General features: G+C 40.3%; 3 protein-coding genes and 1 pseudogene across 8 annotated transcripts; 2 read left to right on the top strand and 2 right to left on the bottom strand.

Moving 5' to 3' along the window:
- The first annotated feature begins 28,334 nt into the window (after positions 1-28,334).
- On the top strand, positions 28,335-35,498 carry BET1 (Bet1 golgi vesicular membrane trafficking protein). The gene is made up of 4 exons (XM_065629318.1): positions 28,335-28,508; positions 31,477-31,592; positions 33,537-33,593; positions 34,105-35,498. Exons 1-4 carry the CDS (start codon positions 28,490-28,492, stop codon positions 34,258-34,260), a joined length of 348 nt encoding a protein of 115 aa, XP_065485390.1. The 5' UTR covers positions 28,335-28,489; the 3' UTR covers positions 34,261-35,498.
- Positions 35,499-36,197: 699 nt separating this feature from the next.
- Positions 36,198-109,453, bottom strand: LOC135984979 (probable acyl-CoA dehydrogenase 6; annotated as a pseudogene).
- A 16,261-nt stretch (positions 109,454-125,714) lies between these two features.
- On the bottom strand, positions 125,715-129,781 carry LOC135985813 (guanine nucleotide-binding protein G(I)/G(S)/G(O) subunit gamma-11). Of its 4 annotated transcripts, none has more exons than XM_065629443.1 (3): positions 129,648-129,781; positions 129,229-129,327; positions 125,715-126,158 (listed from the first exon to the last, which is right to left on the bottom strand). In XM_065629443.1, the coding sequence occupies exons 2-3, from the start codon at positions 129,322-129,324 to the stop codon at positions 126,033-126,035; spliced, it is 222 nt and encodes a 73-aa protein (XP_065485515.1). In that variant the 5' UTR covers positions 129,325-129,327; positions 129,648-129,781; the 3' UTR covers positions 125,715-126,032. The 4 variants fall into 4 exon arrangements, with proteins under 4 accessions (XP_065485515.1, XP_065485513.1, XP_065485516.1 ...); XM_065629441.1 differs by lacking the exon at positions 129,648-129,781 and adding an exon at positions 129,465-129,634 and having other exon boundaries at positions 129,229-129,332; XM_065629444.1 differs by lacking the exon at positions 129,648-129,781 and adding an exon at positions 129,465-129,634.
- Positions 129,782-133,140: 3,359 nt separating this feature from the next.
- TFPI2 (tissue factor pathway inhibitor 2) lies at positions 133,141-139,177 on the top strand. 3 transcript variants are annotated; one of them, XM_065629287.1, is made up of 5 exons: positions 133,141-133,357; positions 133,450-133,629; positions 134,112-134,288; positions 135,548-135,721; positions 138,088-139,177. In XM_065629287.1, the coding sequence occupies exons 1-5, from the start codon at positions 133,276-133,278 to the stop codon at positions 138,189-138,191; spliced, it is 717 nt and encodes a 238-aa protein (XP_065485359.1). In that variant the 5' UTR covers positions 133,141-133,275; the 3' UTR covers positions 138,192-139,177. The 3 variants fall into 3 exon arrangements, with proteins under 3 accessions (XP_065485359.1, XP_065485360.1, XP_065485357.1); XM_065629288.1 differs by having other exon boundaries at positions 133,142-133,357; positions 134,109-134,288; positions 138,091-139,177; XM_065629285.1 differs by having other exon boundaries at positions 133,143-133,357; positions 134,109-134,288; positions 138,088-139,176.
- The last annotated feature ends 5,002 nt before the right edge of the window (positions 139,178-144,179 follow it).

Here is a 144,179-nt window from a genome sequence, read left to right as displayed (position 1 = left end):
AACGTTATGCTAGAGCAAGAGCTCTTCAAGCAAAATAAAATACACGTTGAAGTCTTCGTTGCCCAGGAACAATAGGTAAGCAGGAGAATGGTATTTAATAAAGCGCTAATACAATGTAGATGCAAACCTGGGAGGGTAGCACTGTTGTGAGGGGAGACAGGAGGTCATCACAGAGAGTTCTGACTCCTCAGTGCTTTGAACAACCTGCACCTCTCATTCTTCCTACTCCATTTTCTCTAGTGCCTAATAAAACTGGAAATTAGCCTCTTTAAAAAACTGCTACAGAGTACTAAAAATGAGAATTCATTATCTAATTCATATAATGCTGTTGAAAACCTAGTCTTTCCAGAATAGACAAACTGAATCAAATGGGCAAAAGCTGCAGAGGGCACTGAGCACCCAATGACATTAAATGAATTAACCTTCTCCCATGAGCTGAGAGGAAACAGAGAAAAAGGCCCTAGGCAGAGGTTACACAAATATGTTCCTACACAAAATGTACTTATACATGCAAGATATGTGATTTGCTAGATAAGAGCAAGACATTACCATATATAATTATCACTTGCATGCTTAAGTGCCTATTTGTTTAGGCAGTCACTACATGCATGGAAATCATTTGCTTACATGTAACTGAAATAATGCAATCTCTGCTCTTATTTGTGGAGCATTTCAGTTATTTATTTGCTTAAATTTATGTGAGGAAACTTTAAATAAACAATAGTTATTTTCTAAGAAGCTGAAGATTAAAATACAGATTTTGAGTGGATGATTTCCCTCCAGACACTGAATTTTCTTTTTTGGCTTATAATTTCTAAGGTGGCTCCATTGGTATATGCCATAGAACATCAAACAAGATCACAACAATCCACTATCCTGACACATGTAGCACATAATTGAAGAGCTGAATGAGCAAGACCTTATGATTAATTTATCAGTCAAGAAATAACTTCTCCAGGATGTGACTGAAACAGAGTATATGGGACCTTGGACTACAGCTGTCTATTTAATATATTCTGTCAAGCTTAAATATACGATAGTGCTCCAGTACAAACAAGCTGCTGTACAGAAAAGTCTCAGCACTAAAGGTCACTGTTCACAAAGGAGACAGAGGAATAAAAGAGGTTACTTTATTCGAACAAAGGAAGAGTCCACTGGGAGCGTTGGTGAGTCCACAAGACGGGTTCCCGTGGGGTCTCTCGACACATAGGAGCATCCAAACCCCTTTTATCCAATTTTCGTGGCCACAAGATCCCTCCTCCTTTCTCCATTGGCTGAGGTACTCAGAGGTTACAACTTTCCGACACACCTACCACACAGAACACGCAACATTTTTCATACATTTTATGTTCATTACATCATAGTCTGGGCATCGCAGGGTGGAGAAGTTAATATGTGTAAGGCAATCAAGAATGTGCATTAGGGTAAAAGGTCACTAAAGTTCAAATTGTGGTTTATGCAAAATAGGGGTCTCTCTCCTGATACTTCTCATTAGCTGATTGGTCAATACTTAACTTTCCCCTCTCCTTATCATAAGCCTGCACATTTTTGCAAGCATAAGCTTGCTGCACCACTTGCACCACATTTTTGTAAAGACAGGCGATAGTTGACATATCACTACTTTGCATATTCTTTAAAGTTGGCATCACACCTAGTCTGTTGTTGCATGGTACAGCTAGGAAGAAAGTGGCTGTTAAATTCAAGAAAGAATTGAACGAGTAAAGTAATGTGGGAATTATGCATGTTTTTTAGCTGCTAGGAGAGTGACACTGGATATTGTTCCAGTTTCTGATGAGGTCAAAGCTCCCACACCCCCATGAGAGAACTCACTGCATTTGTATATGGTCCACAGCTCATGCTGCTATTGGTTGCATGACGATGGCAATTGGTGTGTATTTATACCTATAGCAGCTACAGAAAGAGACTGCTCTTTCTAAATGGCATCTGCTAGCCTTGCTTACCTTGCTAACATCCACATAAAGCAGCTGTAGAATTAGAACGAAAAACTGTAATGTGCAGAGACAGGGCCACTATAATATGACTTTTGTGGGTGGTGAAAACATAGAGTTAAAGAACTTGGTGAGGAAACTAAGCACTGCTTTCCTAAACACGGGTCTGCAGTATAAGTCCTCTTTATGGGGTATTTCTCTTGCTGAGTGACTTCACAGATCTTGCCTGTTGCCCATCCCCTTTTCATCCTTTGATTTACTAGTCTTGGAGTTTTTCAAACTCTTCTGAAGATTCAAGTTTTGTGACTACAAAGACCTTCTCTTTGAGTCCCACACTTTGCAACCACAGTAGAACAAATTTACATCTAGTTAATGTTTAGTGAAAAAAAGTAATTTCACTATTAAATGGTGTCTGGTGACTCAAAACGAGCCATTAATTATTCTACACTTTTGATGGGCCTGGCTTGCCAACATGCTGAGCAGCCAGCTCTTGTAGTTATACTTTTGGTGTTATGCATTTAAAAAAAATCAGCCCAGGTGTTTGTACTCTGAATAGACACTAACAGCTTTGTCAGCCAGCAAAGATTCTCAAGAGTACTTTAACCTGATGTTATTGGATTTTTTCCTCAAGTTGAAGACTTTCTGGTGTCTGAAACAGAGACTTGGGCAATTGTTTTGAAAGCTCATTCAAAACAGACGGCCACAAAGGGCTGTTTCCCAGAGACATTCAGATTGTTTATCTAGTAAGGTATGAAGAAAACTATTAACCTCAGTAGCTTTTTTACACTCCTGGCCACAGTGTGGTCATGAACTCTGCAAATAATGGGTTTTAATTGCCTTTCAAAAATATGTTTTGACATTCGAACTGCTTAATTGCTTGAACTTCTCTCTTCTTTATCTCACAGCTGCCAGAATCAACCTGAGAGTGATCTCTGGGAAAGTCTAATTCAGATGAAACAGCTGCTGAGAGCACAATCAACCCAACACTTTTGGTCAAGGATTACATGTATTGCAGAATAGTAGGCACAATGAAAAATCTCTCCTTCATGTAGGTTTTGAGCAAGGCACCTTTAGAAAGCTAGAAAACCCAGATGATGACTTAAAGCAATCCATGCTTCAGAACAGAAGGGGGAAGGGTGGGAAAAAGAAACGGATTACGTGACATCCCATGCTGACAACCAAGCAAGAAGAAATTATTTGCCCAGGTAGAGAGTTATTGCCACTAGAGGTAGTAAAGAATAGACAAGTAGAAACCAATGAAGCTCTGCTCTCATCTGAGCCCATGGGAGGTCTTGAACTAGGATTTGTAGTTTGTTTTTTGACTTGTTCAAATTATGTTCAGAAAAAACCACTATCTTCCATGCCCCCAAAGCACCCCTTCTAGCAGAAAACCAGTGCTGTTATTTCCTCATTGTTTTGAGCTGGTACTGCATCTGAAAGAAGCTCTCCTGCCTGCTCCTGAGCTATCATTTCTAGCCCAGCACAAGTTTTCAGTGTGAGGTAATTTTAAGCAGGCTATTTAAAAGACAAGAGCTTAAATCAAAAGGAAGATGGTTTTAGCTTAGACCCATTTGCCTGCCAGGTTCATTGCACAGGCAACACGAAAGTATATTTTACCACTTAGAAAGCAATAACAGGCTGAGAGTCAGCATGACTGCTCTGAAACGGTGAAGGGGGGGAAGAAGTAATGATGGCTAAATGGTTACCATGCTCTGCTGTGAAGGCAATTTCATTTAAGTGAAGGTAACACGGACAAATGTGGAAAAGTAGGTGGATCTTTAAAAGAGGCACAGATGAACTCTAGAAACCGTACACCGATCTGAACAAAATTAGACTGGAAAAAATGCACGACTAGCAGCGTCAAAAATATACTGAAATTACTTACGGACATGAAGATTCTCCATTATTTATAGACATTAAATACAAATGGGTTCACTTCCTAGAAGATAGGCTCTAGTTCGAAAAAAAAAAAAGAATTTATAGACTCAAGACATGTATATTCCTGAAGTACGTTCCACCAACTGCACGAGCCCAGGTCACCAAACCAGTCCCGTGTGGGGTGGCTGTGTTGGAGCTTCGCTTGTGAAGAGACATCAGGGCTCCCCCTGCAAGGGCCCTGCATAGACAGTACCTGCTGCAATTACATACACCTTACAGAGCTTCGCAGAAAAAACCACACTGTCTTACCCTTGAAGATAAAGACATTCCTCTTCAGTTTGATTCTAGTGCAAGGAAAACATTTCTTCATACTGAGCAGATTGTATTTGCATTAATATGGCATTGAAATTGATATATAAATATGTTATTATTTATCTGATACTGGCTGGACTGAATGGTAAATTGCAGATATAACTGTCTTAATTGTAAAAGACTTTTCCATTTTTGACAGAACACCAATTATTATGAAAATTAATACCTTTTGCAGCAGGAAGTCTTAAATTATAATTTTCAGTTGATGCCTGCTGAGGAGGAATTACAACAGAAGAAACAGCAAAATCTTTTGCATTTACAATTGAGATAAATACTGCTAAAAACTGACTATGGAGATGCAGAAAATTACTTCTTTTATATGAGCACAGTAGGCTAGTACATACTAATAAAACACACAAATAAAAGCATTCCATTTAGCAGCTCTGCAAGGCCATCAACAGGCCAAACTGTCCAATACTGGCACACAAAACAGGTTGTACCTACACAAATTTTTCAGCAGAGTACATATTAATAAGTCAGCTGATCTAAATGCACGCTGTTTTCAAGTACTGTGATTTGAGTGCTAGCATCTATATACTTGCTCTTGATTTTAAAATAACGTATCTGTATTTTGTTATTATCTTTATAGCAAGAAAAGACACACTACTTCACATGTAGAACATCCTGTGACATATTTAGAGATCTTTAAAACAACTCTACTTATTTCTAATTTTAAGTAATTTTATAGTGGAAAATGTATCATTCAAAGCTGATGCACTTTGCAGCAAGGATTTGATTCCAGTAAAATAACAAAAACATTGAAGAAAAGGTTTTGAGGTCATCAAGCATATAATTTTTGACATTTCCAAACCCAAAAAGTCAGCTCTTTTCTCTTTCAAACAGTTCTTCGTTTAGAAGTCAGACTATAATTACAAGCTAATGGCTACTTAGAAACAAAGTAGAAAGGTCAGGCATTATGTAAGGTAACAGTTGTTCACTCCCAACTCTTTTTTTCTGCCTCTCAGCTCTGGAAAGCCTTATTCATCTCTGGCCCCCACAAATGAGAAAAGGGATAAAAAATGTCCCTCTTGATGATGAAGTCTGTTCTGCTTCCTAGAATGTCACTGTGGGAACATTTACCCTGCTCTGCCCTGTATTCAAGGACAGCTTAAGAACCATTTTCTGCCCAGAGCTGTATTTATGCTCCCACAACCCAGCTTCTCCTCCATCCAGGCTTCCAGTCAAACACGCTTCTACCACACCTGCTGGTCTTCTCCTAGCCCAACATCACATTTGATTTGGTTCCTTCTACCTTGCCAAATTACTCAACACATTATAATATTGCCCTCTGTTTTAACAAGAGTCAGAGCCTGTGCATTCTCTAGCTCATGGCTGGCTGATGGAACAAGCACAGAGCAGGTGTTGAAGACGACAAGAGAGGTCAGTGAAAATCCTGTAGTCCACCAGTGGCACCAAATCAAAGTAAAACTCCATTAATTGCTCTGTCTTGACAAAGGAAATAACTTTCCCCTTGAGTTCTCTCCGGAATAATTAATCAGCTTCTTGCTTTGCTAAATGGGTTATAGATATTACATAAAGCTGAGTCAGCCACAGTCCTACTGCTGATCTTGAAGATTACTCATGGGTTTTGAGATCAGTAACAGAAGCTTCTCTTATGTATTGCTAACTTTTCCTTAACACGTTGAGCAATTAACAGTCACCTAATCAGGCCCCAAACCACAGCAGATTCACAGCTACTGTTGATCAGAGCAAATGAAATCAGATCTCTTCAGCTGTAACGCCTTGCTTGTTGAAGGCATGTCTGACTGCAGGCATGTCTCTGTGTGCTTGAAATTTCATGGGTATATATTTCCACACCACATTTTATTTTTTGTTAATATCTAGTCAAGGATACTAAGGAATATTCTCAGCCAAGTGATAAAAAGAATAGGGGAAGACTATGGGAAAAGATAGGTAATAGAACACTCAGGGTTAATTAACAAGCTTTCAGTTGAACTACTCACTCTATATTTAGTGCTCACCTTTACTGGTTTTACTGAAATCTGAATACATGAAGGCACACACAATTTGCATCTTTCAGTTAATTAAAACTAGCACACGTTAAGCAGTCCAGAAAAAAAACAAAACAAAACAAAAAACAACTGATGAGGGTCCTCTTTCTTCCCTAATCACAGACAATTTAGTGTATTTGATAAAAGATGGGACTTAGTAATTCTGGATTTTATTCTGTTTTTCCCTCTGACATTTTAAATGGGCCTGAACAAATAATTTGAACATTATGTGCCTTAGCTTACTGCACCCATAGAGCACATACCAGATACCACCACTAATATTCCACCAACACACTACTTGGACATACTTTAGACGTTAATCAGGTTATGAGGCCTTAAAGCAACTCTTCATTTCAGGCTACAACAGAGCTTCATGAGCATTAAATACGTGGGTCCAGATTTTGTACAATTTTTATTTACAATGGACTCCAGAGCCAAAACTGACAACAGCTAGTAGTCAGCTGAATCTAGTCCAGGTTGCAAGTTATGAAATCTGGCAATAACTCATTTTTTATACTGTTTTCTGTTAGTATGGAGGGAAGCAGTACTCCCACGGGAAAAAAAAAAAAAAAAAGGCGGGAGGGGGAGGCAGGAGGAAAAAAGATTGTGTATGGCTTTCTCTTCAATCCTGAAAACCCCCACCTACAACCAGCTGTCAGTCCCAGACACTAGGAAATGGTCCGGAGACCGAGCACTTAACTTTGCACATATTCCTCTTGCAAAAGAAATGCAATCATAGCACAGTCACCAGAGAATCACAACGTAACTACCTATGATACATCGCCATTCAGAGCTGTTGAGGAAGCCAGACATAAGTTTGGCAACACAGCAAACTTAGTACTTCCAGCGTCACACAAAATCACTTCTTGGCAGAGCTTTTTTCAAGCCTTGCACCTTTCCCCTGCAGAGCTACTGTTCTAAACAAATGAGGAACCATGTGGCTCTTTACATCTATTTAAGTTACTTGCTGCTAGCTCATAATGACTTGCTAATAGCCCCCACCTTGGAAGTGATTAGCACATTGATTAGAAAGTAAATAAACTCAGTAATCATAAACATGGACCATAATATTCAAAGGGAAAAAGCACAGGCAATTTTACAGCATGCACACATACAAAAATCCCAAACTCCCAGACTATGTTTTAATGGCTTCTCATTGGAATTACATACAAAAACGTGTTTTTCCTTTAAAGATAAAAATCAGGTCCTCTTCCCACCTGGTGCTTCTACATTTTAGATCTACAGGAGGATGTTTCTATAATGGTATCATCCATTTAGAGTCAGTCATCTGACAGAAAACAAAAGCACTATCTCTAAAAGGTTTTCCAATGCCTTTTGTTCTCTGCTTCTGAAACTTAGACATCTGTTTGGAAAACGAAGGCTACCCATATGGTAGCATAAATAGCAGATATTTTTAACATATAGCTACTGTAAATAGCCATGAAGAATGATTTTTAGTAGTTGTTTTTCCTATTTTTTTATTCACAAATGTCATACATTCAGAGCTTCTCTTACCCAGAGATACCAACATTTATGAAAGAAAAAAACCTTGAGCCAGGCTTGATTTAAAATTTATCATCTGTGAAAAAATTTTGGAGGGTGTTCAAGATCACAATATAGAAAACCGTCAAATTTGAAATAAATGATTTGGTTAGAAGGAAGTGGAAAGAACTGGAAAATGGGCAGATTCAGCCAAATTAGTGAAACATTACTCTCCTCCAGTGCCTGACAGAAACATGTATTAATTTTATGGCATACAATATTTCTGACTTTGTAAAAAGACGTGTTGTCCTTGATTTTAATTAGGAATATTTTTTTCTTCAAAACTTTGGGATATCATTATGTATGCACTTCATATCAACCATTTTTTTTTTAGTGAGCTCTTAGGCCCCTAGACATTCAAGACAGAAGCCCTTTTTTTTTTTTTTTTTTTTTTAATCACAGTGAGTTATTTATGGAGGAGTTTGCCTCAGTTGATGAGGACTGGGTTAGGGACCAGTTAAGCAATCTGGACATCCATAAATCCATGGGTCCAGATGGGATGCACCCGCGGGTGCTGAGGGAGCTGGCTGAAGTCATTGCTGGACCGCTCTCCATCATCTTTGCCAAGTCTTGGGAAACAGGAGAGGTGCCTGAGGACTGGAGGAAAGCAAATGTCACTCCGGTCTTCAAAAAGGGCAAGAAGGAGGACCCGGGCAACTATAGACCGGTCAGCCTCACCTCCATTCCTGGGAAAGTGATGGAACACCTTATCCTTGGTGCCATCTTAAGACATATCAAGGATAAGAGGGTCATCAGGGACAGTCAACATGGCTTCACCAAGGGGAAGTCGTGTTTGACCAACCTCATAGCCTTTTATGAAGACGTAACAAGGTGGATTGACGACGGCAGAGCAGTGGATGTGGTCTACCTTGACTTCAGCAAAGCATTTGACACCGTCTCCCACAGCATCCTCACGGCAAAACTGAGGAAGTGTGGACTGGATGATCGGGTAGTGAGGTGGACTGCAAACTGGCTGAAGGAGAGAAGCCAGAGAGTCGTGGTCAATGGGGCGGAGTCTGGTTGGAGGCCTGTATCTAGTGGAGTGCCTCAAGGGTCAGTTCTGGGACCAATACTATTCAATATATTCATCAATGACTTGGATGAAGGAATTGAGTGTACTATCAGCAAGTTTGCTGATGACACCAAGCTGGGAGGATTGGCTGACACGCCAGAGGGCTGTGCTGCCATCCAGCGAGATCTGGACAGGCTGGAGAGTTGGGCGGGGAAAAATTTAATGAAATATAACAAGGGAAAATGTAGAGTCTTGCATCTGGGCAGGAACAACCCCAGGTTCCAGTATAGGTTGGGGAATGACCTATTAGAGAGCAGTGTAGGGGAAAGGGACCTGGGGGTCCTGGTGGACAGCAGGATGACCATGAGCCAGCACTGTGCCCTTGTGGCCAAGAAGGCCAATGGCATCCTGGGGTGTATTAGAAGGGGGGTGGTTAGTAGGTCAAGAGAGGTTCTCCTTCCCCTCTACTCTGCCCTGGTGAGACCTCATCTGGAATATTGTGTCCAGTTCTGGGCCCCTCAGTTCAAGAAGGACAGGGAACTGCTGGAGAGAGTCCAGCGCTGGGCCACAAAGATGATTAAGGGAGTGGAGCATCTCCCTTATGAGGAAAGGCTGAGGGAGCTGGGTCTCTTTAGCTTGGAGAAGAGGAGACTGAGGGGTGACCTCATTAATGTTTATAAATATATAAAGGGTGGGTGTCACGAGGATGGAGCCAGGCTCTTCTCGGTGACAACCAACAGTAAGACAAGGGGTAATGGGTTCAAGCTGGAACACAAGAGGTTCCACTTAAATTTGAGAAGAAACTTCTTCTCAGTGAGGGTGACGGAACACTGGAACAGGCTGCCCAGGGAGGTTGTGGATTCTCCTTCTCTGGAGACATTCAAAACCCGCCTGGACGCCTTCCTGTGTAACCTCACCTAGGTGTTCCTGCTCCGGCAGGGGGATTGGACTAGACGATCTTTCGAGGTCCCTTCCAATCCCTAACATTCTGTGATTCTGTGATTCTGTGATCCCAAAACTGGAATGAGGGCTATATATAGAAAGGGACTTCTACATCTAGGGGACTTTTTCGGTCTGGCTAAGATTTCACTCTTCTAGCAACTGCCTCAGTAACTGATCACTGAAATCCGCTGTCTCCAGCAGATTGCTCCAGAGTTTTTATTCAGTTTATTGAAAGTCAGAATACCAAAAATGATGCCTACAGTCCATGAGCAAAAGCTTTGTACACATTAACAAGAACTGTTTAGAACAAAGTGGTAGGAAGTAATCTTTTCGCAAGCTCCTGAAGCTTGAAAAAGTATCAGAAAACCTATTGATGGGGGCCACAGCAGTGCTGATCGGTCCACAGTGGATATAGAAGCAAGGGTCCAAAACTGCAAAGCCAGGCCAGTGAAATCTGTACCAGACATATAATCCCAGCCATATTTTTCTCTGCTTTTATTTGACAAGAGCTCTCACTTGTTGGATCTTATTGAAAAAAAAAAAAGTGACATTTATAAGAAATAAGCACTAGGGCATTGGTCTACAGCCTTTGTGCACCAAAAGCCTCACATATCTGATCTTAAAACAGAAAGATGCTGAGCAGGTCAGCCTTGTCCAAGTAGAAATGCTTTTGAGTACATGTAGGAGGACTTCAGAGTCTGGAGGACTGACAGGCTTATGAGTTCAGATGTGTGCATTGAGGCAGCATCCGTGGAGATGGGATTTGAAGGCTAAATGTTGCCCAAAGCCGCCTTTCAGAGAAATGCATACTTTTTTTTTTAAATGCCCCTAACTAAATTTGAGGGTTTTTGTTTTCTACCTGCAAAGCAGAGATACCAATATTTCTTGCATCACTCAGATACCATGAATGAAAACATTAAGGATTGCAAGACGATCCCGACACAGCAGCAGCAGAGCGTGTGCAAGTACTGAAGATGAACTGATTCACCTCAGAGCAGCTCCAGCCTTCCAAGCATTTGAAGACTTGGACACTCACTTCATGTGTGATAATATAAAAGCAATCCTAGGTGGAGTAAACTTGATGATCACTCTGAACAGACATTTAGCACTTTATAAAATATTTGAAAAAGGCCTCAAAAGTGGTGAACCCTGGAGAAATGAGATATAATTTACATTTTCCATTGAGAAAGGCAGTGGGCTGTCTGACAAAATAATTCCTGAACCCTTCTTTAGATACTCAAATATATTTGAAATACGTATTTTCTTCTAGATTGTCTCAGGACAGATTAATGGCCCTTGCATGTGGAAGACTAATGCTACAAAGCTCAATGCAATGGTTCTGTTAACTACCGAAGATATTTACAGACTAGCCCTTATATAGAAACAAGTAGTAAACAGCTATAATTCCTGAATCTACTGGACAGACACGAACGGACATTTAAAAGCCAGACAACGGAAATGAACACAGAAAACCAATATTTAGCTGACTCTAATAACGCATCTATTCATATCTCTGATATGTACAATAGTAAGATATTGAATATTAAAATAGAAAATAATATCTTTGCTTTTTGAAAAAGGATCAGTTACAATTTTTTTGTTCAGAGATTAATTTCTTCTTTCCACTGTCTAGGCAATATCTTCCATCTAGGTTTCTAATTACCACTAACGGTAGTTTTTTAGTACTTTTGTAGTTCCACATCCTTTCAGCTGTCCAGTTTGGATTTGTGTCCACACGCAAATATACCTTCTTTGAGGTGTTCATCTTCAAAAGCAAAACTATGATTGCCTTGTTCTATTGGAATACTGTTCTCAAAGAGATTTTTCACAGTTCTTAATAATCTATAAAAATACAACAGAATTTTAGTAATAGCATCTAATTACTACTTATGCAACTACCAATTTGGGTTTTTCCACTTCTTTAAATATAATTGCAAAACTTCATTATATCTATTAGTTTGTTGTGAGCGACCTGACAATAGCCTCAGAAATATTTTCAAATTGCTGGACATGAAGCTATGCACATGCTGGCTTACACACGGCTGAATGCATAGGGCACAGGTATGGGAATACAATCAGTCCCATTATTAACCCTATTATTCTGTGCACAAAAAGTGCTCCCAGAGCCACCTTTGTGGTAGCTGTGAAGTTGTTCTTGTGCTCCCATTGCTGATGCTGGGTCTGGCATTGCTGTCTTCTACCTTCTGTAAGGGAGACTGCAGCACTTAGCAATCAATTCTAATTGTGTGTGATAGTACAGGGGAACCCAGCATTATGCTTGAGCAAAATAAAAGACCTGCGTATTCTTAACTTACTGTGGATGCAGCCCTTATCGAATGCCATTAGGTAGACAGCACCAACACAACCACTGAATACTCCACCTCAACCCTTGGTCCTTGCTTTGGGGTTGTGCAGCAGTTCTGTCAGTTCATTTCATAGGAGGCACATGAAAAAATGTCATTGTTAGCTTTCAGCATGTTTTCACTCCTAACACTTCAACTGATCACATGGGTCTTTGTAGTTGGCAAATGGCCATTAAACCATTGTTTACATGAGGTATAAAAAGACACATCCCTACTAGGATACTATACACAGAGCATAAAAGGTCCAAATATGTAAACTGCAAGAAAAGTGCTCTAATTTTGTGCTCTACAACATATGAACAGCCTAACAGTATGATTTTCCCTATTAATGTGGCATTATTCAATGATAAACTCAACTGACATAGTTCAATAAAAGCACAAACCAGAATTAACTATATACAATAGCATCGTATATTAAGGGTTATTTATTTATTCACTTCAATGAAATCCACTGCCCTAAAATCAGTGTTATTTCCTGATGCTATAAGAAATTCCTGCTAAATAAATTTCCATTTGCAGATTCGTCTGGTGTAATAGATGTGTGCAAGCTTTTTATTTGTCACCACATTGATGCATGTATACTCAGTACTAAGAAAGCTGCTTGGTATCTCCGATTAAGCATTTGTAAAAGGCAGGGAAAGCATCCAGCACAAATCAGGTGATAAGTGGAGTGTTTGAAGCAGTGAGCGCTATCAGCAAACTGTTCTATGTTTGATAAAGAGGCTGGACTGGAAATATAATTTGAGAACTCATAAAAACCGTATAACTGCCTATGAAACTCCTCAGCAGATTTCTCCCAGTGACACAAATGAAACACAGTAGGAGGCAAATATTAAACTTAAGATATAACTAGACCATTCCAGTGTGTTCAGGAAAACACTAATCTCAATTTAGACAGTCAGGTAACAACTGTGTAGTGATCGGTGTAATCATTGTGTATTTCACAGCTCTGAAGTAGTCAAAATTGTCTTGGGGGTTTTCTCAGGAACGCTTAAGCCTGTTTCAGAATATTTTTAAGAAACAAGAAGGGATAAAAGGCAACTGACTCACAATCTCCACCCCTGGAGATATTCTAAATCTGTCTGGACAAGGTCCTGGGCAGCTTGCTGCTGGTGATTCAGCTTGAGCAGGATGCTGGACCAGTTGACTTTCACAGGTCTCTTCCAAACTCAACCCTCCTGTGATTCTGTGAGTAACTTCTATAAGGAACTTAAAAGTTCAGGCTGAACTGACGTGCTTTTATCAGCTCTACAAAACAGTTTGTTTTTTCAAATTCATAGAAGCAAGCACGAAGGGAATTAAATGGTCATCACGCTGTAGCTATTTCATTAAGGTCCTAATTTCTATTTAAACTGTCAGGTAAAGCCATCTAATTCTGATTTTCAAGTCTCAACCAACTTATTACTTAACTAAGTTGTGGTATTGAATGCCCTTTCCACTAACAGTTGTACCTTGTTTGGTTTACGTGGGTATAGCTTCAGTTTCTCATCTTTTATTTGCCAGACCTGCTAAAGACCTACCAATCTCTCAAATATTTACCCAGAAAGTGAATGTAGACCTTGGTCTGAAACAGAGCTTGCACATCCCTTACTACAGTGGAATGATTTCACCACAGTTCTGCATTGATAAATTAGTTGTTTCTGGTGTCCAGCAATATTGAACATGATAGCCAATGCTACTAAGCGTGAAACACAAATGAAAATATTACATTTTCTGCTGTCTCAATTCTGCACAGGATTGTGGCTTGCATACCAACTGAACTTTTTAAACCTTATGTCATTAACTTTGAGTCTTAGACCACTTGGAAAGGCACTCCGATTTTGTGGTGTCAGTAGAAAATAAAATATGATGATCTTCAGAAATTTAACAGATGGTTTTGTACATGAAAACAAAAATCAGAAATATTCCAATATAACGTGGAGATTGAAATAATTCCAGATTCTAAGAACTAAAAGTTAGTAGTTCGGAGATGCCCTGATTTCCAGGGGAATAAAAAATTATCCTGGGAAGGCAGACTAAGTTTGAGCAGAAACTAATAAAGTTAGATGTCAAAGGACAAAAAAAATAAGAAAAGTCTGTTCCTTTCTCCTTTGTTTCCTAAATACCATCTTTCCTCATAGCTGCACACCATACACCATGTCAGCACTTTGCCTCCACCAGTCCCCTTGTCCCGTTGCTCCACTCCGAGCAGCACACTCATCCTTGGCAGCACAGTCTCTTGCGTGGGCCACTTGAGTACAGAATGTGGTGACTGGGAGGGCACAGGACTTTGTGAGCATCCTTGGAAACAGTACCTTTAATTCTGACTAGCCCTGGATATGGAAAACAGCTATTATTACATTTGCGTTATGCTCTGTCAGACTCAGACGTACAAATATTTTCCACTGTTTTATTTTCAGTCTTCTAGTTTAGCTGCTTTGCTGGTTCTTCCTGCTGTTTTATCCTTTTATCCTTGTGTTTTGTTATTTTTTGTTGTTGTCATTGTTTTGTTTTGTGGGTTTTTTTCCCCATTTTTTGTTTGCGTTTGGTTTGGTTTGGTTTTCCTTTTTAACTGCGAGACAAGGCAACAGGATGAAGATTAAAGAAAATAAAATCCCCATGCTTATCACAGTACACGTATTCCTATTATACTATAAATAGCAACTCTGCTTCACAGAGCTGTTAGAAGTCAAGGTTCACATCACTGAGTGGAGCATATCACACTATATCACCCCCAGAAGCCTTAATCTACAAGCCTTGTAAATTAACTGTGAAGTTGATTTCTTCTGTGAAGCTGTCAGTCTTCATTTTTACTTATCAGTGATATGTATTTTAGTTGTACAGATTATCCTTCAAGTCCCTTCACCTGGAGAATTTTTAATCAATTTTTGATCCAAATTTTTGATACTTAGGGAAATTCTAAGATTGCAAATGAATTGTGTTACTTGGTGCAATATCTCACTTTATCTGAGAGCTTTCAAGGTTGAAGACAAAGAATGCATCAAGGTGACATACTGTTACCGGTTGGCCATTGGCGGCAGCTAAAATGTAAGAAGCCACTCTCTCTTGCTTTTCCTTCACCAGGGGGGAGGAAGGGAAAAGAAGAAAGACTTGGGGGTTGAAATAGAAACAGATTTAACAGAACAATAAGAGTGATACAGAGCAACACTTAGCTGCTGGACCACATGCTCCCAGCAATGAAGCCCGGAGGGTGGACACTGGGAGCACAGAGAATCCAGCAAAACATGGAGATCGCAGCAGGTATAGGGGTGCCACAGGTGGGACCCCTCACAGACGGTGGTCATCAAAGAAGAAGGGCCATCTCCAGCAACTTCCCACTTATTTATAGAGCGTGATGTTCATGGTGAGGAATACCTCATTGACCAACCTGGACATCAGTCTAAGGTGCTGTCCTGTCATTCTCCTTCCCAGCTGCTATCTTGCACCTGCAGCTGGACCACTGGAAAGTCCTTCGTCCTCTTGGCAACAGCCAAGGTATCATGAGTTCTTAAATTCTTTTTATACCAAATCCCAAACACTGGAAAGCTACTGGAAGAAAACTTTAACTTCTAAGAAGAAATTTGACTAGTTGCATGGAAAATTACCTCAATTCAGGTAATCCAGCACACATATATTTGTAACAGTGAACCGGCAATTTCATTAAAATGCAGAGAATAAAGTTAGAAGAGAAACATATTTGTACAAATAATAATAGCTTATTAAATCGCACTGACGTTACGTTTTTGGGGGGAAGTCACTGTAATTGCCAACTTCTAAAATCACCATGGTTTGCTATTTTCATGTATCTTGACAGTAACCATAATTCATTTAACAAAAGCTTATCAGTCTTTTTGAATCAATAAATTTAAAAGAATCAGTAAAACTCTCAAGAAAGTACCTAGGACAGGATACCTATTTTTTACAGAAGAAAAATATGGCTGTTAGAATTGACAAAGTTATATTTTTTAATCTATACTATAAGTACACAAGCCCAAACCCAACACCTGAATCTATTTCACATCAGGTAGCTTTCTGGTCCTCTTTCAGAACCTCTTTCAGCTATTCATTCTGATTTCATGATTGAATTTATGCTTTCTTTAAGGTCAATACTGACATTTTCTTTAATACCTCTTGGGTCAGAAATTCCATCTGAGTTGTATGAACACAGCCAAATAAAGGCCCTCCAAGGAGTGGCAACTGCAGATTTTACCGACTAAAACCTGCTAAAGGCATTGAATAATAATGTTTCACATGACAGTATGTGAGACACTAATGATCAATCACTACAGCAAATTCAGAACAAGAACTCATGATGAGTCTTTAATATAATGGATAAAATACCAAATATTAGCAAATATTCAAGGCTTGTGAAGGAAGGAAAAAGATTTCTATTAGTTTTTGTCAGGCTGCCAGCTCTTAAGTAATTCAAAGTGAATGGTTTCAAGGATCCTTATATTTCTTTCCAAGCCTTTTTAAGAGCCATCTCTCAGTAAAGAGTGTGAAACATTAACCTCTTAATTTCAAATCTACTTCCATTTTTAGTAGGGTTTTTCCAGATGGTCAGCATATATTTAAAATAATGCTTCTTTTTACATGAGAGGAAACACTCTGAGAATGAAAAAATACTCTTACAAGCAAAAGGGTTGAGTGAGACAGATGTCTTCCACCTATCCTAGCACTTCTGCAATGTTAGGCACGTCTCCTTCCCCCTCTCTGGTGGAACTCAGCTGATCCTCCAAGTGATGCATTTCCATTCAAGCGGAATCCAATGATGCTTCCCAACACCACTGAGTTAATTCCATTATTTCTCATACTTCTCATCTTGCACACTGTGGTTCAGGTTAATTTGCATAAACCATTTCCATTTTCAGGACAGATTTATAAAGTCATTTACATAGCTGACAACTGCATGTCAGTGAAAGATTTATAGCATGGCTTCTGGTCTCCTGCTAATTGAGGTTAGAAAGGCATTACTGACGTAAAAATAATAATGATATCCTGCAACTCAGTACAAACCTACTAATAATTCAACTCTGGAAAGAAAACAGTCTTTTCATATTACCTTCTTAAATGTCATTTAAAATCCTCATTAGTATTCCATGAAATAAAATCTTATCCATCAGTGTGTTATGGTCTCCCAGGAAGAGTTTCAATTGTTTTGCTGTTCGTTCACAGTACATGTAAACAATTTTATTTGACTTCAAATTTATATTCTCCAGAGTTTTAGGAAAAATAAGCTCTTAAAAGACTGAAGATGAACAGATGGACTAAAGTCTTGGCTAGGATTTATTTCTGTCAAAGTTCACATGAGATATTGCTGAAAATCAGTTCTATACAATACAGTTCACTGACGAACCTCAAAGTTAAGCTCTAAAAGCTCACCTAATTAACCTCTTAGTCAATAGATAGCAAAAGTGACCCACAAAGGATCATATTGTCATTTTCAGGTGCCTGTGATATTCACATCCCCTATACCATGTGAGCATCCAGCAAAGAATCAACATCTTTTGAGAATTCTGCCAGGTAGGGATTGGTTGAATATTTCAGCTCCCTTTTAGGACATCTCCCACACAGCATAACCTCTTTGATTTTGGAATTGTACTGACCATACACAAGGCTTTAGTTATTTCTGCCTCTCCATGTATTTTCTTCCAGCGTAAGCAGGTATCTCTCCCTTTTTTATTTCACTTCTCCAGTAGAGGTGGCTTGTCCAGCTATTGGGAGGATATCTGTCTCCCAGTCAGACTGCCTTCAGTCCCCTGAATCCATCTGAACACAAGCACTAGCTAGTTGCTAAGGAATTTGAGAAGCCTTATTGCCTTAAAGATGTTAAATTCCCACAAGTATTCTGAAAATACGTGACTAGTTAAAAAACCCTTAATAACACACTGGTGGAGGAAAAGCTGTTACGCAAGTTGTTGAGCTTTTTAGGCAACAGAGGAAAAACAGAGGAGAAAGATTTCATTACTTTTATTGCTCACAGTAAAGCCTGGAGCTGCCTACACCCCAGGCAGCTCTGAAGGTCCATTCCCTGCCCCTTCCTTCCCTCCCTCCTCCTGGTTTCTTTTGGGACCAGCATGAAGGCTGCTGTGATTTGGCCAACAGAGCAGACAGTGGGTGTGCTCCTCTTGGGCGCTGTGGTTCAACTTGGGCACCTGAGGAGCAGCAGACATTAATTGTCCAGGAAGATGCTGCAGAAGTTCAGCCCAAGACAGCAGTGAAATGTGCATCTCTTCTCCCTTCAGTTTTCCACCCACAGAAATCCCTGCACCAGCTGGTATTTTGGGGTGCAGGGGTCCTGCTGAGTGTTACCAGCTGCTTCATTTCCCGCTGGAAGTCTAGGCACCCCAGGCCATAATGGAGAGATGAATTTCCTCTTTCTGACAACCACTGTGTTCGGAGGATGCAGGGAAGGATCAGGAGAAAGCTTTGATGAAATCAATTGGTAGAATACAACACAGCGCATCTGCCTATTTTTAACCCAAACTATCCATGTCTAAATTTAAAAAGTTCTTATTACAGATCTGTTAAAGGGTGACAGGTATCGAATATTTCTTAGTAATTCTTAATATGGACTTTTGCTCCATAAATTATGTGATTCCTAGAACAGATTCTTATTACCGGCAGTGTAAGTGCACACAAAGAACCTGTACTTAGTCCATAATAAATCATGACCTTAAACAGCTTCACATGAAAGCACTTTATACATAACTTTTTGGTGATATGGAAGAATGTGATTTTGCAGATTTGTCTGCACATTCTGTGTATTTTTTTAATAAAACTGGAAAATCTAGTGCAGCACTATCAAACATATAGATGCTTTTACCAAGAGGTACATTATTTCTAACAAAAAGTTTTTCTGCTTTATTCTAAAAACTTACATATATTAATGTATTTTATATATCATATTAATACAGTTTTATTAAGTTTGTGCTTTTATTTGTTGCTCCTTCAAATGGTTGTTGCTTATTAAAGTGTGACAGAAAATGTCACGCTCACAATGACTTAATGGATACTAGAACAGCTATAAGTGTTACAAGATACCTGGGAGAGGTATCATGCATTTGCATATAACTTACGAGATCATCCAATTCTATTGTAATGATCATTCCTCTCCCACTGACTCCGAAGGAGGAATCATTTCTTCATATATAATCTACGTGATAGATCAGGTCATTTGATTCTACTGTAATGCAAATAGTGGACATTCTTCTTCCACTGACTTTGAATAATACTTTTCTTTCCTAAGGCATGCTGCACTTCAAGGTGTTAGACCATATTAGTAAAAAGGTGTTAGACCATATTAGTAAAAAAGATCAAATAAGCCTCTTAACATCCTTGGCAAGAAATCCACGTTTTAGTGACAGGGAAACAGGAACCGAGATGTTAAAGATTTGGCTCCATCCCACAATTTATTTTGCAAGTTTAAAATCCAATTATCCTCACTCTCCATCCTGCATATCACTTTCTAGCCACACTTTCTAAGCCAGCATCTGCATTGTGTGCTGCAGGAGATAGGAGGAAATATGGCCTTTTCTCCAGGCAGCAGCATGTGAGCCTACACTGAATCTCTCCTCTCATGCCCATGTTAGGAGGCACAGATCTAGAATTAAGAGCTAGACCTGCTCTCCTGGCAGGTCACCAAGATTTTTCTCTGGGACTTGGCCCAGGATCTTTTGAGTTTCCTATGATTCAGAAAGATCATGCGTCAGATCCAAGAGTGGTAGATCCAGCATCACATGCACAAGCGCATTGAACTTGCACGCACACAGCACGTGCTGGATACGTCAGACTTACATCAGATCAACTGCACACCAGCAGTGGCCCCAGTGCCTCTCCAGTCTCAGCTCTGGCACAGGTTGAGCTGTAAGTGCCAAGCAAACACCAGGCAACAGAGGCAGGTGCCTCAGACCCACCTTGTTTTCTGTCTGGTTTTGCTGTCCTTTCCAGACCTCTTCCTATTATCAATTTCTTAAGAACTAGAAATTCTAGAAAAAGGCTGAAGCAATATACAGTCAATAACACTGTGGTTGTCATTTGTCCAGATAAAGAAAACTGCATTTCCTAAAACAGAAACATGTGGCCAGAATCATCCCTACCTTTACTGTGGTCAGTGCTGATGCATGAAGGAGGAATTTGTTCTCAAGTTTATGCCACTGGCTCTACTGTTGGTCCACACAGTTCCGCAGAAAGTCATCTGAGAAACTCTTGAAACCAGATCCATGACCATGTATCCTGTCTGGAAATAGGGATGCTAAGTGGGTCACTAGGAGTATACTTCGTTTAGTAATTACTAAAGTATAGCCTTTAAATATACATGGAATACAGCACTTAAAAGACAGTCTTATTGAATAATAGGGGGTTTAAAAATTTTTAATAAATGAGGTTATCCTAGTAATCTCATTTAAAGAAAAATTATCTTTATAAATGAAGATTCATTAATATGAAATTCAGATATGCTGAATGTCTATATTTTCCTTCACATCGGTGGGGTATATGGACACTCAGCATTCCTGTAGTAAACTAACATTTGCATTTTAACTTTAGGAGTTTCCAACTAAATTATAATTCATTAGAATTATCATGTAGCTTATGGATTCAACTCAGAAGCATCACTCTGAGTAGAGTTTGCTTGTGTATAATATCCTCTCCATCCTTCCTGCACCCTTCTGGGGAAAGTTACCCTGTAGAAACCATCGACCTGACCCTTTCCCCTCATTCGGGATCTCAGGAAAGAGATTTGGACAAGAGGGCTCAGTTGAACCACTGGATTTCCTGAGTATAAGGACTCAAAAATACCAACATGTCTTTACTTGACTATGTAGAACTGAAGATAGCAATTATCCAAGGGGCTGGTGGCCATCTGAGCAGCAGGGTCTCAAAACGATGTTTCTAGGATGGATAAACTGAACAAGGCCTCCTCAGCAAAGTATAAAAGGAATGGAAAATAAGCTAGATAAGATAGCTGCTTAATTTGTCACAAGTCAAACAGCAGGGCACAGAGTTCTAGCAGGCAAAGGCCAGCACTCAGAGATAAAAGATGGAAGAGCAGTCTGGCAGACTTTGAGCTGTAAACCAGAATAATCCAACCCACAACAGAGGACTAGCTGGTGGACCCTGAACCAAGGAGCAACCCACCACTGGACATGGGCTGGTGGACATCAAGATACGCACAACAGGATGCAGGCTTGGTGGACTTGAACTGTGGTAAGACGGGGTAGAAACCTTTTTATCTTGTAGGTAGGTCTCCAGACCATTTCCCTAACATGATCCCTAAAGGGATATATTATTCTGGTTATTGTCCAATTATGGGGTTACAAATATAGACTGGATGTTGGCATGCAGTGGCATAAATGTGTAGACTGTAACTTAATTTGAATCCATATATCATGCCCATTTTGACTATACAACTGACCATAACTCTTCATGTTATTTTTAAGTAAAGATTACTTCTGTCAGTGAATGCACTATGGGAGCTGAAATCTTCATAGCATACCATAAAACGTAATCTAAGTTCGCTTTTATCTATATTTAGAGAAAACCATGAAAAGAATCTACAGCTTTTAATTCTGAAAAATAATGATCCTTTCCACACTATAATTACTTCAGTCTTTGATCCCATGCCATAAAAACTAATGAAATTTTGTTACTGACTTCATTAAAAGCTAGATAAGGTGCTCAAATTTTCACTAGGTTAAAAGGGCTTTTTCTTAGAAGCACATTGATGCATCTTTATGGAGAACAATGTTGCATACTTTCTTCCTTGTTGCTACACTGCATCTGGCAAATAATACGAATACAGAAATTAAATATATACTCTTGTGGCATAATGTAGTGTCATACAGGAATACACAAGTAAACTCTGAATGAGCCACCACAGTACACAATGCCACATAGTCCCATTAGCACCATGCTCCATCCAGTACAGGTAATTAGCCCTACTCCTGCAGTCCATGCAACAGCCTAAGAAAAGGATCTTTATGAAGGTGCTTTGAATGGGTAATTTATTTGTAATAGTCTTTCTGGAAAACAAGGGACTTGCAAGAGCTTTTGCAGATTTATGTTCAGGCATTAGCTTCTCTAATTAGTCACCAAACAAATTGTTTTGTGCACTATTTGTTGACATAAGAAAAATCAAGAGAATTAAAGAAGTACATGTTTTATTTATTTATTTATTTATTTATTAAAGTAACTCTTCATTGGCCAAGCACAAAGCTAGCACAAAGCTACCTCCGGCACCCAGAAATCTTGATTTACATCCTCAGTTTTACCTTGCTGGACAAGGAAACAAGGATGATGTCTGCCTCATTTGTCTTGAGAAATGTGCTGTAGGAAAATGCTCTGCCTGGATCCAGGTCTGCAAAATAGCTCTCCCCTCCCTGAAATTCATTGTACTTAAAGTCTCTGTTTTTACTGAATTCTCTATTTTTTTTTTTACTGATGAAAACCTTCCCATATGTCTGAAAGGTCAAAATAAACAGAACGCAAATCATCAAATGACTGTTTAATTGCATCTTATAAAGCATTGAAACTGTATGCTCCATTCATCCCATACATTTGTTTTACTGAAATGAAAAATTACTTTGACTTCCACTTTTTATTTTAAATGTATTAGTCCTCCTCTTCATACATTACAGTTATTAATGCTCAGGCTGCAGCAATGGCTCTGAATTCTTATCACTCATTCATCTGATATTATTACCCAGTCAAATCTGACATCAGAAATGATACCTTAATATGAGAGAAAGAAATCATAACTGGAATTATTCATAGATGACACAGCATACACTACTTGGAAGACAAAGAACCAGTGGAGCTAGTTATAGCCTGATCCAAAGTCAATACAAAAATTCTCCATGACTTCAGTAAATTCTGATTCTAGCCCTATGTAATGAGATTTAGGAGAGAGAACAGCAGTTGTATCCATAGCCTGCCTTCTCTATTTTGATGTAATTTAACAGCACTGACAAGAAATCTATAAAAATACAGTAGAGATTTCTGGGTGTGTTCCCAGCAGAAGAAAACAAGAGATGGAGTGGCTTATGCTACTAAAAAGTAACTAAAAGATAGAATAAGCAGAATCATAGTATCTAGGAACAACATTTAAGTAAATAATATTTAAATGATATTATCCATAAAGCTCAATACTTCCCAAACCTAGCTTATATCAAAGTGAGGAGAAAGATGTCTTCGCTGTTAATCAAAAAAACCCAATGTGTTATAAATGTGAAAAAGACTGCATTTTCTTACTTCAAATATCGTCTTCACTTACTAGATACTTTCTGCTGATGCAACCATACACAAGGCTTCTCCTCCCCTCAGCTGGTCCTTCGCTGCTGATGCGCACCTGAGCAGCCAAGCTCCCTGAGGCCTCCCTCAGAATAACCTTCTTCTATGTCTAGAAAAACTGAGAGGATACTGAAATCAAGAAAAAGAAAATAACATAGAATGCATTACAGCCACAAGTGTGTATAAATACACACTGTATATTTTGTTCTGAGCATATTTAGTGAGTTGTAAAATGCTACGAGTTTAGATGGTTTTTCAACCTGCAATCATATACACATGCAAAGCTGTTGGATGGGAAGTTTTTACAGGTACAAAATGTTAATGATCCTTTGAACCTGTGTATGCAAAGGCCTAGGATGACAAAGCAGGGATGAGTACAATTGCATATGTTCATGGAAGCTCCCCTGATTTTCAGCAACACAGTTTTATCAAAGATAACAGGAGCTCCCAGAATCTTGTCTGGGTATCTTCTAAAACCAATAAAAGGTTGTTTTGGCAGATACTCATCAAGAGTTTTATTAAAAGAATGTCATAAAAAAAAAAGGAATGTAGTTTGAAAACACAATGAGATAAGGTGACTCCAAACCAAATCCCAGAAAGAAGTTGCCGTGTATGATGGAAGTGCATTAGGACCAGAAGCGACCATGGTTCTCTTTGGTAGCATTTAATGAAGTTTTGAATCATGGCCATGGATGAAACCGAGAGGTTTGTCGGTACTTGCAGTGATTTGTATACATTCTCATCATTAAAGAACCTGAATAACAACCGCACACACTCTTCCGCTTGTGACTTGCATGACTAATTCTTTGCTTGGCAGTCCAGGTGGAAAGGAGAGGCAACTGTGATTGGCCCCTTCAACCATTTAAAGTCTTACGGAAGGCAGGGTTTTACATGGCATCTTCTGTTTGCCGCAATGGCAGTATTTGGAGAACATAGCCAGGAAGATAAGGTTGGTGATGTTCTAAGTCCAGTATCAGTTTTGTCAGCTTTCAGAGTATGAGAGGAAACACCTGAGTGATTTGACCACATTTGTTTTAACAAGCATTTTGAGGACTCTCATTTGCTAAATAGCATTAGAATAAACCAGGATATTAAGTGGCAAGGATACTGATGAAAGGTGCTAACATTACTCCTTTCAAGACACCAGATACTAATTATAAATATTCTGTGATCTAGCTCTGCTTCTATGTGGTTAATGTAGTAGTTTTATTTAGAAATGTCTTGTCAGCTGTTACTTAATTGCACAATGGATCAAGCTTGAGCTAGCAAACATTTTTTTTACTAATTGAAGCTTACCACTTAACAAAACAGTGATTGAAATATTTGATACTAACATAATATCATGCAATATCAGCTTTTCAACTCTCTAATGATGCCTGTGACTTGTTAGGTTGTTTTCACAGCCTATAATTGTTGAAAGTAGGAAGTTATTAATGATGACTGTGAAAACCTGTTTATCAAACACGTAAGAACACTGACATCCTGGTTACTTATTTATTAATTCAACGATAATCATGTCATTATTATTATTATGTTAATAAGATTCCTGGGCTTTCAGTTGTGTATTGGAAGTTTGTTTATACAGGATCTTTTCAGACAACTTCCTTGGATTTTTTAATTTTTTATTGCTTTTGTGATAGAGTCATGGAGTAATCTACTAATAAAATATATGGGCTGTTTGCTCTATAAAAGTATTCATCTTGTTTAATTTGAGACAGTAAAGAGAACCAAAAAATTGTAGCAGTGGCAGGACAGTTGGTAGGACATGTGGGGCAGCCTTTTTATAAAAGTTGTCTATTTTTTAAGAAAAAAAACCCAAAGTAGTAATTGTTCAATAATATTTTGGGGAAAGGAGACTACACACTGACTAAGCAGAGTCTCTGACAATGACACACCTGGGCTAAAAAGATTATAAAAACATAGTCAAGACAGATAAACTTGCAGATTGCATACTTTTTTTTTTTTTTTTTTTAAATGTCCATCTTCTTCCTATATGTTGTCACTGGCAAACAAAACACTGATGAGCTAGTCATTGAAACCACTTGCTGACTAGTTATTTAGGCTTCCTGGCAGGAAGAACTGCAGATGCTCAGGAACAGCTGCAGCCACACCTGCTGACCCTGCACAGCTGGTTTGCAAAGCCTGGGGTACGGCCTCTGTGCGGGAGAGCTGCCAGGGAACGGGCCACTAAGCCAACAGGAGCACAATTAACCACGCCAACATAAAAATGGGTTTTATTTCACACATTAATTCTGTGAAATGACTAATATGAATAAACTCCATCAATGGAAATATAACATAAACAAAGTGAATATTAACGATACCCAGTTGACCTGTGTGTCCAGCCTGTGTTGTGAAATGGAATCACGATGTCATTACTGTAGTATCAAGAGAACTATAAAATTTACTTTTCTATGAGGCACTTTCAGCATATGAAAAAATACAAATTCAATATGATAAAAATAGATTTGAAACATTAATCATGCCGGTATCATTCCCATGCTTTGCTGTGAAAAACTGTGAAGAATTAAATGTGTTATTTACAAATCGCACATATACTCAATATGTTATTTCAAAACATCATACGTAGGTTATAGACATAAGCACTATAAGTTGCGATCACCTTACGTTTGGCTAATTGGGACTTTATTTTATAGAAAATTTAAGTAAAAATGAAAAATGAGCTGCTTAATAATGAACTATAACTACAATCCTAGAGGGGAGTTGTTTTTTGTGTGATTTTTTTTTGCTCTTGTTGTTGGTTTGGCGGGGGGGGTGTTGTTTTGTTTTTGTTGTTTGTTTGGTTTTTTAACCTAGTTAGGTAGAAATCCATATTTATTTAAGAAAGGGAAGAAGAAAAGAGTCGGTGGTGGGAACAAGGCTGACGCAGAACATGCAAATATTGTAAAGAAAGATCTTTTCATATAGCAATGCCACCAAATGTAATAATTTTCTTGGATGGTGTATGAAGAAAAAAATGTGAATGGTATATAACAATGAGAGACTCAGCCTAGCTGTTACTAAAGGATATTTTCCTAGTGCCTCCTGGAGCCACAATTTCACTCTATGGTTCTGAATTTAGTTAGTGCAAAGACTGTCACTCTAACCCCACTTCGGCAATTGTGTTTGAAAGGGATATTGCTCTTAACAGGGCCCTAGTTCAAACCTGCAGCACTCATGAAGAAGGTTTTCTCAGAATCTGTTCATTTTCTACAAATTTTATAAGACAACATCTCAATTTTGCAGTTTTAAGCAAGAGACCTTTCTCCTGACAAGTTTAAGAAATGGGCCCATCTGTGAGCTTCAGGCAGTTTTAGCATGAACAGCATCTTTAATCTGGTGATAGCAGCTTTCTTTTTCTTTAAACAACTGATTTATTTCCCTGAACTTATGTAAATTAAGTCACAAATCACCACTGATGGCAGCTTGCAAAGTCCTTCAAGAATTGTTCAGTTCCAGACAAAATCCCATGGAGATTCGCCTTACTGAACAGTACGGGTGACAGTTCTGAAGTTGGTTTTCTCTTCCATTTTGTATGTGCAACTAATGCCTTAGTTAAAATTTGGGTAAACGTTACATTATCAAACATTAAATAAATTACATGGCAAATTTCTACATTACATTCATTTTACTCTTTATAATGTTGAGATGTGGGCATTCAGATGTGGCTGAGGAGTAAATAAATGAAAAACAGCTTCTCAGTGCTGCAATTGTCTTTTTTATGCTCTGCAAAAAGATACATGGGCTGTCTTACAAGAGCTACGCAGGGTGTCAGTGGGAGGGCACAGGCATTCTCACTGATAAGCATTATTTTATTCTTCCTTTTACAACTTTACCTGCCCAGATGAAGCCTCCTGTTACACTGCTAGCTCACTGAAGCTTTAGTCTGAGTTTATATAGCTTGTACAACACAAGTGCGTTTTGGTTGAATATTTGGTGTCTTAGGTCCTACCAGAACACACACCCCAAATAAATCAGTGGTATGGTAGCTTCTTGTGATCGGAAAAAGCCCATCTTTACTCCAGTGGATGCTGCACCTGAAGTAGTAAACTCTGAATGGGCTCCGTAACTTTTTTTGCTTTATGCTGGAGTACTGATAAGTCACACTGGTATCATCCCGGGAAATAAATACAATCCACTGGTATACAGGATGAGTCACATCTTTTAATACAAGCAGATAAAACCCACTTCTGATAAAGCATTGCAAGAGGTTAAAGAATGAAAAAAAATTATCTTTATGAATTAAATTTAAATAATTTAGGGAATCAAAGATTCAGCAATAATGAAATCTGCGGATTTCCAGCTCAAGTTGCTGTATGCTGGAGTAGCTTGCCTGTTACTTCTAAATAAACTGTGTGAAAAAAGGTGGTAAAGCTCCACTCAGCACTGAATTTTATTTTTTTGACTGCGTGTTATAACCACTGAGAATCTTCCCTTTCCAAGCAATAAAACAACATATAAATGGCCCTCTGAAATGACGGCAAATTTTTTTTTTTTTTTCCTTTCAGGACCAATTCTTAAAAGTTTAATGCAAGCTGAAGTAGGTAACGTATTAAGTAAATTCAGGACGGGTTAACAGAATTTGCCCTTCTCCTGAAGCCACAGGGAGGTGACCATGGCGGGAGGAGGCTGCTCCGCCAGCGGCCGGGCTCTCAGGGGATGCTCCTGCCGCCTTCATCTGCCCCCCAAACCACTGTCTCACAGTCCAGCCCCCAGAAATGTGCACTTTTAGTAAAGCACGCCATTTTCAGGGCCCGTTGGGCACACGTGGGTCGAATGGCCTGTCACACTGTCCCGACAGACGCCACGCTGGTTCAACGCCTTGGGGCGCTGCGGGGATCCCCTGCAGACACCGCGCCCCAGCCTGGGGTAACCGTGCCGCACGGGGCTGTAGGAGGCGGGCACGGCCCGGCCGGGCCTAGGCCAGCCCGCTCCTCCGCTCGGCGCGGCACTACAGCACCCGCCAGGCCCCGCGCGGCCCCGCCCCGCGCAGGCCGCAGCGCTGTCGTGGCGCTGGCCGGTGCCTGAGCCGGGCGGCCGAGTCGGAGCTGGGCCGCGGCCGCCCCTCCGAGCCGTCCGTCCCTCAGGCGCCGTGGACGCGGGGGCCGCTGCCGTCCTTCTCCCCCTCCCTCGGCAGCTCCGGGCGCAGCCATGCGGCGCGCGGGGCTGGGTAAGCGCGGTGGTTGTCGGCGGCGCCCGGCCCGGCCTGGCGGGGCGTTGGGCGCGGGCAGCGGCTGCGTGGCCTCCCTGGGCTGGTGCTGCGGGTTAACCGGAGGGGGCCGGGGTGTGAGAGGCTCCGGGGGCCGGGACAGCCTGTGCTGTCGGGGGCTCCGCGCTGTGCCCGGGCCTGCGGGAGCCGCTGCCCGAGCCGGCTGGGAAGGGCAGGGGCCCCGGCCCGGCCCCCGGGGCGCTTCGGGGAGGGTCTCTGCGGGAGACGGGCTGTGGGCTTGCGGCAGAGCTCGGGGGCTTTGGCCGGGGAAAGTATCGTGTCCGTCACCCGTGCTTCTGTCTCTCGTGTCTTTCTACCTCGGCTGGATTTACGGAGCAGCACTGGGATTTGTATTTAATTGTATTCGTGAATGGTTCGAATGCAGTGCTAGCTTGAGTCCCGTGTCTGTGGATGGACAGGTGTATCACTCTTCAGTCAAGTCCTTTCCAAATGCTTTTTTTGTGTGTGTGTTTTCCTGCTGAGTGTTTTGAGAAGTTTGGGCCTCACGTTTCAACCAACAGCCACACTGATGACTATAAAGAAACTTTGATCTTCCATGTTGGGTTCTAGAACCATGTAGGTGCAGTGATCTCACTCTAAAGCTTAGGTAGTAAACTTAGAAGTTTATGACTGAGCTCTGGATTTTTTTCCTAGAAAAATGGCTGGTAAATGCCATATGGCTAAACTAGATGTGTCTGTAACACTACTCAAGATTTACTTCTACACTTTTGGTTTGTATTGTGTAATAGGATTTTCACAAGAAGATTAAGTCTTGGATTCGCTTCTTCCTAGATGAAGAGAGGTGTTGGGATGTTTATCGTAAAAATGTGGGCATTTGATAACGTTTACATCTTCAATCCTTTTCTGTGCCAGACTATCAACTTGCTCTTGGGTATGAACTGAGAGTTGTTAGACTGAAGGCTATCCCGCTTATTGTGCTATTTCTGAAAAAGTGAAGTGATGGATGGTTATGGAAGGAGTGCAGGGAAAGAGCATGTGTTTTTTTTAGTATGTCTCTGGAAGACAATGCCTTAAGAAGCATCCTGAAACTACTTCTTAAAAAATCTGCTGGAAGGCCAAGCAGAAGACTTAAATGTCTGTTATGACTGCTGTCAGCTGCAGTAGAATGTGCTGCATTTAACTCAGTCTGGAATTCCTGTTTATTTAGTAGGCTGTAAGTAGAAGCTGGGTACCAGTACTTATGTCGTTGTCACCTGCTATGTGGTACCTCTTTTTTAACCTGTGATTATGTTATGGTCATGTCTGTATTACATGTCCTGTCAATGAACAGTACTGCAAGGCAGCCCATGAATCTGCCTTGCTGAAGTTTCTGTCCTTCCTGTAAAAAGCAGTAGCCAGGCTTCCACAGAAGTGCTTTCTATTACATGTATAGAAGTGACTGTGCCTATTTAAAGGTTTGTGGCAGTTGTTCATATATGTTATGACACAGTCTGTGTAGTAATCATAGTTATGGTATTTTGGCCTGCAGCTATATGGTATATTAACTTTAAATACATTCATAATTGTGCGTCCCTTGGTAGGAAGTACTGCAGTTAGATATGTTTGTAAAACAAGGCAAAGGGGACAACCTTGCATCTCTAAATGATGTCATTTTAGTCAATTTTATATACTCAGCATTTGTACTTTGGCCTGTGAGCGGAACTTCTTGGCTCTTGTAGTGATGAAATGGAAACATACAGTTCACCCAGTCTTGTTGAGAATTAGCTGTTAGCTTAATTTATAGAATAACATTAAAGCAGTTTACAAGTACAAACTGAAGAAATGTCATTACTTAAATAACAGCTTTATGGGTCAATATAAAATTATATCTATTATCAAAATAGCATTGTAATTATATTTTCAAATATTAATATTATGTATGCCAAGCACAGATGGAGCTTTATCTGTGAATGTGGTTGGTGTCTCTTTTCTCTTTCTTTCCCTCAAAAAGAAAAAAGGCACCCCAACACAAAAATCTTTAAAGTGCATTGAAGAGGAATTAAGCAAAGGCATTCAGATAATTTTAATGTGGCATTCTGATGAGCCACATAAATATAGATTAATTTTATAGCTAGATTGCTAGTTGACTTAAACTAGTAGGATCTTTATCACAAGCTTATAATAGTTCTTTTCTGGTTGCCTTTCTCAGTCTTGGTCTCTCTTCTTTGGTATCAGATCTTATATTTGAGGTCTAAGACTGGTTTTTGTCTAGATAGGACATGGCTTTAATTGTCCTGTGCCCATGCTGCTGACCAGCTGCTGTCTGTAGGGGATCTTTATCAGAGGTTGGAGGAAGCAAATGTGTGGAGCTGGGGAGCTTTCATTCCCTTCTGCCCTGCATACTCTGCTGCATCAGTTGTCTGGATAACAGTCCTGAAGCCCTGTCACTCAAAAAGCAAAGGCAGGAGTGGAACAGAATTGCAGAATGGTGACAGAAGTGGCAGTGTTCTGCTCAGAGGCCTGGCTTCTGGTCTGAGGTCTTGTTTGTAGAGAAACGTGTAAGGATCAGAGTGTGGTCTCTCCTTTAAATACGGGCAATCTCTCCTTTATTAGAGAATGATCTCAACTTTCCTATTTTCAGTTAGGTTTACTGCTATGTGTAGTGGTCTCAAATCTTCCTTCACATCTCTGTGTAATGGCTAGGTTGACTTCCATAGACGTAACCTGAAAATGCTTACTGGGGAAAAATTTTGTAGTATTAAACTACAGCCATTCCCCAGTTTTCCTTTTTTGATTTGCATATTGAAAGATAACTTACACGTTTCGATGAGGTTGAATCTCTGTCTCAGAAACATGCGGCACCCCTTCTTGATTGCCAAGGGTGACACTAAGGAAATGCATTTTAAATGGAAAAAGAGCTTTTGTGCATGTGAAGAGCACTTGCTCCGATGGTGTTTTCTGTCTTAACTCCTGGCTGTTTCGTTTATAGGCGATGGAGCACCTGCTGGGAACTATGGCTATGCCAATAGTGGATACAGTGTTTATGAAGAAGAAAATGACAGGTTAACAGAAAGTCTGCGTACGAAAGTCAGTGCCATTAAATCAGTAAGTATTTAATTATAGTGGTATCATCACATTTATTGAGTTAAATTATATGCACCAGTGAAGCAGTAGACATAGTTTAAAACACAAATTTAATACAAGAAAGAATTATTGTCTGCCAAAATATGCAGTCATTCATTTGTATACTGATTCTTCTTTTAATTAGATTTTTTAAGGTAGAGGTGTCCTTTTTTGCTAATTTCAGGAGAGCTATGTTGTTACTTACAGCTTGCTGTCCTACAGAATGAATTAGTGTCTGCAGAAACTAGAAACTTTGAATTTAGGTCAGTAAACTGTCTGTTTCATTTAAGAAAATGGACTACTTTTTGGTGTTATCATTATGGCCCATCAGCTTCTGCTGTATCTGCTGATAAAGCTGTATTGTGGAAACAGCTGTTAGAAATAATATGCCAATATCCTGTGAAAGAGAAGTTTGTTGTTTTAGTGATTCTGATTCCTTCTGGAGATTGAGGACTTCTTTCAAGCAAGTCTAACTGAAAGAGAGCTCTGTGATTAAAACTGTGTGGTGGTTTTTTTTTTTTTTTCTGAACAACTAAAGATTTTTTAAAAATACATTCTTAGCAGTAGGTGGTGTTTCTATATATGTAGTACAAGCCAATGAATTCTTAGGCCTAAACTCATCCAAATTTCTGTTGCTAATACTTCTGCTTAAAAGTAATTTGTTTAGCCTAAAATAGTAACTAAATCCTTAGGTTTAGAATAATAATTTAGGATAAGTTAAGGGGGCAAAAAGAAAAGCTTTGACCTTTGTTCTAGAATTTCATTTATTGTCTCCTTCTCTGTTATATTTCAAAATCGGTGTATGTTGACAGTGCAGTTAGTAGTGCCCCATGGAGTAGCCTGTGTGCTCTTTCTGCAGTTGCATCTTCTAGTGCAATGTAATGAGAAGCCTCATGTAAAATCAGTTTCACTCTTGACTTAATTATAGATTGCATTAAAATGCAGCAGTAAGAAATCATGGGATTTGAGGTTATGCTACAAAAAGCAGGGGTTTTGGCTAATCCAAAGCATGGGAGCCTGGAGCACATTTCCCTCCCTTCCCAACTTCCCAGAGTTGGGCTGGTTGCTCAAGGGCCACGTGCTGGTAAGAACTGTGACAGAGAAAGAGCTGCCAAGAATCCTTGATGGTGGTTCTCCTTATTTCACTTGGGAGCTGCTTGTAAGCCAAGGCTTTCCTGGCTGGCCCCCACCTTTGCGGTGTTGCAGCTGTGTCGGCGCCTGGTCTCATACCTCCCTAATTCCAACCCTCACTTGCAGACTTGACTTTCTGGCTTGACCTTGTACTTGTCTCGTAGTTGTGGATGTGCTGGGTGATCACCAGGCTGTTGCTGACCCTGGTCACTACCTCTGGATGGACTCTCACTTGCATGACTCGATTTGCCACCTTTTCCTGCTGTGCCCTTGCTGTTCCATGACGCAAAGCAGAGAAAGAATACACAAGTTCAGAAAAGAAATTCTCATTTATAGCATAGCAGCAGCTTGTCAAAAGAGATGCTTTACCAGGTTGCAGGTGTCAACTGCAGCAACACGGAGTCAAAATGAGTGCTTGTGGTCCTCTGTGCTGTGTGCCAGTAGTTTTAACAGTTGTTAAAATGGGTAATTGCTACTTAGACTTGACTCGATCTTGAATTTTTGAAAGTCCATGCAATAATTCTAATAAGGAATTCTCTGTTGAAGGAGAAAAGGGGAGGAGAAGCACTGAGTACCTCTGTGACTCTCTAGACTCATCTAGTCAAATGACACATATATACTTTCCTAAGGCTTATTGACAGAATATTGTGTATGTTTTTTTGTTTATTGAAAATACTGGGTACTGTTTTCTCGTTTTACCTGGGGAAATGCTAGTCCCATCACATATTTTAGACTGGTTTCTCTTATCTATGTGTGAATGATTACTCATTTAATGCTTTTTGTTTGTTTTAATAGCTTTCCATTGAAATTGGAACAGAAGTTAAAAACCAAAATAAAATGTTATCAGAAATGGTAAGTGTTTAGTCACTAACTTTCTTTACTAAATCTTTAATCCCACCCCGTATTTAATGTAAAGCATTCCTAATTTAGTGTGAACATTTGTATTAAAATGTTGACAGACTAATTCAGCAGCAATATTTCCGCACAAAAAGGTGTGCAAATGCATTACTTCCAAGGCACAGCCAAGATCTTTCTACTTCAGATGTGGCTATTTATTTTCAATTAGCAATTGTAAAGTATTATTAAAAAGGCAGTTCTATAGTTAATTATATTTAAGAATAGAAGAGGGAAGCAAAAAATAAGGAAGTCAGAAATACATTTCTTGCTTGCATCCATCTGGATAAATTGGCCAGAGTTTTCCTGGTTAATTTTTAGAAACTGCCTCTGAAATAATTTTAGTTTTGGAAAATTTGAAAAAACAGGAAAAACAGCATTTAGCAAGCTTCAGGAGTAGTCTTTTTTTTTTTTTTTTAACCTCCCAGCATAACATGCTTTTTGTTGTTTTGTTTGTTTTTAAATGTAGGATAATGATTTTGACTCTGCGGGTGGACTTCTAGGTGCAACCATGGGCCGACTGAGAACACTCTCCAGAGGAAGCCAGACAAAGTTATTATGCTACATGATGCTCTTTGCATTGTTTGTTTTCTTTGTAATATACTGGATTATTAAACTGAGGTGATGCATGTTACCTTCAGTTTAAATTGTTTAATTTCAACTATAAATCAGTCTTAATTAATGAAGACATTGATCTAAAGTGACATATTCTGTTGGTAAAACACAGTGAAATTGCTGTAAATTGCATTAACTATTAATGCAATGTTATATGTAGTTTTCTTAATGTATCAGAATTTTCCCCATCATCCTCTGTTTTGGGGGGATTATTTGTAAATATGCAGAAACTGCTAGCATAATAGGTTGCTTTTTTAGGGGAAAATAGCTTTTAGACTTGATTTAAAAAATATAGAGAAAAATGGTTGGTTGGATATTAAGCAACTGCAGAATTACAAGGTTTTCTTCTTCTTTCTGCCTTTCATTCTGGGCCATGCTCTAAATTAGAGCTCCAGTTTGAGGCATATAGTAACTTCTAGGTTGCAAAAGCATGAAGAATACTTGGATCTTCCTAAATTGGTTTTATCTGTGGATTTTTAAAAGGCTGGCCTGAAGCTAACAAATGTAATAGTAGTACCCCCCAAATTATTTTTGTGGGTAGGTCTGGTAGCTTATGTGTTTAGGTAGCTTAAACTGTGTTTTGGGGAGAAATTTGTTAAAACTGGATTTTTTTTTTTAAATTTAAATGTGAGAAGTTATGCTTACCCGTCTCTGCCTTTAAGCAAATGCCTTTGATCGTTGAGATCAACCAATATGGACACAGTGCAAATGTATTCTTTATATTTAAAGTATCTAAAACTTAATGATTCCATTGAATCACTTAGAACTTTTACCATTAGTATGTTTACTTTTCAATCTGTGATGATCCCTAAATCTACACTGCATTATGTCTGAAATACAAGGTCAGATATTTTGAATTTTATATTAAAGTATATTGTGATGCACTTGTTGGAGGTGCTGTCATATTAAGGTTTTTTTTTATTTTTACAACTTTGCTTTGGATCACCAAATAGTTTCTGACAGTTGAAGCTGTTATGTTGTTGAGTTTAACATTAAAAAATTAAGTTTCTTAGATAATGAAATTGTAGCTACAATTTTTGAAAAACTTTCCTAGAAATACTGTATAACATGTTGTCATTAATAACTAATTCCAAAATGACAAATAAAGTGTCCTGTAGTATTCTAGCTAGTGTTGGTTTTATACATTCTTTTCTACTGTAGAACACCAGTGTATTTTTTGGAAATGGAGCTGCATTTATGTGGCTATATTGTTGTGGGGAGCACTATTAAAATAAGAAATGGAGGTGTCTGCTACATTTGTTTCATGTTAGATTTCATATATAACAGAAGTATGGCATGTAAATCACATATCTAATATGAAACACACAGTATGTGTAAAAGTAATTAAAACTTAAATATTTCTGGCCAGTTTAGTTTTTATTAAAAGGTCTACAATACTTCTACAAATAACAGAACATCTAAGTACTAACACCAGGATAATGCATTGTCTTTTTATGAGAATAGCTAGCCAGTAGATAGAGTTTGCCATCAAAAATTGTTGCACTTTTATAGTATTAGTGAAACAGTAGAGTGCAAGGTACCTAATGGGATGCTAATTACTGACATATGTTTGACAGCTACACTCTTGTGATAGTTCGTCATCCTCTAGGAGTATATTCCTGGTTCTTAAACACGGTGTATGGACAATTTTTAGGCATTATTTTTTTTAACAATCAATCTGCCATACCAATAAATTGTAATTTTTTTAATTACCTAACAGAAAGTAGAAAAATGGGTGGATACACCTAGTTCTATGACCAATACATTTTCCTGTCTTTGTTCTAAAAAATATGCTAACAGTGTTCCTTAAGTCTTGACAGAGCACATATTGGTAAAAATCTTTTACCAATCCTTCAGATCATGTATAAAAAATGCAGGACTTTTATTTTAAATGCCAAACCAGGTTAAAAGGTACTTATTTTACCCTTGAAACACACTGGCTGTTACATTCAGTATGCATGGTCTTGCTTAATTTTCAAGGAAGAGCAGAGATGCATTGCTTGCTTGGACTTGTTCCCAGTTATCTGCATACGATGACAAGCATGGTTTCATCTGTACCACCTCCTAATCACGTTAATCTCAAGTCTCTGTAGAAATATAGAGTAGATAGAAACATTTGCATGTTATACTGATGGAGCAAGTACAAAACTGTACATAACCCATGTATTCTATGCATTTATTATGGAGCTGCTTTCATTACATTGAAACCCCTGTTTATGGAAGTACGTACATAGTGTGGACAAATGTGTTGCCAGCACCATAGATACCCTTTTCTGTACAGAGGTGTTGCTAGCTCAAAATCAGAAGGCTTAAGATACAGTATGGCACATCCAATTTTCAGATTATTTCAAAAATAACCTTAACTTGATGTAACACTGTATTTTCATCTTGAAATAAGTTAAAACCTCTCCTAGCATACAACTACCCCTGCTTAAGCCTAGCCAGACCTCCCATAGTTGAACTCCATACAGACTTCTGTTTAGGTCTTATCACTTCGGACAGTCATATAAAGCATCACAGGCTCTTCCCAGGGTTTTCTGCTCCAATAACTTACGCGGTACATACTAATGCCAATTGTCTACAGAACACCTCATCCACTGCCTACCCCTGGCGAGATGTTCTGCAATACCTTCTGCCACATCCCACTCTTCCTTTGCCAAAGCTGTAGGTGCCTGCAACTGAATTTTAGGAGGGGAGGGAGCTTCTGGAGGGCCAGCAGCAAAATGGGTTGCAGCACTCAACTTTGCTTAACTGTGTGGTATAGAGAGTGTTAGTCAATCAGTACACGAGGTACTGGAAAATTGTACAGAGAAGGTACATTTTTCATTGAAGTTTTTTTAACCAATGAGCATCCTGTTCTCCTTAATGGCTTTGTGAAATCTAGCACAATCCATATTAGTATTATAGCATAGTATAAGTATTACATGGTACTATAGTATAGTAGTATGTAATATATAAAGCTTTTCTGCTTTCAAAATGAATGGCTGCTCCAAGCTTATTTACCTTTGATTAGATATTTCTAATCAGACTCGTTTAAAAACTGCCGCTTTATATCACTGAGTCATCCCAAACAGTTCCCTGTGCTAGCCAGACTGCTAACACCTGTACCTTAAGCAATTTTCTTCACAGATTTCTTTTTGCCTTTGGGGAGAAGAAGAAAAGAAACAAACAAACAAAACACCAAACCAAACAAACAAAACCAAAAAAACCCAACCAACCAACCCAAACCCAACCCAACCCAACAAACCCAAAAACCAACAAACACACCAAAACATGGAACACCATAGTTCTGCTAAACTACTTCTACTTAATTCAGTAGCCTGAAGATTCCCCACCTTCCTATGTGCCTTGTTGAAGGCAGCAGAGCTGGAACAACTGTAGATCACTTGTTCTTCATGCTGCAGTGCTGTCTGCTATTTCAAGCTGCAGACAGCCCCTGCCAATGCTTAGCATCTTGCATCTTCACAGCACTGTAGCTACAGTAAGTTATTAATCCTCAGAACTCCTTTGCAATGCCAATTTAAGCCCCTCATTTGCAGCAGGAATCCTGGACACATGCGACTTGTTTATATGAAGTTATAAATGGGCAGTGGTAAGATCTGGCTTTGGTGGTGTGACAGACATGTCATAGCCATTATATAAATATATTGTTAAAAAGAAAACAACACCTTTCACATGTGTTTGTATGTCTTTACAAAATTGCTGGTGATAACATTTTTGTCTCTATGAGTGAGATAAGGAATGTTTCCTCCAGCATCTACAGGCAGTTAATATCCAGCTCTTCCCCATGGAGATAGGACGGAAGGTTCCACTTCATTTAAGAGGATCAAGATGACAAAGGACTTGCATGACATTAATCTAGCAGACCTGTTCTGGGAAGAGGCTTGCTTTCAATGTAAGACGACAAAACCATGGGACTCACTATCCTGCCAGGAAGCCTGCGAGGAAGCTGGGTAAGATGCATAATAAAGTAAGCTTGTATATCAGCTATTTTTATACATATATATATATATATATACAGTTTGATGGTTTATATTATATCAATAATGCATTATTAATACAGCATATAAGTATTTTAATATATAAAAATATTAGAATATTATTGTTTCAGGCAGGCTACCCCTGGAATGCTTTTCTTCTGGCATAGCACCACTTTGCTTTCCAGTCCCTCTGTCACCTTGTCACTGCCCCACGACAGAGCAGCACGTCCGGTGCTACCTACAGCCCTGCTGAGGTGAGCACCGACCTGTGGTGGCTTCACCTGGACCAGGAAGGCCTGCAATGCACCAGTTACAGAAAGGTGTCATTTAGAGGGCCCAAACCTCTTGCCACTTGTTGAATGCTGTTTTCCTGCGAGAATGGGAGTTGGCCAGAGGAAAAAGATAAATCCTGACTGTTGTGTTTTGGCACTCCAAAACACTCCCTGCAAAGAGTTTCCACTCATTCAGGAGATCCCATACACCTGAAACCAGTTGTAGATGATAAGACTTACTCTATATCAAGAGATATAAATGTTAAAAAGCAATCCATTTTTGATGGATGGAAAAAAATATATTCATTTGTTGGATGGTGAGTTAAAAAACTGTGCTTATGAGGGAGGGTGAGGAACCCTTCCCACCCACCAAACTCAATCCAGGTTATCGGTAATTTCTAGTCAGGTAGCAAAAGGAACAAAAAAGTCCCTCCACATCATCAAACAAAATTTGCCATCTCTATAGGTACCATATCATATAACTTCCTTCAGAAATGCATCAAACACTGCTCTAGGGAGAAAAACTGAGTTCCTTTTAATCTTGAACTATACTAATTTGAAGGCTGTTACATAATGAAGTTGTTCTAATTATTAGGAACCCTCTAATTTTCAGCCTGAATGTGTTCCTGAGTGGTACAATCCAGTATAGCCTTCCAGTTTAACATTCCTCTTTTGGCTGGTGTTTACCCCTCTGCACCCAGGGCACCATGCAGCCCTTGCTTTGTACAAGCCAAGCCGTGTCCATCAGCCTGCCTGTAAACCTTTTGGTCCCAGTTATCCTGGTCCTTGCTCCAGTTTGAGCTCTCCCTTGCATATGATATCTCCAGCCATGAAGCCGGGACAGGAACCTCTCTCACGGTATCTCGCAGCACAAGGAAAGCTTTTGACCTCGTAATGTGCTGTATAGACACTATGGCTGCAGCTAGTGGCACACTAAATCTGTCTGTAGCCTCAAGCTGATAAAATGTGATGGTGTTTGCAGTTGTGCATCCTGCAACCATTTGCTACCTGCAGACGGGAAGCTGTGCCTGCTCAGGGAACTGCTCTATGTTACACTTTCTTCTTGAAAGCCACATGGCATTGGGATCTAAAGAACCTTTTCTTTTCACAACCACCCTGAGAGGAGCCCGTTTCACTGTCTATCCTCAATGTAGATATCTCACACACCTTTAAAGTCCTGAGAAAATAAACTAAGTCATTTTCCTTCCCTTTTCCAGCAGTGATCCATGCCCCTCAGATATAGGGAAGAAAGTGACTTTTTGGTGACTCCAGCTCTGGTTTTCCCTAGCAGGCTGGCTTCATGGCAGTGCTCCCTCAGAGATGCTGCTCCCTGCCTCCCTGGTTAGGAGGACATTGGCAAATCCTTTCCAAGGTTTATGTGGCTCAGAGTATCATTGCTTCCCAGAAGGCCATTTACCTGCTTCCTTTCAGGAAGTTGTATTACTGGCAAGATTTTTGTCCACACAATGTACTGATGTACACTCAAGTTTAATATCTAGTGATCTTCAGACTCAACCAGACTGCTTATAGGCCGTCTAAACGAAGCAGCACCTAAAGGAGACTTTAACCCAGAGGGTGAACTTTGAGCTGATACCCCCAGCGCAGCACAGCGCAGCCACCAGCGGCCGCCTGACCATTCCCATGGCCCCACCGGTTCTCCCAAGGAGCATTTTGAAGGGAGAGTGGAACAGGGGTGGTCATCACCTTGGCCTGCTCTGGGGTGGACATCACCTTGGCCTGCTCTGGGGTGGACATCACATCACCTTGGCCTGCTCTGGAGCAAGGCTTCGCTTTAAAGTCATCGCTGCACAGTTACCTACTTTTTGATTTGCCTTATTAGAACTAGATGTCATGTGCTTCATCTCCGAAATTCCTTCTCAAGGTACTCAAAGTCAACCGAAGTGATAGACAGGCATCTGTCTCAAAACCTCTGCAGAAAAAGTCTGAACTACATATTAATTTCCACAGTTCACTGAGGAATCATTATTAAACCTTGTCCCAACAGTTAGCTACTGACTTCAAAGTAAATTGTTTTTGTCAGCAGAATTGATAGGTTATGTTTTGTTTGATATAACCATAAATTGTGATAATGACAAAGACTGACTAAAAAAACCCAATTGTCTACACTCATTCTGTTTTAGACATGCTTGGTAAAGAAAGAAAGAATATAAAAAAAAAAAAAAAGGAAGAAATAATAAAATATTTCAACTGACCTTTTAAACATGTGAGGAATATAGAAAATAATTTAGAAGGAAATGCATTACGAATTAAAAAACCTACTTACAACTATATATAAGTTTGATTTTTAACTATCCTTAATTACAAATAAAACTTCATATTGCAATACCTAGGTGACAGTTGAGGGGAAAAAAAGAAATCCATTTTTCTTCTGCAGCTGTGTGCATTTGAAATGCTATTTGCGCTTTATCTGTTTCACATAAGTAGTCAATATTTTTCACTGTTGCTTTCTTCAGTCTTTCACAATGCAGTAAGTAAACAGCATTCTCTCCGTCACACCCCACAAAAGTAAAACCTGTAAGAACTGGCAGTAGTGTTTAGTACTTAAAAACAATTTCAATTTTAAAAGACTAAAACAAAACCAAAAAAATCCAGCTTTTTCAAGAAGACCAGGCAAGTTCTTCCTATAACAATTGAAATGTACATAATTATTATTAAAATATATACATCACTACTTGAAATCTTTAAAAAAATCACGTTATACAGTCTGAAAAATTGCAATATACTTGCTACTAAAAGTTTTCCTTCCTTTGATCTCTCGCAACCTGGGGTTTTGATATAGATGTGGGCTTGTTCAATAATTGTTTTTTCCTAAGTCATGATGTCTTTGAGGCATGTCATATAGGGAAGAAAAAAATAAACCAAACATAACTACAGTCTGGCACTCTCCTTCTCCAGAATCCTGCTAAGGTGAAGTCTGGAAAGTGCATTCTCATTGTTTTTATACTGGCTTGTATTTTTCTTTGATATTTGGGCTCAAAACTTTTTTTCAAACCCATTCACCTTCTCAGAATCCGTACAACTGGAAAGGAGACATTTTTGCATATAAAATCAGCCCAGTATAGACACCTACATGGTAAAACAGCTATCTTTATGCCTTCTAGAGAATATTGCACTTTAGAAAAGTCACTTGTTCTTCAAAGTTTAAAAGATTAATGATTAAAATGACAGATAGGAAGAAAGTAATCTGGTGGACAGTTTAGTGCTGTGTATGCTTATTATCTCCCCACCAACACCAGCAACTAAAATTCAGACTTTTGTTTTGAGATAATGCACTGACCATGCATTATGCTGTATGTTCTTTGAGGAGTAACAGCCTGACCTGTGTCAGAGACTAAATTTCCTTGGAAACTTGGTGAGGATTATGCTACAAAAATCTTTGTGCATTATGATCAGATGTCATGCTGTGCAGTTACCCCGCTTGCTACTTACAAATGTCACAGTGACGTGAATGGTTACTCAGACAGCTGTACAAAAAAGAACAGCTTTGGGAAAGTTGCTGCTTTGCTTATCGTTACAGATTAACAAGAAATATTCTGACTTGAACCTGTAATTGTTTATTTAGGTAATACTTGACTTCTCCCTTCCTGGAGCTTAAGGTTACTCAATGATGGAGTTTTACTGATTCACAGAAAATTTTCGAGTATAAATATCACGTCACCTTTAGCCGCATTTATAACAGTGTTTGTTTTAGAGGCAGAAAGATATGTTTCTTTAGCCAGCTGACACAGTTTATACCAGTAGGAAATACTCTGGATTTCTTCTCAGGAGAAATGTGACTGTGCTGGTTTACTCTAGAAACCATGCTGGAATTCACACAGAAAAGCCCTTCCCACAGTTGGCAATAATATACTGGGGTAGGGAATCTAAAGACAAATCAAAGCTATATAAAAGTATATACACATTAATCTGTACACATTACTACATTGACAGGTAACTCTTCAAGATAAAGATTAATTTTATTCAGAATGCCTACTGCCGTAGCTTTCAACATCTGTATCACCAGAGACCATTAGCTGCTAATAAAGAGCCTGTGAAAAAAGTAATTAAGAAAACCCATCATATTTAGAGTTGGCTTAAAACCACCACCACACAGCAGTCTGTACCTTCAACAGTAACTTTCAGGAATCCACAAATCAAAAAAGGTTGAAGATATCTTTGACCTAGCACAATGACATTCTGGTTCATGAGTGCTATTAAAAAGAGAAAAAGTAACTCACCTTACTTAAAAGGAACAAGCTTTATAGATTTTTTTTTAAAGTGTTCTGCTCTCTCTTTACACAGATACATTTACCAAAACTTTCAGCTAACTGAGCCACTAAGATGTTTTGCTAATCCTTGATTAGGTATCATATATATAAGGGCTGAAATGAAATTTCTTACTGCAAGAAAATGCAAGTTACATTTTTGGTCCTTCTATAGAATGTAAAACACTGGGGCCAGAATTTTCCTAACAGCTGCCAGGAAACCTGTTTGCTTAGAGAGCATTTTGCTTTAAGGAGATATATGGTAAAATTTCGACGGCCTGTCACAGGACTTAATTTGCAAAAGGGCCTCTGTACTGTTTTAATGATCTAACAACTCACTAGAAGCAGCTGCACCTCTCATACTTCTCACATGATACCTGGTATGACTAAGCAGGTGTAGACTGCTGTCAGAAAGGACTACTGCAGGAGCCTAATGGTGAACTCCAGTTTAAACACATATTTGGGGAAAAAAGATAAAGCTGATTTTCGTTTGTTTCAGAAGAAAGCTTCTGTTTTGTTTTAGTTCTGTTCCTGTAAACAAGATTACAAGCAAACAAAGAGCAAAGAGAAAAAAAAAATCACTTGTTGGTAGGTTTCCCCTTTTTTTACCTTTTTATTGCCTGACACATTGAAGCTAACCTGTGAGTAGTTCAAACTATGCAGTTGTAATGCAAAGCCAAGATTCGGCAAAGGAATAGTCAGCCTACTTCCTGACACTCACACATGTCACCCCAAAGGCAACGGGACTGTGGATGCATCCACAACGTAAATCAGTGACACACCATCAAGTGGAACACTAGCATGAACATTGGCTAGGAGCTGGCACCCTGAAAAGTGAGTGATCTTGTAAAGCTATTTTCTATTTTCGCCACTCACTTGCTTACCTGTAAAACCTGCTCACCAGAACCTCGCTGGTGAATCACATTCATCCCCCAAACTGGAGACAGCTGTCATTTACTTCACAGGCCAGATGACCTGCCTTCAGCTTAGCTATGGAAGCAAATTTTGTCACATTGTTGCCCTCCACATCCAGAGCTAGAGAAAAAAAGGAAAAGAAAAGCAGAGTTACACACACACATCACCGATCACAGCGTGCCTCCTCTCTGGCGATCGCCTCACTGTGTTCCTCTAGCCTGACAATGTTCTTTGTATGAAGAGAGGCACCTCTGGGAAGGCAGATGTGGGAGCTCACCAGCGGCGTGGTACAGCAGCGAGCAAAGGAGGTCCACCTTCGTTGCCAGCGTAGCCAGGCAGAACGTCACAGCTTTGTTGTGCAGGATGGACTGGTCAAACACTTTTCACTGGCGAGCGTAGTCCGTAGTTTCTTGTATTCCAGTTTCCAGCAGCGTGAGGACTTGAAGCAGCAAAGCACAGAATAAGACATCATTTTAGCCAGATTTGTTGTTTTTCTTGTTGAAAAAGGGGTCTTTTTTCACATAGTACAAACAATACATCTGGTTTTCTAAAGTAAATTATTCCATATGCTCAGTTTGGGGTGCAGAGTTTCAGTTCTGGAAAAAGTCTAGAATTTCCTCGTACCTCAAAGACGTCTTTATGCCTGTTTCACCTGAGCCTCAAACTACCAAAACTCAGAGGAGAGTGAAGGGGGATGGAGAGGAGAGAAGGAAAGTCATAGAGACCAGTATGTAATGATGAGGATGTAAACTTTATCCTTAATGCCTCGTTTGGGGCCCTGTCAAAAGCTTGTGGCAACTCTTGCTTTCCATGCTACCTGTGTCCTGAAGGTCTGTTACAATCCCGAAAGTAAATCTGAAGGCAGACAGCATGGTCCCTGAGAAATGCTGCAGAAATGTAAATTCAAGGAAGCTTTCAGGGGAAAGGCAGAAACCTATTTAGGGATCAAGGAACACAGACAGACTGCTTACTACGTCTGCATTCTGTGATCAGATCCCAGTATAGAAAGGAAGGGAAAAACATTAAGATTCATAGCCACTTCTAGTAGATGTTAAACAGTGCTTCTAATGGAAACAGAATCAAATCAGGATACTGCTGGAAGACAGGTGAGAGAGATGGGAGACACTGCTTTAAAGCAAGAGAACTAGTTTGCTGCTACTTTTCGAGCAAACTTAGGGAGACCCTGTATTAAACAAGAAGAAACTGGAAAGGTTTGTTTTCCGAGGCAAACCAGCCTTGAAGTGAAGGGCCAGGATGTCAGCCTCTTGCAGCTTAGCTAAGACGACAGCAGCTGCTGAATCCGTGAAGTTTTTTGAGCAAATATGGACCCATGTCACTATGGCAAGCAACAGGGAGAGGGAAAGAGTTCACAAATCCATCTATATGAAAAGACTCATGTTTTCTCTTTTCAGAATATGCACATCCACATCCATTTACATGTAGAATCGAAACCACAAAACTCTGAATCTGAAATGCAAAACACAACCAAGCCCTGGAGTACTACAAAATCCCTCTTCCAACTTGCCATGGCTCCTCCAGTTACTCACATGACAGTTCCTTACAGGAGCCTGGAGTGCTTCATATTCCTTTTTGCATCACTTTCAAAATCACCTCTATGTAAATTTCATCCCTATACTGCTTTCTTATGCAGACTTTGCATCCCATCAATTGTCCCTTGCACTGATCATTTACCAGCTCTTAGAGCATTTTCACGTTGTCCCCACATTCCACAGGGTAATCAGCTTTTCTTATTCCTAATGCTGTTTTTTTGGACATCTCTTTGGGGACATCTCTTGTACAGAAGGAGCATCTCAGTTCTTCCAAAGGACTGTATACTGTTAACAGCTTTTTCACTTGTATGTCTATGGTCTCCAGTATGAGAGATGGTACAGAAAGAGCAAGAAGCCTCCAGGCCCCTCTTGTCCCTTGTCCCCAAACCAACACCAAGGGAGCATACAGCCGAGTGTGAGCTGCTGGGAGGGAAACTAAACAGTACATGCCAGTGCAAGGAGAACAGGAGAAGGTGGGACGGATAAGGAAAAGGGATCAGTCTAGTGTTGGTCTGTCAGAGCAACATGCTCCAGCATGACTTGTGTAGTCCTCAGCATCCAGCACCAGGGAAAAAAGAAATGGGAAACACCAAAGAAGAGGCAGGAGCAGGACTGGATGGGAAGAAACAGAACAGCACCTATTCAGGTCCTGCTTGCAAAAGGGCTGAAGACCATGAAGGGGTTTCAGCCCATCTCTGCTCAGACTGTCACCACACATCAGGGCTGCCAATGAGGAACCTGAGAGTTGCTCTCACGGTGTCTACATCTCTGCTTCACTGCCTCCTTCCTGCCCTGTGATTCAGCTGATCCATCCTCCTGTCTCCTCAGCTGCCATCATCACACTTCAGCTTACCCCTCAAACTGCCATTTGCTTGCAGGAGTAAACAGAGGAAATCTTCTAAGGACAATCCTGGGCTGCATCAAAAGGAATGTGGCCAGCAGGTTGAGGGAGGCGATTCTCCCTCTCTACTCTGCTCTGGTGAGACCCCAACCTGGAGTCCTGCAATCAGCTTCGGGGCCCTCAGTACAAGAAAGACATGGACCTGTTGGAGAGGGTCCAGAGGAGGCTCACAAAAATGATCAGAGGGTTGGAACACCTCTTGTATGAGGACAGGCTGAAAGAGTTGGGGTTGTTCAACCTGGAGAAGGCTCCAGGGAGACCTTATTGTGGCTTTTCAACATATAAAGTGAGCTTATAAGAAAGATGGAGAGAGGCTTTTTACCAGGGCCGGTGGTGACAGGACAAGGGGCAATGGTTTTAAACTGAAAGCTGGTAGATTTAGATTGACCATAAGGAAGAAATTATTTATGAAGAGGGTGCTGAGGCCCTGGAACAGGTTGCCCAGATAAGTTGTAGATGACCCATCATTGAATGGCTGGACAGGGCTTTGATAAACCTGATCTAGTGAAAGATGTCCCTGCCCATGGCAGGGAGATTGGATATGATGATGTTTAAAGGACTCTTCCAACCCAAACCATTTTGTGATGCTATGACTACGTGAATTTAGAGCTATGAGCATAGCTCTAACATGGCAAAGCTTAGCTGTGCAGCAAACAGAAATGGAACACAGCACACCATGAATTTCATGACTACCAACAGCCTTGTACAACATAACAGCACACAATACTTTGACAGTCATATAAGCACAGAGAAATGCCATTCTTCACAGTGAAGCTCATTTTCTTTCTGAACATTCGTGGGTTGTTTGGGTTTTTTTTTCCCCTTTTGCGTGTGCATATTTGTTTCCTCTTTTGTCATATAATGCTCTCCACATCCCTAGACAAACTTGGCCCCATGGGTTTCAACTGACAGCACTTGCAGGAAATGTGACTCTAGGGCAGCCTCAGGAACGCATGGTCTACCACACAGCTGAGAATTGTGAAAGCACTTGAAGTTGCCAGATGCAGAATAATCTTTTCCTTGTACCTCCATCCAACTTATATTTTTCCACTTGAAACTTCATTGTAAACGCACTTTGCGTTGCTACATCTTCTCTCAAAACAAAAGGAAATTAATACATTTTTCTTAGGCTGTGGCTGATCACTCTCTAGTGAGATGTACAGTGAGCCCCAAGCTGTGCAATCCGTCTCTTAAGGACATGCACTGCCCATGCAAAAGGATCTGTCATCCTGCTTACTGGCCATGACTCAATGGTGCTCATAAAACTGAGACTACAGGAGCAGATAGAATTCATTAGAAAAGTGCCATTCTGCTCTCTCACACACACTGAACTCCCTCTTTGCCTCCAAGTTGAGCAATTCACAAAGAGCTGTTTGCTTTCTTTCCATAGCAACATTCTTTTCCTGTGATCAGTGCAACAGGTCCACAAACGGATGGTGTTTACTGAGTGTCACAACATGGGAGAGATATGTGGCAGCTCTACTCTTTCAATGAAGCAAGAAACACAGTGACTTCTACCAATGCCTATAATAATGTGTCACTTGGAGGAAAAGACCACACCTGTGACCAAATTTTGCAATTCCAGGAAATTAGTTTCCCATTTATATATTAAAACTATTTGACTGGAAATTCATTTTAAAAGGGAAAATAAAAAAGAAGGTGAAGAAGGAAGGAAACTCTCCACACACATTCTGAAATCTGGCTACAAAGAAGGTTATTAATAAACAAAGAGAAGGCTGAAGCACGTGATACTTGATACTAAAAATACACAAAACCAAACCAACCCCCCAAAACAAACAAAACCCAAACAAAACAACAACACCCCCCCCAACCACAACAAAACAACCCCCAAAAAGGGAAGAAAGAAAAGAATGGCAGTCAACTGCATCTTCTGAGTTTTAAGCAGCAGTGAAAAGTGAGGATGCCGAGACTGCTCCCCAAAGTGTTTAAAAGCAGAGTGATGATTTTCAGTGCCACGTGAATAGTCATGAACTGGGAAGGAAAAAAATGCCCTTCTGAGGGCCAAAAGTGAGGAAGAGAACTACACACGCAGACCTAATCACAGAACTACCAAAGGCATGTACATGGTTTTGCACATCTCCACGTTCAGCAAATCACTTGTGGTTGAACATATATAAAACCATTTTCAGGACTAGAGGCTAACAGCTGGATGTTGTGGTGTAACAAACCACAACCATCAAACACCTGGCTCCCTTCTGAATGTTGGTTTCTCCTCTTCCTTGTTTACCACAACTGGTTTCCTCTGAAGATTGTAACTTAGCCCAAACCATGGGTCTTGTCCCTCCTCCCAGTGCTTTTATGCATTTTATACCAGGTGGTGGATAAAAGTAAGACCAGGGGGCCCCGCACAGTATAACACAGCAGTCACCACGCTGCAGGAGGTATCTCCCTCTCCCTTGATGACCTCCAAGGCTGCTCCTCTCTAATGGCCCCTGCCTGGCCATGGAGGGGGGAGTGAAGATGCCCTTCCCTGTTGGCTCATCCAGGGCGAGGGTTTGCCTGCTCCTGCCACATTTTTCTGGGCAAAAAGAAAAATTGAAACCTGGCGTCCTACTTCCTGGCAGAGCACAGTGACTTGCCAGGCAGTTGTGCAAGGTTGGACTCTACCAAGCTGCTGGTGGTTTTAGCAAGAGTGATCTAACCTGCCAGGCTTCGTGTTTTGATGCTGTCAGTGTTTGTCACTTTTGCCTGGGGCATGACTAACACCATGGGCTACTCTGCTGCCTGGAGAGTATCACTGCAGCCCAGAGTTTCTGATTGTTTTGTTTAACTTAGACTTCAAACTGAGCACAAAAATGCACAATGCACATCCTTGCAGTCTGTGCATGCCTCAGTTAAAGCAGGACCAGCAGTAGGACCATGTCTCCTCCTTGCCTGAGCCTGCAGTGGCATCCCTCACAAGTCTAACCTCCTGTTCACCAAAACTGCTCTCACATTTACTATTTATCTCAGGCTGAACCAAGAATTTTGGCCCAAAAGATTTTTTAAAGCATTTGAACTGTAAAATATTTGGTCTGGGATCAACCCACAACAGGAAGTGATTTTTTTATTTGGTCCCTGAATCAGAAAATCACTTCTTAGACTACCCAGTTCCCCAGCCACACACAGACAGTGACAGAGGGGTATGCACAGAAGCATGAATATGGTGAGATTATTTATACAACCCTGAAATGTAAAGAGGAACAATCTTCTTACAGTGAACCACATTATATTTATGTTGAAGAAGCAAACACTGTAGGGTGGGGGTGAAGGCTGAGTGTCTGAAGATGAACAACCCAGACCTGTATCTTGTTTCCTGGAATATCCAGCGTCCATATAACTCAAATATGCAGATTCAAGTACAGCCTAAACTCAGAGTAACAGGAATGCTGGACAACATAACTTCAGAGAAAGGAATTTGGTGCTGTACCATTTTATGCCCAAAGTTTACAGACATAAAACAGCTCTTCAAAACAAAGCTCTTACGTCCTGTAAGAGCCACTTATTTGCACAACCACTGTGTTAATTTTCTAAAATCCAGGATAAACACCATAGCTTACTTTACTACAGGAAAAGTCACCATCCTTCTGTTTCATGTCAGTATTTTGATAGCCTTTGTACTAAAAATGTAGCAGACATAACATGATACCATATTTTCTTATCAGCAGAAAAAGCACTAAGAAAAAGAAACAAGGCAAAACCAGCCTCTGTGATGCCTCACAAAATATTTTCTATTTCAAATTTTCCGATAGAAAGGGAAGGTCATCTGTACCCAGGCTATGACAGATTTCAAAAACAGATTGTAAGAGGTCATTGCAACTTACAATAAAAGGAAAGTGCTGTTAGTCATGCTCAGGGTGACCCCCATGTCCCTGCCCAGCCCCAGAAGCACAAATGATGACTTACCAGTGGCTACTCCTGCAGCTGCTCTTCTTGGAATTGTAACATCTGACATGTAAAACCCTTTCCTTCCTCCCCAATGAGGTTTTTGTCTTCAAAAAAGATCTGAGCTGTATCTGATGACCTCATGCCCAGTTTGTCTATCTTTTTAGCAACATGAATGCCTGAAGAAAAAGGGGTTTTAGAAAGGCGACAAAAATTAGAAGCACTATGTAGGGGTACAGCACTTTAAGAAAGCGAAGTTTGCAGATGTGAAGGTATTTGCCAAGACTACCTTTAGGAAAAACATAACAGTATTCTAGAATTTAAAAGAATACACATCCTATTTTAAAGAGTTTTTCCATTTTCTTTAACTAGCAAATCAGAAACTCCAATTGTAAAGGTTCCACTTTTCCTTGTGTCCCCAAATTATTATTTACTAGTAGCAATAATCTTACTTCATGCACATCCTGAAACAATGCAATATTTATTTGTTTGTGTTTGATTTTTAGTACACGATAATAAAATGCTGGAATTCAATTTAGCAGTGTTTGCTGAGTGCCTACACTGCTGTGAAACAGTAGAAAAATATTTAATAATGACAAAACCAGTTCTATGTTTTAAGCTGCAACTAGAGCATTTGTCCTTCTGGAAATCCTCTTCCTTCCCTCTATTCTACATTTATCCTGCCATTTATAGCCTTTCCTGACTTTTTCTGGTACCTGTAGAACAGAGAATTAATAACCACACCGCACTGCCTTTTCCTAATAATAAACGAATTCATAACTGCTACAGACATCCAACAATTCCATGTCAACTCCAAATTTTGTTAAAACTGTATATTTTATGATGGCCTACAAAATACCATTTAGTTCAAAGTAGTCATAGAAGGGTTCATAATGATCACAATTCACTCCTCTGAGTTTTCCTATGGGCATGCTTGTGAATAGGGTTTGCTTCCCCACAGACCTTCCTACACAGCACTGACTCTTATCCCACACGCAATGTTCTGCTGGAGGTGAACCCAGTTCCTTCAGGTTTGGCCACATAAGACTTCAGGTACCTGGTCACACCAGGTAGGACTCCTTCCCACGGTTTGTTTTTTCCTAGTTGCAAGTTCTTTTTTGCTATCGTTCAGATGCAAGCATGGCTTACCACTGTGCCATGATGGTTTAACAGACATCCACTAATTTTTTGCAGCAATTCTCTTGTCTTCAGTATTTACCTTCTTGTTGCTCCGGGGCTAATGCAAATGTTTGGGATGGAAGTCAAGAATGTTTAAGAGGTAAACTGAGGCCAATAACCAGGTATGAGGACTTGTGCAAAATATGCTGATTGCATCTGCCAAGTCAATATACATAGAAATCAATCCTCCAAATCAGCATATATATCTTTACAGAAAAAACAAACGTTTTACTACCTGCATACATGGTATTCTAACCAATTTTGTGATGATGAGGTATTCTGGTAATATTTTCCTCTTTATTCTATTTTTTTTTCAATCCTCTACTGCTCTTAATGCGGTTTCATAGGAGTTGGTCACTGAATTCTTGTGGTTCCTCCCTGTACTTGTTTGTACCTTGCTCTCCTTCATGGTTTTCAGTGAACACATCTTTCTGAACTAATGCAGACATCTCAACTTCTACTGACAGGAGGCCTTCAACCATGTGAAAATTACTTTGGTTTTACAGGCAGAAGAAGTCAGCAGTCAGTCCCCTCAAATTCACTCTGGCTGCATTGAATAAAGCTATGGAAAGCTTCATCTCTCCAGAGAGATGAAATACTGACACTATTTCCCAGCGCCAAGACTGCTCTTAGAATAAGGTCCACATAGACTTCCACGCCTTCCACTCAAGTTTTTTCTCCACCAGCCAATCTATAAACAGATTATGTGTCAAGAATACTTGCTTTGATATGTGTTCAACACAGGAAGAAAATCAGGACAGCTGTATAAAAATTTTTGACTCTTGGATTGAAAATTATCCAGTAATTTGCACCCAGTCATGCCAAAAAAGCATTTGTGGTTTGTTCCTGTATTAAAATCATAGCTAAAAAAATCACACACTGAACCATTTCCAGGCCTAAATGATTTCTGGAATATCTTTTCCCCTTGGAATATTACTTCTTGGTTTCTTTGAGAGTCTCAGGGTTCACATATTTGATATACTTCCAGCTGGTTTTATGCAACCACTGCTCCTGTTAATGGGTAGTTTACTAAGGACTTTGCTGAAAGAAGTACAACTGCTGCTGATTCTTTATATTGCTGAACCAACACTATTGTGTACTTGCCCAGACCCACATACAACAATAACTATTGAAGAAAACTCTCACAGGTTTGATTAGAGGAGATAAATGTGTTAATGATTTCTGCCCATACTTCTTCCTGATTGGGCCATGTTCAAGCTTCTTGAAACCTACAGCATGCCCTCCTTTGCTGTGCCTCATTGGTTTTCACTTGCTCTTAGATTAATTCATATTTATCATTCAGGATGAGACCACACTGCATCAGCCTCATGTAGAACCCCCTCTGGTACTGGTACATGCTGTAAATTTTCTCTTTTTTGAAGACAATGACACATAATCATCTCTTTGGCTATGACATGGGCATCAAAATCTTTCTTTACTTAGTTTAAGTATTTTCATTCTCTTTGTAAGGGGTACTGTATACTAAAAAATACCAGCAGCAATAGAAATCATCTGCTCAGATGACTCCTGCAGTTTGTTTTGACTAAATCACAAGCCATCCAATAACACACAAATATCAATCTAGCAAGGCCAAGTGCCTGATTTACTAAAATCACTCTAAAAGAGCCATTTATGCTACTTGCGCTAATGTCACTGAGATGGGTTGGTGTACCTCTTACTGGGCAGTTCTTCCCACGCGTGTTTGATTTTTCATTTTCTCCCACTCCTCCAGCCTTCTGACAATGTCTTTTATTTCCTATATTTTATCTTGAGTGAAAGACAGTTTCTTGCTCCTGACACTGTTTAGTGCCATTGCAAATAGAGACACACTTTAAATTGCAACCTGAGAAACATGCTCTTTCCCCTTTCCAGGATGCTCTTCTCTTTATTATCTCATCTCTGCAATCTACTCAAGTGCTAAGGACTCAGAGGACAAACTAGTGCACAAATAGCTAGCAGACTGGGACTGAAAGCCATTTGTCTATATATCTTAAACACAGACATTTTATGACTTTTTAGATTCTGTTTCATCAGATGAGAAATTCAGCTTTTTTTCAAAGATATCCTTAGTATGAGGAGTAGTCACCTAATCTGGATATCTGTTCTGAAGCCACACTGCTGTTATCCAAATTTCCTTTATGAGAAACGTATTCAGTAGTGTGTCAAATCTAGACCATGGTTTGTTTCACTGCAGAATACACACTGTACACATCCAAAATTAGAAGAATCAAATCCTACTTCATAACTCCAATAAACTATGAGTTGTTGAAGTTAACAGTTTGTTTTCAGACTTTGAACTTTTTTTTTTTTTAATCATCACATTATACAAATATGAAACTATTTAGAATTTTTTAAAAAATGCTGGACTAGTCCCTCATGTCCTTCCAGCTGCTCGTCAAGAATAAGTTACACTGTGCCATGGATCCCTTCCTTCCCCTGCCACATAGGCTGGTGAGTGCAGCAGTTAGTCAGAGATAACACACCCGTTCTTGAGCTTTTATACACATACATCTACAGTGCATCATTCAGTGATGTCCTCCAGACACTTCCCATACAGCCTTGGTCTGCTGCCCTTCAAGGAGCATAATCTTTAGCTGACAGACATCCTCAGGACGTATCAAGACAGCTGGAGCTTCCTCCTCACAGCTGTGTCAAATGGCAACCTTTTCATACTTTTCCTCTTTGTCTTCCTGAAATAAAATCTCACTTCTGATATGACACACCCGCTGAGCACAATCAACTGTCTTAATATTTAATTTCAAAAGGTCACCAGTCTTGATACAGTGACCCTTTTGGAGGTCAATATCTGTATCACACAGAAGAATAAAAGCATATACACTTTGAGGAATGCAATTTTTGTTTCTAGGAAGATTTCTACACCTCCACAGGTCAGCTACAGGTGACTCAGGTAATTTTTCTACTCAAAATCTATTCACTGTAGGTAAGAAAGTCTGTGTATAGGCTGTGTGACCTGACAACACATCCCCTGAAACTACAAAGCCTCACATGTCTCTTTGGAATAAGGAAGGTAGCTGAAAACCTCCAAGTTGATTTCTGTGTATTTGATCTGCCTCTAACAGTGCCTTGGCTGCTTTGGTGTTTTTGGAAAGCTGATCTCAGAGGAACAGTATTGTATTTGCACTCTGACCCTTTTTTGAAAAATCATAAAGAGGACTTCATGCAGATGGCTGGTGAGCTCATCTGGAAATTCAGGGAGATTCTGGCTCCAAGTTTACACATTTGTTCATCACTTATTGATAAGGACAAAGCTCAGGTCCATCTCCTGTGAGCTCTCATTTTAAGTCTGTCTTGCATGAACAGAGGTTGGAGAAACTCACAGCACACTCAGAACTTGCTTAGTTCCCAAAGCAACTCACTTACTTGCTTGACTTAGTCCATACTGAAATTCATTTAAAAGATATTCCATTAAGTAGCTCTTGTCACTCTCTTTTGCAACACTGGAGACCCAGGTTTTGTTCTCAGTCTGATCCATTAAGTGAACAAATGCAATCTCACTTGGCTGCCATGGTTGTGTCTCTACCTGTGAAATGCTGATAACGACATATATTTTGTATGTAAAATACTCTAAATTGAATGAACAAAAACGCCACAGGCTTTATTATTTTATATTAATATGTAATATTAATATACATTATTATATATTAAATAGATAATATATATTTGAAATAGGTTTTAAAATATATGCTATATTAAATTAATATATTACATAATTTTTAAATATTAAAATGAGTGAAAACCAGAAAGATTTAAAAACTTTTGAACAGTTGTTAAAACTGCAAAACGTCCCTGCCAACATAAGCTTAACTCTATCCTCTCTGAATGATGTCCTTTATGCATACAGGACACTATTGCTGCAAGATCTGCCAACTGCTCAGGCACAGACACAGTGTGAACTGTACCAGTGAAACTCGTACCTTAGATCAGGATGTATTTCTTCAATGTCTTTACTCAAATTACTAGCCTTCTTCAAAAATAAGTTTCTACTCCCAAGACCTTTGAAGCTTTAATTCCAGCCCACACTTAACTCACAGACTCTTTTTGTAATTTAAACTGATAATGATAGTAGTGCCCTGGCAAAAGTTCCCTTTGCAATGCACAGCCATGAAGCACCCTGGGTATGTCTGCACTTCTCTCCAGAAAGCCCATCAGGTTGGGTGGAGGAGGACAGTTATTGCAGGAAGATCAGGACCATCCACTCAATACAACTACAGCACTGCATTGCATCCTTCTAGAATTCAATACAGCTGGTCAGTAAACCCACCCCAATGGAGTCAGGTGTTGGCATGTGGGATAAGATGGTTTTGGGAGGTATTTCCCAAGTTTGAAATCTCTAAACTCTTTATCCTTTTATTTTCATATGTTTGAGAATCACTTTCTGTATTTTCTGAAGAAAACGGCAAGCTTAAAAATGCTTCTCCATTCATATTCTGTTCACCAGTTTTCATACAAAACAGGGAAGGCTTTAACACTATTTTGGAAAGATAATTTAAGAACATTATACATATAGTTCAGATGTAGCAAAGATCCATGTAAATAGAGTAATATTTATTTTGCAGACTGTTTGCATCTTCTTGCCTTTTGGGGACAGAAAAACAAGATAAGGTTTTTGTAGAACTCCAGAACTAAAAGATGCTGGATGTTATAACTTTCAGAAACAAAACAAATAAAAAAAATGTTGGCTTTTGTTTAAAAAAAATTCTTTGAGGCATTAATTTTGTCCTTTGCGTTGATTTGTCTGCTCATTCTCACAGAAGGGTATGAAATATTCCCATGCAAATGTCTCTGAAAAACTTTTATGTTATTTTTGGTGAAAAAGACTCTGCATATCAAATTATTTTGGAGTTACAAGCTGAAGTCTGCAAAATATTTAACTTCCTTCTCGTTTCCTCTTGTGCCTTTTTCCCACCCCCCACCCCCAGAAGTTTCCAAATGCATTTCAAAACCAACTTTGTATGATGGTGAAACACCTAACTTGGAAGAACATTTATGGGTGCAGTCCTTTCCATCAAACACTTTTCCTTCTTGTATTAAGCATACACAAAAACATCAATTAAACCAAATTAGAAGAGAAAAAGTTCTTTGTTATTACCAAATAGATTCATTGGCAGACAGATGAGAGATTTCTTTCAATGGGGAGATCCTTCACTGGGGTTTGCCAGCTGGGTTCATCCAGTTCACTTGGCACCCAGACACAGTCCACATCTTACCACCACTTATGACATATTAATCGCCTTTTCTCAAAGCTGTTGTCTTGATGTCTATTTCAAAACATAGGAAAAGCAGTGTTATTCTTGCTGGTCCCTGTACGACTGGCAGAGCCACTCCCTTGCTCTCAGACAGACAACATTTGGTCCTCCCTTCATGCCCCCCAAGTCCTCTAACCCTTCCAGGCTGCACGAGGCAGACCCAGCTGGACAACTCTTGGAAGGCAAGCCAGGGAAACCAGACCACTTCTCTCACCCTCCTTTAGGTGGAGTCTCCATCCCAGTGGATGAAAGCAGAAAACTTCCCAAGTAAAACTGGCTGTCAAAAACTCAGGCCAGAAACATTTCGGTTTGAGGTGATCTATTAGGTGTATCTGTTACTATGCATGTTAGTCACTGAGGAGGCCATTAACTTCAACATCCCGACTCAAACAAACGTAAGCCTCAGTATCTGTGTATGCATAAAGATATACATACACGCACTTCCTGCATGTTCTTGGTCAGAATGGTGTAATAAATTCAAAGCTAGTAAACTTTCAAAAGGCCAAGCCTAAGTGCTAGAAATGTCTGTACATTAAGGAGTTCCAAAGACCTGCTATTTATACCCTCTGGCAAAAAAAAGAAAAAAAATATTATTTTCAGCATGAGTGTTCACATCATGCTGCAAGGAGCCCCAGCTGCAACAGACAGCCAGAGTGAATCATTAGTTATTATTTACACTCCAGGAGAATTTCTGAAGGGCTGGCTTCTTTCCCCTGAAACTGAACTTCTTCAACTAAAAGCCCAGCTGAGGAAGACTCTCCAACAGATATCTAGCTATAAGTAGGTGACGGTATAAAAGAACATTACCACACCCTAACAGCACATTTAAATCTAATGAGTCTATAAAGTCCATACAAAGCCACTTACTGAGGGAGGCAGTAGACTCAGAGGATAGGAGTCAGACACCAGGTGGAGCGAGCGGGCCCATTTAGATCAGCTGGTTATACCTTTATACACACTCACCTCAATCTGCACATGAAGCTTCTTCCCAAAGGCTCTAAACATAAAACAAAGCAAAACGAAGTATCTGATCTTAATTTACAAGATAAACTGTAACTGAGGTCCGCATGGCTGGAAAGAAGTCTGGAAAGAAGGAACTGGGGAAAAATGGTTGGAGAAATTGTATAAAGTGTGAGACAACAGATTATCAGATATAGCTTTGGATAAAGGAACTTACAAGAGGATAATGAACAGCAAGAGAAAAAGATAGTACTAATGTGGATAAAAAGAGTAGCCATACAGCTATTCATTCAATGAAAGGACTATGACAAATCTGTCCAAAGGCCTTAATATGATATCTGGATAATAATGAAGGCCAACAAACTGAAAGAATCTAAAGTAGCACTGCTCATAGTGCATGGACATGGACACTGATACACATGGAGACTAAATAAAAGAAGGACACACAAGAGTTGAAATAAGAAATATGGCACTGCACTGAAGTAGCGTGAAAAGGATGGGAGCATACACAACGGTTTACATCACACATCCCTTTGTTGTGGAACAGCTGCTGAAGAGATAAGATTGAGGTTCCATAGAAGGTCTGCAGAGGAACAATGAACACTGTGATGTTATCAAAAATGTAAACAGTTCTTGCAAGCATGGCGTCACAGGGGACTAACCACCCAAATACAGATTAAAGAACAAATGCCTTACTAATACAAATGTTAAGGTATTCCCAAATGTACCGGCTGACAGTTTGCTTCAAATACTTGAGAAATGACTACTTAAAATCAACTTACGAAGAGCTGATTATTTTTAACATTAATTAGAAGAAAGATGACTAAATCAATAAGGAAGTTTTATGTTTAAAACATAGCAGGCTTTGAAAAACTACTCAAGTGGACTCAGTATCAAGGACATGGCTACAAAGATACTTTGGAATATTTGACTGTAATTATTCTCCATGATAGAGCATAGCTCTGGGAAGAGGCTACTTATGTGAGTGCTCCATAACTCATTTTTGGCAGGTCCACACCACTAGACCTGTGGTATCTATAACTCAACAGCTTGTTGACTTCAGCTCTTAAGGTCAATCTTATGATCAAAGACAGGCAACATATATCCTTAAAGTCAAAAATGAAAATATCATATCTTCAATTTACATCATCAGCACGGGAAAAAAAAAAAAACCCAAAACTTAAAAAAACAGGAGATGGCCTACAGGAAAGGAAAGAAATTAATCATCAAAATAAGCTGCAGTTTGAGGGACAGAAGGTAAGAAATGCCACAGGTCAAGTTAAGTTAAATCTTGCAGATGAAACTCAACAAAATCCAAGAAGATTGAGGAGGTAAACAAAAATGTTTCAGTCACAGAAATAAAAGGAGAATGAGAGGAAGTCATGAAACATATAGAGGATGCCTCAAAACTAAAGAAATATTTCACATGAGCTTACAAAAAGATCCATGATATAGTTGACAAATCAAGACACCTACAGGAAGCACTGTATAGAAATTAAAATTAGTGAAAACAGACGTTGTTGGTTTTGGCAATCTGCAGAGACCCGGAATACATTTGGAAAGAAAAGAGAATTCAGTTTATTCATGATATCTTATTTCAAACCAACTCGATTTGTTTATTATGAAAATAGTTTTTCTAGCAAAAAACAGAACAGGAAAAATCCTGTTGGACCCAAGTAAACTGAAGTATGATATTTCTAGGGAACTATGAGTTAAAATTATTGAAAGAATTAGGACAAAAGTGGAAATTAGTGTAAGCAAAGGGGAAATTGTGTCAGGTTGCATTAAAAGAAGAAGTGCTGATGTGCAGGGAGGGTACTATTGGAACTCCTCCTTGGATATCAGCCTTAGATGAAATATATTTGATATTTCCATTAATTACCTTTAGAAGACACATAGGAATACACCAATGAAATCTGCCGGTGACACAAACTTGAGAGACATCACTAACACAGACAACTGAGGTATCACACAGCAAGAAAGGAATGATCTTGAGTTTTCAAATTCAACATGGCAAATATAAGTACTTAAGCACAAATAAATGAGAGTGATTGCTCTATGTTACAATATTTCAATAGCAAACTGCTAATAGAGATGATCTACATAGTTAATGACAAGATTCACAAGCCAGTAGATTGTTGTGTAACAGTATATATCAGAAGATAATATTTCTGTTAGGGTTGGAGAAGTATTTGTGCCATTATATACACCATTTGCAATTTTGTTTTTTTCATGCTCAAAAAAAGATGACCTAAACAAGGAAAAGCAGAAAGATCAAATTCCACTGAGAGGAAATGAAGCAAGGTATCTATGTTGAAGAGGTAGACATGGACGAGGTTGCTTTGTGCAGTTGCCTAGAAGACATAACTCAAAGAGAGCAAGGGCCTTCCATGCTGTGTTCTTACATATCCCCTGGGGGGGATATCAGCAAAACATTATATAAATTGAGGAACAGTAGTGAGATAGAAGAAGAAAAATATCATTAAAACCAACATGAATGTGTATGTTTTGTGGTACCAAGAACCCTGGAATTAAAGACAGACACTTTCTGTTCTGTACTTTTCTGCTTCTAAAGTCGTCTCTGAGCTAGTAGTTTTTTTGTTTGGTTGGTTATTTGCTTTGGTTTTGTGTGGTTTTTTTTTAATGTATGGTCAATACTATGTACAATATACAACTGCATTTGAAAGCAGATAGTTTTTCCTTCAAATTGACTTGAAATTTGTGTTAGACTAAAATACATAGTCCTTTTTGTTCTGTTGAATTTTGAATAAAATAATTCTGGACACCTTTCACTTCTCATGTAGAGAAACCCTCACTTTTTTTTTTTTTTCCTCCTGTGTTCCCATCACATTCAATAATTTTGGAACTGGCAGACGAAAATGCTAGACATATCTTACTTTGTGCATACTTTAGTTTAAAATACACCAGCTCGTACGGCAGAAGGTTCACATGTGAACAGTTGCTAAACTTTGCTACCCCTTCACTTATCTAAGGAAGAAAAATATCCTAATTACATGAGAAAACAAAGGAAGTAAAAATTACAGTTTCATGCAGTTCAATTTACTTTAAAGCCGGGCCACCTGGAGATGAGATGGTCCGCCTGCCTTGTGCAAAACAGTGCTACCAAGAACATAAGATAGAGCTGCTCATGCCTAAGCGATCCGTTTAGTTACCTTTTAGAAGCACTGTAAGCTGGTTTCTGGATTTATAACAGGGATTGGGTCTTCTATGACAAGTGAAAAAGTATTATCTTTTCATCCTGCAGTTTGCTGCGGTCTGGGTCCATCAAATAATCCTCGTTGATTCCAAATTTCTCTTTAACTGTATTAATCCTAGTGTATCACTGCAATTACACTAGATGATAAACACCACGCAGCTAAAAATTATTTCTGTTATTTATTATCTGGAACAGTGCATAAAAAAATAAAATAATATTTAGAAAGTTCTGATAATCCTCTAATTAAACTAAATAGGCATTAATTAAAATAAATGATGGATTTGCTACATTAGCAAATTTCAAATAATGTTAATGAAAAACAAGTCTATAAAAATTATAGATTTTTTCTTATGAACAAAATCAATTAACTAGAAAGGAAAACAGCAATAGATCATGCAGGAAGATTTAGCCCCATTATTTCATTATCCCCATTAACTCTCTTGAAAACTACATTCTGCACTCTTGCTCTAACATTGAATAATTATCTATTTGTTTGAGAAAACAACATAGTTTGATCAAGGAGACAGACATAGGACTCCTCTTTGCTGATCAGAAAACTTCTGTCAGACTCGGTGCTACCGTCTGCAGAAAGACATCACAGTAATTTGTCAGAGCACAATATGTTCAATTTAGCCATCCTGTATCCAACAGCAAAACCTCTAAAAGTAGTTTCTTGTCATTCCCTTTTCCTTGAAGTCCGCAATTCAAAGGCAGATGAGATGTCTTTTACTTTTTCTACAATACTTGTTTTAATTTAATTGTTCAAATTACCTACAGCCTCAGGCACTTCAGAATAATAGTTTCATGGTTTTAAACATATTCTTGCACTGAAAGAAGAAAAATACTTGCATGTAAAGTAGCTAAATTACAAAGCTAGTAGATTTGACAAGGCAAATTCTTCATTTGCTCTAAATAAAACAATCAGCACTTCAGAGACATTTTTGCTGCACAGGAATGATGGAAGAGGCTGAAGTGAAGTAAGAATGAGCGAGAGGAACCCATTGTGAAAGTGTGATGCCATCGTTTTCAGAATGGACTAGCTCTGAAATTTGCCCATGTTCAGTGGAGAGATCTGTTTTAAGGAAGTGCAAGCTTTAGTACAGTTGAAAAGGTCATACCCCCCATCATGTACGTCTTCAGGTTTGCACAACAGATGGTGGCTGTGCAACTGCAGGGGGGACCTTGGACTGAACAGGGGAGGCGGCAGCAGCAGCAGCAGCAGCACAAACTGTAGGAGAAATCCAGGGCCAGAATGACAGCTGCATGTTAATCTGTTGTGCTCAGCCCATACAGGATTAGAGCTATTGACTCACTGACAAATACGTTTAATTTGATTGCTTTTGGATGCATCAGAGGCAAGTGTCACTGCTCCTGCGATATTACTTTTTGCCCTCACCACACCAGAGTTTCCTTTGTGTTTCTTACAAATGATAGTGGCAAAGGGAAGGGTCAGGGAAACCACATTCCTTCCATTAAAATACCAGGCTGTCTAAAATTGGCAATTTGCAAGGTTAACTTACTTGTGACATCTCACCCAGATCCAGCTTCACTGATTCCCAAACAAGCCACAAAATCTCTAGCTAGAGTGGATACAAGGAACTGGGTTTTCAACTCATCCAAACCAAACCTGCAACAATATAATGAAAATGATATTAAAAGCTTTTGAAAGTAAACTTTATCTACAAGTTCCTTACAAATTTTGTTCTAGCCACATAGTGATCAATTTTCCAATGACGAGGTGAAACCTATCCCAGAGCCAACAGATGGAGTAGTTACCCTCCAAAGCTATGATTCAGAATCTCCATCAGAAGTGCAGCCACAATAATTTTAAATAAGGTTTTACAAGTATTCAGGCACCCTACTCCCACAGAAACATGTGGTTTAGATGCACAAAATCTGATCTTTGTGCCTATTGTTTTGAGAGCTATCAGATCCAAATAAACATAGTCCCCGGGGTTTCCCCTCAATGTTCCTGCACCAGTCTGCAGCCAGCCAGGATGGAGGACCTTCTCTCTGCATGTCTTTTGACTTTTGCACCAGCTTTTTGCCAGGCTTTAGTGGTGACTGAAAAATTATTACATGTGATGGCACCCTCTGCAAATATCTGTATTTACATGATTAATATTTCACATCCACATTTAAGTCACACAGTGAAATCCATTAGTGCTTCTTTCAAGTGGTTCTTTTACTCTCCACAAAAATAAAAATGTAAAGAACAAATGGCTGATAGCATTTTAACACAAAAAATTCTCTTGACCATATTTCAATTCAGTTAAAAGGCACTCTTTTTTTCCAGCATTTAGCTGCCTTCATCAATTCAAAATATGGTCCAACTCATTTCCGTGTTGATTTTGTCCTAATTCACATTTGCTGCTTTGGTCTTGCAACATGAATGGTGAGCTCGTGGTCTAGTTCTTGAAACTCACTTGTGCCAGACTGAAAAACACCTTGGGTCATGAGATGCCTCTTCTGTGAGCAGAAATCCATAAAAGTCAGGTTCCTCCTCAGCCTCCTCTCTGGTATGAGGCTTCTCAGGTCCACATCTCCACTCATCTCCTTCAGATCTGTGGCTGCCTAAGCAGGCTGCAGTTAGCTGGGGCCTCCTAAAACACTGTCCTAGCACTTCCAAAGGAGCAATGCCATTTTAGCTAAGACTCTGACACTTACTCTCCACTCCAACCCTGACAAAAAACAGTCAAAGGACATGGGATGGCCAGAGAACACAGTGGGAACTGGCAGACACTTTGTGCACACAGGGAGCAAAATTCCTGGTCCTGTCCCCGCTGATAACAATCACAGCAGCAATCCCAAATAAATACAAGAAGTGAGCTTGGAGTGTTTACTCCTTCGTCCAGCATACTGGGACAAAGTCCCCTGGTGTTACACAGTCTACTTCTTTTTTCTTTTTCCTTGGGACCTGATCGAGTATGGCCAGCTATTCATCAGACAAAAAAAAAAGAGGAAAATCGAACAAAGCAAAACAAACAAAAAAACCAAACACAAAACAAAACAGAAAAGCAAAACATGCCAACAACATGAAAACTCAGATTAGGAGCTAGCAGGGGTTTTTGGCAGTGCTTTCTAATGCTTAAAACTTTGCCAATCCTTAGTTATTTCAACAGAGGATTTCCATGACAGGAACTTCTCTCAGAATAATGTTTTTGGTTTGATATCTTTGTTTGGTTGGTGTAAGTTCCAGAAAATAGTTCAGCTCTTCCCAAAAATGAGGCTACAGAAGAAGTTATTTTGCAATTAAAAAAAAAAGTCCGGCAACATGATCTTCAGAAAATCATGGGTCTCTATGCCTTGCAGGAAGGATTTGCAGCTCAGCAAGCAACTAGCTATTGTGCTAGAAATACGCTGTTTCTGTAAAATTCTATTCATCTTAAACACATCCCAGAAATATCTCAGGTTTGCATAAATGTGACACCCACTTCTTTCCAGTTTAACAGCTCTAGAATTAGAAAACTGTTTGCAATGATCTCATGCTCTGGCTCAAGACAGACCAGACTGTGTCTGCTTTCTGGGCTGGGGCCATACCCCAGAGCATAGTTTCCCATGGGATTAACTGTGCAGCCTTAGCATGACTCCAAAACATACTTTCATGCATGCGTGTATGTATACGCATATGAGTCTACAGTCGATAAACTGGAGCTCCTTGCTGATGCTGGGTAACTCAGGAAGTCCCAAGTGTTGCAGAGAAGTGGTCCATCCTTCCTTGCTCTATACTTTATAGATAACATTGCTGGAATGTCACGAATACAAACACAAAAATGACAATGGTATACAACTGCATAAATTGTAGCTAAGAGGAAAATAAAACCTTAGCAAAATGCAGATATAACAACAATTCCTTGCTTCACATAGTTCTCTTTATGTTCTCTGCCAATTAGAAATTTGAAGTCACTTTTATTCCTCCCAAATATATACAAAAATCTGGTTTCTGACAGGTTAGATTGCTACATTGAGTGAAAAATCACACATCACTATTCTGACTGAACTGGGCTGATAATCATCTTGTTAGAACTGCAGATCTTGCTCACTTTTTTTTTCTTATGCTTCTGGGAAAGAAAAACTGAGCTGAAGTAAATTAATTAAATTAATACGGAAAGTTCTGAGTAGAACTGACAGATACATTAGCATGATACAATATTAAGTGCAAACTGAACAGCTGCAGGCAGTTCTAACATGACTCCCGGCATTTGATCGGCTCAAGCCTTTTTGCACTAGAGCTCATGCATTCAACCGCTCTTCACCACCAAAGCAAAAATAAAGCAAATAAAAAAGAGAAGTCTTCAGAAGTTCTGTATGTCATTCTACAGTATCCCAAAAATGACACAACAGTTTGCTCATGGACTTTCCAGGAATGTAAAGATTTCCTTTAGGCAAAGAAGTGGGTCACTCTGACCTACTGTCACTTTTCTTCCTACATACTAGCAAGAGGTGCATTTCTCCCAATTCCCTTTCTGTTCTGCTCCTCGACTCAAACTATTAATAATGCAGCAGCCACACACCACATTTTTGCTTCAGTGTAGTCCTGCACAGGCATCCTACCATCTGCTGTCCAGTTCCAGCTCAGCAGTACTCCCTGGGTCTTCAAGATACAGGAAAAGCAGGAAGGAAAGCAGTTTAAAGAAAAAAAAAAGCTATTTACAAACATGGAAAGGTGGAAAGGGTTAAGAATGACCTCTTCCTATTTTCACCCATTTCCCAGCTGATTGAGTTGATGATCCTGCTTTTCAAAACTGCTGAACTGCTGTTCTGATTGCCAGGTGCAGCTTTTCGTCTTTATAGCAAACAGGAAAAGAGACAGTAAAACTTTAACTTTTTGACATTAATTCGCATAGATGCTGCTGTTCAGGATGGAGAAAGAATCAGTGATGATGACAAAATAGAAAACACTCTTCCCACCAAATAATCATCTTTGTCCTTACTGTTTTCCTATAAATAACAGGGGAACATAAAAAGAGAAGGGAAGTTCACTGCCTACTGCTGACATAAAAGAGCTCTATACTGATCTGATACACTGTGGATGTGTCATCCTATGTGTTTGTTTATAAGCCCAGGTGAATGTATTTCATTCACTGCCTCAGCTGAGAGCTGCTTTCTTCAGTCTACTTGTAAGCATGAAAGCAAGTGAAGTGTTATATCTGAATGCATTTGAAAGACTGACAGAGTTATGTTCAGAACCAGATACATCGAAGTTCAGACCACTGCTGACAAAACATTTTGCATTTAGTTCTCAAATTTAGAAGTGCTACTGTTTCACTTAAAGGGATCTGGGGAGGAAATGGAACAGTCTGGGCATCTTCAAGTGAAAAAAAACGTCTTTTCTCCTGTATTTTTCAGCACAATAGAAGTGCATAAAAATACAAATCTGCACTGCTGCTTCCAAGTATGACCAATAATATAACTTTCTGAAGGTTGTCAGAAAAAGATCGTAAAGAATGTAGTGAAAAGGTGCAGGAACAGTGAACACGCAAACAGATGTGAGTAACCTTTTCAGAATTACTACGCTCTTCATAGTTTATATGATTAAAACTGTTACTACAATGTACTTCCCATTTAACTGAGTATCTCAATGGATTTCACAAACTAAGCCTCGCAACAGCCTCTCACTGAAGCCAGAAACCCATGGAAGTTGCAGAAACAGCATCAGGAGGTATCCTAATTCTAGATGTTTTAAGACACCATTTTTCCAAAGTATGAAAATGTAAAAAGCTGTGAGGGTGTGTGCACACATATGTGCATCCATCTGTTCAAACTACTGCATTGTCTATATATCTAATTGAGGGAAAATGCTTCATTTATTTTAGCAGAGCATCTTCATGATGTATCACATTCACTGGGTTGGTTTGCAGGTGCGCTCAATACGTGCTTGATGAATGCTGGACAAAGTCCAAAGTTAGGAAAGCCAACAAAGGGCTCCAAGACCTCTTTTGAAAAGGGAATGATGGTTGGTTTCTATATCGCTGTTTACTTTGTACACTGTTGATGCATCATGTGTAATAATGCACAGTTAAGACACAAAATTTGGATTATCTCTTTGAACTTTAGGATCACTACAGTACACAGAAACCATCCAGGTTGTGAATGCAATGTGAATCCATGACCCGGGACAAGCAGTTAGCCCTCTCACTATACTGCACGAAGTAAAGGTGCATCCCTGCAAAATTCCTGTAGCAACCAGCTTTCTCTTTTTGTTACCAAGTTTCCCTTTTACATCTTAAGAGCGGGACATTGTACTATATAACTAGTCAGCAGAATTGACTTAACACTGGAGGAAATGTCCACTAACACAGATGCAAATTCAATTACAGATTTCATCATGTTAACAACATTTTCACATTTACTTTTCAAGAAAATCCACTTTACACTTTCACTAGCACAAATGTACATACATTCACTGCTTTACTACATCAGAATAGAGTAACATAAGGACAAAAAAATGTAATGGAACAAAATCCCATCTTCTTTTACCCACAGATTTTTTTTGAAACCCTGGGAATAAAAGTCTATAATGGGGGCACAGTACTATTCTCTGAAGTGTTCTAAAATACTGGTTTTATTCTCATTTGCACTATAAACTAAGCTACTGTTCCAACAGACATACAGAACTCCATGCTTTCAGCAAGCTTTTTGTTTATTACCCAAAGGGGAAGAAAAGTTTTAGAGATATTTCCCATGGCTGAGACCTCCAAAGTCACACATACCAAACAGAAGGATAAATGGATGCCAAGGGAACAGAGCCTAAATTCCAGGCTCTACAGTGGATTTATGGGCATTTTCATTCATAACGTAAACCTCCCCTCCAAAAAAAACCCCCAAACCCAAACCAACAACAACAAAACAGAAACAAAAAACCCCAAACAAAAACAAACAAAAAACCCCACGCAAAACCCCAAAAAACCCACCAGCAAACAACCCAATCCTAAAATGCTCTTCTGTGCAAACATTCCCCTCTTGTATACAGGTTTTGTGAAGATAAGTTTCTGACTTTACTCTCATTATTTTAATTTAATCCCCACCACCACATTCCAGAATTTTAGGTCTATCCATATTCCAGAGGCAAACTGCTGGACTCGTTAGTCACCACCTTCTAGGTTTGCAAACTGCTGTTTGGATGCAGAATATCTGTGAAACTACTACATGAAGAAGTAGTTGGTAACTGCCACTTTTATTGAGGGGGGTGTGGGAAACAAAATGGATCCAGAAGGTGCAGAAACCTGAGTGATAGCAAGTGACAAAAGGGACACAATGACACAATCAAATGAGAGAAAACAAGATGAGTAATTGCCTGGAATGGGCACAATTAGGAAGAATGATGTGGTACAATTTTAGGACTTACACCAATATTGATCATTATTTCTGAAAAGTCACAGTCAGTGAGGAACACCTAAGAAAAGCAAGAAAAACCAAGTAAATCATAAAATAGAATTAGACTGATCCTAATAATTACAACTAAATACATCCTCAATATGACTGCACTGGGATATCTAGCTAAGAAAAAACACAAACATGAATAGGGGCATTCTGGAATTAAGATTATTTTATTGGTTGGGAAACCAAGGTTCTATGTTTGGAAACACATAACCTACTATTAAACAAGGCCTGTGTTTTAATAGGTAATATTCTAGCATTAAAAACATATGGAATTTCTCCCTTAAACCAAACTGTCTGAGAGAGGAAGAGAGTAGGTTCTTTCCTCAAACGTTACTGAAGAGCAACTGGAAAGAAAATGTGCACAGTAATATTTTTTTTTTTCCTCTGCTCTTAAGCAGGTTGGGTTTTAGGCCTAAACACATGATGATTTGAGTTTTAGGCTAAATCAAACTTTCTGAAAATTACCTTGTAGGAGCAGGAGTAGCCATACCAGCTTGCACTCCAATAGCCATAGGAATACCTCCATAGCAGATATTTCCCAGCTCTTCTGCCACTGCAAGTCCATAACACCATATTCTGCAGAAAAAAACAGATCTAAGACACCGATGTTCTAGACTGGCATAAGTGACAGGGGAAAAAAAAAATTAAAATTGCTACTTCGAGGACTTGCCAACTCCAGTTTCACTGCTAATTTTTAAATATTTGACAATTGTCAGCTTTCTCATCAGAAAAGTGATGCCACAGAGTTCTTCACAAAATCTGAATTTTAAATTACACCTGCTCTAATTACCCATGTGCACATCAGGTCACCTCTGGATATCCTAAGTAGCATCATTACTTTTACTGGAAACAGGAGGAAAAAGTGCTTCTGAAAATGACACCAAAAGGCAAAATTTTTCTTTTTAACAGCAAGGTCATGAGAAAAAAAATCACTACAAGGTAAGAAGTGCTTTATTTTCTCTGTGCTAACCCCGATCACACACTCACGTGGACCTCATCTTCTTCACACCCAGCTGACACGCCAGCACAGAGCAAGACCGTGTGTAGGTTGTGTCCCCATGTTAAGTTACTGCTGTAGCTCACAATCCACATTAGACGCAAGTACAATATCAAATACATGTATTTCATATCCTGGTACCTGGTTGCTGTGGTCATTAAAGCATTTTTCATTAGTGGGAGGCTGATGACCCAGGGATCTGGCCAGGCACGAGCATGGAATGTTCCTCCTCCCCACATTCCAATCTGCAAATCCAATTAAAGACGATATTATTCTTCACCTCCTTCCCATGCCCAGTGCTGATAAACCCACCATGTAGTGAAACACAGAAAAGAGCTACATTGCCATGATGGATGAGGTAATTTCTAGCTGTAATAAATAGCTTACAGTCCAAAGGAAATACACTGAGAAAGAGGAGGTTACTGCTTGACGTCAGTTGACTGAGAAGCTTTGATTAGATAAAGTTTTCCTCTTTTTTTGTTTGTTTTCTATTTTACTCATTTGAAGGCCAACTGAGAACATTTCAAATACATAGATACAATCCCCCACCCCTCACATACAATATGGGGCAGGTGATCCTCTTCTATTTTCACTTGCTGACATCAAACACTATCTGAACTCACCCGTCTACTGACTTGCCTTGAAGTTTTAAAAAAAAAAAATCATTAATTAAAATCAAATCATTACAGCATATACAGACACAGGGGCTCTATGTGCTATCGTCTGTTTCCTAAACCCACAGAAACTATTTTTGTGCATCCTTTTTCTGCAGAAGGAAAGGAAAACACAAATTGAAAAGACTAAGTGTGAAGTTCAGTTTTCAAACAACACTTCTCTTTAGGTCATCCTGAATAGTCTGGGTTACCAGAATTTAAAAAAAAAAAAAAAAGCTGCTTTTCCATACTTTCATCTGAAAGTAAAGAACGTTTTTTAAAATTATACACAAAATTAAAATTCCTAGTGGGAACTTAAGCAGTACAGTGAAACAACAGTAATACAAGGATGTGTTTAGCATAATATATAATTCAATTCTCTTGCCTTAATAAAGGCCCCATCAATAAATAAAACACTCTAAGGAACACTAAGGAATGTATGCACACACAAAGCTAACGTTATTTAAAGGCGTGTGGTATAAGAGAGTTGTTGATAATTTTATATGAAACTATAGCAGAGTTATAATAGATAGCGTCAGTTTTGGCACTGCACAAATGTTTTCCATTTTATTTTATTTTTACACTAATCAATGATTTTATTGCCAAACTACAGTTATTACTAATTTTGTCTTTGGTTTTGTCAACCAAGCAGTTATATTCTTATCTTTCACTTGTTTTCACAAATCAAAACCTTAGTTTCTTGATTTACCCAAAGCAACTTCACAAGAGGAATGTTATGCACGAAGCTGACCCAAAGGAGGACCCTCTTGTGCAAGTGTACGGCTTACGTACATCCTTTGTTCATAACACAATTAATTATAGAATACTATATAACAGACTTGCTTTGCTCTTGCTTGGGATTGGTTTCTAAGTGGTACAGTTTAAAAACAAAATTCTGCAAAATGCCAGCTCTCAAAGTGATGATACTGAAGGAATTTCCTACCAAAGGAGGAAACTGATCAGAATGAAGTCTCAGGAGCTGAGCAGGTGGAGGGGGGAAGCCCTACCAGGCAAAAAGATGATGCATCCTCAGAAGATTTTATAATCTGGGGATAGATAATGCAAGAGACAATGACAGATGCAGACAGGCAGGAAGGGCAGAAACAAATGGTAAAAACATTAATCAGACAATAACTAACTTTTCATCAGTTCTGCTCCAGAAGCCAAAGCAAGAGTTTCACGGAGAAATGTGAATGGTTTGACAGATGATTATAGAGCACCTCTTTCGAGCCTAAAGCACTTGATCGAGACATTCCCTTGTCAGCGCAGTCTGTGCAGCTGTATCCCAAAGTAATTTGGGGAACTTATGCCATGGCTAAGGATAATTGTGTCCTATCTCTTTGGAGAACCAGGTCTCCGCACTGAGGCACACTGCCGGCAGCATCACACACCCGGCACCAATGCAACTTTCTTTTTTCCCCAGCACATGGCAGCAGCCTGGCTTTCACAGCCCTGCTGCCGTGCTCCAGTCAGCTATTTTGAGGCTGCTCCAAGACCATTGCCCTGCATGCTGCAGGACTCAGCTCTTTAACTGAGACAAAACCACCAGGTTATTCTTGTTTCCACCTGCTGCAGCAATGATTGTGAATTTTTTAGGGTATGAATGTTTAACTTTTATTTGGAATCAGACTTACTTTTTCACAATAATTCTTATTTGCAATAAGGAAATGAGCTGGTGGTAGGGGTTCATGTTCGCCAGTCTCATCAACAAACCACCTCCTGGAAGTACCTGTACAATGATGTAATGCTTATAGGTCAATTTAATGTTCATTCAGAAAAACAAACAGCCTGCCTAATATAATTTTTGGTGAAAAATCCATAATGAAAGGAACCCAATAAATGTCATATTTTTTTATTTTTAATAATAGCAAGCTATATGTAAATATTCGCATGTAAGACATTTCTAAGGTAATATTTCATTTAGCTTTAGGATGAGATTAGTGACCTTTAGGGAATTGTTTAGCCATATTTCCATTTTTAATTTGCAAGAAATATTAAAAGAACAAAGCAAAGCAAAACTAGACAGAAAGAGTAATGCACTAATACTTTAATGATTCAAAACGGATAGAAAAATGTAACTGCTACATTCAAATTGTTATTGTTTTGCTAAAATAACACAACTTCCAGCTCTTGAACAGCCTTATTTGATATCTTATCCATTGTTCGATTTCAGGTTCTTTTACAAAGAAATTAAACTATGAAGTCCAAAGCAAGAACACATGAATATGCAAATAATAAAAGATTTTGCACTGCAGACACTGGGCAGGACCCACACTGGAGTAGAGGAAAAGTGTGAAACGGAAGGAGCAGCAGAGAAGACCTGCTAATGACTGACCACAGGCCCTCATCCCCATCCCCCTGCGGGGCCCAGGGTGGGGAGGGAGGTCAATGACTCAGGAATGAAGGTCTGAAGATGAGCCTGGGGCAAAGGGCAAGAGGATGGAAGGAACACATTGTTTTAATTTGCTTTTGTTTCTCACTACACAAATTTATTTTCATTGGCAGAAAATTAAATTAATTTTCCCCAAGCCAAGTCTGCATTGCCCATGACAGTAACTGGTGAGCAGTGTCCCTGACTTTCTCTCGACTGCTGGGCCTTGCCATCAGGTTTTATTCTCTGTCCTGTTGTGGAAGGCAAGTGAGTGAGCAGTTGGGTGGGTGGTTGGCTGCTGGCCAAGGTAAACCCATCACACATAGTCAGTCTATTAAATTATTTTTCTTTTAAATTGGCTCTGTGCTTTTCTACTAGTCACCACCACATTACTTTAACCTGGCAAGAAAAAAAAAATTAAAAACTCCTTATATTTAGAGACCAGCTTATTTCTACATGTTAAGTTTGTGATAATGCAGTGGGGAGTGGAGTGGGAGTCCAAGATGAAACAGCAAGTTTTGAAAACCATTATTTTTGAAAGATGCAGATGTACATTCTACTAAATCTGACAATTTAGAGTATCAGGACTTTTATATATGAATATAAGCAGACAGCAAAGATGACGCCAAAAAAATACAAATAAAATAGTGAGCCTATCTGATCTTCAGCTGCAACTTGTCAAAACACAAACACTGCTGAGAAGATCATCTGGGAAAACAAAGGCAAAGAATGTCTATGAAAAAGAACTATCTGGAATTTCCTTCTGAACCTCATCTAGCAGCTGTCAGTGGGAACAACAACATCTGTGTGAAGAGAGCCTATAAGTGAGTTGAAACAAGGAGAAACACAGGGGCTGCAGAGTGTTTTAAGAATATGAGTGAGTCTGGAAAAAGCAACGTTGAAAACACAATACAGCTGTATGGGTAACTCAATCTTAAATGTTTATATAATTTATCTTGTTTGTTTATATACCTTCCAAAGTTCACATAAAGTGTATCTACACCAAAGGAAATCATGCAGTGTTATTTCTACTGTTGGCATCTAACTCAGTGCAAGAAAAAACAAACATGTGCTCTTATTTCTAGTGACTAGAAAGACAAATAAAACATGAATCAACTCCCATCTTGAAGATAGGTCTGAGAGACTCCCACATCTTACACTAGAATGACAGAGCTAATTGCCAGTTTTCATCATAGCTTATGACTTTAAATCAGCTGGAGTAAAATTTAAGTGCTCAAACCTTACTCATCTGTCATAAATATAGTTCAAGAATTTCAGCTCCAGAGGACTACAAAGAGCTCTCAAGTTACATAATTGCAAATGTCATCAGGTAGGACAGTACAGAAGTCCTACTGTAATTCCTTTCCTCTTCTATACATAAAATAAATTAAAATAATTACCAAAGGTGTAATCTCCATGTTGTGCAATTTCCCACAAACCCATTCTGAAAAGCTGAGTCCAATCAAGCTCAGAAAATACAACCTGCCTTCTTGGTTATTTGCTTCTTGCTGGGTGTAGTGGAAAAAACTCTCATTTCATGCAACAGAAACACTGTGAATCCACTTTAGTCTTGTTGAGATGAACACATATATATGGCTAGGCTATTTCCCCAGGATCAATTCACAAAACAAAACAAACTAACAAAAATCCCAAATAAAACCCTTGTACCAGATGCAAAGTTCTCCTTAACAGATTATGTTAGTTAGATGGATCTAACTCCCTCAGTTTGACTGAATGTTTGTCCCAAACAAGGAAAAATTACAGTGCTCTACAGATACTCACTAGTTCATCCAAAAAATCCAAGGCAGATAAGGGCCTCCTCTGCTAGCCAAAGTTTTACTTGTAATATCACTCTTGTAATCCAGTAGTTTTTGGAAAAGGAAAAATATGGATTGGCTGCTCATTCCTTTTCAAACATATACAGTTAGCAGGACAAGTACAATCCCTGAGCAATTAACAATGCAAATAGTGTGGTCCTGCAGCACTCATTGTTTAGAAGTCACTGTGGTTGCCACTTTAGAAACTAAATTTACCGAGATGAGTAAGGTGGTCGGGTGACAGAGCTACATTGGAAAATACAGAAGCAGCTTCACCCACAGTGAAAGGATTGAAAAGAACAACAACAACACCACCTATAAAATCAACACATAGTACTAAACAGGGACTCAGCAGTGCCTGCAACTGAGCAGATAAGTGCAGCGCACAGCCTTGTATCTAGCTGGGGGCAGCACTGACACATTTAAAGAGGGTTCAGAGCTGTGCAGGACACTACTTCAGAAAGCCAGAGCAGCACAGTCTAGATCGCTGGTTGACAACCGCTGCACTCATTACCCTCCGACTTTCAAAAACCTCACTCACAAATTTGTAAGGTTTCTCTATTTTCTGAATGGCTATGTAGTGCTGCCGGAGTCAGCAATCACATCTGCATAATTCTTTAAACTCAGAAGGGTATCAGACCTCTTAAAACAAAACAAAGAAATGAAATCAACCCCCCCCCCCCCCCAAGTTGTATATAAAGAATGTTGCAGCGAAGGAAAAGCTAAGTTGCACAGTACAATAGAATAAAACAAAAACTCAAGATTGCACACAGTCCCAAGCACCAGCTATTGCATCAGAGCCAACTCAGAGAAAAACTTTATGCAATCACTCGTCACGGATTCCTCAGTCATGTTCTGCTTGCTTTTAAACTGAGATTATTTTTCCCCCTCGGCTCTCACAGAATCACAGAATGTCAGGGATTGGAAGGGACCTCGAAAGATCATCCAGTCCAATCCCCCTGCCGGAGCAGGAACACCCAGATGAGGTTACACAGGAAGGCGTCCAGGCGGGTTTTGAATGTCTCCAGAGAAGGAGAATCCACAACCTCCCTGGGCAGCCTGTTCCAGTGTTCCGTCACCCTCACTAAGAAGAAGTTTCTTCTCAAATTTAAGTGGAACCTCTTGTGTTCTCTCACCCAACATCAATTCCACAGAAGCGTAGTTAAACCGTCTTACTTTTTTTTTAAGGTTAAAAAGTACATATCTCAATTATTGTACATTTGAAAATGTCAGTCAAACTAAATGCCACAGCATGAAGAAAACAAGAAAAAAAACATATGGAAAAATGAAGCCAAGAAGTGTATGGGCTGAATATCACAGCTCCTGAGCTTCAGTGGCAAAACCATGCTACTTGTCATGAAGTTTCTGTTTGGGCAAGCTCGTAAACAAGCCATAGTCTAGGTTTCAAGAATGTCACCTCTGAAACCTCCCTCCTGCTTGAGGTCAGTCAATCAGCAACAACAGTCAACCTCCTTACATACACTGAACATGTACATTCCTACAACCTGTCGCACATTCATCTGGTTTAAGCTTTACTTGTGAATGCTCAGTTTAGTTCTCTGAGTCAAAGCTTGCCCAGCAGGGAATACTTTTTGTCTCCAACTTGAAGGTTGCCACCCTTCTGATGAACAGGCAAAGGTTGCATTAACATCCTTCCCTGTGGTGTGTGTCTACTGCAGCCCTTCCGACACCACTGTGAATCAGCCCTCACAGGCACCAAAATCTGCCTTTGGACTTGATGAGCCATCTGCCAGCCTCATGTAAAATGGGCTGTTCCTCCCAAGAAAACAACTGCACAGCTGCTCAGCTAGCACCTTTTAAACACGTTAATTCATTTCAGACAGGTAATAAATCAATTAATCTCACACCTGGACAAGACTGAAGCAGGCACAGCATCTTTATATGCTGCTGGTGCTCCTACTCAGGAGTCTGCCTCATGTGAACTACCACAAACTACTACAAAAAGATCATGGCAAGTTTTCCTCCAACAGGATCTGAAGTGTGAATACACAAATAAGTATTATAAAGAATCTACAGTAATGTAGAGACATTCAGCACCCCATAGGTAAGCATGTCAAATTAAAATTGGTAATAGGCTTGTTGATACTTAACAGACAGAGAGCCCAAATAACATTCTCCAGTTTAAACACAACAGAGAGAAAGGATGAGTAACAGGACCGAATACAAGGATGTATGTTTGTAAAGACTTTTTAAAAGCTGGATGAAAAGCGGTCAAGATCTCAAATCAGAAGGAATTGTACTTGGTTTTGTAGCAAACCTTATGAGTAAAAAGAAACTATTTCCTTTCATTTCTTGAAGGCACCAGGATATAGAGTGAATATTCGAAAGATCCAGAGCTCATTCTGGCTCTAAAAAAAATACTGTGTGATTCAGGGATTAAACAGACTTGTTACGTTTGCTGCTTATTAAAATTTCTTCACTAAGATTTAATACAAAGGCTGACTATTTATCAGCTGAAAGCTGTGTTTAACTTTCTTTCCTATTATACAAGATCTTTTATTCCATTCCAAGCTGATAAATAGCTTGTTGGAAATCCAGATTTGTCTGATAAGGAAAACTTTAGCCACTTAGCTCAAGATGTCACTCCCAAAGCCATAAATTTTACTTGCAATTGCAAATTTTGCAATCTCCAAAAGTCATTATAAACTGAGAATTAACAGGCATGGGGGAACAAACTTGAGAAATACTCGTTTTGAATAAATTCCAGAAAAAAAGGGTTTGGAATGTGTGCAGTGAATAATTAAATGAACTTCGGACATGCTCTGGAGCTAGCCTGGCCTGCACAGGGGTTTTAGTTCAGCAGCACTGAACTCAGAGCAGACGCACACCGCAGGAGGCTTCCACAGGAACTTCTGATCAGCACAGATTTGCAGGACTAAACGATTTTTCCGGTGGCTGACCCCCTAAGTCCTTGAGAAGCTGGGCCAGATACTGAAAAAGAACATACCGCATCATCCCAAAATACCTGCCACGTTGCAGATCAACATATTCTTAACATGGTGACAGCAACCTAATTACTAGTGACATCTATCAACTAATGCCACAGCTAGAAGCACATCTCTCTGTCATTAGGTAATTTCCTTGTTTATAAGTATTAACAGGCAAAATTCTCCTCAGCTGGCAAGGTCTGCATGCACAGGGGTAACATAGGCATCAGCAAGGGCAGGGCTGGGACCATCGGTGTTACATCTCCTCATCCCCAGCACCTGCCAAGCCCTTGTCCTGCGGCACAGCCTGTCTCCCTGCTGGAGCATTTCTAGATGTCTCTGTTCCCCAGCACAGCAGAGATCAAAGGGGAGCATCTTCAGTATTTGGTGATTGTTTGTGAAATCTGATTGGCTTTGAAATCGCTTTGAGTTAGCAAAAGTAAAGCAATAAAAGACCATCCCTATTTCTGAGCAATATAGTGTGGTTACCTTTTTGAGACAAAACCGAGATTTTCAGGTTTCAAGGAAAGGTCATGAGTTTGATTCCAGACTGGGAAAAAAAAGTCAAATAAAAATGTAGAAAACCCTAATATTTTTATAGCATGGAATTGATTGGGGGTGTGTGTGTGTGTATTTTTTTCTTTTATTTGAGTGTGTGTATTTTTAGTGGGTTTTTTGTTTGTTTTGTAGATGGGTGGTTGTTGTGTGTTCCCTGCCCGCCTCCCCTCCCCAAAAAAAAGAAGACATGCAAAGGAAATGTCACAATAAAACCCCCTTCTGGGATGAAAATAGAATATTTTTCACAGTGTCAAACCAATGCATTTCCCCTTCTTTTCTCCAACAAAATAGATATTTTAGTCAAACTGCTTTCTCTATTCTTGATAATTTTAATGGAAAAAACATTTTATTGAGAACTTTTATTTGGTTTTAAGGAGTGTGGACAAACACTTTAAATACTATTCTAGAGCTGAAAATATCTGGTTTAGGTCTCTTTTTTGCCTATGATTCTGTGTGCATCCTTGCCCTTAAGATATGCATTAGCCGTACTGTATCATAAAACAGATTATCTCTCCCTAGTTGTAAAAGGGGTAACACAACAGGATTCTAATCTGAACTGCAGCCTCCAATGTGAAATACACTACATCACTATTTTTGTTTATGTTGAAATTGGAGGATGTGCCTTATAAGTGGTACTGGCCACAAAGGAAAATATTTTCAGTATATTGAAAAACATCTAGGAAATCAAATTCCCCATTCAAGACTGTCTTCTTCAAAAGAGCCTTCGCTCAAAATATTACATTATTTCTATGAGGATTTCATCATCCCCTGTGCTATGCTTCAAGAAATTATTCTTGATCAGGATTATCTGTTTCTTCTTATCGATTTGGTTCTGAAGTCAGTAACAAATAAGTACTCAAAACTACGAAAAGCAAGTTATTTTGTGAGGGAATGACAGCACCCAGCTGTAGAGCAAAAAAACCAGTAATAGTTTACTACTAAAGAACATATCCAATTGCCTAATACACAATTATCTAACTGACACAATGAGGTCTGTGACATACATAGTCAATAACCTAGGACAAAAAGGAACAATCACATGATTAAAGGTATCCATAGAAGAGTAAGATGAGTTAAGAAAAAAACCCACAAAATCCCCTCAAAAATTCATTCCACCTTCCCCGATTCCCAGTCCTACCTGAACAACAACCTTGACCTGAAGTATTTATGCACCCAGTAGTAGAACTACTCATTTACCATACAGTTTAACTGTAATTTTTTATAACAGAAAGAGAAAAGAGATTTAGCCATAGCAAAGCCAAGTTTATAATAAAAGTGCATTTGCAATACTGAATGTATAAAGACTTGCAGCTTAAGTCAGGCCTCTCCCAATCATGAATACTCTGTTATTTATGGACCATTCAGGAACCTGAGCAGGGACATTCATACATTCAGCTACCACTCAGGAGCTCCAGGAACATCAGAGACTGGCTATTCATCTCAATCATTTGCCTTTTTATAAATAGCTATACAACAAATTACATCCCACATTCTCGTTCTTAAAATATCATACTAGAACTACATAGCAATAAATGTATTATTCAGGAAAAGAATACCTTGAATATGTGTTCACACATTAAATTTGCAAAGGAATTAAATTTTGTTGCATATGCTGAGTAATTCTGAAAGGGAAGGTATATTAAATCAAGATATATATTGCATATATTCATACTTATGGTATGGCTCTGAAACTGAGACTGAAACATTTACATTTGAAAATAAAAGCAGAAAAAAAGTTCATGTATCTGGGGATGAGGGGAGAAATCCTTTTTCCCAGAAATTAGGAAATTATTTCAGGAAATGGTTGAAAAATAGTTTTAGAAGTACTGCTAAATATGTGAGTTATCTTAACGGCTCAGTAATCTCACCAATAACATACCTTCTTTTCAAATCAGAAGAAAAATACCAGTGAGGCTGGAGTCCTCTCCACCTCTCGAGGAGACAAATGTCCCAGAGCCATCCTGCTTCCTCTCTCTCTCCCACACATCTACAAGTAGGCAGAAACTGTGGAGGATGGGGGAAAGAAAGATAGCTTTATCATGAAGGAAAAAGCAGTTGTCAATACTACATATTATTACTATTTTTTAAGTTGGTCTTGTATTGTGCACTTTCCGTTAGATCCATCTAACTGCAAACCATTTTAAAGACATGATAGGCTTGGCAACCATCCATCAGATACCAGGGGTTTATTATAGTGTTGTGTGTACTCTTTCTAAATAAGTAACTGAAACATCTAAACCAAAAAAGAAAATCCCAGTGAATTTATTGGTACACAGGTATACGAATCTCCAGAAACAGAAAACACAATTATAAAATTATGTCAATATAAAGGCTTTGGGCATGTGTTTTGACAGTTACATTCCTTTCCATCTCATAGGAGGCACTATTTTAGAAACACATCCAACAGCCACGAAAATATTTGCCTGATTTTCACATGCCCCCATCCATCCAGTTCTAACACAACAGGCTTCTGTGGCCATGAGACCCTGCCGAGTAGCACAGGGCTGTAACAACGGGAACTGAAGAGGATTTTATTACCATAAGCACCTTTTATCATGGTTAGATGGCTGACTATGTAGCCACTCTACTAAGGTTGCTGATGCACCCTTTGTTTTCCTGTGGTCTCCTGGACACTCTTTCTGTTTAGAGAGAGAAGTATTTTCCACCACCTTCTTGCTACTCTTAAGCTACATCTCCAAAGGGCTGGCTGATCATCTTTCCAGTATTTCAGAGACATCCTGAAGAGGAACTGGGCTGACCTTGTTTGCTCATTCACAGGCAGTGCATGCCACAGGAGGTGGCTGGACATGGAGGGATCATCCCTCCAAACCACAAGAGGAGCCCATCACTGTTGGACTTTTGGAGTTCACCTGCAGCTGAGGTGCTGCGGGCTTTCCGCATCGATCAGCAGGGGCAGCAGACCTGCAGATGTCTGTGCCGGAACGGCTCCGAGCTTCAAGATGGATTTCCAGCACAAAGCTTGTATCTCACACCCATGGAAAGACATAGCCTGTTCAACATACGCTTGGCCCAGTGGAGACACAAATCCCACACCAACTCCAGGCTGTCTTCATAGACTGCCCAAGAGCCAGATCAGTTGTTCAAGTTTGTGTAGCAGGTTTTTCAGCAACGTTAACATGATCAAAGTCCAGAGCCAGACACAGAAGCAGCAAAGTGCTACATAAACAGCCACAGATTTTAATATGATCGTTTCTGATGCTTCTGCAATGTCTCACAGGAAGTTACAGTAAGTGCAAAGCTTCACAATGTTGATCACACTTCATTTCCTTTTGGTGCTGCATTATTATAATGTTCTCTCTCCTTCTTTAAGGACTACAACTGTTTGCTAACTCACTATGCTTAATGAGAAGCCAGTTTATAGCATCTCCCAGCATTAGGTAGTCCCAAATTGAGCTGTTCTGGCAACTCTAAATTAGCAGCATCAAAGCAGCAGTGACTGTGCCTCCTTTCTCCAACTACATCATTATAGTGAAACATGAAGAATGAGAAAGGCCAAACCAAATACATCAATTTATGCTCAACACTTACTCTGTTTAAAATAATTGAGGAAAGAACAAAAACATTGTTCATTGAATACTGAATGGCCTCGAAATTAGCGATAAGGTTTAAGACCATGCTATACTTCACTGAAACTTCCTCAAATGTAAAGCTGAAATTCTCTTGCCATCAGGGAAAAAAAAAAGGGGGGCTCGGGGGGAAGGGGAGGTGGAGGTGGCAAAGTGAGATAGGTTTTTCTATCTGGAAAAGATCACAGCATCTCCTAGGCTACAGTCTCACCAGTTCAAGTCAGGGGACGTAAAAGAATTAATGCTTATCTTCTCCCTCAAAAAAACAAACACACAGACAAAAACCCCATAAACACCAGGGGAAAAAATTGGCTCATTTATTTTGCTCACATTTATCCAAACATGGTAACTGTAATGACCAAGCTACAGATTTTCTGTTTTTCTTACAACACCAAGTGCTGGTGAAGAGTCTTTTCTTGTTTGAAATCCTTTTCACTATGTGACCGTGGCTAACGCCGTTTTCTAAATTTTAGAGTAGCGCTGATAAAGTATGGACTAAACTGACATTGAGTTATTAAAGACAGACATGAAAAATGCACCAAATACAAACTCACCTAAATAGCATGCTAAAACACAGATCTTAGCAGTTATACTTTCAACAAACCAGGTCACCATTATCTGCATTTTAAAAAGGTATACAAAAAAGAATCAGATGCAATTCCTTATTGCACAGATTCTTTTTACGTATTAGAACTATTACCATAAAGAGAAAACAAAACAAATGACATTAAAAAACCACAAACAAACCTCAACTAATTACCATTTTAGGGAAATTGCTGTTTCTGGGAGCTCTGCTGCTGCAGACTGAGGTTACTCTGGCTAATGTTTTACTACTAGAAAGTGTCTCCCACTTGCAATTTAATTGCTATTCACACTGCAAGGTTTGGCTTGCTTCTGTTTTTGTGTTGGAGTGGTTGGTGCTGTTGGAGTCCTGTTTAATCCAGCCCTACAAGTTGAAAAAAATGTGTGCAGCTTTTCATCTTCCAGGAAAAAGAGTCTTAAGCCTAAATAACTTTGAGCAAAATAGAAAAAAAAAAACAACAAACTTTTTTATATTGGAATGAAGAGCTTTTGGAAACTGATTGCTCTTATTTGAAGAAGAGTATGGATAAATTACACAACACATCTTGATTTTTTTTTTTGTTTTTTTCTCAGTGTGTCCTTCCATGCTTGGCTTTTCAGAGCTAGACTGACTCTTCAGACAAATCCTGTCCTCTGGTTTGTATTTCCCATCCAGACCCGGGATTAAACTACTTCCTAATTTCTCTCTTGTTGAAAGGTCATCATCGGTGTAAAGCCAGCTCTGGGCACCATGCATCACCCAGCCCTTATGCTAGTGAAGATTTATCTTCTTTTTCACCACATTCAGGATGTTTTTGGAATATCCTAATGAGATGAATGAGCATTGTTGATCTGATTGTTTTGTCAATTACAAACACAGAAAAGATGGAAAACAAAACAAATTCATGCAGATTTGAGAGCTGGATCAGAAGACCTGTTTGTTTAGCTGCCAGCAATGGAGAACGTGCAACAACAAAGTTATTTAAAAACTAATCGTACTGGAATTTCATTATCCCTAATGTTTCCATGTTGACTCACTTTTTTTTTTTTTCTTTTCAATCTGACCTCTAAGTTTCTCAGCTGCAGCCAACAACAGCCGCAGTACTGAGCTCTGCCAGTTGCTGAGAGAAAAGTGTTCACCTCCCCACATGCCTCGCTGCTGTCCCCATTTCTGGATGGTCAAGTTTCACTCTGGAGATACAGGGCACTGCCTGCTATCAGGTCTTTCTTGCTGAGAAAACATCATATGAAAGAGAAGGGCCAAGCACCCATAATCTCTTATTTACCCACTCATCTACCTTCACTTTCTCATCTGCTTGCATAAGCACAGAAGCATTTTGTATGCCTTTAAAATAAATGACCCATGAGGCAATAAAGGCATGGTATTATACCATAGATTTTCTTTTAAAATGCCTCACTACTTAGTAAAAAGGTGAAAGATTCTTTCCCCTTAATGATGACAGCAGGATCTACAAAACTGCTAAAAGACAGGGAAGAGAATGGTGTGGAAGGACAAAGCAATTTAGAAAAAGATGTGTTGCCTGCAATTTAATATTGTGTTGTTTAAGGTCTCTATGGCAAAATAGATGCTGCAAGATACCTAAAAGAGATGTAATGAGCAAGTCTCTTTATAAACAAATTATGGATTTTTGTCTCAATCTTGAAGAAGTCAAAGGAGAAATAAAAAGGCCTGGAGCTGAGAAAAGTGTAATTAATCAAGGAACACAATAGATGAGTAATTTCAGGGAAGTGCATGGGGAAGGAAGGCAGACAGACAGGGACAGTGATGCTCTCCATCACAAAAAGCAAAGGAGAAGGAAGTTTAAGAACAGAAGTATTTTATTTTAAAACCTAATTCAATGAGGCAAGGTGTGGAAGGAAACACAAATCCTCAAAATGAACTTGTTGTGTCCTCTAAACGGAGATTCCTTTTGGCAAAAGCAAACAGTAAGAAAAGGCTGCTTGAGAGGCAGGTGGAGACCTTAGCGAAACTTAACCCAGTTCCACCGCTCAGAGTAACTCAGAAGCACTTCCCAAACACCAGCAGGGCAAGATGTAAGCCGGAAGCCCCCAGAGCAAACCAGCCCCCAGGTGTAGGGAAGTTGCAGAAGTAGCAGAGCAGATTGGTTTGAATTTTACTACAGTACACTTCAGTGGTTACTCTGTCTTCCTGCACAACATAGTAGGTCCCTACTTTTAATTCTTAGAAGTACACTTTTTTTTTTTTTTAAATGAACTAGTAATCTTTACATGGGCTTTCAAAGAACCTTTGTGGCAAGAAGGTATTCTTCCACTTAAACCCATCCTTTTTCTAATGCTGCAAGCAACACTACGCACTCTTTAATGAGTGTCACTAACCACAACAGAACAACTGTCTGGATAATGCAAAAATCAAACTAGATTTATATGAAAAAAACTCCTGCCCCATATTCAAACTCTCTATAAAGTTTCAGATTTGCTTGTTTAATGAACTACTTGGATCTTTTAGATGACAGAATGGCAAAAGACATGAACAAAATCAGACAAATTTTGGTGGTTTGGTCTATAAAATTTGCTTTTTTTTTTTTTTACTCTCTAAATTCAGTGTGAATTAACAAGGTGTCTAGAGGGAGTAACAAGAAAACTAAAGGCTGATGTTTTTCTTGTTTATCTTTTTCTGTTTACAGCTGAGATTATTTCCCATTCAATAATAAGTGATTTAACATTTTTCACTACTCTCAATAATACCACAAGCCAGGTTTCTTTTACACAGAAACAGAGCAAAACTTAAAAATATACAGGATAATTCACTACTGAGAATTTACACCTGAAGTTACATATGTGCTTGAAATGTTCATAGAAAATAATGTGCAGTCAGAAATGGATGGATTTTCTGACTTATCTCACAGAGAACAGACTTATAAACATGTATTTGAAATTTTTTAATAAACGCTTTGTCCGAACAAATTTATGAAGATTCTGAAGACAAACTGTCTGTTGTCAATACCAACTTGATTCCTTTTTCATTATTCATACTGTGACACTGTTCACTGAAAAAAGACTTATTTATATCTGTATTGTATCTATAAAGAAAGATGCTCTTAATGGTGATTAAACAATAGACTTGAGGACATGAGAAATCAAGCCAAGTAATTCTACAGATATATTAAATATAAATGTAGTCTGTATATAAACAAAATAGTATTCATTTATTGAATTTCTACTTATATATTTCATATATATATATATAAACATTGACCATAGGACTTCCTCTGTTTTTATCTTGATTTACTTCCTATACTGTTACAAAAACTAGATTTGAAATGACTCATTGCACTGTTATTTCACTGTTATTTCAAAGGCAAAATCTTCAAAGCATTTCCTGAGTTTAATGAGGAAAAAAACATATGTAGAGAATTAATTTAAGTCAGTACTTTAAAAAAAAAAATCTGAAAAAAATAATAAGAAACTAGGTAGCATCATAACACAGAAAGTACCATAGATATTCGCACCACTGATGATTAGCAGAAGCCAGGACTCCCCAGTCACTGATATTAGGCCAATGCTTTAGCAGCTGCATCACAGTAAAAATTCAGCCTGGATCAGACATGAGCAGATTTCTGTCACACTAGCCAGAGCACACAGTATGAGATTACCTGCTCTACTCCAGCTCCAAAAATGAAAGATGCTACCGATCTGTCCTGAAATCTGATGGACACGTTACAACCTCAAATATTTGTTGGGAAACTTACATTGCTATGTTACTTTCTGATACCTCCACAGTACTTTTTGGTGTTTCTGCTGTCACTGTGACTCCACAACCAAAGTAATGATTCAGCAGAAGGTAGGTAATACATGATCCAATAGCCAGAAGCTGAAAAATAGCAAAATTGAGTCTCGAAACAAGACACGGATTTTTATATCTGTGAGTATAGCTAACCACTATAAAAATCTCATCAAATATTGTGCTGACCATTCCTCTATAAAAATTAAAGTCTCATGTCTTTTAAAGCATATACAGACATATGCAATATCTTTACTGCTTACTTCCCTTCACACCCCTCTTCAGGGACATAACTTTTTACAGTAAATATTTGAGCCTACCGACAAGAATTTTGCTGTCCTCATTAACTTTTTCCATTCGTCTTGGAAATAATCTATGGGGATCCATAGGCCACAGGCTGAAACCTGCTTCTCTAATCTATACACAAGTACTGGATTTGATCAGTTGATTACTGCATGGAACTTAATTACCCATATTAAGCCTGAAGTCAGCTGGCACACTCAAGCAGTCCCCTGCTTACCACTAAATTAGAATTAAAGAAATTAAAGAATCCTGTGAGTTCCAGAAGAGCAAGTCCCAGCTGCATATCTTCTCCTGCTCATTTAAGGCAACTGCTGTGTCTCCAGCAGTAAGGTTTCTGACTGTTGGTGATAAGTTAAAATCTCAGTTTTATTTGCTGGCAGTTTTTCAGGCTATATTTCTCCTTCCACTGTCCTAAATAGCTCCTTTCCTCATTTATGCCTGACACATACATTGTAATCATACACCTTTAATCACTCCCTAGCTCAACTACAGAGCTCTATAATTGCTCTTACAAATCAATCCTTTGAGCCTTCTTCGTTTCTTCCCTGAACTCATGAGTTTGCCAAAAACTTTCAGGCCAAGACATGCCCAGCTAAGAGCTCCCATTCCAAATCCATCTCAGTGTTGGTAAAATATGCAGTTAATTTTGCGTTTGGACAACGAGCTGTAAAAGAAAATTCCCTGAAACACAAGAAAGGTTGACTCCCTCTTTTTTGAGCTTTCACAAGTAATTACAATGATGACCTTTTCAACATGTGGTCAACAGCTGCAGAAAGCAGCCTTGTAACAAAGAGGGAAAAGAAATCAACTTCTTAAAATAAAGAAGGGATCAAATTTTACTTGCACTTACATAAAGGAAAACTGCAAACTTCAGAACATGGTTTGGTGCCACTTTTTTTTCCTGGCAGAAAAAGTCCAGCACCACAGTAGAGTCATTCCAACAGTCAGACACGAACAGCTTTCAAAAAGGTTCCTTTCGCTGATAGAAAGATGGTTCACAAAAATGTTTGAAATCAAAATCACGGACCAAATAAGACTATTTTATATATATATATATATATATAGTCTGTCTCTGGCAGAATGTAAAAAAAGGTCATTTTTCAATATTTTTATTTGGAAAAAACAAAAGTAGCATAAGAAATTAAGCTGAATTAAAAGATTGAAACCATATCTAAGTTATTTTTATTGCCACTAGACATGGCACAGGCCAGGAAAAGGGCTCTGTTCTTTCTGAGCTCTTAATCAAATAAAACACAGCTTTCGTAGTCAATAATGTATACTGCATAAACTACAGATAATGGACTAAAAGACACCTCACTTAAGAGTATCCTCAATCGCTGCTTAGGATTTGGAGCAGCTGATGCCTGGTGATTCAATAACCAATTCTATTGCAAATAAACAATCTTACCGTTCCTTTTTCTAAATATGAAAGGTGACAAAACTGCAGTCACCTTTCCTACTACAGACTCAAGTTGTTCAGCCTCCAGCTCCTCCAAGAAACATGAAAATAGATACATTTGATCTCCTATGTATTTTAGGAGACAGCTCTGCTGCTTTTATTCCCTCCTGAGATGAAGAAAACATACTGGGAGGTTGGGAGACCAATGTGAAAGCAGCCACAGTTGACGTCTGTGTGAAGAACAACCCCTTTCACACCGAGTTACTGCAATTCACAGTAGCCGAGAGTCTTCAAAATGCAGGGCACCCCTCCAAATAGTAATTCATTTGGAAACATGTTGTTGCCACCACACCAGGAACAGTTGTAAACTCGCAGAAAAAAAAAAAAAAAGTCTTGCCAATATTTTCCCATCACGGTTACTACTGTACTGGTTTTAATCAGGCAGATGGTTGGTTCGTGCTGCCGTTTGAACACAATGATGGACAGAAAAACCTAATCCCTGTATCACTACATGACCAGACCTCACTGCACCGGAGTAGTGTCTCAGAGAGCAGACTCTCTGCTCTGCTACCTATCTATACATTTTGCTGCCTGGCAGGGTTGCAGGTATGTGAGAGAACAGCTAAGCCAGGCGGGATTTGCACAGCAACCGCAGGAACACGTCCCATGCCCGCAAATCCATTGCTAACAAGTCACATCTGAACACTGAGCAAGATGTAAGACCTTGGACTAAAGCTACAAGTGAGAACCAAGTTATCAGCAGAAAAGAAGGACAGCATTGTTTCAGAAAATGTGGGGGGAAAAAAAAAGTGATTGAGAGATCTGACCCTCCACTTCATATCTTTTCTGAAGTGATGAAGAGACTCAGGTAGATGCTCTTTGACACAATTTGAAATTGCTTAAGAAATGCTTAAAAAACCTTCAAGAGTTACAAAGCATAAGGAAGCATCCTCACTTTAATAAAACTGACAAGTTCTCAAATTTCAATATGACACATTTAATGCAAATTTATAGTAATGTCCATCTGGCCAATTGCGAGAATGCAAAACTTCAGAGTTTGTAATGTTTCACTGAAAATTCACTTCCTGATTAACAAATGAACATCTCCAACTAGCAATATGTCTATTAGCCAGAGAATAAGCACACTGATTTTCTAAGAAATAAGGCCTCCTCCACAGACCACCCATACCTGTAAACCCAATCAGGAAAGGGCCTCAGAAAAAAAAAGGTTGTGTTCCACAAGTAGTGCAATTGTTTTGTCCTTTAAAATTCATGACAAACCAAAAATTGTTCATTAATACTTCTTTAAAGCCTGGAAAATATTAATATTTATGTGCATTTGGATGACGCTGTTAGTCATATGGTTTATGTTCAGGTATTCCTGTGAGGAGCAGGGAGCTGGACTCAATGATCCTTATGGGTCCCTTCCAACTTGAGACATTCTATGATGTGTCTTAACATGCATATACATATACACACAAGTATACGTATAATAAGACGTGTATATGAAGTGTGTGCACATAAGCACGCCAGCAACATGTCTTGCCACTATTGCCTCACATTACAGACATGACTGAAGACCACTACATAGGGCTTACTTGGTGGTTCTCCTTGTAAGACAAACGCAGCATCAAGGCTATTATGCCACTCACCTCTTCCCTCTCTGCAGATGACAAAAAGGTGTACAGGGAAAGCTGGAGAGATCTAAGTCTACTAAGCCTCACTTGAGCTTCAGTCTTGACCTAGAACCGTACCCAGTGTCTTCACAGAGACCAACTTCTGACCATTCCTACATCTGCAAGTCTGGGTAATTAAGAGACAGTGCATTAGCCCAATTATTTTCAAATTAAATCTTTAAAAATCTCACTGAGAATTAAAGCCATGCTAATTAAATATTGAAGCAATAAGTGGAAATAAGCGTCAAGAGAGGTTTTTCTGTGCCCTGCTCCCAACACACAAAGGATCTAAGGGCATTTACTGAAAACTCATTAGCTGGATCTGTGAGCTTCTAATTGACCCCTAATTTTTCTTTAACATATTAAGACTGTTTAAAATATGTATAAGTGCATGAATATGTAAAGCACAGCTACTGAAAATGGCTTCATAAAAATTTCCTTAGGAAAAAAACCAAATTGGTGAAACTTTTTCTAAAATATCAAAAACGCTTCATTGCTGTGTAACTAATACAGGAAATAAAATACATTTGACAATAGTAACATAACATCTCAAAGCAACAGAGAAACACTCTATTACCAGTGCACATTCCTCCAAAAAAGCACAGTAATTCTTCTCACAATAACCCGAATATATGCAGTACTACAGCATCTCACAAGCATGGAGTAAGGAGTATATATGATGAAAAATGAATCAGGTAATTTGACGATAAGAAGAAAAACAGTGAGGATAAAAAACGTCAGTGAAGGTGGAGGATGGGATGGAATTTTTTCTATAAATATTTATAGCATCAGTGATGATCACTACCCTGCCCGGAGACCCAGCAAACGAAAAGGAATTAGCTTGTGATACCTTTTGCCATTGCATCACGGGAAATCCTGTCTGAAAAGCAGAGCTCCAGGTGCTCTCCTCCCACTGTCCTGTGCTCCTCAGCTGTGCACCTGTGCACCACCAGCTGCCCCCTCCATGCCCATGGCCAGGCAGCGGCCGGGGAGGAGACAGAGTGTGGGGTAAGCGGCTCCAAACGCAGTCACCCAGGCTGGTACCAGGTAAGACAGGGTCAAAGGAAGAGACAACTTCATCTCACAACACCACGTTTCTCTTCTAGGTGGCATTCATTCTTGTATTGCTCCTCTCATTCTTTAATGACTTTCTCAGACATGCAGGAACCAGTTGTCTTTGGGACCTTCAATTAATCTGTCTAAGCTTGGTAATATCAAAAATATTAAAGGAAACTGAGCACTTGAAAACATAAGAGGGTTTTTTTTTTTTGTTTGTTTTGTTTTTGTTTTTTTCAGGAAACCAAGCTAAAACACATCATAGCTCCATAACAACTCTTGCCAGTGCCTCCTTCCATCCCAACGACCACCACTGCAGCCCAGGTAACATCAGCATTATTTCATCACAGGTAAAACTCTGCCCCACCTTTAAAAGCTGTTCTGGACAATAAATGGGATATGGTGACATCTGCCTGTTGCCAGGGCTGCCATGTCCACAGGCGGCTCAGGGGGCTTCCCTTGGTTACAGAGAAGTTGCATGAGAGGTTTCCTGAGCTTTAATCCATGCCTCATTAAAGTCAGTGAGGATGCTGCCATTAAAAAATCACTATGAGCAGCACTCACCACCTGTCTCGTCTTCCCCTTACTCTGCACCGCACCAGCGTAATCCTTCTAGGAGAGATCTACAGCAGTTAATGCTTAGGGCAGACTGGCTGATCGGGTTACACAGTTCAAGACAGCTTGAAGGCATTGTTAGAAACAACAAGGAAAGATGTTCTAAGGAAGTAATCAAAGAGGAAGCATATTTATCACATTGTTTCCTTTTTCTCATCACAAGCTCAATTTTCAAAAAACTAAAATTGCAAATATGTTCCTAACTCTTATTGATGTTCAATAGGAAAAATACAACCAAAACTCAGGACTCTGAAAGTTTATCTTGCACAGAGGTTGTGTAAACAAAGGTGATATTCAGCCCTAAGCTGATAAAAAGGGCCAGACAAGTGACAGGGATTCTATATTCCATTATCTGAGAGTCTCAGCCAGCAGGCTGAGTGTTTAAAGCACTGCTGCAAGAGCAAGATATAACGCTGACATGTGGTCTTCATCGAGTGTTGTCTTGAGTACGAACTTAACTATAATTCCTCGAGTTTGCGTCCTTTGCAGAGCAGGTTGCAACACACATCTCGCACAAAAAATAATGAAGCAATGCTTTGATTCTGCTTTTTATTGCCCATCTTCACAAACATGATGAGTTCAAAGTCTATGTTGAACATGGGTATTTTCATCTGGCTCTGCACCTTAGAATGACTTCATATCATTGAGCTATTTTTCACCCTAAATGATGCTCTGATTGGTTGCAATTTATTACTTATGAGTAAAATTGCAGCTGACCATTAAAAATGCATTTGTGGTAGCCTTCAGATTCTCCAGGGTCAGCTGAAATGAAAACATCCCTGCCAAGTAATTTCATAGCCTGCTGCCAGAGAAGCAAGAAAGTTTTTTAATGGTTGAAAAACATTCCCCATATTTCTGAAATTAACCACTCTCACAACAAAAATAACTTGACTGAAAAACATCACGGACAAAAACGGGGAGGGAGAGGAGAAACTGAGCGAGTACATAAGGAGATGCTGGAGGCAAGCACTTCTCGACATGGTTCATCTGCTGGGGTCTTGCAAACACTGGACCACAGAGATTTACCCAAGATTTTCTGAAAACAATCACAAACCATCCTGATGAGGAATTTCCCATCTCCCGTGTTCATCGTAGCTACCCAGCCTCCTAAAAGTTTGGTCCAGTTTCTGGCTCTGCTCCAGACTGCATTTGCCACCTCTGCATTTTCAGGGGTGCATCTCAGGCCAGTGATGAGCTCCATGTGGGCATCTACAAACTACCCAGCCTCAAACGCCTTGCTTAAGGCCTCCGGACATGAGGAAAAATAATTATGACCATGTGAGAGTTTCCATCCTACTTTCCTAACCCTGCAAGTGCAGCTCTTTTTTTTTTTTTTTTTTTTCCCTTTTAAAATAAGCCAGTATCTCTCTGCCACAAACAGAGATAAAAAGGAATCGTGTAAGGGCTTGTGCAGCTCCGAAGCCAGGGATAATTGCGAAATACAAACCTTACCTCACCAGTGTTTGCTTCACTGCACATTTTGCAACTGTGGCCACAGACAAATTGATGCCTGCTATCTATATTGAGTTTTGATTTCTCTTCTTATTTGCTGTATAAATCTTCCTTTTTTTTTTTTCAAACAATATATCAACTAAATGTCAAACCATTTTTTTTCTGCAAACTTTTATGTTTACATTTGCATGTTCATGGCATTAACTACTTCACAGCTAGTAGATATTTGGGACTCTGAGAAGGGTTAGGATGTTTTTCCCATGTCACCTTTTCTCACTGAGCTATGTTATAACTAAAAATTAGTCATTTCAATTAAGCGCTTAATTATTATTCAGCAGAACTTATATTTAAACTACTTCCTCCTCCCCCCACAACTGTTTGTATGCTTCAATAACTAGCTTTAAGGATATCCCCTTGCTAGAAATTAAACTGTAGAGCTTTGTGGTTATTTCCCAGTGTTGTCAGATCAAACTTAATATTAAATTAAAAGCTGTTTCACAATGTCAAAAAGAATATTCTGTCTAATAATCTGCCTTCTGATGGTAATTTTATATAATTAATGCCACCTTTTCATGCAATCTTTTGTGTTCTGAAGTTTATTCTGTACTCTCACATGGAAAATGAGATCATTCAGCATATGGAGGCACTCACACAATACAGCTCACTACAACTCATTGAATCAATAAAATGCTGAAAGGAAGGGAAAATTATTTTAATGTATCAATTAATTTTTCTCTTCAAGCACTATAAGCATTTTCATTCAAAAAACAGCAAAGGAAATGATGGTAGCTGGTCTTAGAGATCACCACCCTTCACTTGTGCTGCTCCTTCTCCACATCAGGACACTCAAAGTTTCTGCTGGAGGTTTTCTCCATCTTTCACTAAAGAATACGCAGTCTCTATCCAGCTTCTCACTTAATCCATCAGTCGAAGATGATCCACACCGAAGGACAAACGTGAATCTGCCCAAATCCAGGCAAAACATTTTAAAGCCATGCAGGGCAGCCACCTCCACAGGACTCAGCATGAGCCCCAGACAGCTCAGAAGTAGGACAGAAGACCTGATGCTGTCTCCTGATTCCTTGTCACACAGGCACAAGGTACAACCTCACATGTCCTACCCTCTCCACTCTGCCCACTTTCCCTTGCAGAAACCACACTATGCTATAGATCTAGATAATGGTAAAAATCTCCAGTGTTAATAATATCATATTTCTAGTTTTGGAATCTTAGACTGTTTTAAAGTCACTTGCCTTAAACCTGTGAGCAATTAAAACCTGGTAAAGTTTTCGCAAGATCGGAGTTGGAAGATTTTCAAATTCTCTACATCTACATGTTTTATGTATCAGACACATAGTTAAATGGCTTGAAAAATATCCTCAAAGTCCGATTCATCTTTTTCCACTCCAGTTCTCTTGTTTCTAAACAGAAAACTGGTATTTTCCCTCGTTTCCCTAATTTAGCAGGCAGCACCATAGAAACTGTGCAATGGCCAGATTCTGACCTATCATAGACAGGTGCAACTCTAAAATCCCTGGAGTTGCTTTGGGGTTACATAGTGCAGTGAGTCCATGGGCCAAATCAGTTCTTGTGCACATCAGTTTGCATGAGCATTTTCAGTGGGCATCTCCAAAAACTGGGGGTTCCTTTGGTTTTAGAAGTACAACCCAGCAGAATTCATAACACCTTTTTTGTTCCTTAAAGAACTGCCAGTGACTCAAATTTGATGATCAGTAATAGCAGACAAAATTTTCAAAGACAAAAAATTTACATATCTCTCTTCTAGAAGAGAAGAAACTGGATTCTCAGTAGCAAGAACTAAATGCAGAACTCGAATAAAATAAAATTAGCATCTTGAAAATAGTTACAAAGCAAATTTGCTGAAAGGAGCAGAATATTTCCTGTTGAAATGATTCCTACTTAAAGAATTTTCCTCCTGGCATTTGTTTCCTCTTGATTTCTCCTCTCTCCACATCCTTCTCAGTGACTATGGGACTTGATGACATCCAGCTATGTCTTGGGCAGAGACAGAAGATGGGATTCCCAACACTGTGTTTGGAAGAAGAAAAAGAGAAAGAATACGAAACTGCTTTTACTCTTGAGAGAGTCTGGTCTATCCAGACACTTCATTAGCATGGTGACTGGGAGTCCAGGAGAGCCTGTCCAAAGGTAAAAAAATGCATCATACTTTCTTTTACAGGTCCACCAGCACATAAGGTTTTACAAGCACAAACAAGGGTATATGGTTTAAACAACTTTTCCCATGCAGAGGCACATAAAGAGAACAATACAATCTATAGAGGGCTCAGAGGGTGTATCGGTGTATCGTGGCCAGCTCAAATCCCTCACAGAGTGCAAAGTTAACGACATCATCTCCTACCCCTTTGAAATGCAGCACTGCTACAACCATCAGCTGTCAACTACTTTTTAGCAATGCAAAACCTGACACATACGGAATAGGAGTTAGTCTACTACTTCAAGTAGGACAGCATGAAGGTGGCATGGAGAAGAAAGCCAAGAGAGGCTTTCAACTGCTAAAAAAATTTATTATGTTATACATGGTTCCTTTTCATTCTTCCAAACAAATGCAAGCACAGTGACACTGTCCAACTCACAAGGCTATCCTCTCTCCATGGTGTCAAAAGACCTCGTTAAATGCAAAATAAAAAGCAGTTTGAGTCTGATTTTTTTTTTTTTTTTAAATCATGTGCCAAGTATGACGCCAGCCTTGTGCACAGGAAGCATCTGGACACACTGGAAAGAATTTCCTGACTTGCTGCGAGTGACAAGCTCAGCTAACAGCTTCATCACATCAGCTGCAAAAGAGTAAGTTGCTCCTGTGCTGCTTCCCTTAGAAGAAAAAGGAAAAAACCCCTCAGCATTCTACATAAAACAAACAACCCTCCAAAAGCTACTAAAACGGATTCTGAGGGGTTTTTTGTTTTGGTTTGTAAACATGGAGTTCCATGATACAAGGATTTTGTCTGAAGTGCTCAGCTATGAGAAGAGAGACTTGGAAAGCAAATTCCTATTAGAACGCCAAAGGAATAAGATATCCTATTTATCTTCCAAAATAAAACTCCTGAAAAGGTTATTGAGCAAGAACAAACAGAAGAACAGGTAAAAGAAACACAGTATGTTATTAGCTCCAGGAAAAAAATGTGCAATTTAATCTTTAATAAGCTTTCCCCACAAAGCAAAGTCCATCAGTCTAAATTTCTCTTAAATTGCGCTGGCTTTGAAGAATAAATCCAATCAAGTAGATGATAAAAAAGCCTCAATTTTATCAACCTTCAAGACCTTTAAGTCTTTAGTAATGCCAAGAATATCTGATCATAAAAGATGATTTTTACTCCCTTAATCACAGAATTTAATCAGTTTTTCACAAAATATTTTTACTACCCTCAGTCTTTCCAAACTAAGTTAAAAAAAGAAGAAACAGCAAATTGCGCTTATTAGAGAAGTAGCACGAGGATACACTTGAATCCTCTTAAGAGGGGAAAAATACATAAAGAAAGAGATAAGAGGCTCAGTGGGAAAACACAAGTACACAGAGGTGGCTGAAAAGAACTGGTCAAGTTTAGAAAACAAATATAGATAGAAATGACCTGTCAAAAATGTGATCATAACCATTTCAATATACGAAGAAAATGGGAAGTGCAAAAATTAAAAGCTTCCTCTTTTGGGCTGGGGGAGGATCCTGAAAAGCTGAAATATCCATTGTGGTATATATATATTTTTTTAATTACTTGAGCTTTGAATTCCTGGCAAAAATGAGTCTGGAGTGGATCTTTTTCTGCTAGAAGTAGCTCCCCAAGAGATGATTTTCTTTCCATACAAACCCTGGCTCTGCCATGCTCCACCTGAACCCCCGGCAGCTCTGGACCAGCTGGCTGCAGCCTGATGTCACCTTCCCTCTGGTGCTCCACCAGCACGTGGAGAGGGCTCTGAGGGGGCGTCTGTGTGAGCCCAGCCTTGGACAGGTCTCTCCATACAGCTCTCAAGCAGGTAAGAGCACTCAACCCTTTCTATCATAGTCCTGAATCTGTAAAGCTCCCCATGGGTCAACAGGTAGAGAGAAATGTTTCAGTCAAGAAAACTGGACCTTCTTCCAAAGGTCTTCAGGGCCATGTCCTCTCCTCTCTGACTACACAGTGGTACCCCTGCTGTCCAACAGAAGCACCAGGCCTGCAACTTGCATCTCAGTGAAGCACTAAACTCCATTCAGAGGAGCACAAACTCCCTTGAGCAGCATCTGCCATAACCAAAGGCTGAGCTCTGCTCTCAGGCAGGTTGACATGACCAACATCCTAAATCATACCTCAGTCCAGAGGGTTACTAATATCATGAGATAAAGTCCACATTTCAGGCATAAAACTACAACCTCTTGCTGGGACTAAAGCTCTGATCCACCTATCTGCCACTATCCATCCACATGCTACTTTACTTAGACTCCAGCACACAGAGTAGTGCTAGATGTGCTAAGCAAGGGTGTATCAGTGAGACAGTAGAGGCCACAGTGTATAAGAAGCTGCGAAATGGTGTATGCTCCAGCTGAGTAAGTGAGTAGCTGGTGATCAGGAATACAATTACTCTCCCTGAAGTAACTGAGGATAGACCCACCATCTATAAAAGTGTGTAATAGCTTCTGGATTCCTCTTAAACTTTGCCCTTTGTGATTTCTGTGGGCTGAGTTTTACAGGTAATACATAATGTAAAAAGGAAAAACAAAAAAAAAAAGAAAAAGAAGGAAAATAATTCCTTTCAGCAGGCTTATTACTCACTGATCTTCCACTCCACCGAGACCCCAGTTCTTGAATAATAAAGTGAGGGTGAGCATAAAAATCTCATTCATTTCCTCTGACGTACAGAATAGGAAGCAGAAGAAATTCTGACTAAAGTAACCTTCAGAGATCTTTAAACCATTTAATGATGCCATAAAAAACTCAAATACCTGCCCCTGTGATACTCATTCAAGGAAATTTTCCATTAATTCTGCCCTTTGTTTTTCATTCAACTGTACAAGGGGAGCTAATTTTTAAATGCTTGAGGTTCTGGGCAAGTTCACATTTTCTGTCAGCTTCACAGGCTCAAGGAAAATGCACATACACAGATCATAGTGTTTCGAAGGTCCTATGCAGAAAAGGTCCCTGCCCTCCTCCAGAGCTGTGCTGTGTTCCTGGCTCGTGCTTCCCAGCACTGAAGACATTTCCCAGAGCAGACAAGACCACAGAGTGGGTTTGTGGTCTTATGGGAAACAATAGTTACTGCATTAGAGATGACTAAGAAACCAGCTCTTCTAGGCTATCCCAGGAAAGACAGAAAGGGAACAAACAGGCATGTTCTTCAGGAAATACCACTGTCCTGCAAGAAATACATTGTCTGTCCCAAATGGTCTCCCATGCATCTGCTCAAGAAACAAAACAAAGCAAAAAAGAATAACCTAACACTTCAGTCTGGTTTCAAAACTGATTCTGTAGAACAGAGAGATGGTATTAAATTTCAGTGTCTACACAGTTTTGGTGTTTAGAAGAATGCTATACTTACCACACTGTCCTTCACAGTTAGCCAAAACTTCAAATACTTAAACAGATGCTTTGTAACAACTCCCTACATTCAACAAAGGCTTCAAGCTCTTTATGTTACTGAAAAAAACCCTAGAAACTTAAGGTATTTAAAGGGTTTCTTGAGTGGACAGAAGGAAAATAGTAAAAATAACGAGGTTTTAATTCAGCCTTCTATTTAAAAAAAAAAAAAAAAAAAACAAACCACAGAAAAACAACAAACCAAAAGAACCCCCAAACCAAAACAAAACACAAAAAACTGAGAGGCACTTTTCCTGGTTTTTGTTGTATTCTCTTCAAACACGGGGAAGCTGTGTTACTTCCAGATAGTCATGACTTTGAAATGACAGCACAAAACCAACCCCACCTGGAATAAAAGCGTTAAACAAATCTTCACACCATCTTGCAGCTTTTTCCTCATTTCCTCCTGAAACCCATTATGCCATGCCCACTCCCCAACCTCTGCCCCAATAAACTTCTGACATGTCTCCTCCAATGTCTCCCTCAACAAGGTCAGCTGAAGAATAACCAAGACAGCTGCTGAGATTTCACTGGCACCAAAACACAGAGGCAAGACTGCAACAAGCTCTGCCCCGCATACCCAACCCACCCGTCCTGCTCAGTGCTTCTTCCACTCCTAAAGACCAATATCGTTCTAAAGAGCCTTGGAGTTGTGATATTTTTGCATCCTTCAGCTTTACACTGCATTTTGCACCCATCCTCTACAGAGATTGCAGTGACACTCAATTCTGTTTGTCCTGGAAGTCAACGGTGTGCATTTCCATTTAAACATTACCTCTGCATCATTTTTTTTCAAACACATAGGAGACCAGATAAATAAAACCCACTAAGAGTACCACGTTGAACTTCTGGTGTAATGATGCTAGACTGCAGAGAAAGCATCCTACCTAAGCAGGACTTAAAAATCCCCCCAAGCCCCCAAAACACAACCACCACATCTCCCTCTCCCCCCACCCCCCAACCCACACAAAAAACCCAAAAAACCCCCAAAAACAACAACAAAACCCCCACAAACAAAATAAACCAACCAAACCAAAACAAGCCCCTCAGCAGCTTCAAAAAGGCATATGTACTTATATTCTTTTTTGTTCCTGTGAGGTGCACAAAAAAGAAAACCTGAAAAACTTGAACAGAAATCAAATAACTTATTTTCCTTTCATTCAAAATTCCAAGAAAAATAGCTACCAATTCATCATATCTTATCAATGTCCTCTCTCTATTGATTTACAGTTTTCAGGAAACAAAATTTCTGTTGTTCTCTTTGGACATTACAGATTTTTACACTAGTGGAAAAAACAGTTGAAGTGTGAGTGTCTGATATCAAGTGGTAACCAGTTCATGACCATGTCCCTTAGAAGCCAAAGCAATAAGACCAGACATTTAATGCATTTAAGCACATATTTAAATAAAAGGGCTAAAGGCATCTTGTGCTACATGCTCAAAGGTTTGAGGAGTGGCTGACAGGCCAAGGAGCACCAGCTTTCTGGTCAACTCTGTCAACTGCCAGGAATATGCTGTCCATGTGAAAAAAAGTCCAAATATTTATTTTACCATAGATTTTAAAAGACTGGATAAACTTTCATTCTAGATTTAGTTCTTCTTTTAGCAAAGGTAACTCTAAAATCTTATTTCCTTAAAGCACAACATGTAAGCATATATTAAGGCTTTGCTGAGAAGTTGTCTGCTTGGCAGACCATCTATAGTTTCTAGGAACAGGGTGATTAACCTAATTGTAAAACCTCTCTGACGCACGAATAATCCTTATTCATATGAACATAAGACAAAATAATGATTATTCATTTAAGGATGCACAGAAGACTCCAGATTAAATAATTTTATGCATCAGGCAAGAACCCTGAGCACTGGCTGGGGCAGAAAACTTGCAGGTCAGACAGATGGACAACTTCCTTCTGGTAAGACCAATCTCCAGGCACAGCACAGCCTGGTCACCCCCTGGGAGACCGCCAGCCCTGAGGCACAGCCAAACCTCTCAGCTCCTGGGAAATGTCATGGAACTGAGTAACTGCCAAGAAATAGAGCGATGCTGGGGAACAGGACACTGCTTCTCAGAACAGCATCGCAGGAGAAGCAAAGCCCATGCTTCTCCTTTGCTGTACCTATGTGTGCCTGTCAGAGGGTATAGGGAGATGGTATGGATAACAATCACAGTGGTGTGTTTTTAAACGCTAATCTACGGTTCCTTTTTCAACCAACAGAGGCACAGTGTAGCACAATTCCTCTCAAGAGAACGAAAAATGATGAAAAGAATGAGACCAGAAAAAAAAAAAAGTTGATCAGAACTGGTGTTTAATGTGAATAAACAGACCATGCATTCTGGAGCACTTAAAATATTACATTTATCACTTTTGTTTATCCCTACGAATGAAACAGCAGGAGTCCCAAAAGAAGTCTGTTCAGCTGAAGAGTGAAGTGTCCCAGAAGATGACCAGAATGAGCGGTCTGTGACAGCCAAAGCTTTGGGGTGGGATGGTGCACCAGGGCATGGTGCTCCCCAGACTGAGCTTCACAGCTGGGTCACAACCTGACAGCTGTCCTCTGCTCAAAGGTACCACACATCTTGGGCACTAACGCGAACCTCTTACTGACTCCGAATCTGGCTGTGGGTTTCCATATATTCAGACCTTTGAGGCATATTCTTCTGAGCGCCTCAAAGCAGCTTTCCCACCAGCAAAATGTGCAGCAGTGGCAATTATTTCACAGAGAAAGAAGTCTTCACTGTAGAAAGCATGCCTGTTTCAGCAAGTCTCCTGAGTAGTGTTTATGATATCTCAGCATTGGACTACAGCAGTGTTACTTTAAATAGTAAGATTTGAAATACGAACTTTGCACAGAAAGCAGGCACAGGCCTTTGAAATATGTTAAAACCAAACAACTGGACTACATTGGGCTGAACCGACTAGATGGATATTTCTTTCTTTAAAGTTGTATAGAGGTTTAAACCAACAACAATGATAAAAAATTCCTTCTCTATATATAAAAATATATATATAAAATGAAACATACTTTACTGCAGTATATAAATATCAATTCATAATGTATATACAATCATGCTTCTCTCTACAAAGTACTACGTAGGACAGATTATTACTTTTCCATATGGGGTATGCATTATATTTGGACAGAGCAGTTGTGCACACCTGAGCCTCCAGCTCAGTTTGCAATCCCCAGTTGTGAAGCTACATAATCCTCAGAGCTGTGACGCACACAGTAAACAATGCAATTCAGGCTATGATGGCACCAAATACCTGCTCGCCTCCCCAAAAAGGAGCCAGACATCCTGCACTAGTCAGATCATCCAGTCAAAAGAACAAGTTTTGGAGTTTTAAAACATCACCCACTCCTGCCTCCAATGTATCTTCACTTCAAAACAAACTCACATGTTTTTAACATTTACTAATCAACTGAGAAATGGAGGGTACATGGATTGATGGTTTGGACTGATCACAAATCTACAAATGAGTGCATTATTTAAACTAAATCTATAAAACAACGTGGTTGTGCCAACACACCAAAGTGTAGGTTCCAAACATTTCTCAGTCCAGTTTAAAAGATTTTAGAAGTATTTTGGAATAAACCAATTTTTTTCATTTCCTACTTCGCTTGCTAGAGGATACCATGCAGTCTCTGATGTGCATATCAGTATTACATGAGGGAAACAATGAAATGAAAGTAGACCTAAAAGTGGTACAAAGATGGAGTCACATGTCACACAGCTAGATATGGTTAACTTCCAGGTTTGTTATGAAATGGTGATACCTATTCCATACAATACCATATGATTAAAACCACTGCCATTTTGGTTCTCTGCATCTTTACCTCAAAACTCACTTGCCCCAGTCCATCAAATGAGAAAGCCACAAATGGCCAGCTCTAATCTTATCTAAGTATTAAGCCCCAAAGAGCTAAATTCTTTATACCACTGTCCTTCCCTGGCATCTTTTTATTACCATGTAGCATATGAAGTTATTCAACATTGTGTGTATTACTTATCCTGTAAGCAAGTTTCTGGCCACATGTAGATTCACAAATACTGGGTGCATGCCTTTGCCTGTCCTCCTTTCTGGGATAAATGCCAAAAAGGATTAGCACTGTTCCCAGGAGTCCAGCTTACAGCAGGGAAGCACTACAGTTATATTGCAAGGGTAATGATAAGATTCGCAAAGGTGGCTGCAACTTCAGCCATCTGTCAGAAATGGGGAAAGATATTGCCAAGGCCCATTTTTCTCTTGTAGTAAAAGGCACTCCACTGTTATGGGGAACTCTGAACTTCCTTACAGATGCTGGAGTGATGAAGGGCTTATGCAAGATCTCCAGGGATTAGATTATTAATGATGCTTCTGATTTTACATGAACTAGGTCACTAGGGATTAGAAATGTTAGATCAGAATAGGAGAACCAAAACTAAACACACTTGTCGTTTTCTTTCCTCCTCTCTTCGTATTCAGCTACACAAGTTCTGGTTTGTGCAGGCTGGACAGTAGCTTCTTATCTTGCTCAAATGTTGGGGATAGAAACACTTTCCTATGAACAACACAGTCTTACTGCAATCTTGTTAATCCTTTCTTCAAGCCAGATATCATTCAAAGTTTGTGATATGGTTATTGACCTATTGGATCTGCAAGAGTTGACAAGTCAACAGCTCTTCAGAGACTTTCCATGTCAACCTCAGAATGACTAATTCACAATATTTTTCCACATCTCAGCCCCAGGAAAGAAACCAGTTTTCACTACCGACAGTTAATAATGCAAAAGTGGGTGGGTAAAAGTGAATCAAGCCTACGTTTCACAAAGATAATTTTCCCACGCTCTCCACACTTGGTGTACTGACATGTCTTAAAGTGTAAAAGGTGCGTTTATCTCTTTCAGGAAGCTTTCCAATTATGTTATCTGGGTATATGACAGATGTCAAGAATCTAGCATCAAACTTTTTAGACTGGTAAAAGACAGTTATGTGTAAGTTAATGAGATATATAATACCAAGGTTATTTTAGTATAAGCTCATTCATTGGCCCATGTTTTGTCAAGACACAGTCTTGCCATTTGATCCACAGAAGTACAAGGAGAAACTCAGTTCCTTTAATGGAAACTCCCAAATAGTATGTCTTGATAATACCTCAACCTCTATATTCTTTTCAGGTGATATATTTCATGTTTCTTTAATCTATTCAGCTGTTGTCTTTGGTGCATACTCTTTTCTTATTCACAATTATAAGATTAAGAACATCCAATTTTTTTTACCAAATTTTCCTCTTTGAAAACTCCCAAACCCAACAATTTTCTACAGAACTGAAAGAAATTCAAACCAAAAGTTGTATACAGAGGCCTTCAGAAGCAGGGGAACAGGAGGAAAACAAAAACCAAGAACACCCCACGAAAGGATAAAACAAAGAAGTCACAAAGTCAATCGAAGTATTCAACCCAGTCTAAGAGTGTTTAATCCACAGCTTCTGAAACAGCTAAATCTCCAAATAAATGATCACAAGATACTACTGAGTCTTTATTGCTTCTTCCAGTGTTTTAACATGATGTTATGACAAGAAATACCATCTGGCTTTTTAGTGCAGTTCAGTGCCAACGAGTCAAATTAGTTCTCTCACAGGTTAGATCTGGCTCCTGATTCAGCACCTGGACCTCAGAGCAGTATGCTGGTCCTCTTCTCACTTTTTTATAGAAGAAAACTGTTATTGTTGCAACTTCAGCATTAGGGAGAAAACTCTAGCTAGTGATGAAATTCATCTGTCCTGAAGCTTGAGGCATTAGTACATCAAAAAAAAAAGACAGAACCAGTTAGGCAGTAGGTAAGACCACAATTTGAATTCTGGAAACTGAGGTTCTCACTCTGACACCATTTCAGTGTGACTTTCCAACAACATTACAGCTGAATCTTTACTTTTCCTCCCTGGCTTTTCCATCCTTATTTCTGGATTGCATTCCCTCAAAGACACATAATTTACAGTTTCGTGCAACCTTGAAACCTCATTAATGAGTCTCATACAAAGCCCTCGAGTTGGTGTGTGTTCAACCTAAAACCAAGAACAAGAGAGAAGGATGGACTCTCCTGCACCACCTGGAGCACAACTATGCACACCATACAGAATGGGGATGGAACAGGGACAGCTGTTTGTAACTGCCTCTTAGCTACAACTAGAGACTAAGTGCTCCTGGTCAGCTTCAAGACATCACATGGATCTGCCAGTTTCTGCAAGGCTCGGGATACACAAAAGCACATTTGGCATGGCAGCTATGCCATGAGAGAAGCAAACATCAAGAACTCAAGTGCTTAATTGCAAGTGTGTAGCTGAGGATTTGTTTCCAGTTAGACATTTCTAACTTCTTCCAGGAAAGATGCAATTTTAGTTTCTTTCTCAATAACATTTTGACATAACCTGCAACTACCAGTGGTACACGTACCAGATTTCAGAAATTCCTAATCTGCCCCCAAGGTATTGGTATATGCACACTTGGCCTGGATGAGTTACTACTGTGACCTGCTTTACAAGCCACAAGTGTGAGGATTTGCCTTACCTCAAGTACAAAACCAGAATCCCAGGAACTAATCCGATCCCTCTATCAACAACATAGTTAAAGGAAGATTATCTCATCCACAAAGACTTGCTGTCCTTCAGTAAATCTGTTCTCTGCTGGGTGTTCCCGCAAAACTGCTGTTGATTGCTGAACAAGCTCTTCCCAGAGGTGCTGCTGCACTTGCTAACCAGCAAAAAGAACGAAGCACTCATGTTTTCAAGTCATGTGCAGAGTCCAGCAAAAAACAAAGATGAACTCAAGTGCTCATTTCCTTATTTGATCAGAAATATCTGGTGACTTGTGAAGTGCAGCAAACGAACTGTCTCTTCTTTACCATTTTCGATCGCATTTCATCCTGTATTTGCAAGATGCTAGACAGGACTTGAATTGTCAGCATTTCACAAGAGGGGAGGGAAAAATAAGTCTCACCCACACAGAACTTGTGTTTACACATATGAAAACCAGTTTTCCTGAGATTTCAGTCCAATCCACTAAATTAAGAAGGTCGGATAAGCACCTGAAATTTCTTACACTCATCTGATCGAGGTCTCCAAACCACTGCAATCCATCACTAACTTTGTCATCAATTTGATTCAAATAAAGTGACTAATTATTGTCTCTTGGTTTTTAGAGGCTTATCAAGGTTATTTCTTGATTGCAAACCAGGTATATCTCGTAGCCAGTAAACATTCCATAGTGCTGATTTACTGGCTTCTTGATACCTGCAAGTGAGGTACACACTTCTCTCTCAAACTTTTAGAGCCCAACTACCTACTACTGCACTCGTTTGTAAGCAAGAAAGAGATCAAGCTGTTAGTTCAGCTGGCTATGCTTAAATCTATTAAACCAAGCACAAGCATTGCAGCTCATCCACTCCAGCAATATGATTTTGGGCAAGTGAATTATCTTTGGCCAAATATATCCATTTTATCTTCTACCCATAGATATACCTGAAAGTTTGTTTCAGTTACTCTCTTAGAGACCATAAACCCCCATTTCACCAGAACTACTAAGTCACTTTCTAGTGACAGAATTCACTGTTCCTCCCAGGTCCTTCTTTTGCTCATCCCATATAATAGTAAGGCTTCATATTACAGAAAGAAAAAGAAAAAAAGAAAAAGAACCCCCCACACACATTCCAAGTAACTCTTCACTACCAAAAACTCATAAGGTCTCATTTTACCAGAGAAATGTATACTTGTGAGGAAACAACAAAATTAACCTCAACAGGTAGTCTAGATCTATATTCCCACATTCAGCACACAAACACTTGCAATCAACAGGCCTTCTTAAGGAAAGATCATTTTCCAACTGCAGTGCAATCAATCATTTGAGACATTTGTTTTGTTTCATCAGATGCTTATCTGTCCCAGCTGACAAGAACGTACTGTTTATTACTTTCTCCAGTCCCATATCCAGCATATATCCCAGGGTAGGGGAAAGAGACAGTGTAAAACTATACTCTCCCATCCATGTACAAGTCTTACTACATAGTTTCCTGATTTTCCTGATACATTAAGAACATATTCTATGATATTTCTGCAAGTGCACTGCTAAGTGTCTGACAGAAATAAATGGAGGCTATTATTTGGACACAGCTGTCCATTATTTTTACATGCTAATGCATTCTGCTAAATATTCCTACAGGACTGCCAGTGAAAACACTAATGAAATAACCAGAGTGGGCATCGTTATCGCTCATGTCTCACAGTGATGCTATGTGAATATGCAGGACAGCAGATGCTGCCCTCTTATAAACTGTTCTGGCCCCTCCTCTTTGCTTTCCCTGAGCCTTTACAGGAGGGTTCCTGTACAGCTGATAAAAACAGCTTTAAATTATCTGCCTCAGCATATGCAGGCACATAACAGTACATTTTGAGCCTGTGTCTTTGGCAATGCATCCTAAAATTTAGCAACAGCTAAAGCTTCAACTCATAAATCATAAGATCACAAATGACTGCATAGATCTTTTCACCTTTTACTCCAATATCTTACTTCATCTGCACATAAACCACTCCAAAGAATATGTCTCACCCACTTCTCTTAACAAAACAGATAATGGCCAACTACCAAGACTATTTAAAGTATTTTTGTTGCCTACCCTAATATTTTCTTCTCTTAGTTTTGGGACTGTCAGTACCTCAATAGCCCAGAAACTTTATCATTTGACGAGAAACACATAGTAATCATAAACAAAGAATAATAAGTCTATAAAGCAACTAAATACTGCAGGCTGAATTGAGTGATCTTTCTAAAACATATTTTGCATATAGCAAAAAGACACTATGCATAAATAATGTTCACTTTTTCAGCATGTATTTTACCAGAAGGAAGAATTTCCTAATATAACAGAACACCACACATTTTTTCCCAAGGAAGACCAGTGTATGCACTATTTTTGAGTCCTGTAAAGAATACCAGAGGAGATAAATTTATCAAAGAGAAAAATCTTTATCCAGCAGAGAACTGACCAGACAGTGTAGCAAGTTAAGTTCACTTGATCATCTTAAAGATTCTCAAATTATGGGTTCATGGCTGGGCCTTGGACACAGTGTGTACGTGACCCCTCCAATTAACATCCCAAAGTACTATACTGCAGCCAATATTCACTACAATCATAAACAACCGTGAAAAAAAATACAGGAAAAATCTTGACCAGTTTGTAGCCCACAACTACATATGGTGGGAATTGATGGAGCATTTGCAATACAAATAGCGCCCCAAATCAGTTCTCCACACAGAGAAAGTTTCCAGTGATAAGGGACACACATAAGGCACATTCTTTTAAAAACCTGACTCCCATTAAGCAGCTCGTTGTTCATAAAGGGAATGGTGTTTACACAGGAAAAAGTCCAGTTTCCACAAACCCGAGTTCCAACAGATGTTTCCTTCTATCTAAGCAAAACAAGTTTGTGACCTGTTTCTGCCCAATCAGAGAGCTTCAAAATTAATTTTACAGGGAAAAAACCCCTGTACTTGACAGAATGAACTTGGAAAACAATCTCAGAAAAACTTATATTTCTAAATTGCAGCTGCTACTAAAGTGAATTAACTTGAAAAAAAAAAATCAGTCTTCTTTAAAGAGAATGTTTTATGATCTGGGTTTGAAGGAACACAACTTGATAATTATAATTTTGATTTGCTCTGGAAAGAGAAAGTAGGCCAGGTTGTTACTCACACAGGTCTGTGTTGCAATTGCTTTCCTTGAATCAATTTAACATCTCTTCTCCAGACCTCTCCCAACAACCCTCCAAAACTCCTGGCTGCTCTTGGCTTCCTCAAATCTCTTAATACCTCTCTTCCTCTGCACATAGCAGTTAAATAATAGCAGTGGCTGAGGAGAGTATAAAAGATATATCTCTTAAATTTATTTTTAATAAGTACTGCTAATACACACTAATCATACACCAAACATAAGGACTTTGTAGAAGTGCAGAAAATAAAGAATTTCAGGTTTTAACAAAGTCCTGTGTGCTGTCACACACCTGACTGCTTCACTTACCATCACAAGAAAGTTTCGGGACTTTCAGGATGCACCTGATGGTATTATACTATCACAATGCAAAGCTGGACCTGGTGACATTCTGTTGCACAACTGAATGCAGTAAAGGCATCATCTTCCATGCAATTGGTGCATTTTCTGTACCTTGCTCCAGAGGATGAACTGAGATGGACCATGTGTTACTGAGACTTTTATCCATTTTTTTAAAGCTTTTATAAAATACAGCAGCAAAGGCCCAACAAATTAGGCTACCAGCTAGATCCAAGTGTGAAAGCCAAAGCTAAAATATTCTTAATCATGAGTAAGTGCAGTCAGGGCATGCAGCCTTCTGTGCCCATCTTTGCCTCTGCAAGTCCCTTTTTCACCAGATTTCACTCAAGTTATTTCCTGTCCTAGCTATTTTGTGAGCATTATAAAAAGTTCCCACCTCCACAATGTTTTATGTGCAGCACACTCAGCACTGAGGTTCCCTACCCCAGCTGAGGCCTCTGCATGTCCTGAGATGACTATAACAAGACAGAGCTGTAATCCAGCAGCAATGCAATGTCCCATTGTTACAACCAACACAAGTATTAGCAGTGTGAAGGAGACCCCACTGAGACATATTTCAAATCTGTCTATCAAGCAATTATAGCAGAAGGTAGAGGTGGTTTTCTCCCTCCCCCAGCAATCCTATTTATGCTTTAAATAGATCTTAAGTATAATCTCAAACTGTCAGCATTTTTTGTAAAGAAATACCAGCTCAGACCTAATTAGATTTGTCAGACAATCACAGCTAAACGGTTCTGCGAGCTCCAACAGCTGAACAGCTAGAGAAAAAAAACCCTTCCACGTTGGAATGTGTATGAATATGAAAGTTCAAGAGGAAAAACTTCCTCTGAAAGTGGTAATAAGATATAATTTGTTCTACAGTTCAAACCCTGTCCCTTAGCAACATAATGATGTGGTGTGGCATAGCTAAGGTTGTGTGAGCTGCTCCATACGGATGATTATCTGCAGTTAACTGTTCAAACATTGTCACTTCAGGTTGCTCTTAATTCACCACCGTTGCTAGAGGTTTGCCAGTGCAAACTTGCTTTTGTTTTGAACTTTTTAACCAGAAATAAGAAAACAGGGGGAAAAAATCCCAGAGAATTCCGACAGAAACACGTAACACTAGTATTTGAAAACAAAACAAGTATATATTACATTGCATACAAACAAAAAAATAATAATTAATGCAATACGTATTTTAGCTGAAGTGCAGAAATACATCTCATTCCTCTAGACTTTTGACTTTTTTCCTCCCTAATATATGTATGTACACATGAAACCCGCTCTGTCCTTGCTGTGTCTGTCATCAGCTTCTTGTTCTGCATACGCTGCTGTGGGCTGGAACAGTGCATTTTAAAGACAATCTAGGATATAATGGCCTAAAACCCACACAAACCTCATCTTCTGAATGGCAAGACAGAATACACTACAATGATGTAAAGGTTAAAGGTTACAGAAGTATAATAGGCCAAATCTTACAACACATTCAAAGCCTTCAAATTTTGGTTTCTTTAACGAAGATTGAGATTATTGCATATGTGTCCAGGTCCAGAAGAAAAGTCATTATGCAGGTTGCATGTTGAAAATTGAAGTAACATTCATTTCACTGACTTTAAAATAACAGTCACCCAGGTTTTTAACATTTATATTTAGAAGAATATAAACTTGAGCACTCAGCAACATTATTTTCTGTATTTGCACAGTTGGTAACCAGCACACCTGTGACTGAGGAATACAAGCAAACTTTGCATTGAATTCCGAAAGAAGTTTGGACCTCAGGCAAAAGTGATGCGAGATATTGTAATGAGTCTATCACTGTCAGCATCAATACTCAGGAGTTACACAGCCTCCTACCTATTGGCTTATCCACACCAAGAAATCCAGCCTGTTTCAAATACTCTATGTGCTGGGAACTGACCTTCTTTCCCACTTGTCTACAAAAGGATTGATCTCCTTGTTGGTGATCCAGATTTGAAAATAAATTTTTAAAGTTATTAACACAGACATTCTTACGGGAACACCTTTGACTGCTTTTGTCCAAAAAACTCAATTTAAAATGAAAAAAAAAAAAAAGAGCCATACGGGGATAATTTTGAAAGCACAACGATTTTCTTCCCATTGTATGTCCTTATTCTCCTCCTTATTCTCCACCTACTCACAACTATTACAACAGACAAAATGAGGCAAATAATTCTTTCAGCAATTACTACTACAACAGGAGGTCACCAGAGCTGGTTCAAGCCTCTCCAAGACATTGGCTGGTTTAAACCTCTCCAAAATGGTGACTCACCCTCACCATTTGTTACTTTTTTGGGTACAGTTTCTAGAAAGTGACAGGAAGGGAAATCTGGATTAATCTCAGAGGAACCTTGCCAAAGAAGGGTGATGATCTGTTTGTGACAATCTGTTCATGATTAATACACACAGTACCCAGCCCAGGCAATAGGAGAAACTTCATTTCCCCACCCTTTGCCTGAAATACTCTCAAGGACATCAGTGCTGTTCGGGGCACTTGTGCTCAGTCTGCATCTAGACTTCCCTAGGATCTGACAAAACAGGCGCCGGAAAAGTCTGGTCTTCTCCCAGATTTTATAGCATTTCCAAGTCTACTCCCTGGGCAACTCCCACCTGGGCTATTCCTGCATGCTTTCCAAAAGTCAATGTCTGAAGCTGCCTGGCTACTGTCTTCCCTTCCAGCTGTTGTGAGCAAACACATCTGGAATACAGGCACTATATTGAGTAACACTTTCAAGTTTCAGAGCACAAGGCTTGGACAACTCTCTCCACCAAGCCCCAGGTTTCCACGATCATGGGAAGGGAGAAAAATGGGCAACCTGCAGTTTTGCGGCTGAGCTCTAAGCCCAGCAGTAACTCCCGAACAGAGCCAGCTCCGTGCCGAGCAGCCCCACGCCATGGGATGCACCGGGTGTCTGCACTTCCGCCACCTTGTTCTTGTTCCCCATGCCATCAACCTGGTGCAAGGCAGACAGGGTTTCCGGAGCTCTCAAAAGGAGTCAGTCGTATAGTGCCCACCCCGCCTACCTCCACAAGCCAAACCCATGCCCCCAAGTGCATCGTGCACCTGGGTCCAAATGCAACACAGAAAATCCACCCTCCTTGCCTCAAACCAACCTTAGCAAAAACAACCTTACAAACACCGATGCCTAACAGAAAGTTAATGTCTCCAATCCATAACCACAATTTTCCTGGTACGCTGCTTTAAAAAGAAAGAATTTGTTATTTTAAAACTCGGTCCTCTTAGTCCTTTCTCCACACTAAATAAACAAGTCCTGTGGTGCTAACTGTTTCTCAAGCCGGAAATAGACTCCTCTCCCCCCCAAACTGCTGTGCTCATGAGACCCTCAGGAGCCTTCCTCCAAGCTATCTATTTATTGCACATTCTCTGGAAAATTTCAGCCCACATATAGCTGCTTTCTTCTTCCCAGTCAGCCACAGAAATAAGGATATTTCACTGTTGGTGACAGAAAAATCACTTTTTTACTTCTCTCACCAAATTCTAAGAAATGTATATACTAAATGTTTGACTCATTCGGTAATTATCATCTCTTTCCCCCTCTTATACTGAATAACATAACCCTCATGATCTACAGTAACAAAATACTCACCAGAATACACTCTAGGATAGCCCATGTTTAACATCTATAGTGCCATGACCTAGAGGCTCAGATTCAAGGACACTGACCCTTAATGTTGAGTTACTGGTGGTGAAACACCTTTTTGATTGATTGTAATTACATCTGGTAATGGTCATCTAATAACTTTCAGGGAAATGCCTGAAAGAGGTTATGAAGTATGTACAGAAAGTTATCCCAGTGTTTTGATGAATCTTAGCAAAGGTATGAAGTGAACGTACTAGCAGAGTTTTGTGTTTGTTATGGCTGGTACCAGGCCAAGTGTTTCACAGCATACATACAAAGATATCTTTGAAGTTAAACAGAATCAGAAGAATGACTAAGACGTGAGAGAAGTTATTTTACATGATTTCTGCAGATTATAACCTGCTTGCTCCTGTGTCTTCAAGTAAAACTCAAAATTTTTAATGAGCCAAAGTTTAATAATTACTTTGTGGAGTTTGCCATGTTAAGAAAACCAAGATCTACCTTGCATGACACAATTAAAAAAACCCAAAAACCAAAAAAAACCCCAAACCATAACCAAACCAAAACAAAAAAACCCCAAAAAAACCCAAAAAAACCCCCAAACAGTGCATGCCTCTAGGATCAAGAAAAAAAAAATGAATATCACAGTCCAGATGCAGAGATCCACAGTTATTTCTTAGCCATTTGACCATCTACTTTAAAAAGTATTTTTGCAAATAAATTAAATAGGTTCTGTTAAAAGCTTTTATGCTTTAGATGTAAATTGTTTGCAAAAATCACACATGCTATTTACAATCATAAATAAATACTCTAAACAATCTAACTTACTTTTAGGCATGCAATCTCATTCCTTTAAAAGTACATTAAAGTACATCAAAGGCACCTTAACATAAATCACAAGGTATACATGCAGTGTTTCACAAATATACAGATGTGACCTTTCGGAAGTAGGTGAGCAGATGTATTGCTTATTTTTATATGCTTTTTCGTAAGAAATGTGGAAATCATGGGTGACAGCATTTAGACTTGCATCAGTAGGACATTGACTGTAACAAGACCTAAAACTACTCTCAGGAGAGGTATTTTAACACGGCGTACTACAGACACTATCTGACAGGCATTCCCAGCCACAAAGGAGACCTTTTTACCTTACCTAGCTGGCCAAATCTCAATGGCATTTGGAATGTGAAGACAATCTAGGAGTCATATCTTTCCCACCTCCTGATCAAACACCAGTAAACCACAACAGAAACTGTTATTTTCCTGATGGTGAGGGCACAGTAAGTCTCATGTATGGGACTGGTGCTTTTCTCAAGCTGCTTCATCCAAACCACGAAGATGCAAACCTAAAGGACTCAGTGCTGGAGGCAGCCCTGGCTCAACCTGCATCCCAGCAAGAGCTCGGGCTGCACTCCAGGGAGCCTCTGAAAGAATGGCTTCAGGGCTGATACCAGCTGCGAATTATTTCAAAAAATACTGTGGATACTTGCCCAGTCGGAAACTGATCAACCCAAGAAACTCACGTTGTGTTCAGTGATGGCAAGAAAAATAAAAGTGTTTTCATTTAAAATAGTCTTGACAAAGTTTTGTGAAAACAGCACCTGTGGCTTCCTGCCCAGCAACAGGGAAATGCAGTGGCAGGGCTGGAGATGGGATAGAGGCAGAAATTCAGATTATTTTTGTTACAGATTATTCTAATTTCTCTCTAAAACAGAGCAATGAAAGTATCTCCCCAAACCATTGCCAGACAGTTGCACATTTTGATTATTTTCCACTGGAAGTCAGTACCGTATCTAAATGAAAAAAAGAAACAAAACCATATATTTGGGGATTTTCCTTCACATTATGCTTAGTATTTTGTGCTGATACTGTACCAGCACCTACCCAGAAACATTAGCAATTGCCATTTAATTTTCAGTGTATTTTAAAATAAATACACTATGTCTACAACAGTAGAAACTGTAATTGAATTAATTTGGGTACTGAGAGTGTGTACAGATGTCCTTTAAAGCAATTAAAGCTTTCTTTCCATTATTCACTAGCAAGTTTACCTTCTATCAAGTAATTCAAATCAGAAATTAAAAGCCATACCGCTTCTACACACAATACCTCTTATATCTATCTGTTATAATACTGTACAGCGGTAGTATATTTCAGCACACAATTAGCAAGATGATGAATTCTAAAAAGAAAACAATAAACAGAATTCTTACAAAATGACAGCAATTTTTAAGAAATCTTCCTGCAAGTTATGCCTAAACTGATATTAGACTTACTTACTAGAAAGGCAAGAGAAAATGTCTGAGAAAAAGGTATTTTGTATTAAGAAGATTAAATCGATTTAGCGATGCCACATAACTGTACCATATTATGTTATGAGGAGTATTTTTTCCTTCAAATCAAATTACAGTAATTGAACTTAGCTCTATTAATTTAATAATGAAATATGACACAATTAATGGGATCTTTAATGTAACAAAAAAGCAAATAAATAAGCAAAAAGCCACTTATGATGGTTCCTCAGTGGTTGTATCCAGGCATTAGCATAACACTGACTTGAAAGGAAGATGGTAACAGATGAGAGAGCCCTTTGCCTTTGACACCAGCAATAACTAAAGAAAATAATTAACAGCCTGCAAAACATTATTTCTCCTCATAGCTTTGTTCACAATCAGCAGCAGCAACAACTGCACTGCAAGAAAACTTGGCATCGTAGAGATGTCAGTGCTGAGGACGAGGCAGTGCTTCAGCAAGACAGAAGGCAGAGCTGAGGTGGCCAAACCCATGGGCCACCCATGAATGCTACCAAACCTGGCCACCGAAACTCAACCACAGGTGCAAGGCAGCTAGGACCCCACCAGCGAGCTCCTCACCAGCTGCTGTGCCACAGCCTGTGCAGGTCCTCTCAGCTGCCCCTCTGGGGAGCTTCATACATCCAAACAGCAGCTGTTTATTTCCCACACGTTGGTTTCTGCTTGGGTCCCCCCAAGGCACACATCCCAGGCACACCAAAATGTATATTCCCAGGGTACATTCCCTTTGTCTTCTCGCTCTTTTAGCTTGGAGGCCATGGCCCTCCTTGACTCCCTCACAACTTCTCCAAAACCCTAAACAAAGTCTGGTGGCCAACTCTTTCCCAGGAATACTCTTCAGAAAGGCAGGGAAAGGGTGCAGGGAAGGAGACAGAGGGGGAAACACGTTCAGGACAGCATCGTGGTGATCCAGTCAGGTGAGAGGAGGAGGTCAGCTCCCCATAGCTGCTAGAGAGTCTGTGGAGAGACTAACACTTCTACCATGGCACCTCACTGCTGAAGACATCTACCAGCACATGGTGGGCAAAGCAGGGTCCTGCTGTCCCTCCTGGACTCATGAGGTCCCTTCAGTGCTGGCAGCTGCTCCTGTGCTTCCAGTTGCCATGACATGTGCTAGGAGGTCCTGACTGTGGCAGAAGCCAGGAGCTGCCCGAGTGCCCAGATCACCCAACCTGGTGGTGATGAGCCTGGACTTGCAGTGGTCAGCACTCCAATGGAAGAGGCAATCATTCAGCCTCCAGCAACATCATGTGCAGAAGCAGAGGCAGTATGTGCTTTGGAGGACAATAACAGGTTAAAAATAACTCCATTGCACAAATGATTTAACCACACGGCAGGCAGAAGACATTCCCTGCAGTGCTAACCTTGCCTACTCACACAACTTGTTTAGTGCACTTTCTTCTAGCAACCAAAATCCAGTATTACCAGCTTGCTTGAGGTCTGAAGTCTTCTAGAGAGCCAAGCTGCAACCTACTGCTTCCTCTTTCAGGATGCATCACCACCACAGGGTGAACATTTTCAGGAAGTTTTGAAGGACCTATTTCTGGGGATTTTTTTTTCTTTTTTTATAGTACTAACTGAAACAAGGGGGATGGCCCTCACTCCTCCTCTTATAAAAACACACACACTCCTCTTGGTCAGGACTCACCTAGGAGATCTATGTAAAAAATGACTCACCACTATGCAAGGGGTCCTGTCAAGGTAGCAAATGCTGCCAAAACACATCTCCCCTTTCCATGAGGAAGGCAAACCTTCTTCTTGCCCACAATGTGGAAGATTTTACTTTTGGATACAATCTGCACCTCTTACTCTGTAATAATCTTTGACATGTGACACAACACCTGAGTGAATTACTGTCTACAACAGTTGTCACTGACGAATTTGCCCTATTTGACTACAGGATTTGGGACTGGGCCTCAATGATATGGAAACTTCTGTACTCTGAGCTGTCATCAGACTTGCTGGGAACAAGCCAAGAAAACATTTTCCACAATAATACAGGGTTGAACTCAAAAAGTTTGATTTAAGCATAGATATCCATTTCATGACCCTGTGAAAAACATTTGGCAGAAAAAAAGTCCTAAAAGCAAAATATCCAGATAATTAAAATAAAGAACAAAGAATGAACTAGTTTTGACTTAGGCTTTTTAAAGCAGCAAGAATCATTTCATAAACCTCAAACCAACAAATTCTAAAATTATAATCTAGATGGCAGTTCCTTGTAAAGTCTCAATGTTTTCAAGCCATCATCAAGATACTAAATGATAATGTGGGTGCAGCACATAGAATATGGAAGAAACAGCCAGGAGGGAAAAAAAAAAAAAAAAAGTATCCATCTAACTTAAGAGCTAGTAGTGATGAATCCGGACAGTGTTGTTTAAACTTTCACATAAAGTTTGAAATAAAACAGCTTTGATTTCTTTTCATATTTTTCTGTGACTACTACTGGAAATATTTTTTTTCAAAACTTTTTTACTCTACTTAGAATTTTCAATCTTGTTTCCTCCCTGTGAAAACCTAAAATGAATGAGGAATTACCACACATATCCATGTCTTTTTTTAAAAGCTTTTGCTGCATTTTAGGCAAAAAAGTGTCTCTCAAGTTGTATCATTGGTTTACTCTCCATTTATTACATTTTTCCCCATTATAATTGAGGACTAGCAGGTCTAACCTGAAATATGATTGATTTAGCCTGTATAAACAAACTCACTGATCACCCCAAACACATCTCATAGAGGAGAGATGCAAAGACTGAAACTCATGGACTAAAAAGAAATTGCATAGAAGCCCCGGGTAAATAAATGGTATTAAACAGTGAGATGAGCTGTTCTTATCAGCATCTTTGTGAACACTAAACAAACACTTCTGAGCAAGAAATGAGTGGTTGCAGGATTACTTAAACAGGGAAGGTAGGAAAGTTGCTCTCAAAACTTTGTCCTTCATTCACAAACTTTGAAGAACATGCTAGACACTCACCAGCCAGGATGCCTGTGAATGCCCAGTCCTTGAAAAGGTCCAGACCTGGTGAGATCCAAAAGACCATACTCTGCTGTCTTTGTTCTTCAGTTCATTTTGGTCTCCCCAACTTTTCTCACATTTCATGTGCAGAACCCAACTACTCTGCATGGCACCTGCAGGACAAGATACAACCAGCCCAATGAAAAAAAATACCTGGATGAAAAGGACACTTCAAGCCAGCCAGAAGATGTCATTGAGCAGAAAAAAGAAAGCCAAGTCAAATACAACTATATTTTCTCTCTCTCTCTTTTTTTTTTCATTACATACCTAAAAACCTTAAACAGATGTTGAAAAGATAAATGTGGTTCCACCTACTGTATTTAAATGTGTTGCCAGTACCCTTGACTTGGTGGGATTACAAAGAGATGAGATTAAGATCACACCAAAGTACCTGGGCTGAGCATGGGCTCCATGGCAGGCATTTATGCTCACGCCCTCCTTTTCCATGGACTGCACTGCTGATCCTTTATTTTGCTTACAAATGTACTAAGTGCCTGGCAGAATGAAGAAAGAAACACATCAACCACATCAGGTTTGTTACATATAACCCCTCCTGAATCTACTCTGTGTATGTGTATGCATTTCGATGTAAATACAGACAGATTTCAGCTGGTTTAGCTTTCCCTTTTTCCCTCTCCCAATGGATGGTATGTAAGCTTGAGACATTAAGAATTAAAGAAAAAAACCTCATTCCGTCTTAGCACTGTGAAGCTGATTTAAAGGTGCAGATAACACGTCATGGCTAGTGCCTTGTGCATATTCAGGATACTTCTATAATACTTCTCTGTTCGCTGCTGCCAACTGAGAGTGAACAAGACGAGCTCACATTTGGGTTTCTCCACTGCCATTACACATAGCTGTGGCCAGAGCTAAGCTTCCAGAGAAGCTCCCAGCAGATTTAAAACCAATATTCAATACGCTCATCTAAGAGAAAAAACCAGAAAAATGTCCCGAGTGCTGGACAATATATGGCTGAAATGGGAAGATGTATTTAAAATGGATTAATTATAGCACCACAATTCCTTTTTGTACCTTGAATTAAGCTGTGCCACAGGCAACAAAGGAATCGTGCAATCTGCTACAGCGCTGGGTACCAAAGATTGCAGTGATCAGCAAATACAGGAACAAACCGTTACTAAAGGAAATGTTCCCTTTTTCAAAGGGGAAAAAAAGAAACTAGAGGAGAGAAAAACCCTATAACATAATAGCTGGCAGTATCTCTTTACATAATAAAACATATCTGTCCTCATCTCTTTTTACAAAACCTGATTTTCAGGAAAAAAAATAAAGCATGCACTTCAGGAGTATTCTATGATTTTGCCTGGTCTATTCATTTGGCAGTAACTGGACACACTTCTGTTTAAATCATTGTGTTTCTTCCCTTTCACTGTGACACAGTTCCTCACAACATACATAATATATAAAGAAAAGCTGACTACCGGTTCAGAAATTTGAATACTGCGAATCTTTTGGTCCCTTATATCTGGCTACAGTTTTTACTTCAGGAGACAAAAGCCGAAATGAACAAACAAACCCTGAATCAAACACAAAGTTTTTACCAATGCTTACCTAAAACTTAAAAACCTACAAGTCTGCCAGGCAGTGCAAAAGCATGTGCTGCTCCTCCACTCTGTGCAGCTGCTGGCACCTTTGGGAACCCCATCGCTGGAGCAGAGGGCACATATCACCACCATAATAAGAAAATAAAAGGTCCAGTCCAGGGCCTGGGAGTTGAGCCCATCTTAACCTTATCCTGAAGCATGAGATGCTGGAAGACCAGCTCCAGTCAGGGAGGGACTCACACAATCCTAGCTAACCCCTCCTTCCACTCTATGTCCTTCTTCCCAGGACAGCTGCGCAGGCACATCTCTCCTGCATAGACCTGAGTCTATTGGCAATCCCTGCACACTCCCAACCACAACCCCTTCAACTGCCCTGTCCGAGAATATGGCAGAAAAGGGAAGATCCCAAAATTGCTTCCCCCTCCAGACTCCAAGAACTGTAGCTACCATAATATAACCTGTTCTCCAGCAGAGGATAGCAACATATTTGTAAAGGCTTCCAAGATCAGGCAATCAGTTCTGTGTTTAGTTCCACAGAATTTCTTACCTTCTTCCCTTTGAGTACATGCAGATTGTATTTTACTCAAGCTACCTCTCTGTTGGCAGTATCTACTGCATCTTCCATTCAACCACACCATAACAGGCAAAGCAATATGCTGCCAAAAGAGCATTTCTCACTCAATACTCTACACTATGGGTTTTAATCCATGTTTGCCCTTGTGTTCTTCTTGGACAAGAGCCACATGTGCATGTGATATGATTGTAAGGGAAAAAAAAAATCAAAGGAATCCCCTTTTCCACTTGCAGCTGGATGCTGATTGACTGTGTTCAGACTCATTCATAGCAAACACAAATTCTGTTCACATGAAGCATGATTCTTTGTATTTGGTACCAAAGAACCTTTCCAGGTGACCTGTGAAGCTGCCCACAGTACCAGCTCCCAGATCACATGATTTCGTAGTCTTAATCTTATCACTGACCTTCTCCCACACACAAATTATGACACATGGGACTGTCCCAGTCAACCTGACCTTCAACTGGAGGTCTCATTCCAGAAGGAACCAGAAAAAGTACAAATCGCACACTTTTGAAACATAATAGGCAAAGACATTTTTTTCTGGCCTGGCACACAGTGAACCCAGAATTAGTGAGAACAAGTGAATGCTAAGGGCATGGCTATTCCTAGGGTCTGAGAGCAGATGTATTCAAACAAGGGTAGTCCTACAAAAGCGTGCCATGCCAATCTAGGTGCTGATCTCAGACAAGCCTTTAGGAAGGCTGGGAGCTCTGGCTACTTGTGTCTATTTGCAAAAGCGATGCAGAAGTCAGCAAGTGAAGCATTTTTTATTTGTCCCTGCAACTCATACTGTCCAACACAGAGCTGCTGAGCCGAGGTATAGTGTAATGCTCACCAGAGGTTGGGATGTTGGGGTTTGGATCCTGCTTTTGACTCTGGGTAACATCCTTGCAGGAACGAAACAAGTTATCTCACTGTAGCCCATGCCAACCCAGGCCCCCTCTCCACTGCAAGGTTTGAGAACATTGTGGGATTATACAACGTGATCCAGCTTCAAAGGCATGTGCCTCTGGAGTTTATCCATCTTTGCCACCCACACACTGCTCCCCATCAAAGGGCTCAGCACTTAACTACACAGAATTGCAAACTGAAAATTGGGTAACAGTTGGCAAGACTCGCTGTGTTAAGCAATGTTGTATCCAGTACTGCTTGGGTTATACCATTCACCTGGACTGATGGATTTCCTTCATGAAGAGATCCCCATTAGCAGAGCTTCCAAATGTTCATGATGCTTTTTCACCAACCAGAACTAAAAGTGGCAAACAGGGTCCCCTGTTGTACTTCTAGGACCTCCCAGTGCATCAGTGAGCTATGTTCAGACAGGGATACCTGTGCTATCACACCTGTACCCAGAGAAGCAGTCCTGGACATTAAACATGGTTTATGGACTGCATCCAAGAGGTCCCATAATGACTGAATCCTTTAGATAAAACAGAAAATAGCCCTAGGAACTGATCCTAACTCTACTGTTGCCTCACCATTTCTTTCTCTTGTGTCACTAAAAGTGGAACAATATTCTCTAGAGCTCTTCAAAGAGTGGCTCTGCACATACCAAACTGTAGATGGAAACCCACCACAGACCCACAGCTTATGCCATTTTATGTATGTGCCGGCACTTAAACTATGGTCGTCACCTATCAGCCAAGTATCTAATAAGTTTGGGGTATCCTCATGGATTAAAACAACTGACTTGACTGAAGGTCTGCTAATTAATAATACTGAATCATCAGCTAAAGATATGGACTGTTATCTGAACCACAAGAAACTTACAAAGGATCTACTTAGTGTATTGCTCCAGTGCAACATGAAACATTTTTATTCAGCATGTTCTAGTTGGTTCCTTCTATTTCCATTTACCTTTTGTGTGTGTGGCTGGGAGAAAGCTAAGCTGAAATAAAACATTCCACTTTTCTTTCCAAATAAGGTGGGTTTTTTTCCTCCAGGACTTTATCAGTTTCTCCTGTGAAAGGTTTTATTAGGGAAGTGAAGTTGGTTTCTTCTCAAGAATAAGAGAGGAGTTTTTAATTTTCTTTTCTGTCTTTGAAAATGCAGTCGTAACATACACCATTGTGCTTATCCCACCGCACACTTTTAACAGCAATACTTGCGACAGTGCATCTGAGAGGACCCACTCCCAAGAAAGCCTCCCAAATCTGCCTGAAGAGCAGCTCTGCTCTTGAACACCGCAGTGCTTCTCCAACCCAAGCCTCCTGTCCGCAGCAGGTTTGGGGGATGCCAACAAGGGAGAAAGAGGGCTCCTGGAGACAGATAAAATCCTGATGGTTCTGCAGCGATACTGGAGACCAGACACTAGCGGGCATGGCCAAGAGCACATCAGAGCATGCTCCATACTTCAGCCTTTCAGTCCTGCAGCTGTCACAGAGCACACAGTCCCCAAGTGCCCCAGCATGGGCAGGGAGCAGAACATCCACCACCACAGAATAGCTTCAGGTCTGACAATGTGACTACCCCACTACTCCCTTCTCCTCAGGATCTCTGCACCTCACTGTCTCAGACACTTCTGACTCTTCCCAGAAGGCAGCATGCCACCCATACCAGTTCACTCAATCTCAAGTTTAGATGGCATATTTTGAAGGCTGCCATATATAAAATGGCAGATTACAGATATAATGTCACTTCTAGAAATATTTAAAATTGTTTTCCAAGACTTATTCCTATAGAGAAACTAATGCTCTATTTTTTAACGAGAAGTTAAAAACTACTCATTGAAATCTGAGGTTAGGTGGCACATACAGGTCAGGTGGTGCTATGTGACCAAGGATCTTTGGCTCTTAAAACACACTGAAAATATAACCATTGCTGTCTAGATGCACAAGCCTGGATAATTTTAAGCAGCACACCAAGTATCCTGGAGGTTTCCTCATGTAATTTATCAGTGTTCATCTATCAAATTTCATCTTCAAGGGCTGGCTGGGTAGAGGCTTTCACACTCCCCCTGAGCCCGAACAGGGGAAAAAAAAAATCTCCCAGAAAGTCAAAGTCCTTAGCAAGGTGAGCTGAAACACAAACTAGCTTTCAGAGCACCCTGACACTTGTCTGGGACGTGTCACATCCATTAGCACGGGTGCATGGGCAGGGGGGGAGATTTAATTACACATTTCCAAGCAAATGTGACCTAAAAAGATTTAATTAAAGTTATATTTTCTGAAGAGTCATGGCAAAATGTATATAAATCCCAGACCTTTGCTCAGTCATAAACTGCTTATTAAGATGCGATTTTACATGTCAGAAGCACGTAATTGTATTGCCTAACCCCATCTGGTGTGACAAGGATAAAGCAATCTGATAGCTAGACCTGAACCACAAAAACATCCTTTAGGCCCACTTCTCCTACTAGAAGATGCTCATTGAGTGAAGTCAAACTAGATGCAGTGGCAAATTTTTTCTAACATGAATATGGGATAGGAAAAAAAATCCAATGTTTGGACACAATAGCTGCAATCCCAGATGCATGCACTACTCTGACACTGAGTAACAAAAAAGATCACTGCTCATAAATTCGCCTTTACTGCATTTTTGCTACACAATGAAGCATTTGTACGTTAGGTGGTGAAGTTTTTTATTATTATCAGAAAAAGTCTTATACAGACCTTGCTTGACTGTACTGAAGCTCATTTTTTTCCTCTCCTGCTCTCCTAAACGGATTAAAAAGCAACTCTTGCTAGAGTACCAGTAAATGTATTGGATGGTTCCTCTTATTACAGTGGCATATCCCAGCTCCTCCTCCAATAGCAAAAAAAAAAAAAAAAAAAAAAAAAAAAAATCAATTAAATCAATTATAAAAATTTCCTCTCTGTTAAATTACCAGCAAAAAGGACATTGCTGTGTTTATCTACAACAGCAAGAGAACTAGCCCCTAAATGCTTGTATAATGTTTCTGTCAGACACAAAATGACAAAGGCTATTGAAAATACCCCAGAATCTGGGAATAAATTTTGCTTCCCTTAGACAGAAGGGCACTCAGTGCAAAATCTGGGAGTCTTACTAATGTCACATTGTTTAACTGTCTCTGATATGAAAGCGCTTAAATTCTTGTAAAATACTATATTAATAAGCAGAAACTCATGACATACAAGCCAAGAGTGGCAAATAAGGTAGCAGTATCCTTTGGTGGAGACCCACTGTCACAGTGGAAATCTCCTTTATCCTACAGAGATGTAACACAATGTAAATAGACAAGTCACTACGCATTAGATGCAGTTCCAGCAAAATATATGCCAATCCTTTTCAAACCTATTTCCCAAAGCTTCTTACTGCTAATGCCAGAGGAAAATAAAAATGGACAACATGTATATAACCTATATGTATATACATACTGTTACGCATAATACGCACAGAGAGAGTAGGTTGAATCTTTTTTCTTCAAGCCAGTTATACTGTAAATTCACTACTGCACCAAGCTCTAGGATACCACTGCACTGCAAGCATTGTTCAACAAGCTAAGGAAAAGTTAGGTTTTCCATTTCCAAGAGGAAGGGTGGTGACCTAGAAAGTTGTAAAGGAAACTACTCACAAGCCTATTTCAATACTCTTGCTAAAAACAGCCCCCTGGAATTATAAGAGTCTCTTCCTCATCCTGCTCAGAACAATTGGAAAACTACAGACCCTTTAAGATACCTTAATTTAATAGATTAAAAAAAAAAATGAACAAAAAAAAATAACAGTTCTCACTCATGGAATTGCATTGCTCATTTATCCGATTTCTCTGGTAGCTGCATCTGTATTTAGCTAGAGGAAAGAGTACCCCAAATTACATAACAGGTATACATAAAATGTCTTAGGGTGAACAACATCAGACTGGATTTGACGTAAACTGGTGGGCTTTTTTTTCTGCATGATCAGGTAAAATCTAAAATAAATGCTATATGAGCATTTTGTAAAATACAGGGCAATGATAAAATGTGGTTTATGTTGTTTACTGTGATTTCTTCTACAATATATTAATCACAGGGATTTATGTGATAAATGCAGCATCCCGTTCCCTCTTAGCCCATGATGCAATTATCTGCACTAATACCAGCAAGGTAGGGCACACTGTTAGCTCCACTTCAATGGGCATGGGGAAAATAAAAACAAGAGGGGGGGAAAAAAGTTATTTGTAAAAAATTTCATTGTGTCATACAGCATGGTAGTGAACACTGCACTAGCAAACACTAATACAGCCATTTCCCACCCCACCTTTTCATCTGATCCCTCAGTAAATACACAGCTGCAAACATCTGAGATACAAAACAATGTGTGTTTTAACCTATCCCTGACAAAGCCAGACTTTTAAAACCTTCCAGATCGGATTACTGCCTTCACAAGGTCTGGCCTTGTCCTCCGTATTTCAGAAGGATGTTGATTTTTCGCTAATGCAGTCATAGTGCCAAGGCAGGTAATGGGGAGCAGTGTGCCAGGGAAGAAGTTCCTCGGGCAGATGACTCCGCAGATACAGAGAGCAAAGGCTCACTCCAGAGAGGATTAGCACAAATTTGACACTATGGTATTAGTTACAAAATCCTGCACTACTAATCCAGGTGAAAAAAGATAATTCATTTCCAACTTCTGCTGATTCTTTCCCTAGCAGCTTATTTCTGCTTTGCAGAATGTCCAGGAATTTAGACTAATGAAACTCACTTCCTGGGGAACAGACTGGTCATGCATCTCTCTTCCTTATTGCTCAGGTTTCTTTTTTGTAATACGGAAGATGACCGTACAACTTCTAAAGCTCAAGGATAATAGGCCTCATCTTAGTGATAGAAAACCTGATTAATTAAATGGTCTTTGGGACATCTCATTTTAATACTGGAAATATGAAAGCTAATTCCTAAAAAAATAAACCTGAAGGAAAGCAAAAAAGAAGTCATGTGGATCACAAGTAGCTCAACTACTTTTTGCCTACGGTGAACTGGGAAAGGGGTGAAATTTGAAAAAGGTTAGGTTTATCCATGGATATATAACGTTCATGGAGTAATTTTGAGAAGTATCTATGAAAGACAGAACAGCACATAAACTTCACACAAATTCACATACATTAGTTAATATCTAGCAATCCAGTGCATACTTTTTTTAAAAAGCTGCAATGAAGCACTGCAGCCTCAGCTGGGATTTGTAAACTTATCTATAGGTAAAGGAGGGACAAGTCTTTACACTCCATAACACCTACCTCTGAATGCACATCCTGTTTGCTCAGATGTGGCTTCCTCAATAATGCCATTTACTCCCTGCAGCAGGTACCAAACTTTAGCACTTTTCTCACCAGGCCATAATTTAAAAGTGAACTTCTCTCACAACTGGCCCGTACCCCACAGTGTGCTCCACACCAGGGCCTTCTGCCTCCAAACCACCTCATTATCTAACTTCGACAGGTGTGCTTCATTATACCACAGCCTTCTACAGGTAACACTGACCTCACTGTTGGGAGTTCATCAACACCACCGTTACTTGCAGGTTGTCATTTGGCATTCAATTTACACATTACCTTACCAGAAGTGCCTCCTTTCCTCTTGAGTTACAATGCAGTTTTGCAGGAACCTCCCATTACTCCCCTTCTAGAAACAGCGCAGTGACGAACAGGCTCCGTTCTGCCTTTTCTTGCCTCCTGCATCCACAAACAGACCTTAACCTTGCATTTTGCAGCTGCTGGGCGGGAGCTCCGGACTCCGGCCGCCGGGGTCCGGGTTGTGGCACATCGTGCCTGCCCGCCACCGCGCGCCCCCGGTGCTGAGCCTGCCCGCTCGGCCCGAGGCAGCGCACAGCAGGGATTGCATGCAGGGGACAATCATCGCTTCGTTTCTGATACTGGCAGAGGGAAGTTTGTTTATTTAAACGCATCCCGGGCGATTCGGTGGCCTCGTCCCCAGTGCTCTCCCCACACAGGGTTGTGCAGCCGAGTGTCCCACCGTCCCGCCGCCGGGATGCACCGCCGCTCCCCGGTACCTTCCCGAGGGCCACACGCAAGTCACGGTGCTGCAGCCTGCCACCGACGCACCCTCCGTCCCACTGTCCCCCGCTGTCCCCGTACCCCGGGACCGTGCAGTGCCACGGCTGCCCTGCTCCGCAGCCTGGCCCCACGAGCTCTAACGGCGGCGGGACCGGGTCTCCCCAGCGGCCCCCGCCCCATCCCGTCCCTCCTCCATCCTTTCCCCCGCAGCAAGCCACGGCAGGCTCTGGGGTTACAGGCAGGTTTTCTTTAATGCCAACGAACAGCCATGAAGCAACCGACAAACGGGAGGCAAAAGCAGGTGCCGCGAAGCAAAAGGAGCCATTCCCGGTCACGGCGGGGAGCATGAGGCAGCCGTCCCTGCGGAGCGACCGATGCGGGTCTCGGCTGCTTTTGGGTTGGTTTCTTTACTTTCGTAAGAAAAAAAAATAATAAGAAGAAATCCGCTCCTGTGCTCGTTCAACAAGGACCGGCAGCGGTGGGGACACGCTAGTGACTCCCTACAGGTACAAGAATGTCTGCTCCGGTGGCAGGTGCTGGGTTCGTTTTCCTAAGCGATGACACAGCCTCCCTTCTCCTTGAAGGGGTTCTTGTCCTCGGGAACCCCCTTCACCAGCGGGTCCTCACCCGACCGCTCCTCGATGTAGTTCTTGATCTCTTCAGAGCACTTGGACACCTCAAGTGAAAGAACAGAGAAGTGGCTGTGTTATACCAGAAGCTCAGCGTGCACACCAGAACAGCAAAACAGTGAATTCACATCCTTCTTTCTCTTGTTCACCTTTCCATCAAATATATAGAGCCAGAACTAAATATGTGTAGACTCAGCTTCCATCCACTTTTTCACAGCCCGATACTGACAGAACATGTGAGTATCACTGGGAATGTATATGTCACTTGGAACAGCAGTTGCTGCATAGTTGCCTTTTTTTTTTTTTTTTTCTCAATTAGCCAATATAGTTTTATTAAGCTGCAGATCACACTCTACTCGGCATCAGCATGACTTACAATCAGTGGGTTCTGGATCAGTGACTTTCAATTCAGTTTTAAAGTATTTCTGACTGCACATGTTTTTCCCAAACAAAACATTCCATAATGATTTTTTCAGTGGTAATACAAATTCTCACATTGCAGTTCTATAATAGCAACCATGTGTCTTGAATGGGAGTAAAGACCTGACTAGGAAACACAATTTACTTACAGGTTACCTGGGGTTACTTTGAACAATGGGCAGCCTATTGTGTTAAGAGGGAACATAATATGCATGCCACTTTGCATGACATTCATAGCAAACTAGCACCGATGCAGGTAAGCCTGCACAGAACCCACCCGTGAAAAATAAATGGGTTTGGTTTGTGTTCACTGAGACAGCAGCATATGCAGCACAGCCTGAGGGTGCATGAGCAAATCCCACGAGCTCCAGAGGATCCTTGTCCATGCACACCTCTTGCTTCCCTTTCCTGTGTCATCAGAAACTGTCCTTACGTGATCAGATACCTGACATGTCTGAGGACACGCTTCTGGCTCTGTCCCCACCTCCTGCCTTCCTAACCGCAATCTCTGCAGAGGCACAGCAGTGCAGAGTCAGCAGCAGGAACCAGCTGTTGGCCAGGCCACTAGATGACTAGTATTTCTAATTTAAGGCCCTTTGTCTTCTTTGTTAATTATATTTTACTCCATAGGTAAAATTATGACAAGAAACAATGAATGTACTTACTGCATCACAGACTAACAGAGCATGGCCTATGCAAAATTAAGCTTTAAGCCATCAGAAAGAACTCCAAGTTAATTCCCAATTAAACAGTGAGTAAAATATGGTCTAACTACCTCCGTCTGCTTTACAGCAAAGAAGAATTTGGACCTATAAATCCCATTACACATGCCTTGCTCATCTGTGCCTCACAAACCCTGCTTTTTCAAATTGAGGCACCCTATGCTGTAGTAAAGTTGTGCTCCAACATACATGCAGGATCAGGGTTTGTTTTGCTTCAGTCAGCACTATCAGGATCTTTTTCACATATAAGAAAAAAAATGCCTGCTTAAATACACATTCAAACATTCATTCAAAAAAATATTCGAAAAGATATTTCCTCTTGGTGCTATAAAGGTGTAGGAAGGAGTTAAGAAAACTTTGACTAAATGTTTTTACTTTTAGTGACACCAGAAAGGTGGGTTCTGCATTTCCCTGTAACACCTATACAGATACCAGGGGACCGTAACAACTACAACACAGATTTCATTCTCAGACTGAAACTTCTGTTATAATGCACTGGTAAATTTGTGGGTGTTGTCTGTGCTTTACTACAGGTGATTTGAAAATATCAGTTTCCCTAAAGTGATCAGAATCTTGGTTTGTCCCAAACATTTAGGCAAGAATTTGAAGTTATTATTATTATGAAAATCAGAATGTGTACATCGTACAGAGTATATTTCAATTGCTTGGGAACTCTCTGAGGGATGACATAGCTATCTATAGTACTTGGATGTGGAGCTGTCAATATTACTGGAGCTTTAGACCATACCATAACATCTACAATCAATGATACCTAACTGATAGTTAAAACATAACTGTGGCTTTCTTATTTTCTGGGATAAACACCTAGACCTGTAATGTAATCAGTGTGAGTAATGCCACTGATTCCCACACATAGATGTATTTTCAGTCCTAACTAGTAGCGTTTATTTAGTTGTAGTTTGCTTCTGCTGGCATGCAGTATAAAAAAAGAAAAGAAAAAGAATATTAGTTTTATCATGGACCAATATCAGTTCTGCATGTCTTTCATCTATAGAAATTGTGCAAAAATACAAAAATTTCACTACTTCACCTGTGGAAAGGAACAGCCAGTGTAAATGACTAAAAGTACAGTGTTTGTATCGGACAAGACTAGATGGGTCATGGCGCTGCCCCAGCAACCCTTTAGCTCCCGCCCTCTGCCCGGGCACGGCACAGTACCCGAAGCGGGGGAGCGGTACGGGGCAGAGGGCGGCCGTGACCGGGCGGCTCCTCCCGCAGCACCGCCGGGCTCCTCCGCAGCACCGCGGTACAGGACGGGGAGCGGTGCCGCAACGAGGCTTCCCGCCAGCACGCCACCCCCTCATCTGGTACAGAAAGGTCCCAAAGAGTTTTATAGAGGAGGAGAACAGAGCTCGAGGAGGGACGCGCTCCTCCCTCGCCACACGACGCTGCCTTGTGCTGGCACCGGGCTCCAGGGACCCTCAAGGGAGGGGAGCCCAAGGGGTGCCAAGTGCATCGAGAATAGCCTCAGCCAGCGGGCCCCTTCCGACGGCTCGGGGCGCCTTGTCCCGGGGACAGTGCGCCTCTTTTTCGCCCTCGCTCCACAGCCACCCCCCCTAAAGGGTCGTGCTTCTACACGGCGCAAGCGGTGGTACGCATCCAGCGCCGTCCCCGGTCCGTGCCCCAAGAGGGGCGGCAGGACCCGTCGGTGCGAACTGCGTGCGGGGACGGCGATCGGCCGAAAACAGCCGGGGGTCTCCCGGAGAGCGGGTCCCGGAGCGCCGTTCCCGGAGTCCCGCTCCCACGGCCTTCGCCGGGCCCGCCGCGGCGCGACGGGGCGCTCCCGCTCGGCTCTGGACTGCCGCGCCCGGCCTCGCCGCCCACCCGACGTGCCCCGGGCGCCGCATGAGCCCCCACAAGCCCGACCGGCGAGTAACGGCCTTTTCCCCGCTCCGGCCCCGCCGTCCGCCCCGGCGGCCGGGCAGCCTCGGGCCCCTTCTCAGCGGCCACTCACCGGCTGCCTCTCCAGCTTCACTTCTTTCCGGAGCTGCTCCACTTCCATTTTCAGTTTGTCCTTCTCGCTCAAGTCCTCGATGTTGATGGCTGGCATCGTCTACACTGCCAAAGCGCGGAGGGAGGACAAAAGGTTAGCTCTGGGCAGCTAGGGCGCCGGGGCCGGAGCCCCCGGGCGGGCGCGGAGCGGCGGGGCGGCGGGATGGCCGCCCCCGGCCCGCCCCCGGGCTCACTTACACGGTGCCGTCTGGGCTGCCCCGCTGCTCGGCGGCGGCCGCTTCCTCCCCGGCGCGCCTGGCGCCCCTTCCCCGCGCCGCTCCGGCCTTTAAACCGCCACGCTAATCCCCCCTAACCGGATTAAAGACCGCAGCCCCACCCGGCCCTGCTGCCGGGGCACCGGGGCGTTGACACGGGACCTGCCTGCACAGGGAGGGTCCGTCCGCCCCGGTCCGTCCCCCGGGCCGGGACCTCGGCCCAGCCACCGCATCGCCCTGGTCCCCCGTGGAGCAGCCGGCAACGGGAGTCAGGAGCTGCAGCGACCCTCCTATGCTGGCCTCTCCTCTCCTCTCCCGTGTCACCACCGCTGTGGGGCAAATGCGGCGAGGTCAGCTGGGTGTCTTGGCCCAGCAGTGAGGTCCTCCTCCCTTGCCATGGCCTTCTGCTCCTCTTGGCCCTCATGATGATTCTTGTTTGCCCATGCCACCAGCATCCCTGGTCTCTGTGCTCCTCTGCCCAGCAGCTAAGGCAGCAGCAGGTGGTTTGCATGGGCACGTTCCTTGATACTTGCACATTGAAACCAAAAGTGGACTGGATCACAGGTAGAGAGGGGAAGGAACCACTCTCTAGTCAAGTGTGCCAGCAAACAGCAAGGCTGTCAATGGCAGGGACAGGCAACTTTCATTGGCAGGTGTTTCTGCAAAGCAGAGAGTGAGAGGGATGTTGTGCCTTACCTACACAGATCATCTCTGGAGTCATGAAGTTATGATGGGTGTTGAGGATGGGGCACTGTCTGTAAGAGAAATGATGGGTTAAAAGAAGGAACTAGGTCATTCTTCTCCTGTGGTTGCATATAATTTTGAGGTCTGGATTCCAAACAGGGCACATTCCAAACATGGGAACAGGGTGGTCCCTCCGTCCATGTTTGTACAACACCTAGCATCTCTGATCCCAGCATCTGTTTTCCTGCAGAAACAGTGGAGGCAGAATCCACAACCTGTTACATTGAACAAAACTGCAGGCCATTAAAATGGGCCTGTATGTGTCCTTCTGTTATCTGGCACTTAAAGGGCCTTTGTAGGCAGTCGCTTCTCCCTCTTTCCACCTCTGGCTTCTCACCTTTAAGACACTCTTTTCTCCTTCTCTCTGTACTCACCAGATGCAAGCAGCTGCCAGCGGTATGTAAGATTTACATCTTTCTTTTCCAGTGCTTCTCCTGTAGTGCTGTTGAGGTTTGTATTTGTTTTATTTTAGCCAGTTCACTAAAATCATTTCCTCTTCCCCTCCCTTTGGCTATTATCCCCCTCTTCCCAGCTGTTGGAATGCAATTTCTACACCTGCACAATCTACGCTGGCAGCTACATTCCAAAGCCCAGCAAGCTGCTGGTCCCTGGGCCAGTCAAACAGGTGGAAGGAGCTGCCTGGCCAGGGTCCCGGGCGGGGGCCAGGGCTGTTGGTGGGAGCAGAAACACTGCGGCGTGGAGAAGCAGACACTGTGTGGTGTTGGGGTGGCAGGTGTAGGGTGTGGGAGTGATCTAGGGGTGGGCTCTGGCACACGGGTAGCGTGGTTAGGGTGGGAAGAACAGTTGCAGCTTGTTATTGATAGCCCTGTAATGGAAAGCATGCAGTGAGCTGTCTGCTGATGTGACTAACTCTGCAGTTAGTAAAGGACTTTCTACCACTTGCTATGTTAACTTTTGCTCTGGTTCATACATTTTTAAAGATACTTACCTAATCTAAGTGAACTTCTTTGCCATTACACCAAAAGAGCAGCTGAATAAATACTGCACTGTGCTGCAGCATTGTTGGATAAGTGTGTTTAGTTCAAACTTTGATTTGTATGTGTGCATGCACAGAGGAAATGGAAAATATGGAAAATTATATTCCATGACAGCATTCATTTTGCTGCTATTGTTTCAAGTTGTATTTAAATGACTTTCTTTGCAATTCCAACAATATCTAATGAAAACTAAAGGACATCAGTCTAGTCATAGTGAAAATCACTTGAGAGTTTCCTAATACGAGAAAGATGGCCTTTTGATTTTTTCTGGAAATAGAAAATTTTTTGGGGGGGGAGGTTTTTCTGTTTTTTGTTTTTTGTTTTTTCTAACAGAAGGACTTAAGCTTTATTGTAGTTGCTGTGCTTACTAAGCTTAAAAAACCAAAACCAAAAAATAACCAAACAAAAACCCCACAAAACCAAAACCAAACCAAACAAACAAAAAAAGCCTCCAAAAATGTGAAAAGAAGGACACCTATTACTAACAGTTGAACAGTTGTAGCTACAAGATTCCAAAACATGGCAGATGTGTCCCATGTGTCCCCATATCTCAAATTTTATGTTTTGTTTGGTTGGTTGTTTTTTTGTCATGGGTTTTGTTTGTTTGCTTGTTTTTAATCACTAGAGCATGGAAACCAGAGATTCTGAAAAAAAAGAACAGTGATGAGAAAGGAGGGAGAGGGGTGCCATTTGTATCCTTCCAGAAGCCACCTAGGTGGGCTAGGGGTTGAATTTACTCCTCTTTCTTGCCTTTATGAAAAATAAAATAATGTCAGAAAACTAGGTTATAATCCTCAATGAAATAAAACAAGCACAGAATCCACAGAGGGGAAGTGAGTTTTTGAATTAATCAGAGTGCTAATGAAGTTCCTCTTCCTTGCAGACGGTATGGATCGTGGCTTCTTTCCTGTAGGCCACAGAATTCCAGGGCCCCGTATTGCAACCCCATTGAGGGCAGCACCTGCCTGAAGGACTGAGGCCCAACACCGTTGCGTAAAGGGAGTGGAGAAGAAAAGGAGATCAGATTAGCTTATTGTTATCTATAGAAAGCACGCCTAATTTGCAGCCACTCTTATCTCTGTTACTATATTCAATCTGGAGTAAAGACTAATTAATTTAACGGCTCTAATAGATTAGAGAGGGAAAGTATGCTGTTTGCTGCTCACCCTCTCCTTCCCCAGATCACACTGGATTGCCCGGTGGGGCTAAAATCTACAGAATAAGCCAAGTCATGAGAGTTCCTGAAATCTTTCTCTATGAACTAGCCAGAGGTTTCATCCATTCAGCCCCTCGGGCTTTCCAGGAGTCCAAGCCTGCTGGCGGTGCCTCGGTTTTCTCAAGTTAATTGGAGTTATACACAACGGTATTAAACGAGTAACACGGGCTGGTTGGTGTTGTCTCTAGTGGCATTGGCTAAGCGGGCTGTGCGTGACCCGACTGGATCAGGACCTGCCCGAGGCTCCTGTGTTTGATCTTCAGCGTCCTGCCGCCCTCTGCCTGGAGCCTCCACACGGGGAGAGGCCACCACGGGGCGAGGGGAGAGAGGACTTTCGCTAAGTGACCCGTCCCGGATTTCACCGTGATTAACAGGAAACGTTCCTTGAGCATCATGCCGCAATATGCTTGGGGGCGGGGGAAACGGGACGGTACAGCCGCGGACCTCGGCCAGCTCCCCGTAACCCCGCGACGGAGGCTTCTCCGCCGTTGGAGGTGCAGCCCGACAGCGAGCCAGCCCCGGCGGCTCCCCCCACTGGCCCCAGCTGCTCCCCCCGGCCACGGACCCCCCGACGGCGGCGGGGCGGGGGTCGGCCCGCGGCCACCGGCGCAGGGGCTCACGCAGGCGCGCAGCCTGCCGCGCCCTGGTGACGGCCGGGTCAGCGGGGACCTGCTGCCCCGCTGAATCAGACCTTCCCCTCCCACCACATGCGCAAGGAGGGAGGCGGCCCGGGGAAGCCGTCTCGGCGCATATAAAGCGCTGCCGTCGGGCCGGACAGCGCCGCTCGCTCCCGGGACCCCGCTGCCACCCTCCTGCCTGCCCGCCGCCGCCGCGACATGGCCGCCGGCCGTCGCCTCCCGCTGCCCGCGCTGCTGCTGCCGCTGGCCTGCGCGGCCCTGGCCCCGCGCACCCTCACAGGTAGGAGCGGGACCCCGCGGGCGGCCACGCGGGGCCGGGGCCGCCTCCGCCGCCGAGGTGGCTTCAGCCCCGGTCGCTGGTGTCTCCCGCAGAGAAACAGCGCGCCTGCCTGCTGCCCCCCGACGACGGCCCCTGCCGCGCCCTGGTGCCGCGCTGGTACTACGACAGGTACACGCAGACCTGCCAGGAGTTCACCTACGGGGGCTGCCACGGCAACGCCAACAACTTCCTCACCCTCGACGACTGCGAGAAGAGCTGCTGGACCATCAAGAGTGAGTCCGGGGACCGGCCTCGCCGGCCTCTTCAGCCCCTGGGGCCGACACTACGTGGCACAGTTCCCCGGAGTGCGTCTGGGGTGGTCGGGGGCTGGAGGGGGCCTGTGGGAGCACCGGGGAGGCTGCAGTCCTTGCAGCACGCTTCACACCCGCCTCGTCTGTCCCTCCTGCTTGTAGCAGCTGTCTTGCTCATATCAATTTTATGCAGAGAAACTGGAGTGAGATGTCTCAGAGGCGACATGCAGAATTTAACTATTAATATTTTATATGTAATTTAATATTATAACTAGTTGCTAATTAATGCATCAGATTCCTCTTGCAAAGTTTATCCCACTTTATTAAAGAGTGCAAGTAGTGGGAGAAACTGGGACTTGCCTGCGATCAGGGTCATAGTGTTTTGTCTACACTATCATGTTGCTCAGTACAGGGAGCACGAAGGGTTGATTTTACAGAGAATAAAATTATTTTTGTTGCAGAAGTGCCCAAATTATGCCGGATGGAGGCTGATGGAGGACCTTGCAGGAGTCATCTAAAAAGATATGCCTTTAACTTGAGCTCAATGAGGTGTGAGGAGTTCATCTATGGTGGCTGTTACGGAAATGGCAACAACTTCAGAGATTTGCAGTCTTGTGTGGACCACTGTCTGCCAGAGAAAAGTAATGGCTGTCCCAAATTTTTAATAAAATAGATGGTGTGAAAGCAATATGAAGATGATACTTTATTTGATATTTTCCTCTGGATACTCATACAGTGGTATTTTTGAAGACTTCTGGGAAGCAGATGTTTATATTGTCTACAGACTTTCATGTATCATTTGCCTCAGCCGTCTGTTGTTGAAAGAGAACAATGCTGTGTTAGTTTAATATTGAGACCTTAAATATGCCCATATCTACATCCAGCCAATCTCTTAACTTCTAAAGAGCTGTACATGTGTAATCTAAAGGGAAATAAGATTGGAGATCTGTGTTGAGGAAGACATATGAGATGTTTGGCAGTCACATTCAGGGCAGCACTAGTGTAATATAAAGAAGTGCCTTTCTAAAACTTAGACTTGAGAGATGATGTTAGGCAGCTTGGATTTTTGGCACTCATCAGCTCAACTTCTGATAAGTTTTTTGCCTGACATGACTTTTCACTGTCTTTCTGTATGAGCTTTAGAGAGAGGTGGTAATTATGAGCAGGTGACTATAGCTGAGTGTTGTCATAAACACCAGATTAATAGCCAGTGCAAGACAGGATCTTTGAAGAAGAGAAATCTACCAGAATGTATAAAAGTTGTCACTGCCTAAGCTTTATTCGTGATTGATGAGACCATTTTTTTGGCTGATAACAGATTGTCAGTTGTCTTAGGTGAATGCTGAACTATTTTTAATTTCTCTGTTGTACACCCAATAAATTGACAAAAGGTCTCCAGCAAGGAAAGTAGAATTTTGTTGAGGCAAAATGAAACATGATTCTTGCGAGGAAAGTGGTGGGGTTTGTACTTTTTGCTGCAAATGGGCAGGATTTGCTGGCAAAATCAGAGCAAGGATAAACGAAATAGTGCATTTTCCCTCTACAGAGAGAGTTCCACTGGAATTATTGTTCTGTTCCTATATATATAGAATAAGACTTTTGGCCAGACTATGTAAATATTTTGGCTGTTGTATGTGTGGCACCACAAATGGGGAAAGCTGATGAATTTAACTTGTGGGGTAGTAATCCTGTTTTCTGGGACTGTCTGTTGCTTTCTCAAATTCATAACTCATGGGAATAAGATGTAGTAAGTCTCTAATTTCATTGGTGACAGTCATGACACTTCAATGGGAACAAGAGCTGTTTAGCCAAAAACTTTATTGCAGGATAAATTTTAAGAAGCCAGGCACAGAGATTACATTTATGTAATTTGTCTCTGTCTTTTATTACTTCTTTCCAGCTGGTCCCTTGCTATGCTACAGCCCAAAGGATGAAGGGTTGTGTTCTTCTTCTGTGCCTCGCTATTACTATGACAGCAATTCTAAATCATGCAAGGAGTTCAAATATACTGGCTGTGGTGGAAATGCCAATAACTTTGTTACTGAAAAGGACTGCTACAATGTCTGCAGAAAGGGTAAGACTGTTTTGTATTTTGTCAGTCACAAGGAGGTAAAGCAATCCAAATCCTCACCTTGGCTTGTTACAAGTGTATGCTTTTAGCATTTTAGACTCAGTGTTTTCAGAGGCAGGGAAAACTGAGATGCAGCACTAAATCCTTCTGACAACAACAGTGTGGTACAAGGTGGTTACACCATTTCTTTCTGAATGAAATGTAGAGAAGGGCACACAAAAACACTAATTGACTTACTAGAGCCCACAAGGAATCAGTCTTTAGATGGTTCGGTACGAGCATGAACACTCGTTAAGGTCTCATTTTCTTCCAGGTATTTTAAACTAGTAAGTTGTGAAATTTATTTGTGAAATCCTCCTTTGCATTTTCATCACCTTCCCTTGGTTTCCCTGCTGCCTGTTCCCATTTCCCTCTCCCATGACTAAAGATTTCTGCCTCATCAGTTGTGCCAAGTCAACTGTTTCTGTGGCTATGGCAGGAAGGGTTGAGAATAATAATTGATTTTTCTTAATGGTTTTATTAAAATCATCTACTGGCTGTGCTTCTAAGTCAAAACAGTTGTGCTTTTACCTGCAGTCCTACATTCATACCAGCTATTGCAAGTTTTAATAGTGTAGTTTAATTCACTTGATATGTAAATCAGTGAGAGAAAAACAAAATTATGTGTTGATCCCCAGAACACTCTGGAAGGAGACACAGCACAATACTTTAAAAATTGATACTCATGGGAAAAAAAATTAAGGTTGTATCTAGCATATACATTGACTTTGCGGGGTGGGGGATGCTGGAAAGTAGGTCTGCTTTGAACATGAGATATGTACAAGTTCCAAGCACTTCAGTATTTAAGATGTGTAGTCAGAAGGCTTAAGTCAGAAGATGATTCTTCAGTTCTGGGCTGGATATTGAGGGCTGGGGCAAGGATTGCACCCTGCGCAGAATCCTTAGAAGTAAAAATACTGTCTGCAAGTTAGTCATGGCAGTAATATTTCTGTGGGTGACAAGTCTGAGTCTGTATCTGCCATTCTAGTATTGTAAGGGAGTCTTTAATAGCATGCAAAGTCACCGATCTGAGATGCTTGTGATTATCTAATTTGCATCTATTACTACCTGGGAAATGGTAGGGCTGGCTCCAGCCCAGATGTGCAAAGAGAGAGGAGGAAGGAAACTGCCTCTCCAGCATCTCACATCTGTGCCCTGCCCCTGCACATACCCAGCCAGATCCACCTGGAGCTTCTCCCTTCCTCACTCTTTTGGTGGAAAAAAGAAGTGAGGAAACACAATCTGTTTCATAACTAGAGCAACAGATAGCCAAATGTAAAGGTTCGGTTATAAGCTTTTTCACTAACTTGTGGATTTCACAATTCAGTAAGGCTTGGGACAACCAAAGGCCATAGTTAAGAGTATAATAAGGACTAATTAAATTTGTGCTATACATATTAATTTCTGGAGCTTGGGAGTGTACAGCAACATTAATCACATTTTTAAGGCAACTTAAGCTACTCCTTCTCTCATGCTCCCATAATTGCCTCCCCAGAATCTTTCTTGTTACCTTTGGAGTCTCGAGTTGAGTCTGGTTGACCTTCCCTGTGCAAATATGCAAGTGCTGATCGAATTGGTCTATAGCTTTTGAAGTGAAAAGTTTTCTGATTCATTTCATTAAAGAAGTTTAAATTGGAAAGTAGAATAAATACATCGGAGTGACAGCGAAAGGATTGGGAACTGGCCACTGAAGCTCCGTGTGTAGGTAAACAGGTAGCATAAAGACAAAACATTTTCAGTTGGGTTTGCAAAGAATTTGTTTTCTAAACAGCACTTACACATTTCATGCAGCCTTCATCAGCAGTTCTGGAGATACCCCTGACTGTCTCGGGCCACTCTGCAGCTTCTGTGTGAAACCTAGTTCTGTGCAGAAACACAAGTCATTTTACCTTTTCATTTCTCACAAGCACTGGTTATATTTTAGAATTTGCCTCAGTGTTGTTCAGAGAGATGTAGTAATAGGTGGTTTTGTTTGGTTTTGCTTGTTTTGTTTTGTTTTCTCTCAGATAGAACAATGGGTTTACTTCCATTCTGCTGTCACTGCAGGACAGCTAGAAAAGGCTTTAATGCTTGCTCAGGAAAAGAGCAGCAAAGTAGGACTCCAATGCCAAAGGTGAACACATTGGAGACCTTACAGTATTTAAGAATATGAAGTCTAGGACACATTTTTACAGTTTCTGATGTTTTTGTTGTTATTGGATTAACTGCTTAAATATTATAATGTGAAAACAAAACAAAACAAAACAAAACACAAGAAACCCCCCCGAACAATAAAGAGTAGTAACAGTTTTGTCATACTGTTTCCCTTACTGCTTCCTTTGTTTTGTTAGCAGGGACTCAGAAACCAGGAATCAACAAGCCAACGAACGCATTCCGGAGAAAAATGATGAGAAAACTGATTAAGAAACCTCAGACATACAACCCGAAGTCTTAAAGTTGATGTGCACTTCATATGTTTGAAACAACTTGTTTTGATTCCACTTTCTTTTTTGTAAGGTAGTTCCCACACAGTTTTATACACTGACATAGTTCTGTCTTTCAGAACTACTTTTTATTTCCAACTTTTTATAAAGAACTGCATTTAATAGAAGAAGAATGAACCTAAGTTTGGTTCTTCTGCTCTGTTGTCTTTGCAGCAATACATTGGCAAAGCCAGGTATTTAGATTTCCATGTTTTTATGGGGGAATGTTACTACTGCCTTGGGAGAATATTTCAGCTGTTACAAATCAATTAAGATTTGAAAAATCAATTGTCTCTTAGTATAACCAAGGAGAATACAAAGCTATATGTCTACCATGTTTGTTTTTGGCATCCTTTGCTTGCTGAAGAAAAGAGACCTTTCGAAAGAGGTTTCTTGCCCTGCCATTTTACGTATTTTGGCACTATCATTTAAGTAGACTGTCCTTTACAGTTTTGTTCATAGTCAAAGCTTTCAGAAGTCTTCATAACAGTAAAAGAAGTATAAACTTAAATCTAGCTCATGCCATAAAAGAAAGTTTGGAATATGGATACTTTGATAAACACTCTGACAAAGGCAGTTAGTAAGCTACTTGAGTACTAAAATGAAAATGTAACCATTACTTTTTCAAAACATTTGAAATTTCTGCTAAGGTACACTCCAGCTCCTCGTATGGCATAAATCAGCATGCTTTTATTGGTTTGAATGGAGCTACACTGCTTACATCTGCTGAGGTTCTTGATATATGTGTTTATGTGGTGACTGTTAAAGCAGAAAAGCAGAAGCTTCTGCAAAGCTCATGTAATACCTCTTTTGAGGCACTATTGTATTTCTTATGGTAGATTATGCCTAAGGTTATATTATTGCACTTTCTTTTATGTTTTGTATTTGAGCCATGTCTGAATTTCAATTAATTTCACCTACAATATTTCCTAAATATGAATTCATAAGTAATGTTAATAAAATGTTTTTGGGAAAAAAAAAGAGCTTGTCCTGTCTAATGCTTCTGTTAATTATCCTGAATTAGTTGTATACAACAATATGTGTAATGGAACCTATTATTTACTGATTGTGACTCTAGCAGAGTTTAGTTGTCTCTTAAATCACTTCCTTACGCTAAGGTCTTTATTTGAAGAAAGCCAGTAAATTGCATTGATGTCGTTCATCCCCAGCAGTTTTTATGGCTCAGCTGGCTCTCCCTAAAGGGTTGCTCTCAAAGGGGTGCTTAGTTAAGCTGATTGTCTGCTGCTGGGTCTCCTGTTCCAGTATCTGCAGAGCTTGTGTGTGGGTAGTGGGCTATTTGCTTCAAATGATATTGGGTTTCAGTTAGAAAATTTCAGGTGTGTGCTTTATCCTCATTTCAGAGAGGAAACATGATGGGAAAACTAGTCAAAATTTGATTTTCTTACTGATTTTTCTCTCACTGCTGGATTTTCAATTAAAGCAGTTGGCTGTGCTTGCCATAGTCTTTCTATGACTCCATTCGTGGTTCCTGATTTCAAAAAAACTTCTTGTTTTGACTAATTGGTCACTTATTGCAGATGAACGAGCGCACTCTGCAACAGAAAATTGAAGGTTTTGAGTGTTTGTCCCAAATCAAAAATCTACTCCGGTAACCAGCCTTCAAACACAAATGGGGCCAATCCAACCTCCCTGGGGCAGACAGGGAATGTTATCCATGAACGCTGCTCTTGTTCCTTCCCTTGGGCTGTGAATTTTGGCCATACTGCTTAGATCAGTAGCCTGGAGTGTCGCTCTGAATATTTTTTCATACCTGGCACTATCACTTGAGAGACTCCAGCTGCATTTGTTACAGCTTTCTGACCATGACTTAAAAAAACCACAAGCCCATTTCAGAAGTCAAAATTCTATTTAAACACTGTTTTTAATGGTTGAGGATAGCCATATTTTAACAGCATCACTGTGGGGTATAATCTCTGGTAACATCTTTGAGGAATGTTACTCCTTATCTCCCAGGGTCTTTGACTTTTATAGGAGTATCTTGAGGTGGGATACAAAAGTAGACCTGGGATTTGAAGTGAGCCCAAAACCTGAGAGCAGCTCCATCTCAATTCACTTTTTGGACTCCAAATTAGATGCCTGGTCAGAAACCCATGACATGTCCTGGGCAATGTGATACCCAGCTAGTCTCCTGGAAGGGATCCAAGAGTTTGATAATCAGTCTTCTGTTCATGCCCCCTCACGGGCTCAGTGAGACCTTTCTTGATGGACCAGGCTCTATCCAGGACACCGCAGTGGCCACTGCAGCCCTTCATAATGTGGCTGCTCCACATGCTCTTTGTTTTCTTGCATAAAAACATAATTCAAAGTCCAAGGGCTTACTGCTAGGTAGCGAAATATCAGAGGCTTGGGTTTGAATGTGTTATCTGCCTGATATCACAGAAATTTAACCTAAAGCGTTCGTAGTTCTTGCAGGGTCTCCTAGTGAGCAGGCTGTAGAGTATTCTGGAGGACTGAGGGAGGAAGAGGAATGGGGGAGGCCATGGAAGTTTCTTTCAGTGCCTTAATGAAGCTATTCCACTGTGTATAAATTGTACTTTCTTTTCAGGTAAATGCCTTAATCTCTTACTTTTAGCTACAAAGAATTTCAGTTGCCACTGTGCTGCTTTGCTTCATGTTCTTACGTTACATTAATATCCCTCCAGACTCTTGTGGCTGTGACTAATCTAAATAATTCTCTATCATCTACAGCATTTTATATGACTCATGACTGACTTCCTTTTTCAGCTTGTTGATGAAAGAACACTGGCTCAAGGTTGGGTCAACTGTTAGCATTTTGCCACGCTGAAAATTAACATAGCCTATACCATCCTGCAAATTAACTTTTATTATAGTAGCCAGTGTCCATCAGCTGGTATCATGTGTCACAGCACCAATTTCTGCTGCAGAGGAGGGAAACAGTGATTAAAATCAATTGGATTCATCTTATCTTGCACAGGCCACTGAATCTCAGGACTAATGATTTGCATGGGACAGTCATACCTGCTGCTGAGCAGTGGTTGCTGAAACAAGCATATTTGACTAACATCACTGCTCTTTAACTTTCCATTGCAACCCATAATTCCAGTTCTTTTCTTAATGGTGTCTTGTGAAGAACTATATCAAAAACTATAAAAATGAAAATCTTTGCTGATTCTTCATCTTTAGTCTGTGGTAACACTCAGGGAATTGCTTTGTAAAGTATTTTAAGGGTTGGAGAGTAGCTTCATCTTATATTTCAGTGGAATTTTAACTATCAAAAAGAGAAAAGAAAAAAAAATCCACATAGAAACAGATAATTTTTTAAATTGATAATCTAAAGGATGGGAAGCAAAATTTCACCACATCTATTTTAACAGTGACTGGCCCCAATAAACACTTTCTCCCGATTCCATAGTTTAGGACCAAAAATGATGATGAGTTCAGCTCCCTGAAATGGAATTTCTTGACTGCCGGAAGTGTTTCTGCTCCTTTAGTGATTCTTGTCATCTGAGGAGGTGAAAAACATGGAACACTTAATTAAAAAAACCCCAAACATTTATTAGATGCAATAGGCCACATAAAAAACCCAAACGAACAAACAAAAAACCACCTCACTGGTGAAAGATTGTGTCCCCAAGCATGAAGTCAGCTACGCTGCTGAGGGCAGCAGTTCTGGATCCAGGCAGTGACAAGAAATCTGTCCTACTGGATAAACACAGTCCAGCTATGGTTATGTAAATCTGGAAGAACTACATTGCAGATGTGCCAGAATTATTACGCATTTATGGTAGTGTTATTGAAAGCAAAATCTGCCTCATTATCTTTCTAGAAAGCTTTTTATTATGCATAACTATCACTGGTGATAATTAGTGCAGAGATACTTGCTTCTGTTGAAGTGAGCCTAATTTTTCAGTGTATGGTGGTCCTGTACAGTAATGTCTATCATCTGACAAATTACTTAATTGCTGAGGAGGAGTGTTAATCATAGTATATAAAACCTAATGAACAGCAATGATATTAAAAAAAATCTATGTAAACAAGATGCGTAAAAACATGCTGCTTGAGGTATTAGCAACTGATGTGATCATGAGCTGTAGTTTCCAAATAAATGCCAAAGAAATGAGCATTACCAGTTAATGTCTGAGCTAGTCATAAAAGAGAGATAGTTCAGGCAAGTTGAAGACTAGTTTGTGAAATGTAAAAAATTGCCTTTATTATGTGGGAATAAACCAAGTTATTTTTAATGGAGTTTCACTTTGTACTGGCAGCGCTGACTATAATTTCAGATCAATATGGACAAAGTGGACAATCTTCCAGACACAGCTGCTTAGGTGCCTGACTGCTTTTGTATGAAAGGTGTGAAATGCAATTCGAACTCAAAGTACATTGCATCGTCTCCTCTGGTGGGGCCTAACTTCCAGTTGGTGATCATGCAGTATTTTAAGCCTTATTTTTCTCATACTACACCCTCATTAAAGGCCTTAATATATTAACTACAGGTTAAATTATTTCATATACCTGACAGCTGAATTATTATTTTGCTCAATGAGCTTTCTTGGAGGTAAGGTACTATTCACTAAACAAGTATGCAACATCTTTTCTAAGAGGGAAATGCATGATTAAAATATTTAAATGTATGAAATGCAGTAGTAAAATTCATAGTAACTAATAAATGCATGTGAACACTATTCTCTATGGGATATTTTTCTCTATGTGTGGGATGCAAGATAAAGAGGATAGATTATACTAATAAAAGTTATTTAAAGAGTCAAGAGAGTAAACGGTGAAAAATATACCTCATTATCAAACCAGAAAAAAGCTTTCCATCATCACAGTACCTTTCAACAAAGAGAAATCTTGAATTTTACTGATGATGAAAAAGAATACTTTATAAAAATGCCTTCACTAAAAGCAGCAAGACTAGCAAGACTTTTTTCCCCCACTTTGTTTCTCTCTAAAAGTAGGAGGGAAGTCTGCTGAGAAAAACAGTGGTGACAAATGGTTTTTATTGCTCTCTTATGGATCCAGGCTGCTGCATTGGAGCACAAGGTGCTTGTACAGTTCCTGCTGTGCCATGAGTCCAACAAGACCTGGTGCAAGTCCAAAGGCTTCAATAACCTCCTTTAAGTGTGGAAACATGATCTTGCATAGAGCAGCATTTTTCTGCAGCAGTATATGTGTCTGCATTACCTGAAGTCTTCTTCGCTGTCAATTTTCATCAGTGGGTGCAAGCAAACAAACAAAGGCTAAGCAAAAAATTTCTGACCTTTATTTCAACGCCCACACAGTTGCTGGATGTATGATGAGAATGATTGCATACTCTGGTGTGGTAATAGGTTCCTTTGAGGTAGGAAAGGAAACACCAACTCATTTGTTTGCTCCAATATGTCTCCAAATAGGATCAGGACCAAAACTGCTATGAAGTCTATTATATAAAAACACTGGAAAATACCTGTTTCAATATTAAAGGCATTTCCTTGGTTAGGTTTTATCAGGGATTTTTCCTTCCAACCTTTTCAAGACTCTCTTGTTTAAAAATCCAAAGCAATTGATTTCTATTGAAGAAGAAAGCTTTAAAGCTCCTTAGTTTGATTTTAAGTCATTAAATAGCTTGAATATTCTTCCTTCTGATATGCTATGCATTAGTAGACACATACTCTAGGTTTAACTTTTGTACTGGCAATTTAACTGGGTTCCTTAACTGATCTCACAATAGCAATTTTACATTCTTCTAGTGTGAAGCTGTGATAAAACTGTACAGTATGAATCATAATAAATTCTAATTCTCATAAAACTATTTAAGTCTAAAAACATCTGAGAAAAGTAAATGTGTTGCTGAAGTAAACTCTTTTTTTCCCAATTTTGTATTTTCTTTTTAAAACTGAAACTAAAAAAAGATTACAGACTGTACTCTGCAGTTATGCTGGTGGAAAGCTGCTCTTGATCTCCACATATACAATAATGAAGCTCTTTCCAAACCT

This window comes from Caloenas nicobarica, chromosome 2, assembly GCF_036013445.1.
Source record: "Caloenas nicobarica isolate bCalNic1 chromosome 2, bCalNic1.hap1, whole genome shotgun sequence".
In the NCBI taxonomy this organism is placed as follows: domain Eukaryota; kingdom Metazoa; phylum Chordata; class Aves; order Columbiformes; family Columbidae; genus Caloenas; species Caloenas nicobarica.
This window is presented reverse-complemented; position numbering and strand designations above follow the sequence as displayed.

Coding starts and splice junctions, on each gene's coding strand:
- BET1 (XM_065629318.1), top strand. Junction 31,593..33,536: donor AAGTCAGTGCCATTAAATCA/GTAAGTATTTAA, acceptor TTGTTTTAATAG/CTTTCCATTGAAATTGGAAC. Junction 33,594..34,104: donor ATAAAATGTTATCAGAAATG/GTAAGTGTTTAG, acceptor TTTTAAATGTAG/GATAATGATTTTGACTCTGC.
- LOC135985813 (XM_065629443.1), bottom strand. CDS start 129,324: ATGCCAGCCATCAACATCGAGGACTTGAGCGAGAAGGACAAACTGAAA. Junction 126,159..129,228: donor TGAAGCTGGAGAGGCAGCCG/GTGAGTGGCCGC, acceptor CTTTCACTTGAG/GTGTCCAAGTGCTCTGAAGA.
- TFPI2 (XM_065629285.1), top strand. CDS start 133,276: ATGGCCGCCGGCCGTCGCCTCCCGCTGCCCGCGCTGCTGCTGCCGCTG. Junction 133,358..133,449: donor GGCCCCGCGCACCCTCACAG/GTAGGAGCGGGA, acceptor TGTCTCCCGCAG/AGAAACAGCGCGCCTGCCTG. Junction 133,630..134,108: donor GAGCTGCTGGACCATCAAGA/GTGAGTCCGGGG, acceptor TTTTTGTTGCAG/AAGTGCCCAAATTATGCCGG.